At 62.5% G+C, this 125,413-nt stretch overlaps 19 protein-coding genes and 1 long non-coding RNA gene across 38 annotated transcripts; 10 read left to right on the top strand and 10 right to left on the bottom strand.

Annotated features, from left to right (window-relative positions):
- The first annotated feature begins 11,618 nt into the window (after nt 1–11,618).
- FIGLA (folliculogenesis specific bHLH transcription factor) lies at nt 11,619–13,326 on the top strand. 3 transcript variants are annotated; one of them, XM_042801404.1, is made up of 4 exons: nt 11,619–11,858; nt 12,186–12,338; nt 12,607–12,762; nt 12,965–13,326. In XM_042801404.1, the coding sequence occupies exons 1-4, from the start codon at nt 11,643–11,645 to the stop codon at nt 12,983–12,985; spliced, it is 546 nt and encodes a 181-aa protein (XP_042657338.1). In that variant the 5' UTR covers nt 11,619–11,642; the 3' UTR covers nt 12,986–13,326. The 3 variants fall into 3 exon arrangements, with proteins under 3 accessions (XP_042657338.1, XP_042657337.1, XP_042657336.1); XM_042801403.1 differs by lacking the exon at nt 12,965–13,326 and having other exon boundaries at nt 12,610–12,918; XM_042801402.1 differs by lacking the exon at nt 12,965–13,326 and having other exon boundaries at nt 12,607–12,918.
- A 116-nt stretch (nt 13,327–13,442) lies between these two features.
- On the top strand, nt 13,443–25,162 carry ADD2 (adducin 2). 4 transcript variants are annotated; one of them, XM_042801357.1, is made up of 16 exons: nt 13,443–13,517; nt 14,050–14,166; nt 14,826–15,078; nt 15,932–16,070; nt 16,517–16,668; nt 17,309–17,389; nt 17,492–17,641; nt 17,751–17,894; nt 18,026–18,124; nt 19,382–19,558; nt 19,677–19,934; nt 20,160–20,279; nt 20,398–20,487; nt 20,576–20,732; nt 20,825–20,953; nt 21,943–25,162. In XM_042801357.1, exons 3-16 carry the CDS (start codon nt 14,896–14,898, stop codon nt 22,239–22,241), a joined length of 2,178 nt encoding a protein of 725 aa, XP_042657291.1. In that variant the 5' UTR covers nt 13,443–13,517; nt 14,050–14,166; nt 14,826–14,895; the 3' UTR covers nt 22,242–25,162. The 4 variants fall into 4 exon arrangements, with proteins under 4 accessions (XP_042657291.1, XP_042657292.1, XP_042657290.1 ...); XM_042801358.1 differs by lacking the exon at nt 13,443–13,517 and adding an exon at nt 13,711–13,727; XM_042801356.1 differs by lacking the exon at nt 13,443–13,517 and having other exon boundaries at nt 13,951–14,166; nt 14,895–15,078.
- A 245-nt stretch (nt 25,163–25,407) lies between these two features.
- On the top strand, nt 25,408–27,819 carry SNRNP27 (small nuclear ribonucleoprotein U4/U6.U5 subunit 27). Its single transcript, XM_042801414.1, has 6 exons — nt 25,408–25,505; nt 26,066–26,186; nt 26,348–26,460; nt 26,609–26,688; nt 26,800–26,864; nt 27,484–27,819. Exons 1-6 carry the CDS (start codon nt 25,469–25,471, stop codon nt 27,536–27,538), a joined length of 471 nt encoding a protein of 156 aa, XP_042657348.1. The 5' UTR covers nt 25,408–25,468; the 3' UTR covers nt 27,539–27,819.
- A 1,062-nt stretch (nt 27,820–28,881) lies between these two features.
- On the top strand, nt 28,882–39,326 carry MXD1 (MAX dimerization protein 1). Its single transcript, XM_042801401.1, has 6 exons — nt 28,882–29,014; nt 29,124–29,220; nt 33,385–33,414; nt 35,989–36,103; nt 36,915–37,074; nt 37,161–39,326. Exons 1-6 carry the CDS (start codon nt 28,942–28,944, stop codon nt 37,349–37,351), a joined length of 666 nt encoding a protein of 221 aa, XP_042657335.1. The 5' UTR covers nt 28,882–28,941; the 3' UTR covers nt 37,352–39,326.
- Nucleotides 38,979–46,304, bottom strand: CUNH2orf42 (chromosome unknown C2orf42 homolog). Of its 4 annotated transcripts, XR_004408781.2 has the most exons (4): nt 46,051–46,304; nt 45,350–45,451; nt 43,016–43,116; nt 42,898–42,918 (listed from the first exon to the last, which is right to left on the bottom strand). XR_004408781.2 is itself a non-coding variant. In XM_042801412.1 (3 exons), the coding sequence occupies exons 1-3, from the start codon at nt 45,570–45,572 to the stop codon at nt 39,985–39,987; spliced, it is 336 nt and encodes a 111-aa protein (XP_042657346.1). In that variant the 5' UTR covers nt 45,573–45,610; the 3' UTR covers nt 38,979–39,984. The 4 variants fall into 4 exon arrangements, 3 of the variants coding, with proteins under 3 accessions (XP_042657346.1, XP_042657345.1, XP_042657347.1); XM_042801412.1 differs by lacking the exons at nt 42,898–42,918; nt 46,051–46,304 and adding an exon at nt 38,979–39,996 and having other exon boundaries at nt 45,350–45,610; XM_042801411.1 differs by lacking the exon at nt 46,051–46,304 and having other exon boundaries at nt 41,761–42,918; nt 45,350–45,610.
- A 3,473-nt stretch (nt 46,305–49,777) lies between these two features.
- On the bottom strand, nt 49,778–52,048 carry MRPS24 (mitochondrial ribosomal protein S24). Of its 2 annotated transcripts, none has more exons than XM_042801409.1 (4): nt 51,949–52,048; nt 50,874–50,942; nt 50,690–50,801; nt 49,778–50,111 (listed from the first exon to the last, which is right to left on the bottom strand). In XM_042801409.1, the coding sequence occupies exons 1-4, from the start codon at nt 51,979–51,981 to the stop codon at nt 49,828–49,830; spliced, it is 498 nt and encodes a 165-aa protein (XP_042657343.1). In that variant the 5' UTR covers nt 51,982–52,048; the 3' UTR covers nt 49,778–49,827. The 2 variants fall into 2 exon arrangements, with proteins under 2 accessions (XP_042657343.1, XP_042657344.1); XM_042801410.1 differs by having other exon boundaries at nt 51,955–52,017.
- Nucleotides 52,049–57,891: 5,843 nt separating this feature from the next.
- On the top strand, nt 57,892–63,621 carry SFTPB (surfactant protein B). 2 transcript variants are annotated; one of them, XM_042801399.1, is made up of 8 exons: nt 57,892–57,955; nt 58,742–58,866; nt 59,620–59,688; nt 59,780–59,905; nt 61,288–61,386; nt 61,571–61,909; nt 63,312–63,419; nt 63,535–63,621. In XM_042801399.1, the coding sequence occupies exons 1-8, from the start codon at nt 57,895–57,897 to the stop codon at nt 63,568–63,570; spliced, it is 963 nt and encodes a 320-aa protein (XP_042657333.1). In that variant the 5' UTR covers nt 57,892–57,894; the 3' UTR covers nt 63,571–63,621. The 2 variants fall into 2 exon arrangements, with proteins under 2 accessions (XP_042657333.1, XP_042657332.1); XM_042801398.1 differs by having other exon boundaries at nt 59,575–59,688.
- A 185-nt stretch (nt 63,622–63,806) lies between these two features.
- USP39 (ubiquitin specific peptidase 39) lies at nt 63,807–67,724 on the bottom strand. The gene is made up of 12 exons (XM_042801436.1): nt 67,280–67,724; nt 66,932–67,001; nt 66,709–66,803; nt 66,267–66,403; nt 66,002–66,154; nt 65,681–65,906; nt 65,523–65,600; nt 65,356–65,423; nt 64,941–65,272; nt 64,284–64,419; nt 64,099–64,185; nt 63,807–63,985 (listed from the first exon to the last, which is right to left on the bottom strand). Exons 1-12 carry the CDS (start codon nt 67,722–67,724, stop codon nt 63,938–63,940), a joined length of 1,875 nt encoding a protein of 624 aa, XP_042657370.1. The 3' UTR covers nt 63,807–63,937.
- Nucleotides 67,725–67,784: 60 nt separating this feature from the next.
- CUNH2orf68 (chromosome unknown C2orf68 homolog) lies at nt 67,785–69,474 on the top strand. Its single transcript, XM_042801435.1, has 4 exons — nt 67,785–68,047; nt 68,148–68,283; nt 68,963–69,091; nt 69,352–69,474. Exons 1-4 carry the CDS (start codon nt 67,950–67,952, stop codon nt 69,472–69,474), a joined length of 486 nt encoding a protein of 161 aa, XP_042657369.1. The 5' UTR covers nt 67,785–67,949.
- A 498-nt stretch (nt 69,475–69,972) lies between these two features.
- Nucleotides 69,973–72,602, bottom strand: LOC122154196 (vesicle-associated membrane protein 5-like). 3 transcript variants are annotated; one of them, XM_042801419.1, is made up of 3 exons: nt 72,591–72,602; nt 71,570–71,782; nt 69,973–70,640 (listed from the first exon to the last, which is right to left on the bottom strand). In XM_042801419.1, the coding sequence occupies exons 2-3, from the start codon at nt 71,774–71,776 to the stop codon at nt 70,431–70,433; spliced, it is 417 nt and encodes a 138-aa protein (XP_042657353.1). In that variant the 5' UTR covers nt 71,777–71,782; nt 72,591–72,602; the 3' UTR covers nt 69,973–70,430. The 3 variants fall into 3 exon arrangements, with proteins under 3 accessions (XP_042657353.1, XP_042657354.1, XP_042657352.1); XM_042801420.1 differs by lacking the exon at nt 72,591–72,602 and adding an exon at nt 72,270–72,359 and having other exon boundaries at nt 71,570–71,701; XM_042801418.1 differs by lacking the exon at nt 72,591–72,602 and having other exon boundaries at nt 71,570–72,366.
- Nucleotides 72,603–72,840: 238 nt separating this feature from the next.
- On the bottom strand, nt 72,841–75,658 carry VAMP8 (vesicle associated membrane protein 8). Its single transcript, XM_042801422.1, has 3 exons — nt 75,623–75,658; nt 74,356–74,523; nt 72,841–73,079 (listed from the first exon to the last, which is right to left on the bottom strand). Exons 1-3 carry the CDS (start codon nt 75,623–75,625, stop codon nt 72,936–72,938), a joined length of 315 nt encoding a protein of 104 aa, XP_042657356.1. The 5' UTR covers nt 75,626–75,658; the 3' UTR covers nt 72,841–72,935.
- A 220-nt stretch (nt 75,659–75,878) lies between these two features.
- GGCX (gamma-glutamyl carboxylase) lies at nt 75,879–83,220 on the top strand. Its single transcript, XM_042801354.1, has 16 exons — nt 75,879–75,932; nt 76,022–76,237; nt 76,384–76,542; nt 77,473–77,638; nt 78,070–78,148; nt 78,256–78,362; nt 78,444–78,607; nt 79,235–79,494; nt 80,099–80,230; nt 80,330–80,481; nt 80,567–80,736; nt 80,819–80,949; nt 81,062–81,209; nt 81,303–81,498; nt 81,588–81,764; nt 83,077–83,220. Exons 1-15 carry the CDS (start codon nt 75,887–75,889, stop codon nt 81,742–81,744), a joined length of 2,283 nt encoding a protein of 760 aa, XP_042657288.1. The 5' UTR covers nt 75,879–75,886; the 3' UTR covers nt 81,745–81,764; nt 83,077–83,220.
- Nucleotides 81,819–86,940, bottom strand: MAT2A (methionine adenosyltransferase 2A). The gene is made up of 9 exons (XM_042801381.1): nt 86,764–86,940; nt 85,018–85,095; nt 84,813–84,935; nt 84,611–84,723; nt 84,388–84,531; nt 84,059–84,277; nt 83,799–83,981; nt 83,585–83,718; nt 81,819–83,175 (listed from the first exon to the last, which is right to left on the bottom strand). The coding sequence occupies exons 1-9, from the start codon at nt 86,852–86,854 to the stop codon at nt 83,073–83,075; spliced, it is 1,188 nt and encodes a 395-aa protein (XP_042657315.1). The 5' UTR covers nt 86,855–86,940; the 3' UTR covers nt 81,819–83,072.
- A 1,799-nt stretch (nt 86,941–88,739) lies between these two features.
- Nucleotides 88,740–93,644, bottom strand: LOC104359868 (histone H2A.V). Of its 2 annotated transcripts, XM_042801406.1 has the most exons (5): nt 93,471–93,620; nt 90,252–90,329; nt 89,673–89,786; nt 89,438–89,567; nt 88,740–89,167 (listed from the first exon to the last, which is right to left on the bottom strand). In XM_042801406.1, the coding sequence occupies exons 1-5, from the start codon at nt 93,603–93,605 to the stop codon at nt 89,106–89,108; spliced, it is 519 nt and encodes a 172-aa protein (XP_042657340.1). In that variant the 5' UTR covers nt 93,606–93,620; the 3' UTR covers nt 88,740–89,105. The 2 variants fall into 2 exon arrangements, with proteins under 2 accessions (XP_042657340.1, XP_042657339.1); XM_042801405.1 differs by having other exon boundaries at nt 89,438–89,786; nt 93,471–93,644.
- A 323-nt stretch (nt 93,645–93,967) lies between these two features.
- Nucleotides 93,968–97,590, top strand: LOC116963813. Its single transcript, XR_006166116.1, has 4 exons — nt 93,968–94,212; nt 94,384–94,442; nt 94,746–94,841; nt 96,251–97,590. It is a non-coding gene; the product is annotated as an uncharacterized LOC116963813 (long non-coding RNA).
- A 1,384-nt stretch (nt 97,591–98,974) lies between these two features.
- PURB (purine rich element binding protein B) lies at nt 98,975–102,081 on the bottom strand. Its single transcript, XM_042801397.1, has one exon. The coding sequence runs from the start codon at nt 102,079–102,081 to the stop codon at nt 101,068–101,070; it is 1,014 nt and encodes a 337-aa protein (XP_042657331.1). The 3' UTR covers nt 98,975–101,067.
- Nucleotides 102,082–103,173: 1,092 nt separating this feature from the next.
- LOC122154197 (cytochrome c oxidase subunit 5B, mitochondrial) lies at nt 103,174–104,562 on the bottom strand. The gene is made up of 5 exons (XM_042801421.1): nt 104,555–104,562; nt 103,954–104,088; nt 103,804–103,877; nt 103,575–103,674; nt 103,174–103,460 (listed from the first exon to the last, which is right to left on the bottom strand). The coding sequence occupies exons 1-5, from the start codon at nt 104,556–104,558 to the stop codon at nt 103,348–103,350; spliced, it is 426 nt and encodes a 141-aa protein (XP_042657355.1). The 5' UTR covers nt 104,559–104,562; the 3' UTR covers nt 103,174–103,347.
- A 12-nt stretch (nt 104,563–104,574) lies between these two features.
- KCNIP3 (potassium voltage-gated channel interacting protein 3) lies at nt 104,575–109,504 on the top strand. Of its 5 annotated transcripts, XM_032991326.2 has the most exons (8): nt 104,575–105,289; nt 106,713–106,837; nt 106,934–107,003; nt 107,135–107,205; nt 107,669–107,776; nt 107,944–108,048; nt 108,169–108,231; nt 108,459–109,504. In XM_032991326.2, the coding sequence occupies exons 1-8, from the start codon at nt 105,187–105,189 to the stop codon at nt 108,504–108,506; spliced, it is 693 nt and encodes a 230-aa protein (XP_032847217.1). In that variant the 5' UTR covers nt 104,575–105,186; the 3' UTR covers nt 108,507–109,504. The 5 variants fall into 5 exon arrangements, with proteins under 5 accessions (XP_032847217.1, XP_032847216.1, XP_032847215.2 ...); XM_032991325.2 differs by having other exon boundaries at nt 108,169–109,504; XM_032991324.2 differs by having other exon boundaries at nt 106,713–107,003.
- A 136-nt stretch (nt 109,505–109,640) lies between these two features.
- On the top strand, nt 109,641–112,470 carry LOC116961759 (fumarylacetoacetate hydrolase domain-containing protein 2-like). Of its 2 annotated transcripts, XM_042801383.1 has the most exons (8): nt 109,641–109,710; nt 110,788–110,976; nt 111,075–111,291; nt 111,395–111,454; nt 111,560–111,719; nt 111,893–112,001; nt 112,091–112,178; nt 112,290–112,470. In XM_042801383.1, the coding sequence occupies exons 2-8, from the start codon at nt 110,795–110,797 to the stop codon at nt 112,350–112,352; spliced, it is 879 nt and encodes a 292-aa protein (XP_042657317.1). In that variant the 5' UTR covers nt 109,641–109,710; nt 110,788–110,794; the 3' UTR covers nt 112,353–112,470. The 2 variants fall into 2 exon arrangements, with proteins under 2 accessions (XP_042657317.1, XP_042657316.1); XM_042801382.1 differs by lacking the exon at nt 109,641–109,710 and having other exon boundaries at nt 109,954–110,976.
- On the bottom strand, nt 112,468–121,335 carry GPAT2 (glycerol-3-phosphate acyltransferase 2, mitochondrial). Its single transcript, XM_042801353.1, has 22 exons — nt 121,247–121,335; nt 120,080–120,220; nt 119,715–119,828; nt 119,413–119,486; nt 118,064–118,174; nt 117,431–117,538; nt 116,398–116,497; nt 116,178–116,314; nt 115,937–116,036; nt 115,544–115,750; nt 115,321–115,431; nt 114,959–115,044; nt 114,747–114,865; nt 114,457–114,527; nt 114,092–114,356; nt 113,861–114,009; nt 113,666–113,743; nt 113,365–113,493; nt 113,163–113,283; nt 112,911–112,964; nt 112,715–112,770; nt 112,468–112,634 (listed from the first exon to the last, which is right to left on the bottom strand). Exons 2-22 carry the CDS (start codon nt 120,194–120,196, stop codon nt 112,518–112,520), a joined length of 2,424 nt encoding a protein of 807 aa, XP_042657287.1. The 5' UTR covers nt 120,197–120,220; nt 121,247–121,335; the 3' UTR covers nt 112,468–112,517.
- Nucleotides 121,336–125,413: the final 4,078 nt, after the last annotated feature.

Here is a 125,413-nt window from a genome sequence, read left to right as displayed (position 1 = left end):
ATGGGCACTGGGGGGTGTGAAGGGGAGATGAGTGGGGGTGAACTGGGAGGGTACTGGGGGGGCACTGGGGGTGTACTGGGGGGTACTGGAGGGGTACTGTGGTGGAGTGCTGTGTGGTGGGAGGGGTGGGTACTGGGAGGGGTGAGGGGGAGGTGGGTGGAAGTGAACTGGGGGGCTGGGGTGCACTGGGTGTCTACTGGGGGGGAGGTGCTGGGTGGCAGGGGGGTGGGCACTGGGGAGCGTGCAGGGGAGATGAGTGGGGGTGAACTGGGAGACTGGGGGTGCACTGGGGAGTACTGGAGTGAATTGGTGTGGGGTGCTGAATGGTGGTGGGGTGTGAACAGGATCTCGGGTGGGCATTGGTGGGGGTGCGATGGGAGATGACTGTGGGTGAACTGGGAGGGGCTGGAGGTGGACTGGGGGGGGTTGTGCATGAACTGGGAGGAGGGAGCGTGGGGGAGTGCACGGGGAGGGGGGTGGGTTGCATGGTTTGGGGGGGGGGGGGTGGGGGAGAGGGGGGTGCGCTGCTGTCTGTGTGTGCCCCCCCCCCCGGAGCCGGAGTGGGGGGGGAACACACAACAGCACATGTGTGCATGCGTGTCCACATGTGTGTGCACGCACAGCCCGGCATCCATGCATTGACATGGGCCCACAGACACACGGGGTGGGCGGGGTGCGGGGGGGGGGGGGTCCCCCTGCAGATACACGGGGCGATGCCCGGCCTCCACGTGCACCCACCCCCGTCACGCATGTTCACTGCTTCCCACGCACAGCCGAGGGCTGGAGGGAGGGGAGGGGGGGGGGGGTGCTCGCTGCACCCCCAAACTTCAGGAAACCTCTTCCCGCTCCATCCCAGGGGAGCAGCCGGGATCTGCCTCCCCCACCCCGCCTTCCCCCCTCGCCTCCGTCCCCGCTCCCTTCTCCCGGCTCCAGCCGGGAATTCGGGGCCCGCAGCCCTACGAGGGCCACGGCACGTCCCCGGCCCCCAGCCCGGCTCCTGCCCGGCTCCTGCCGCCCGGCTCGGGGCTCCCAGAAGAGCCGGTCCCGGCACCCCAGGGGCAGGAGTTACCCAACCCGTCTGCCTGCTCCCCGCCGCCCTTTCCCAACCAGTTCTGAGCAGCTCCAACTCTCCCCAGCTTCACCTTATAATATTTCCTTCTAAGTGGTCATTTACATCATTTTTCCAAGGAATTGAAACTCCATTTCAAAGGAAAGAGAGAGGGGGAGAAGCAACCAAAAGGGATGGAGAGAAATGGAGCCAAGCCAAGCCCAGTGCCAGACTCCTTTTCCTGGGTGATCCAGTCCTGCCGGACCCTGCCCATCCAGCCCGAGTTTGGCCAGGGTTTCGGTTAAAGCCCCCTATCGGGAGATAGATGATGCTTTTTAATCTTTTTCAGCGCGCCTGCATTTCAATTCACCCTCTCATCCAGCTTTTTTACTAAATACCCAAATTCTGAGTGGTTAAGATGAAATTAAAGCAGCGTTTAGCCTAAAAATAGACGGACACATCTGTCCACCTTCCCCATCTGCTGCCTGCCCGGCTGGATGAAGGAAGTAACTGTATGTGCAAAATAAGGGGTCTGTCTCGTCCTTCTGTCCTGCTCAGGAGCTCAGTTCACCTCTGCAAAATCAGTTTATTCAGGGAGGCATATTGCCTAAGACTCAATTTATTTGCTGGATAACGCCCTTGCCAAGAAAGGGCAGGAGAAGGTCTCCAGTCCATGCATTCCTCTGAATAGCACTTGCTTTTTATTTAAAATGAAGTTTTCTAACATGATTTGTAATTCCTTTCACGGAATAAACCCCAAAATCTAAATCTTTTCAAGCTGTCCCTCCCAGCTGCTTCCCAGCTTCGTGTGGGCTCGTAATAATCTATCGGCATTTAATGCCGCGTTCCTTAGCAAAAGGAAATGGGCTGATTGCAGGGATTGAAGTTACAACCGGCTCTAATTTCTCTAATGCGATTCTTTAAAGACGAATGACTGTGGTAATGACAATGTCAGAGCTTGAAAGGAAGGGCCGTGCCCAGCGGCCGGAGCAGGGACGGAGCACAGAGTCCTGGGACCGGCTCCAGATGCAAGCGCAGCCAACCAGACCCATGGCACGGGGCAGAGCCCCCCGGACCCCTCTGCCCGAGGGGCTTGGGGACCCCCGAGAGAGAACATTGCAAACCTGGCGAGGGCAATATCCCCCCTTTTATACTGGGGAAAGCCAGGCACGGATCGGGGTGGGGGTAGAGGAACTGGACCCAGCGCATCTGATTTTTGGAGGCCGCTGTGCAGCACGGAGCAGCCGGGATGATCCCGGAGCTGGAGCTGCTCCAGGAGAGGCGTTAATTCATCTTAGATCACCTGCCCCGTGAGTCATCGCTCCATCGGTGCTCTACATAGTTTCCAACAACGTTTCATTTGACACACACACACATACACACATCCCAAACGAACCCATCGGCAGAAGAATGACACCGGTGACCATTTATTTACTTTGCCTGGTCACCCAACGCACCGGAAACCTTGAACTTGGCCAGACCCAGCCCTCGCACGGGGCTGGGAATAGAAAACCGGTCCGAGAACTTTTCTCTCTTCGGCAGCCGTGGGATGGAGCGCGTGACCTTGGGGCTGAGCTGGGTGAAACAGCCTTTCCCCAGTTCCACAGCAAGGGGAGAGATTCGCCCATCCCAAACCACTCCGCAAAGGTGGAAGGAGAGGGGAGGATTGTGGCCTGTCTGGACTGGGGGGTCTGGGGGGAATCTGTCCATCCATCCATCCTACTGCTGCTCCTCTGCAGATGCTCATAACCCCAGAGCTGACTTCCAACCCACCCATCCTAAAACGTCCAGCTGCATCCCAAGGCCATCCTCCCCCAAGCAGCTATTCCTCCCCAAAACAGCCAGAGGGGTTCCCTGCGGGTCAGACGGGGATCAGGAAACAGTGCCCCTGGGCCCGGCCACCCCGAGCTTCTGCAGCCCAGCCTTCCCACCCTGCACAACCAGGCTAATCTCCATTATACAGACAGAAAAGGGGAGATTAAATTAGATTAGATGTAGCCACCTAATTTTAGCTTCCTCACGTGGTACAGGTGCCCTGATCTGGCTCTTGCCTTGCTTTCCTCAAACCCTTCACTCCCCTCAAAGCCACGGGGCCACCAGCCGGGAGAGGAGGAAACCAAACAGGGTTTGGCTGGGAAGTGGTACCCAGTGGTGTGACGTGAGAGTGGGTGCTGGAGGTCACTGGAGCTCTGCTGAGAGGCGACTGGTGTTGATGGCCACCTTCCACGGCTGCTGGGCACCCTCCACTGCTGCTGGCCATCCTCAACCTTGGGAGCATCTCCATCCCTGTGCGGCCTTCCCTGCCCAGGAGGATTTTCATAGTGGGAGCCTCAGCGTGGGCAAGCCCAGTTTGCCCCATCTACACCAGCTTTTGCTGCTGCCTGTCCCTCTGCCTCCTGCTGAATTACCGTGGTGTGAGGTTGGCGTTTGTTTTCTGCTGCCTGCCCTGACCTCCCTCATGGCAGTGCCAGCCCTAGGCCCTTCTCTTGTCCAGCTGCCAAGGAGTCTGCCAGCTCCATCAAACATCTCCTGCTCTGAGGGGACATCGGATTCCCCATGGGACCAGCCCAGAGTGCCCCGAGATCGGCCCCGCGCTGCAATGGGGCGAGGAGACGTCTAAGCCTCTTGCATTTCCATAAGCTGCACCGTCCCCAAAGTCCCAGCAAGGTCCCCAAACCCCAGAGGGGATGTCCAGGAGCCCTGGCAGGGTGGATGGTGTCCCCAAAAGCTGGCATGGCCAAACTTAGAGAGAGCTGGGGGAGGCCCCAGGGCTGGCAAGGGCTGTGCTGGGCACTAGGCGAACCTGGCACATCTCTGAGGTCAAAAGTCCCAGCCAGGACACAGGACCTTGAGTCATGCTGCCCTGGGATGAATAACTCCCACGTGCAGCACTTTCTCAATCGCAGCGGAAAGAGGAGGTTTCTCCAGCATCCCCCAGGCAGTTTCCTGGCTGCCAGCAGCGGCAGAGCTGGGTCACCGCCACGTCCCACAGCGTGGGGCAAGCGCACGTCCCCGGTGCCACCGAACCGGGGCTGGGGCACAGGCAGGGTGAGCGGCAGCAGGCAGGCTGCTGAGAGAGCAGGCAGCGGCAGGCGGGAGGATGCTCGGTGCCAGCGGCTCTTCCCTCACCTCCTCATGGGATCCCCTGAACTTTCTCTGGGTGCGAGCAAGCCCGGGGGATTTGTGTCCCATACTAAGTGTCTGGATGGCACTTCTACTTCTGACCCAAAAAGTTCAGGACGCTCAAGAGGTGCCCTGGTTTTTTCCCTGCTACACCAGGCTCCCAGAGCTGGGCCTTAGGGGTCCCATCCCAGAGTGTGCCAGCAGTGGGAAAACCCCACCATCACCCCAAGATGCACGGCCACATCCAGCCCAGGCTGGGTGCAGGGTCAGTCCCTGAGCACCAGCTGGCAGACAGTGGGAGCACGTGGGAAGTCTCCGGCTCCGCTGGGATGCTGGAGGGAAGGTTTGCAGAGGAGGCAGCCTGGCAGCAGCCGCAGGTGAAGCAGCAAGCTGCAGGCTCAGGGGGAGCCCAGGAACTGAGCTGGGGTCAAATCCGAAATGCAACCCTACCCCGGGACCTCCAGCTGCACCGATTCCTGCAAAATCCTTCCCACGCGGCACTGACAATCAGAGGAAATAACCCAAAACTCGGTGCCGAGGAAGACCTGGGTGCATGGCTACGGCAGGATCCCACCCTTTAGCCCTGCCAGGCTTGCGGGAAGGCTGTCGCACGGGCAGGGACCAGCGCCCATGTCACCATGGCAAAGCCACGTGCAGGCGGCTGCACATCCCAACCCACCCTCGGCGCGTGGGTGAGACGCTGGCAGAGCCGGCGAGGGAGTGAGGAGCTGGGCAGCCTCTTAAAATCTGGATCATGAGGGGGGAACCCCATCCCACAGCCGAGGGGCTCCTGCTCTCCCAGCCTTTCCCGCTGCTTGGGTGAAATGGGGAGCAGTTGGAAATGAAAAGTAGCTGCTTTTGGGTTGGGTTGTTGGGTTGGTTGGTTTTTTTTTTTTTTTTTTTAGCATTTTCCAGCGAAGATGGTTTTGAAACGCCAAACAGCTGCCGAGGCACAGGGGAAAAGCTGCTTTTCCAGGGAAACTTCACAAATTGCTGTTGGCGAGGAAACTACTGGGCAGTCCCATGCCGTGCACAGATGCTCAGCATCCTGCCAGAGAAATGCTGCTGCTCCCTCAGCCTTTTCTGGGGTGAGAAGGGCAACCCCTAACCCCATCCCGCGGCCTGGCCGGCTCTCCCCAGGGTGCAGGAGCAGAGCCGGGCTCTCCCCTGGACCCTTGCTCACTCACAAGCAGCATCTTGCATCTCTCCCTGCAGGGAGGACCACATCTCAAAGCACCCACTCACATATTTTTCCTTCAATTCACTCCACCAGGCAGAAAAACACCCTGAATATTACATCCCACCTTGCTTTGACATCATCCTGCCTGGCTCAGGGCCAGAGGTTTGGGAAACAGCTCTCCTACACCCTTCCATGAATTATTTCACCGGCATCCGTCCAGTGATCACCTGCCACCCACAGTTACTCCCCTTCCAACGAGTGGCAGCCGGATGAATTGGCCTTTCATCACTGGGGCCATCGCAGCTCCTTAGCCAGGTACAAGAAGCAAAAAAACCCCAAAATCCCAAATCCAGGGAGGAAATCCCCTTACCCGGGTGAAGCCCTTGCCGTCCATCCCATCTGCCCCGTGCTCGGACGTCATCCTTGGAGTATCCAAGACAGTTTGCTGGGACTGGATCCTTGTGTCTTGCAGCGGGCTGGGACCGGGAGAGCTTTATCATCTCTGATCCCTGCGGAGGAAGGTCCTGCACGTCAGCCCTGAGGTCATTGACTGGGCGCTGCGGACATAAATATGGGATTTTAGCAGCACTGGTGTAATCCCAGAGCTGTGGGATGAGCACAGCGGAGCTGCCGGGATGTGGTGCTTCGTGCGCGGTGCTGGGGGGTTTGAGCTCCTCCTGTCCTGCACCCTGTGCCTTCACCCTCGCCAGCAGCCCCCGCTGAGCATCCCCCCATGCCATTCCCCTTTGTGTGGCAATAAATAGTGGCCAGATCACGGACCACCCCACAGGCAACCCCCACGATGCCCCGTCCCTGGGGGGGGGGGGGTGACTTGGCCTGCTTGCCCCCAGCCTGAATTTCTGTGCAGACAGTTTTATTGATGAATCCTCTCTCCTTTCGCCTGGGGAAGGGAAAGTAAAATGGGGAAGTGAATGCTGTGGCAGGCTGGATGTGTTTGCAAGGAGGTGTTTGCAGGGGCTGGAAAGCCCAAACTGTGTGGGGTCTGTACGGCCCCCGTTCATGGAGACCAGGTATTGTGCGTGTGCACGTGTGCATGTGCACGTGTGCGTGTTGCATGCGTGTGTGCACGTGGGGCAGGGACATGTGTCCACCCCTGTGGCTCTTACCCAGCAAAGTGCTTAATCGGGATCTGTGGGCATCTGGCACAGTGGCTGCCTCACTTGTGCAGAGCTTTGAGGGCCCTGGAGAACCCCCCAAAACCCAGAGGGGGGTTAAAAAGAGGTGGGTAAGAGCTGCTGCAGTGGCCTGGCAGCATCCCCAGCCCCGTGGCTCTGTCCCTACGTGACCGTGGGCATGCGAGTCCCCTCTCCCCATTGCAGGAGAGGAGCCAGGCAAAGCGGTTTAAGGTTGATGCAGTTATTAATTCTATCAAATGGAGATTATCCGGCTTGGAGGGCTGGGCAGCACTGGCAGTCAGCGTCGGCGTGGTTATCTGGGACGGGCAAGGCCGAAATTGCTGTCGGGAAGGAGGGGGATGGAGCTGCAGCCCCAGGTTTCCCTGTCACAGGCAGCTGGGCTGTGATAAGGGGTGCAAGAGAAGGGGTAAGGCTCATTTTGGGGGAAAGCAGGCTCCCCACCTGGGCTCAGGCACCACCTGGATGTGCTGAAGGTTAAACCCAGCCCTAAATCTTAGTCCAGCCTCTAAACTTGGTACCTTGGCAAGGTGCTGCACTAACTGGGGAGCGTGAAGAAGAGCTGAAATCCATTCCCAGCCCCAGCCCCATCCTGGTCCCTGTCCCAATCCCACCCCGTCCTTGTCCTCATCCCCATCCCTGTCCCCATCTCCATCCTGGTCCCTATCTCTATCCTGTCCCCATCTCATCCCCATCTCTGTCACCAACCCTGTCTTGGTCCCTGTCCCCATCTCATCCCCATCCCATCCCTGTCCCCATCCTGGTCCCTGTCCCTGCCCCTAATCCCATCCCTATCCCCTTCCCTGTACCATCCCCATCCCTGTTTTGGTCTCTGGCCCCATCTCATCCGCATCCCTGGGGCATGTGGCCTACGGTGACAGCCCAGGACTAATCCAGACCTTGGGATGGCTGCTGGGGGCCAGTGCCAACCAAAACCACAACCCCACTGTGCCCACAGCCGTGCCATGAGCTGTTCCCCCCAGCAGCCACCTGCCTCCTGCCTGAGGAGGCATTTTGGCAACGCTTTCGGCTGTCGGAAACTTCTTTTATCTCCAAAAATTCCTCTGCACTTGGATGGGGAAAACTTATGCTGCTCCTGGCTGGGATCCTCCCTCCGCTGGCCGCCGGCTTTTACAAAAAGGCTTCTTCAAGCCGGGAAGGACAGAGCCGCCTTTGTTCCGTCCCCGCTCCTATTGCTGTTGGCGTGGAGGAAACGTCACCGAGCCCTCGGCGTCGGCAGCTTTACAATCCACCTCCTGGCACGTCCACGCTGGGAATCTCCAGGAAAGGGAAAATAAAATGAACTGGGTGATGAGAGATGTGCCAGGGAGCGAGTGGGGCCAGGGGCATTGCCGGGTATCCCAGCAGGCATTTTCTCCCCCCTCCAGCCAGTCCCAGCAGGACCTTAATTATTACTTTTATTTAAACAAATCGGGATTGTTTTATCTCCCACTGTAATAAAGGGTCGGGTCGATGGGCGCCAAGCGATGCTGAGCCCCATCACCCAACCATTCCCACCCCACTCACACCGTCCCTGCTGAAATCCTCATCGCGGCAGGCGCCGGACCCGGCTGATAAACCTCATGTATAATTCAGCACGTGACAGGGGTGAGACCTGCCCTTTCCTAGCGTGGGACCCCCCTGGGGACCTCAGTGGGTGGCCGGGGACCATCCCCACCTTCCCTGCACAGCACCTCTTGCTTTTCATTAAACCTCTTTACACAGAGGCGCTGGGGGAGCGGCCAGCTGGGATGCGGGCAGGACAGCGATGCCCCCCAGGCCCCCGGGCATCGCACTGGGAACCCGCCTGCCCGCGACTCCCACAAAGACAACACCACGGCCTCCGGACCTTCCCTTGCAAATACAGCTTCAAATTTCTGGTTTGAACAGATGGGTGAGCTGGGAAACCTCAGCTGAGATGGAGCTCTCTGCCTTCCACTGGAGCACGGTGATATTTTGCTAAGACAAGGCATTCGGGAGATGCAGATACCGCCATCTCCAGCAGCATTGATGGCGGCAGGAGGCATGATTTTACAGATTTAATGGCAGGACAAAAGCTTTTAAGGCGGCCTCACTGCCATATGGCAACCTGCACTCCCCCATTTTGCACGCTGACAACTGTGAGCCCTGTCCCCGGGCACCCAGCACCCACTGGAAGTGGGACGAGTGATCCCGATGCCAAGCCAGGCTTGACCCCCAGCAAGCCTGGGGACTAGGATCTGCCAATCTGACAGCAGCCTGGTGAGGAATCCCGGCTGTGAATGATGCCACAAATTTCTGGCTGCAGCTGCGCGGGAGAGCGGGTGCCTCGGGCCACCTTTGACGGTAAGAGGAGGAGGAGGGAAAGGTGGAAACGCCGGCCGCAGCTCCCGCATCCTCTGCCATGGCTGGAGGCGATGCCACCACTCAATAACGGACCTCAAAGTGTTTTATTTATTTAGTATTTATTTAGGATCTGGCCAGCAGCCTGTCACGGGTGCTCATGGGCAGCATGGATTTGGCACAAGGCCGGCAGCTCTGGTGAGGACCGGCCACCCCCCGAGACATTTGGGACCACGCCAAGAAAGATTGGGCTTAATCACATGTCAGCAGCTGCCCCGCGCCAGGATCCGGCCACGCCACAGCCCTGGCACCAACCCTCTTCCCTGACCTTCCCAGCACCGACCCTGTGCCGGTAATTAGAAACCACTGGGTAATTTTTCCAGTCCCGTGATAATGATAAATGTCAGATCCTGCCGGAGCTTGGCATTGCCGGCCGGGCAGGAGGGGGGAAAACCGATGGGATGGGACACCCGGCTTTGGGAGCAGCCGGTGCCGAGGCTTTGGGACCCAAGCCCAGCTCTTGCTCCAGCCACGCTTGGAGTGGGGAAAATGAAAGGGATAACTGAGCACGTTTGAGGCTGAAATGTTGGTAAAGTCTCAGCCTGAAGCGTTCAGTGATGGGCAAACCACCCCCGTGCTGCCAGGCCGCTGTTTTCTGGGAATTCAGCCCTGGATGCTTCCCAAGCTCCCATCCCTGCCGGCAGCTGCGCGAGGATGCCTGGCCTGCAGCAAAGCAGGCTGCGACCCCAGGGATGGGGGGAAATTGGGGTGAATCCCTCAAAACTCAGAAACCCCGGGGGTGCCCTAAGCCCGGGTTGGAGAGACTCGTGGCGTTCTCCAAACCTGCCGGAGAGGCTTCGCTGCTGGAGGAGCTCTGCCCTTGCCCCCCCCGGCCCTTCACTGCTGCTCTCCTCTGGCTCACGCCGGCTCCGCGAGGCTGTGGCTGCTGTCAGGAGGTTTTGTCCAGCCACACACGTCACACATCAGGCCAGCAGAAGCAGAAAATGGGGTGGGAACAACAAAAAAAAGAAAATAAATTCCTGTCTTTGCAGCATCCTTGCCCTCTGCAGGTGCTCCCCTGCGTTTGCTGTGAGCAGGGGCTGATAACTGAGCCTTGATAACTGAGCCTTAATAACACTGACCCCTAAAAACCATGGTCCCCAGTAACTGTGACCCCTAAAAAACATGGACCCTAGTAACTGTGACCCCTAATAACCATTACCCCTAAAAAAACTTCATCCCTAATAACTGTGAGACCTAATAACTGACTCCTAATAACCATGACCCTGAAAAAAAATTATCCCTAATAACCATGACCCCGAAAAAACATCATCCCTAACAACTGACCCCTAAAAAACATAGTCCATAAAAACCATGGTCCCTAATAACCATGATCCCTAGTAACTGTGACCCCCAATAACCCTGAGCCCTAACAATTTTGCTGCCCAGCTCTGCTCACTTCCCATCAGCACAAGACTCCTGCAAATCCAGTTTGCAGAAGCAACCCCCAAACCCCTCTGTCACCCACCCCAGTGGCGCCTCCCGCCACTTCCCATTTTTCTCTTGATTTTTAACCCGCAAACATCCAAACTGGGGCAATTTTCCCAGCTATAAAACAAATTAAGAGGAGCAAACCCCAACTGCCAGGAGATTTCAGCAGCCCTAATTCCCCCTCAGATGTTTTCACCTTTGAATAAAAGTCAGCAGGCATATACAGACCTTTTTTTTGGGGGTGGCTTTAAACCCACCTGCCCTCAGATTAATCTGGAAGATCCGCTCCCCCCTGCTCGTGGCAGTAATAATGTGATTAGCCGGATCTGGCTGTGGGATAGGGAAGCTCATTATGGAGCATTAAAGAAGGGAAAATTGGGTTTTCTGAGTTTCTAATAAAAGCTCATTTGACTTCCAGGTGTCTCTGAGGCTCAATTAGGGGTTTCTTTGCAATTTGCTCCTCCAGTCCCACTCTCCCTCGGTGTGAGGAGCAAAATGTCAGGACTCTGGTGCAGCCCAGGGATAGTTTTCAGGCCTTCAGGTTTGGGGAAACTGAGGCACGGTGGCCTCGGAACACATCTGTCCCCCCCTGCACCCCATGGGTCACCCACTCCCCGCCAGCAGCCCCCAAACCCCCCTGGGAAAAGCAGGGCGAGCCACCTTGGGTCTCTTTCCTCCCTGAAAACACCAGAGGGGAGGATGGGCAGCATTTTGTGAGGGGGAAAAAACATCCCGGGGATGAGGTTTCCTCCCCCCCGGTGAATAACCCAGGGTGACAAGGCGGCCACCAGCCTCAGTTTTGGTGGGCAAAAGGGAATTTCCCCCCTTTTCTAGCAGGCCTGAGGTTTCCAGCATTGCAGGGACTAACACTGCCATCTACCGAAACAGCCCTCGCTGTGATTAATCCCCTCATATTTTTATTTTCCCCACCCAAACGAGCTTCCCACATCTTTAGGGACACGTGAAGCCTCCTAAACAAACCCCTGTTTCTCTCTGAGGGGCAAGACCAGCTGCCCATCACCAGGGCGTCAGGCCTCATCCCCCCCCCACAAAGAACCCCCCCTGCTCCCAGGGATGGGTTTGGGTCCCTTTTTGGGTCAAGACTTTGTTAGCCACGGGCTTTGGCGACTTGGCTGCTGAGTGGGGAAACTGAGGCACGGCCCAAGCCCCCCTCCTGCCCCTGCACCTGCCCCGCTCGTTAGGCCGCACTGAGCCCCACCTGCAGCTCGTTGGGCTCTCAGGGTATTTAAGGGCCTTTTTTAAGCACTTTCTCTCTTTTTGGGTGGCAGCGCGGTGGGGTGAGGGATCTGTCCCTTCCTTGGCTATGGGGGATGCCAGGGAGCCGCCGGCGGGGGTCCTGCTGCCCACCCCGGCCCCCGAGGTGCTGGAGAGGGTGCTGAGCCAGCGCTACGGCCCCCTGCCCCGCGCCGCCGCCATCACCCGCCTGCGCAAGCAGCCGGCCGGGGGCTACCAGCCGGCCGGAGACCCGGCGGACTTGCTGGAGCGGCGGCAAGTGGCCAACGCCAAGGAGCGCGAGAGGGTGAGGAGACCCCAAAACAGCCCTCTGCACCCACCCCACACACACAAAAAAAAAAAAAAAAAAGGGGGGGGGGGCAAATCCCATGGGGCTACAGGAGATGTCCCATCGTGGTAGCACCCAGGGCTGCTCTAGTCAGGGGACCCCCAGCAGCATTGCCCCGAGGTGTTTGCCTTTGCCACTGAATTTGGGGGGCCTGGTTTAATCCTAGAAAGGCTTAGTTTATTCCTGGGGGGCCTCGTTTAATCCTATGAGGGCCCGTTTTAATCCTGGGGGGGGGGACACACCCAGTTTAATCCCAGGGTAACTGGATTTATTTCCTCCCGGCAGATTAAAAACCTGAACAGCGGCTTCTCGAAGCTGAAGACCATCGTGCCCCTCATCCCCTGCGACCGCAAGCCCAGCAAAGTCGACACCCTGAAAGCTGCCACCGAGTACATCCGCCTGCTGCGCCTGGTTTTGGAGGAAACAGGGGGAGTCAAGGTATGGGGGGGGAGGTTTCACCCCAAAATAGGGCCCCTGCATCCAAAACTTTCCCTCTAGCATGTGTGAGCTCGAGGGGGCCTGGTAGGGATTTTCTTGTTTAACATTTTTTAGGCTGTAATTAATTTAAATATGGGAAATAAATTCAATTATTATTGGGGGGGAGGGGCTGTTTCTCAAAGCAGAAACGGGGAGGGGGGGGGGCTGGATCCTCAATTTCAGTGTGTTTTTTAATTCCCCTTTGACTTTTTCTCCCGCGTTTTCCCAGCAGCAGGACACCAATGCTGAACAGGAGCTGGGTGACAGCAGTGGGGAGACCCCCAGGGGTGCCCCCCAAGACCTGGCCTGGAAGTGCCCCCCCCACATGTGGGGTCACCCTGTCCTGCCCCCCTGTCCCGGGCTGCAGCAGGAGAGTGAGGGGCTGGTGAGTTGGGGGTCAGCCCTGGCTGAGGGTGACAGGGTTGGGGGCACCCATGGGCCTTGCAGGGAGCTCCCACCCATGGCCTTGTGGGTTTGGGGAGCCCCTGATTTATATTGACATAAATTGATTCGAATCAGCTTTTACCCCCCACGAAATTATTCCAAAGGAGAATAAAAAACATCCTTTTTTTTTTTTTTTTTTTAAGGTTTTTCCAGCAAATCCCTAAAAAATCAGGGTGTCCTGCAAAAATCTGTGGGGGACCCAGAGTGACAGCTAAGTTCGATGCTCAAGCACTGATTTTTGGGGCTGCGGCTCCTGTCCCAGGGCTGGATCCAGTCCCTCATCCCATTAAACCCAGCACTTCAACTGGCCCTGACCCCAAAATGGGGGCATGGTGGGGGTGTCCATCACCCCTAAAACGTGGTGGGGAGGCCAGAGCTGTAATTAATTGCTGTATGAAAATGTAATTAGCAATTAGCAGTGCTGCTCCTTCCCCCGCCAGGTAATGGCTTGTTTCATGTAACTCCCAATTAACGTTCTCGTAATAAAATCGGATTTTGGGGGTGTCTGCGGTGCGTGCTTCCCCTCCCGGGTTGTTTGCACTCGGGGAGTTTCCCGGGGGGGGGGGGGGTCCGTGGGGTGGGGTGGGGCGGGGGAAGGCGGCGGGGCCACGCGTGGCGTGTCGGCAGAGGGAGCTGGACCTGCGCGGGGGGGTGTGGGGGGGCGGCCCTTTGTCAGGATGCTCTGAGGAGGAGGAGGTGGGTGATGGCAGCATCCTCCCGGCCGCAGCATCCCCCTCCCCCGGGGAGGGTTTGGGGGGGCTGAGGGCGGGAGCGGCTGGGTTACCCCCCCCCCCCTTTTTCTTCTTTTATCTCACACCCCCCCCAAAACTGGCTGCATGCAGATGGGGGGGGGGGGGGTGGCATTGCATCCCCCCCCCTGCTTCAGGCCTTTATCCTCCGAAGGCGGTGGGTACCCGACCCCCTTCCCCCCTCCCAATCAATCCGCATCCCTGGGGGGGTGCATTGCTGCAGGCCCCCCCTCCCGTCCTCCCCCCAGATTCCCTATTTTTCATCCTTATCCGCCATCCCTGCGGCTGCCGCAGCGGCGTTGGGTGCGGCGAGGGCGGAGGCGGCTGGGGATGCTTGGGGGGGGGGGGGTGGGGAGGGGAATGCAGCCTGGGGGTGTCCCCCTCCCCACCCCAGGCACCGAGTGATGTGGGGGGGCCCTTAGACACCCCTCTGCTCTCCCTCCTTCTCCTTGGGGGGAAAATCCCACGGGGATGCTCAGGACCTTGCTGCCACTTGACGTTCCCCTCCGGCGTGGGCCGGGGGCTGCTGTGGGACACCACCACCCCCCCCCCGAGGGAATTTTAGCCTGGAAAAGGCCCCCCCACTTCTGAGCCAGGTCAGTCCCAGAGCAGCAAAACTGGGGGGGGGGGTGTGTTTGCTTTTGCATTGGTGAAAGCATGGGGGGGGGGGGGCTCTGTTGGGGGGTGCCCCAAGGGGTTTGGGGGAGCAGCTCAGGTTTGTGTGCAACCCCTCGTATTTTGGGGGGGCAAGCAGTGCTCTGTATCTAAGGGGGGGGATCCTTTGCAGCAGCACCCCCAAAACACCTCATTGAAGTTGCCCTTGGCTGGTGCATGGCGGGGGGGGGGGGGGGGGGGAGGATCAGCGCTGGTCTTTTGGGGTCTGCAGCGGCTGGGATTGGCCCCCCTTCATCCGCCCCCCCCCCCCCAAAATGTGCGCTGGCACCGTGGCGTCAGCCCCTCGATGGTGCGTGGCCCCAATCTGGAGCTGTCCTGAGGGCGGGTGTCACTGGTGCTGCTCCCATCGGTGCACTGAGCTGCCCGTTCTCAGCCACAGCTTCTCCCCGCTCCAGGGCAGGGGGTGGAACTGAGTCTGGGCGGTTCAGGCCGTGGGGGGACACCCCCCCCACCCCACCCCCAAAGTGTCCCTTGCCAACTCGTCACACCGATGGGCAGGGCGGGGGCCGGCCGGGGCTTATCTATGGGGCGCAGCTGGGCGATATTTTCTGTGGCTTCTTCGCAATCTGTATTTGTGGAGGGGATGAGGGTGGCGGGGCCTGACGCCGTCCGTCCGTCCGTCTGCCCGTCCATCCGTCCCTGCCGGCAGGATGAGCACGGCTGCCAGCCCGGAGCCCCTGCCCTCGCCCCCCGCCCCCGCGCCCCGATACCTGGGGGGTTTGGCCGAGGACGACCCCGAGTACCTGCGGGCACGGAACATGGCAGCCGACCTGCGGCAGGACTTCAACATGATGGAGCAGAAGAAGCGGGTCACCATGATCCTCCAGAGCCCGGTGAGAGGTGGCCCCTCTCGGGGACCCCAAACCCCGTCCCTCCTGTCCCCAAACCCCATCCCTCCTGTCCCCAAACCCCCTCCCTCCTGTCCCCACCCCATCTGCCATCCAACAACCCCATCTCCAACCCTGTCCCTCCTGTCCCAACGCCAATGCCACCACATGTTGGCTCTGGGCATGTCCCCACCTGGCTGGTGGTGCCACCATCACCACCGTGCCACCAAGCCTCTGGTGCTGCTGTCACTGAGTTGCCGGTGCCACCACGGTCACCGTGCCATTAAGCCAGTGGTGTCACTGACTCCAAGCTGGTAATGTCACCATCACCGTGCCACCAAACCCGTGGTGCCACCATCACCATGCCACCAAACCCGTGGTGCCACCATCACCGTGCCACCAAGCCTGTGGTGCCACTATCACCGTGCCACCAAGCCTGTGGTGCCACCATCACCATGCCACCAAACCCGTGGTGCCACCATCACCGTGCCACCAAGCCTGTGGTGCCACTATCACCGTGCCACCAAGCCTGTGGTGCCACCATCACCGTGCCACCAAACCCGTGGTGCCACCATCACCGTGCCACCAAACCCGTGGTGCCACCATCACCGTGCCACCAAACCCGTGGTGCCACTATCACCGTGCCACCAAACCCGTGGTGCCACTATCACCGTGCCACCAAGCCTGTGGTGCCACCATCACCGTGCCACCAAGCCTGTGGTGCCACTTCCACCAAACTGGTGATGCTGCCACCAGCGACCCGGCGGTGCCCCCACCCCGGTGCCACCAGATGGTCCCTGCTCGGTCACCGTGTCCCTTCCCCGGGGGAGGTGACGCCGGTGGGGCCGGGATGCCGCAGTCTTTCAGGGAGGAGCTGGAGAGCCTCATCCAGGAGCAGATGAAGAAGGGGAACAACTCGTCCCACATCTGGGCCCTGCGGCAGATCGCCGACTTCATGGCCACCACGTCCCCCGCCGTCCTCCCCACCTCCCCCATGGGTATGGCCACACCCGCCAAGGGCTTTTTGGGGGGAAAACAAAACGGTTCTGTGAAATATTTGAGGGGATTTCTTCATTTATGGGATTGTAGGTGAGAAAACAGCTGGTAAGGCTCCAGTTTTCCTTCCATTTCTAGGAGAGGTGGTGGGAAAGGGAGGGGGGGGGACACTGTGGGGATAGAAGGGGGGGGGGTCACTCTGCAGACACCAACCAGCCATCCCCCAAACCTTTGGGGTCCCTGAAACCTTTGGGGCCCCCAAAACCTTTGGGATCATCAAACCTGGGGGGCCACCTAACTTTGGGGGCCAACAAACCCAGCTCCGGAACCCTCCGCTCCCCTGTCCCTGCGAATCCCCCAGGGTTTGGGGGAGGGAGGTCAATCCCCACACCCCCCCCACACCCCCCCCAATCTCCCACTCACTCGGGGGGGGGTGGCACGTCCCCAGGGCTGGCGGCTGTCACCCCCATCAACGACCTGCACGGCCCCGAGGCGCCGGCGCTGGCCAAGGGCGAGCGGCTGATGCGGTGCAAGGTGGGCAGCATCCATCGCCTGCTCGACCTCTATGGCTGGGCCCAGCTGGGACACGCCGCCGTCACCGTGAGCACCCCAAAACCTGGGAGGGGGGGGCTGCCTTGGCGGTTTGGGGTCGTTTGGATTTGGGGAGGGGGGAGGAGGGATGACTTTTGGGGGGTGGGGGTTGCGTGGAGGTGCGGGGGTTGGGGGTTTTGTTGTGGTTTTCTTATTTCAGAGGGTTGAGGAGGTTTTGGGGGCGGTTGAGGGTTCTTTTGGGTGGGGGGTTGAGGGGGTTGGGGGGGTTGGGGAGGGTGGTGGTTTTTAGGGGGGGTTAGGAGTTTTGCAGTTTTGAGGGGTTCTTTGTGGGAGTTGTTTTGTTGGGGAGTTGAGGGTGGTTTTTTGGGGGGTTGGGAGTTTGGGGGTCTTTGGGGGAGTTGTTTTTTTGGGGGGGGTTGGGGTAGTTTTTTGGAGGTTTGGCATTTTGGGAGAGGCTTGGGAGTTTTGGGGTTTTTGGGGGAGTTGTTTTTCTGGGTGGGTTGGGGGCTTTGGGGGGTTTTTTTGGGGTAGTTGGGAGGAGTTGGGTTTTGGGGGGAAGGGTGGGATTTGGGGATTTTTTAGTGGGAGTTTTGGTGGAGGGGTTAGCTTTTTGGGGGGGTGTTGGTTTGTTTTTTTTTGTTTTGTTTTGGGGTTTTTTTATACGTATATGGGCTTTTTCCTGGCACAGCTGCGGGTGAGCAAGGAGCAGGAGCATTTCTTGGTGGCCCCACAGGGGCTGGCGTGCAGCGAGGTGACAGCAGCCAGCCTGGTGAGCATGTCCCCGTCCCTCCCACACACGCACCACCCCCACACCCCGAGTGGGGGGGGACCCGCCACCTCTGAGCCCCCCAAATCCCCCCCCCCTCCCAAGATCAAGGTGAACGTGCTGGGGGCCGTGGTGGAGCAGGGCAGCACCGGCTTCGCCCCCGACGCCCGCAGCTTCAGCCTCCACGCCGCCATCTACGCCGCCCGCCCTGACACCCGCTGCATCATCCGCCTGCACACGCCGGCCACGGCTGCAGTAAGATTTGGGGGGGGCGGGGGGGATTTTTTGGGGGTGACCATGAAGGTTTTGGGGGGGGGGGGATGTGAGGTGTGTGCCCTGCCTGCCCTGCCCCGCTCCGCTGCAGGTGTCGGCCATGCGCTGCGGCGTGCTGCCCATCTCCCGCGCCGCGCTGCTGCTGGGGGACGTCGCCTACTTCGATTTCCGCGGGGAGGTGGAGGACGAAGCCGATCGGGTCGAGCTCCAAAAATCCCTCGGCCCCACCTGCAAGGTGAGGGGATGGGGTGGGGGGACGGCACACTGAGGCAGGGGGGCAGCGAGGGGCCATCCCACCGTCCCGGTCCCCTCTGCCTTGCCCTTCTGACATCCCCCCCCCCCCCCGCCCTGTGCTCGGTGCTGCAGATCCTGGTGCTGCGCAACCACGGGGTGCTGGCACTGGGCGACACCGCCGAGGAGGCTTTTTACAGCATCTTCCATCTGCAGGCGGCCTGCGAGATCCAGGTGAGTGCTGGGGGCGTGCACCGAGCTGTGTACGGTCTCAGCTGCTGGGGCGGTACCCCTGGGAATAAGCACCAAGCTGTGTACGGTCTCTGCTGCCAGCACCGTGTCTCAGGAGCTTGCGCTGAGCTGGGCCGGGTCTCTGAGGACAGCGTGTTGCTCTGAGACCGTGCACTGAGCTGGGCCAGGTCTCTGCTGCTGGCACGGAGCCCTGGGACCGTGCACTGAGCTGTGCCAGGTCTCTGCTATCACTGCAGTGCCCTAGGACCATGCACTGAGCTGTGCCAGGTCTCTGCTGCTGGCACGGAGCCCTGGGACTGTGCACTGAGCTGTGCCGGGTCTCTGCTATCACTGCAGTGCCCTAGGACCGTGCACTGAGCTGTGCCAGGTCTCTGCTGCTGGCACGGAGCCCTAGGACCATGCACTGAGCTGTGCCAGGTCTCTGCTATCACTGCAGTGCCCTAGGACCGTGCACTGAGCTGTGCCAGGTCTCTGCTATCACTGCAGTGCCCTAGGACCGTGCACTGAGCTGTGCCAGGCCTCTGCTGCTGGCACGGAGCCCTGGGACCGTGCACTGAGCCGTGCCAGGTCTCTGCTGCTGGCATGGAGCCCTGGGACCATGCACTGAGCTGTGCCAGGTCTCTGCTATCACTGCAGTGCCCTAGGACCGTGCACTGAGCTGTGCCAGGCCTCTGCTGCTGGCACGGAGCCCTGGGACCGTGCACTGAGCTGTGCCAGGTCTCTGCTATCACTGCAGTGCCCTGGGACCGTGCACTGAGCTGTGCCAGGTCTCTGCTATCACTGCAGTGCCCTAGGACCGTGCACTGAGCTGTGCCAGGTCTCTGCTGCTGGCACAGAGCCCTGGGACCATGCACTGAGCTGTGCCAGGTCTCTGCCACAACTGCAATACCCCAGGACTCTGCACTGAGCTGTGCCAGGTCTCTGCTGCTGGCACAGTGCCCTAGGACCATGCACTGAGCTGTGCCAGGTCTCTGCTGCTGGCACAGTGCCCTAGGACCGTGCACTGAGCTGTGCCAGGTCTCTGCTGCTGGCACGGAGCCCTAGGACCATGCACTGAGCTGTGCCAGGTCTCTGCTCCTGGCACAGAGCCCTGGGACTGTGCACTGAGCTGTGCCAGGTCTCTGCCGCCGGCACAGTGCCCGGGATGGGACAGACCAGCGCAGCCGCGGGGGCTGTGGGCAGGTTTGGGGCTGTCCCCGTCCGGCTGCATCAGCTGCTTCTCCCCCGGCTCGGCCGTAGGTGTCGGCGCTGGCGAGCGCGGGCGGCGCGGAGAACCTGATCGTGCTGGAGCGCGCCAAGCACCGGCCCCACGAGGTGGGCTCGGTGCGCTGGGCCGGCAGCACCTTCGGGCCCATGCAGAAGAGCCGCTTGGGCGAGCACGAATTCGAAGCCCTGATGAGGATGTTGGACAACCTGGTGAGCACCGGCTGCTGCCGAAACATGGCGAGCTCCCCCAAAATGCACAAAAATTTTTTTTTTTTTTTTTTTTTTAATCCCTGTATTATTCACAACCAAGCGCTCTCTGCTTTTCCAGGGTTACCGCACGGGCTACACCTACCGCTACCCCTTCGTGCAGGAGAAGAGCAAGCCCAAAAGCGACGTGCTGATCCCCGCCACGGTGACGGCCTTCGTCTTCGAGGAGGAGGCTGCCCCCGTCCCCGCGCTGCGGCAGCATGCCCAGAAGCAACAGAAGGAGAAGACGCGGTGGCTCAACACCCCCAACACCTACATGAGGGTCAACGTGGCCGAGGAGCAGCAGGGCACTGCCAGCAGCCAGAAGACAAAGACGACGGTGAGGAGCTGCCCCGGCATCCTGGGGTTAATTTGGGAAGGGGTCTGGCTCAGGGAATGGCATCAGACCCCTGACCACATAATATTTTAAAATCCCACCTCCCCAGCCCAGGGGGCTGAGCACCACAGGCTTTAACAGGGTCTCCCCTCTACGCAACTTGCATTTATTGGGGTCTCCTCCCTTCACAACATGTATTTATCGGGGTTTTGTCTCTGGGACACACAGTGGCTGAAAGCAGATGAGGTGGAAAAAGGCAGCAGCGGAACCCCCATCCGAATTGAGAACCCCAACCAGTTCGTGCCCCTCTACACGGACCCACAGGAGGTGCTGGAGATGAGGAACAAGGTACGGTCCCGTTTTGAAAGCCCCGGACGGGCTTTCGGACGCAGGTGCAGGGGTCTCGGCAGACCCTGGGGAAAGGGGGAGGCTTTTTCCCCACCCTCACTCTGCATCTCACCCGCAGATCCGGGAGCAAAACCGCCAGGACGTGAAGTCGGCCGGGCCCCAGTCACAGCTTCTGGCCAGCGTGATCGCCGAGACCAGCCGCAGCCCCGTATGTCACCCCGTGTCCCCAGCCCCTTCCCCAGCTCCCCAGCAGCCCCACCGGTCAGGGGGTGACACTGCTCCGGGGGGTGTTTCAGTCCACAGAGAGTCATTTGGGGGATGCGGAGGCCAAAGAGGCATCACGGGAGGAGGCACCCCCTGAGCCGGAGCCCCCGAACCCCTTCAGCCAGCTCACCGACCAGGAGCTGGAGGAGTACAAGCAGGAGGTGGAGAGGAAAAAAATGGGGCTGCAGGGTAGGAGGGGTACGGGGGGAGCCCTGGTCCCAAATCCCCCTCGGGGCCGGCACCCAGCGGACCCCGGGGCCAGCGCATCTCTCCGCTGGCAGGCGAGAAGGACGCTGCGGCAGAGGAGAGCCAGGCTACCCCCACCAAATCGCCCCCCGCCTCCCCAGCGCAGAGCCCGCCCGCAGCCCCGGCAGAGAGCCCGGCCGCCACGACTGTGGAGCCCCCGGAGGGTGAGTGGGCTGGCGAGCGCCCGGGCTCGCCCCCCCCCCCCCCCTTGAATGGGGACACAAGAGCGGGGTCTCCAGTGAGCAACCGAAGTGGGGGGATGAGGGTGGCTGTAGTCAGACCACGCTGACACGCAGATAAATGTCACACCCCACCCCCCCGTGTCCCTTTGCCTTTCCCTAGGGGGGGGGGGGGGTCCCCGCTCTGGTGAGGGCGAGCACCGACGAGGATTCACACTGCAAAGGTCGTGAGTGTCCACTGGTGGCTTTGCGGGGTGGCGGGGGACACATCTGTCCCCCTCCTAACGCACCAACGGGTGCGATACCCCCATTATTTTCTGCTTCCCATTGCAAATTTCTAATGTACAAACACAGCGGGTCTCGGGGTGCGGGAGAGGGCAGTGGGAGCGCGCGGCTTCTCGCTTTCTCATCGTGTCTCGTGGTGTCCGCCTGTCTGTCTCCACAACGTCTTCCTTTCTCTTTCCTCCATGTGTGGCTTTCACCCAAGGAGTTACCTCTGACTCTGAATACTTGTCACCGTAGTAAGTACGGAGAGGCCGCCCCTGAGCCTCGCTGCGGGAGGAGGGACGCGGGCGACCGCGCTCCCCGCTAGCTCGGGGTGACCTTGCTCTCCGCGGCCCGTTTCGGACGTGCTCCCGCGGGGAGCGACGGCCCGCTCAGGGTTTCGCAGAAGGAAATGCCTTGGGTTGCTTCATTTTCTTTGCTGCCTGCTTTATTTCCAGCGGCGAGGCCGGGACGGAGCCAGCCACCCTCCCCACCTGCCTCTTCCCAGCTCTCCATCCCGTCGCTTCTCCCATGGGGAGGGGGGGAAGGTTCAGGAAAACGGGGATTGGGTGCCAGCACTCTCTGTCTGCAGGGGCCAAATTCTGCTCCTGCCCAGGTCCAACCGGCAAGCTGGAGGGGGGGATTTAAGCCTCCACAGTGCCAGCCACCCCCTGCCCCAAGCCTCACCTCTCCTCTTTCCCCTTGCCAAGGTGACAAGACGGCGAACGGCGGCCAAGCACTGGCTGATTCTGCCACTGAGAAGGTGCCGCCGGTGGTGAACAGGAAAGATGAGGAGCAGAGCACCGAGGAAAGCCTGGGCAAAGGGGGGGGCCGGACGACCTCCCCTGCCAAAGCTGACCAGGATGCCCCCAAGGAGAAGGAGACGGTGACCAGCAGCCCCGTCTCCCCCGAAGGTTCACCCTCCAAATCGCCCTCTAAGAAGAAGAAGAAATTCCGGACCCCATCTTTCCTGAAAAAAGGCAAAAAGAAGGAAAAAATCGAATCTTGAGTCTCCTCCGAGGCCTCCCGCTGCAGCGGCGGCTGGGAACCTCTCTGGACAGAGGCGCCGAGGCCGAGGGACGGCTCCTGCGTCGTGCGTCTGGCCGAGGCGCAGCCGAAAACCCCGGAGGCGAGTTGTTTTCTGGGGACCCCTGGCACGAGGCACCTCGTCCCCTGTCACCCGCTTTTGGAGGCGGTCACCGAGCTTATGAAAGATTGTGGCCCCTGTTTGCCGCTTGGGGAAATACCCGCTGCGATCTCCCTCCTCCCACGAGCTCTCCCTTCTCCCTCCTGGGCACCAGCCCCTTCCCACATGTGGGATGAGGGTTGTTTTTTTCTCACCCGCCGCTTGCAGAGCCCTCGTGAAATGTGGGGCGCAGCCCGGAACCGCTTGGTTTGAGGAAGAAAAGGGTGTTTTGTTGTTATTTTTTTTTTTTTTTACCTTCTGTTTCAAGCTCCGCTGGAATGGCGTTGGCTTCACCCCCAAGGCAAAATTGTTCGCCGCTTCGCCAGGGGAATCGGCTCAAGCCGAACGTGGCGGGATTGCTCTCCCTGAAGGAGAGGCCGAGGCGCTGGGCCTGGGAGCCTTTCCTTTCTGGATTGTAATCTTCCTCTCCCTGAGCCGAAGAGCCACCTTCAGTCCCCTCTCCTGGTGCCACCGTCTCACGTATTCACCCTACGAGGATTCCACGGCACTGGGAGAGCCCCTGCTGCACCACACGAACCGCACCTGAGAAGGGAGAAGAAAAGAGCCTCCGGGAAGTGTCTGTGTTATTTAAAACTGAGCAAAACTTCACTCACTAAGTGCTACTTCGGGATGAACACACGCTGCCGATTCACTTCAGCCAGAGGCACTGCCAACGCCGCCACCCCCCCGTCCCCACCACCATGTCCCGGCGACGCCGGCGCGCGCGGCCGTGGCTGCGCCAGGTCTCCGCTCGCACCGACCCTGGGCTCAGCGAACGCCCGTCGGCGCGGCCGAGGCCGGATCGTTGCTTTTCCCCAGCTCTGGACTCCCGAGCACAAGTTCAAATCCTCCTTGGTGTTTCCTTCCCACCCAGCCTCCCCTCCCTGCCTCCAGCGCTCCGTACAGCAACACGACCATCCTCACAACCTCCCGGCTGTGCCCGACGGGAAGAAGAAAACCAGCGATGCTGATTTGCCCCACAGCCACTCCAACGCTGGTATTTAGGGGACAAAACCAACGGGATCAGCCCGTAACCCACAGGGGTTTGCCGTCTGCCTGCATGAGCTTCCCTGCCACAGCTCAAGCGCCCACCAGGTTCTGTCTGCTGGGGGCTTGGTCTGTAGTGGGGAGCCCCAGAACCCCCCCTCCAAGGGCACTGGCTTTCCTCACCCCAATATGATTTTCCCATGTGCCACAACCATGTTTTCAAAGCCTTCCCACTGCTGCGAGGCAGCTCTTGGTTTTTGCTTTCTCCTCCGGAAGAGCAGAAAGCTCATGGGCCAGGCAGAAATTTTGGGGGTGAGGACATGGGGCAGAGCGGGGTGCAGGCAGGGAGCTGTAGGTCAAAGGGAAGAGCTTTGTAAACAAAGGTTGGTTTCCTCTGCGGGGCTGCGATTATTAGGTGTGCTAGGCAAATTCTGAATCGAAAAGTAAAGCGTGAAAACCTTTTAAAAAGTGCAAAAAAATACACACCTGGCAGGCATGTTGCTGGAGCCCCGGGGCTGTCCTGAAGCCCGGTGTTCGGGAAGAGCCCAGCCCAATGTCCACACCGAGCTCCATCACTGGGGTTAGAGCCACAGCTCCCCACCATGCTCCTGCGAGGACCGGGGAGGGGGGGAAATGGGGGACGCTGAGCTCCTAAATTCACCATCTGCAACGGAGGGCAGGAACACCAGCCCCCCATGCTCGTGCCTATATTCAGTGTCTCTTTGGCAGCCAGCCTTTGAGACAAAAACCACAGCTCTGTAACCATTTCCCATGGGGTGTTGCTCACTGCCACTGATTTTAAGGCTCTTTGAGGCCGTTTTTGCCGTCCAGCCTGTCCCTCTGCACGACCCAGGCCAGAAGAGCTCCCGCAGGGATGGGTGCGTTGCATCCCCAAGACGGCACGGTCGCTCCCGGGGCGATAACCTGAATTACAACACTGCCGCACAGCCCAACGCCGGACCGGCCAGCATTCCCGTGGGGAGGCTGCAGCCCCTCTTTCTCCAAGGGTCTGTCCCCAGGGGCTTTGTGACCCTTTTTCTCCAAAGGCCAGGGGTTTTGCAGAGGAGATGGGGATTTATTTCCCCGCTCTGTGGAAATCCCGGGTGCATTAGGCGCCTTATGCAGCGTTGGGAAGCGAGAGACGCTGGTGCCTTCAGCAGGGAGGAAGGCTCAAACGGCCACCACCGTGACGTGCATCCTCGCCGCTTAGCTAGAAGAAAACAGACACAGGATCATCCCCTCCAGATAACTTTTTCCCACCTCTCCCCTGCCAGCGTTTTGCCCCTGGCTCGCTGCTTTCTTCCCACCTCTTTTTGGCAAGGCTGCCCAAACCCAAGCACCCCGGCCCAGGTTTTGGGTGTGGGTTTTCCGCAGCGGGGAAGCAGGGGTGTATCCCTGGCTGCCGGCTGCGGGTCAAAGCGTCGATCCAGCGCCCCCGAGACGTGCCGATCACCGCCCGTGGCCCGCGTGCTCGTCGCCCTCCGTATTTCCACCAAGATGAGAGGCCAGGTTTCCATCTTGGGCCAAGGCGCCGCCGGGGTTTCAACCGGATTCGGCGTGAGGCTGGCAGACACCCCGCAGACCGGGCTCCGGTGAGGCTGCGGCTGCTGAACACCCACCGAAAAGGGGCTGGGGGGTGGCTGGCTGCCCCGGCGGCCCGAGGGGAGCGCGGGCGACCGCCGGTGTCTGACAATCGTCGCTGGAAAGCGCTGTGTAACGCCTTGTCTGTAAATAAACCCCGTGTTTGGCACCCGCCAGCGCTGTGGAGCTTTTGGGGGGCTGCTGGGGGTGGGGTGGGGTGGGGTGTCGCGGCCTCCCGGTGGGATGGGGATGGCGGGATGGCGGCTTCGCCGGGGCTCTGGGCCCGCACCCCCGGCTCGGGGTGCGGACGGGAGGCCGCCGGGAAGGGGGGGGTGAGGCCGCTCCCCCGCCTTGGGGACTCCCCCGGACCGTGTGCGATGCGGAACCAAAGCGCGGCGGCGCCGGTTCCTGGGGGGGGGGGGGGAAGGTGGCGGAGCCGGAAGCGCGGGAGGCCGGGCGGCAGGAAGCGCTGAGGGGCGGCGATGGGCCGCAGCCGCTCCCGGTCACCGCCGCGCCGGGGTGAGGGGGGAACGGGGGGGGGACTCCGGGAGAGGGACCGGCCCCGGGGGGAGAATCCGGGCTCTCGGGGGGGGGCGGGAAGGTGGAGGAGCCAGGCCCGCGGCGGGGAGCCCAGGCTGCCCGGCCCAGGGGTGGGAGAGGGCTGTGGGGCTCCCCCCAGCCCCCGAACGAGGGGTGAAACCCCTCCGGGGCGGTGATGAACCCTCGGATCTTCACTCTGAGGGAGAACAGAGGTTCCCTTCAGCCTCGTCCTCTTCCTCCTCACGCACAGCGACTCCCACCCCCCCCCCCCCCCTCCACACGCCTCAGCTTTTCAGGGACCGCTCTGCCGAGGGAAGGGCTTTTCCTGGGCTCATCCCAATTCTGTGGGTGCTGGGGGGGATCTCTGCGCCCAGCCATGGAGGGGCGGGGGGCAGGAGGTGGAAAGGAGGGGTTGTTACGGGCTCTCAGCTTGGAAGCTGTCGCAGCGTTGATGGAATTTGCGTTGAAAAGCGGGCAGCGAAGGGGGAGAGAGGAGGGGAAGCAGGAGCTGAGCCGAGGGCTGTGTTTCTCCCAAGCAGAACGCAGGCGTTCGCGGTCCACCTCCCGGGAGAGGGAGAGGAGGCGAAGAGAGAGATCCCGGTCCCGGGACAGGGACAGGAGGAGGAGTCGTTCCCGCTCCCCGCACAGGAGACGGTCCAGGTGAGGGGCAGAAATGCCGACGCCAGGGTGGGGACGAGCTGGGGAGCCCGGGCAAGGGGCGGCACGGAGATGGTGGGAACTCGTGAACGCTGTAAAACCATCTGGAGTAACGGCACCGCCAGGAAGGTGCAAACCCTCCTCCTCTGCTTTTGCAACATCAGGTCACCAAGACGGCACCGATCCAGCTCCTCCTCCCCACCACGGCTGAAGGAGCGGCGGGATGAAGAGAAGAAGGAGATAAAGGACTCTAAAAGCAAAGAGCGTCAGATCACAGGTGAGGGGGTGTATTTGCCTCGTTAAATACATCCTGGGTTCCCTGCTCAGGTTGGGGCCAGCCCAGGGGACGTCCAGGTGCTTAATTAAAACATTTTTAGCAAACCTCAGTGGCTGCGTTTATTGAACTAATTTATTTGTCTCGGCAGAGGAAGATTTACAGGGGAAGACAGAAGAGGAAATTGAGATGATGAAAACAATGGGCTTCGCCTCTTTCAATACGACGAAAGTGAGTGCAGATCGGCGTGGTGGGGCCCACGGCTGCCTTGGCAGTGTCACTGTCCCCTTTTCAGGGACAACATGTGGAGTTTGGGGACTTTTTTTTCTTCACATCTTTCAGGGGAAGAAGGTGGACGGTGCTGCAAACGCATACGCCATCAACGTGTCCCAGAAGAGGAAGTACAGGTTTGTACCCAGCCTTTTTTTTTTTTTTTTTTGATAGAAAGAGAGTTTCTTTGATGAGATAACGCAGTGTGGGGAAACCACAGCTGTACACCTTGCTTGACACATGCAGGGGGGTGATCCGGCTCCTTGGGCTTTTGGAAAAAGGCCAAGTTTGGGGTTTTTACTGTCAAACAGAGGTAAGAGGCCTCTGCTTTCTCCTGGAAATGATGAAAGCAGAGGGATGAGGAGCAAAAAGAGAGCATTGCCTGCGGGTGGGATGTGCCAGGTGTGGATATTGCCAGGACCTGCCTAAGCAATGCTGTTTGGTTCTTCCTTACTAAGAAAACCCACTCAGTTTGCCAATTCTGCTTTCTTTTTGATGGAAACTCAAGCGTGCCACCAGGCTTTGGCTTTTATCCAGACCTGCAAACACCAGGGTCCTCAGAGAGCCGAGCCCAAGCGAGACACTTCCTCGCTGGGACGTTTCCTGCCTCCGTTTGGGTGAATCCACAGGGAATTGGATTCCCCGCAGCTGCTGAGCATGGTTATGGGGTATTTTGGTGTGGATTTCTTCAGAGCTGGGAGCCCTTGGGGGAGTTTTGTCCCCAGTGCTTACACGGTTCTTCCCCTCGGGCCGCAGGCAGTACATGAACAGAAAAGGAGGATTCAACAGACCCCTGGATTTCATCGCTTGAGGCTGAGCTCGCTTGGGGGAGACGCCCCCGCCCAGAAGGACTTTGCTTCCTGGCACCACCCAGCTCAGAGACTGGATTTCAGAGGAATTTGAGGTTATTCCCAACAAATCCTGCCCCGCAGCCAGAGCGGGTAGGAGTCACCATTTCCTGGAGTCTTTAATTTTTTTTTTTTTTTTACATTATGCCTCATGGTTTATTCCTCGCCGGGATTTCGTTGTGTTTTTCCTGTTGTTGTTTTTGGACACACCACGTTCCCTGTTACAATAAAAACCCTGCATATATTTTTCCTTTTATTTTTATAAGTCAGAAATAAAGCGTGCGAGCGAGGAGGCTGCCGGAAACCTCTGGCTGGTCGGTTGCCTGAGCTGCTGCGGTTGCGCGGCGCAGGGACCTTACACCCCAAAATGTTTCAGTTCCCATGTCACACAAATACATATGAATTTATAGAAATAAATTTAAAACACCCGTGGCTGTGGAAGCACCTGTTTGGGGCCTTTTTATTGCAGAAAATCACTTTTTTCTCATTTTTTGACAGCCCAGCTGGGTGTTTTCAGACAGCTTGCTTCTTGGCTTCCATCCTTTGCTAATTAATGTTTTTTGCTAATTAACACCCTCCACTCGGGGGGGGGGGGGGGGGGGGGGGTGGAGGCTGAGGGAAGCCCTGGGGGTTCAAAATGGAGGTGCAGGGTGGTGACAGCCGCGGGGGCTGGTTCTTCCCCGGTTACTGGTTTGAGAAGGAAGTGGGACTGGGAGGAGCCCCCCCCCTTGTCACTGCGGTCTGGGGGGGGAATGGCTGTCCCCAAGGGGGGCTGTGGGATGGAGAGGGCTGTACTGGGGTGGGCAGGGGGGTGTCGCTTTGGGTGCTCTCTACCCTGGGGAGGGTGGGGGCCCTACTTGGAGGGGTTCCTGGGTGCTTCCTGACGGGGGTGGGGGGATGTCCCGGGATTGGGGGACCCAGCCCGGGGCTGTCACTGCCCCGGGGGGGTCCTGGTCACCCCACGGTACCCGCTGGAGCCGGCGCCCCGCTCCCTCCCCGCTTCCCGCCCCGCCATTGGCTGCAGTGAGCCGGGGCGAGAGGCGTGGCCAGGCTCGCCAACCAATGGGACGAGGGGCAGGGCCCGGCGGCTCAACGGCGGGTGGGCGTGGCACTCTCGCCCAATGACGGCGAGCGCAGGGCGTGGCCTCGGGCACCGCCCCCACCCGGCCGCCCTCCCTGGGCGGGGTCTCCCACCTCCTTCCTCCAATAGGCGGCGGCGGCGGCGGGGCGTCGCCCAATGAGCGGCGGCGGCGGGCGGGGTCTGGCGGAGCGGCCGGGCGAGGCGGACGGACAGACGGCGCCGCCCCCTCCCCGCCGCCGCCGCCGCTCCCGGCCCGGCCCGGCTCGGCCCTCACAGCGCGGCGAGATGGCGGCCTGCGCCGGCCTCAACATCCAGATGCTGCTGGAGGCGGCCGAGTACCTGGAGCGGCGGGAGCGAGGTACCGCTTCCCCCCCGCCTCGGCTCGTCCCGGCTCTCCCCAACCCCCCCCCCATCTCCCCTCAGCCGGGCCCGGCGGTAACGGGCTGCCCGCGGTTGTGTCTTCGCAGAAGCCGAGCACGGTTACGCCTCGCTGCTGCCCGGCGGTAAGGACGGAGAGGCCTTGCGGCGCCGCGCCAAGGCCAGAAAGAGCGGCGGCAGCAGCAGGTAACGGCCGGTACCGGGGGGGGGGGGGGGGGGGGGGTGTGTGTCACCGAGAGCTGGGGAGGGACCGGACGCCCCCGAGGCCTGGCGGGGCCGGGCCTGGCCGTTGAGGGGTGCTCGGGTCTGTCAGGGTTCCTCTGGGGAGGCTCCTGTCACCAGGCGACCGGGCCCCGGTAAGGTCCCCGCTGTCCTGGTGCGTGTGACCGGGGCGGGGGGGGGGGGGGGGGCACCCTCCTGTCACCGGGTACTGGGGTTCCGGTAAGGTCCTGCTGTCACAGGGCGCCAGGCAGGGCTGGAGGGGGACCCTCCTGGCATGGGGGGTGCTCAGGCTACGGTAAGATCCTGCTGTCATGGGCTGGGGGGGGACCCTCTTGTCACCGGGGGTTCGGATCTGGTAAGGCCCTGCTGTCACAGGGTGCTCAGCAGGGCTGGGGACCCCGCTGGGTGCCCAGATCCAGTAAGGTCCTGTTGTCACAGGGTGCTCAGCAGGGTTTGGGGACCCTCCTGTCAGCCTGTCGCCCGGGCTCTGCCCCAATCCTGCCATCACAGCCCCCCCGCCAGCCCCACGGGCCCCCGCCACCTCTTTCCCCTTCGAGCCTCTGTCGAGAGATTCCCATCAGCATCGACATGCGCCCACCGTGCCGGGCTGGTGTCTGCCCGGAACAGCCCGGCAAGACGTGAGGAGAAACCTCTCCCGTCTTGGGCAAACTTGGGTATGAAATGTGCAATCGTCTGACGTGGCGGATGGGTTTGCTGAAGGGAATGTGGAAGTTGGCCTTTTGATTTCAGGCGTGCGCCACCGAAGCTCGAGAAGTGAAACCGCTCTCGGTCCATGAGGATTCTCCATAAAGAAAGCGAAATTTTTCTAATTTGCTTTTGGTCTAGCGCAGGGTTTTGTTTGACGCTTAAATTAAATCACCTAGTGCTGCTTTCCTTTGAAAAAAAGGAAGTTCCTTAATTATTCTCCCTGAAATCCATCGAGAGCCTCAATGCAAGTTATTCCTCGCCGATCATAAATACACAGCCCATTCTCAGGAATGCTAAGACACGTTTTTTCCGAGTTGAAGTCATCTCCAAGCAGCTGCATTGTTTTGCAGGAGCAAGTCCCACCAGCCTGGGGTTTAGGGTTTTTTTTTGTTTTGTTTTGTTTTTTTTTCAGGGAGTATTTAATTATGCCTCCCAGGCTCATGAATTAATCTCCCGTGTCTTGTTTTATTCACTCACTCTTTTGTTTTGTACAACAGAAACTGCCACTTCAGAGCCGGCACTTGTGTCACGGTGCAAACTGGAGTCACCGTGCTGACTTCTTTTTTTCCAGCGCCCGTCGTGGTTTGTTCGGTCGCTTTAATAACATTAAAATCACTCGGGGCATCGTCGAGGTAAAATTATCAGCTGCCTTTCGGGAGGGCTGGCTCTGGAGTGCCGCCGCTGTGCCAGGACACGCACATCCAGCCCCTCGGAACGGCTGCGAGGGAAACTGCCGGGCAGAGTGAAGCCTGAGCAGGTTCATCCCGACGTGTCACCGGCAGCCAACTGCTTCCTTTCTCGCTGCCCTATTTTAGGCTGTTTGCCCAGGGAGGAGCAAGGCAGCGATGTCACCAGATATGTCACATTTTCCTGGTTGGGAGCAAACTCATCTGCGTGACGCAGCGACAGCTGACCTTTGATAGCTGCCGTAACAACAAATGCTGCCCGGAATGCCCCGCGTGTTTTGTTTGTACCCTGAATCCTGGTGTCTCCCCAAGCCGGGGCGTTTCCATCTCCCTCCCACGCAAGGGCTTCGGAGCTGTCAGGCTCCCGTTACAGGAGCAAAAGGCAGGTGAGGTCTCTCAGTCTTGTCTCAAGTAGGCTCTGAGTGAATTCATGGGTATTCGTTGCTCTTGTTCACACTCTGAATCTCCTTTTTGGAAGATCTGGAGCTTGCTCTTCACCTAAGGTGAATCAGAACAAAGGTCTGCGTTGTGTTAAAGAGAGAACGAGTAGCTGCAGCGCGTGCCGTTACCTTATTTTTTGCTATGGTTTGCAGGAGAAAAGCCCGGGTTTTGAAAGCAACACTGGCAATCAGCTGAAGTTTTGGGGCTGACAGACGAGGTTTCAGTTAGTGGGAGGTGGGATCGGTGACTCGCCGAGTATGACAGCGCTGAGAAAGGGGTCTGGGGGCACACGGCAAGGCGGTCTGCCAGCCCCAGGGGGAAGCTGCGGTCCCCTCTGGTCCCCTCTCCCCTTTTATTTTATCCGAAATGAAAATCCATTGACTAAGGAACCTTTTTCTAAATATTAGCAATTGTGGATGCAAACAACAAAACCCACGCTAAGAAGGATTCTGAAACAAAGGCGTGGAAGAGGAAGTGAATTTGTTATTAATAAAAGCGTAGTGGAGATGGGATGGTCTCTGTCAGCACCGGTACTCGAAAAGCATTTGGCTTATTCACAACCAAGGGAGGAGCTCAAGCTCGCTGCAGTCCGTCGCCTTGCGTGGGGTTTGCAAGCACTGTGGCGAAGGGCTTGGTGTAAAAGGCAGGACTTTTATCCAGAAAAAAGTTTAATGGAGAGATCCCACAGGCGCCAAAGACCCGAGTCCTTCTTGGCTGTTTGCAGATGTTTGCTCAGGAGCATTCCCCATTCCCCTGCGTGTCAGGATAACGCCCATCCATTTCAGTGAGAAGCACCTCCACTGGAATCAAATATTTTTGGACTGCCTGTGAGCGGGACACTCACCTTGGGAACAGACTGCTTCAAGCAGCACCACTGAAAAGCAAACAAGAGGAGCCAGGCTAAGATGAATCTCGTTAGAAAGACGGGAGGGCTGCGGTGGCTTCCCCAGCGGTGGTGATCCATCGCAAAATGCTGCTGGCAAAGCGAAGAAAACCCCCGTGAGCGTCTTCAACCAGTGTGTCCATGGCATCCCTTGTTTTTCCTTCAGTGTCAGGGCCTGGGGGAAACCAGTGCTCCCAGAGCCAACTGGTGCTTCTGAGGAGGCATCCTTATCTGAACAGCCTGGGGGTTCTTCACGTCTTTTCAGGCATATAACAATGTCTTTCCCAAATTAGAGTCAGTGGCCTCGTGAGTGTTTAAGGAGAGCACGGGGAGGGAAGCAGTTCTTCCCTAAGCGTCCGTCCCGGTGCCACAGGCACCGTGGCCTTGTGTAGCTGTCCCAGGTTTTGATGGGGAGAAAATAAGTAGCAAAAAAGAAGGTTTTCTGCCTTTTTTTTTTTTTTTTTAGCTTTGCTGAAATGCGGAGTTTCAGGGGGATTTGTAAATGGACATAACGCCCGCCTGGGTTTCAGCGTCACATTTGGCGTCTCTCGCTCGGAGGTGCTGACCCGTTGTTGGACACAGGGGATCGTTACGTGTTGTCTTCCTGGCAGCTCGCCCCACTTTTGCCAAGAGACAGGCACGAGCGTCAGACGCCGTCGAGATTTTGGGGGCTCCTGGTCACCGTCTCGTATGGCCGGCATGTCCTGAGCTGGTTTGGGGCTCCCGGCGTGAGACGCAGCTGCTCGGGCACCGCACAGCTTTCAAAAAGCAGCCTGCCTTCCCCGAAGGTGCCACCGAGCACCCGAGCTGTCAGTCCCTGTCTCTTCACTTTGCAGGCCGAGAATTACAGATACTCCTCTTGCTTTCTTTGCCCTTCTCATGCAAGAAATCCTTAAAAAGCTGCTTAAAAAAAAAAAAAAAAAACCACCGCAGGGCACCTGCACTGTCTGAAAACCCACTTTCCTTCCGATAGAGGTCCGGTTGCAGGTTTGTGTTGAGATGGAGCAACTTCCCTCCCCCTGCCTAGAGACCAGCCCTTCTGCTCTCAGCGCTGCTGCTTCCCCTTCAGCACCAGCCTCGAGAGCCTTTGCTTTTGGATGACGTGCACTGTCATGCATCATGGCACTGATACAGCTGCTTAATCCTAGTCTGAGTTCTAAAACTTGAGCTCTCCACATTCAAACCCCATCTTACAGTTTTGCTGGCCCTTTTATTGCCATTTATCTGGCAATTTCTCCATTGCACCAGGTCATCTGCGTCCCTTTCACTGTTTTCAGCATCCCTGGGGTACTGAGCAGCCCCTGAAGTTTGCAACTTTTTTTCCTGGGAGCGTTTACCTCCTGCATGTTAATCCTGATTGCAGTGTTCCTAGTCAGACGGAGGAGTTAATATTTGTTCTTTCTTTTTCAGGTCGACACACAACGAGATGGAAAAGAACCGGTGAGTGTTGGAGGCTTGGTGGGAGCTGGGTTTGGGCAACTTGCTGCTTTTCCAGGGTTGGGAGCCGAGGCAGCACTGCGATGGGAGGCAGGAGAAAAGGGACAGGGTGGCTGGCGAAAGTGGCCGCTGAGGAGGCTCCTGACGTTGCCTGGACTTGAAGCGTTCTCCGTCCTCAGCTGCCGGAGCCACTGTGCAATGAGGTGGGAATGATATTTACCTCCTCTGCCAGCTCCCGGTTCACTGGCGAAACCCCAAGCAGTGTTCCTCGCTTCCTCTCACCCCCCAGCTTGCTAGGGAGAAGGGTTTCCAGCCCTCTCCCAATTCCGGGGGCAATCCTGTGCCAGTGGGATGGCCGTCAGCCTCTGCTCGCCTGCAGTCAGGGTGTAGGTACACAACTGGAGCTGTGCCTACACCTAACTGGGATTATTTGCGACAGACCGGTGTGGTCTTTGTCGTCCAGCGGAACGATGGCTGGGTGTCCATGGTAGGCTGCTCTTTTTTCTCAGCATGGCTTGAACACGGTTCAGATCTTGCCGTGTCCTGCTGCCAGCACAGGACTAGCGTGAATTCATTCGGTTTGTATCCCCAGAGGCAGAACTGCCCGTGTCCCGAGTGACATGGGTTAGAAAAGGCAAGGGACACTTATTCCTCATTTGAAAAGACCGAGAAAATTAGTATTTGATTACTTCAGGCTCGCCTTGCAGCCCTCTTGCCTTGTTTAGACCAGAACCGTGTCGAAATCCCGCTGGTAACGTTGCACAAGCGAGTGCAGTAAATGCTCCGTCTTTTCCGGCCCTTCAAACGGGGTGGCTGGAGAAATGAGCTTCTCTCTGCACAGGGATTACGCTCCCCTTCTTCCTTCTCTCCTCATTAGAGATACCTTAATCCTCTCCAGGAGCGGTCGAGCCGGTGAATCTTGGCCTCGACCAAAGCTTACTGACTTCTGCCCTGCCCTGGCTTGATACGGGGAGGAAGAGCGACGGGAAGATGGATAACTCACAAGGACATCCACAATGAAATGGGACGATGGGTTTGGAATGTCCTTTGCCTGGGCAACGAATCCTTTGAGGGTTTTTTTTCTTTTATTATTATGAGCCAGTGGGATTTCTGGGGTTTTTTAAGCATGGCAGCAGTTTCAGCTGGGTGAAGCGTGGCAGAAACCCACTTTTATAGACACGGCGCCTCTGACTTCGAAACGGAAACCCCAGTTTTGACTCCAGTGTCGGCGTTGTGTAATCCAGAAAGTCGCTCGGCGCTGGCCGAGCAGGGCAGGTTGCTGCTGCACTCCCCCCTGCGTAACTTCTGCTAGGCAGGGCGAGCTGGTTTTTTCCATTTGTTGTTTTTCTGGTGCGGACGGACGGCCAGCGTGACAGGGCTTTTTTTTTTTTTAGCGGAGGTACTGAGGATTTTCAGTTTTGCTGCGGCAGCCCTCGTGGAGCGTGGCTGGGCTAGCTCCTTATCCGTAGATCTCACAAGTAAATCACTTGTAAGCCAACACAGCACGGTCAGACAGGTCTGCGCCGCTCTGGGCAGCTCTTCCTCCCCCAGCTCAGGAAAATAATCTTTGCAAACGCTCATCTTTGAGCCTGTCAGTGTTTGGGATTTACCCGAAGAGTAAAGACCACGTGCTTTGTTTGCATTGTAATCCAGAAGGTAGTTTGTGTAGGCAAATGCCTGTTTACTCCTAGCGTGCGCAAAACAAGATAGGCAGGTACTTGCAAAATCCCAATTTGCAGCTGCCTGTGTCGATCGGGTATTTCAAAGGCGGGTGTTGCAACCGATGCCCAAGAATGTGACCTAAATCTTGGGGTTGGAAGGCTCAACGCGAAGGAAACCGGCCCATGCTGGGAGGATCTTGGTTATTGACAGATAAAGGGACTTCCTCCGGCAGCTGGAGTTTCCCTCGCAGCAGTGTGCAAGTGGTAAAGCACTAGCCTGTATATTAATGCAGGCAAAACCTGGGTGTTACAGAGGGAGGGAGGGAGGGATTCCTGGCAGGCTCCTGCGCCGGGGCGGCCGAGGAGTGCGGTGCTGCTCAGGGCCAGCGTTCCCTTGAGGACCCGGTCTTGTTTTGACCGGATGGATGCCGAGGCAATGGATCCAAAACTGGCCCCTTCCTTCTAAAAATAGGGAAAGGAAGCGCTCCCAGAGAGCACACAGGGTTTACGGCTGCGTGGCGTGGGCTCAGACACCTTCAGCTGTCCGTGGGGCAAGGTGATGACCAAACAGCATCCCTGCGGTGAAGCTTTTTGAGAGAAGAAAGACCAAAAGCGGATTCCCTCGCTCCAAAAGTGGAGGGTTTTGGCAGCTCCTCGCTAGCAAGTGTCCTGACAGCCCCAAAGGCACCAGCAGGGTTTTGTCCAGGGGGTTGGCCCAAGTCAGAATTGGGTTTTTTGTCAAGGTCCTTTTGTCTGCCTGCAGTTTGCTCCTGATGTATGGAAGCCGCCGGCGCGTGGGAAGGCATCTGGTTCGGTTTAGCTTCCAACCACCCTGATCGTCCACGCTGGCAGGGGTGAAATGCCGTTGGGGAAGCGGGTACCTGAGCGCTCAGCGTGTTGTGTGATCTTCTTCCAGGCGTGCCCACCTGCGGTTGTGTTTGGAGAAGCTGAAAGGGCTGGTGCCGCTCGGACCCGAGGCCAGCAGACACACCACCCTGAGTTTACTAACGAGAGCTAAGTTGCACATCAAGGTGAGCGTGGGCCCATTCGGTGTGGGAGACGCAGTAAATCGGGCTCTGTCCCCATCAGGTGGGCGCCGAGCTCGGCTTCGAGAGCAGGACAGGGCACAGGGGCTTCGGGGCGTCCGGGCCCTCGAGCGGGACGAAGTTAACGGCCGGGTTGTTTTGGAAATACTGACGGAGGTGGTCAGCATTGCCCTTCTCACAGCTGGCCCAGCGAGTCCATGCAATTCTTGTCAGCAGGCTCACAGAGAGCAGCCACACTGCTTTACAGCCGAATTTCTGTGTTGTACCCCACGCCCAGGGGCCTTAGGGATGAGACTGGCTGCAGGATTGGAGCACAGCTGCTTTTTCCTTTTATTTTCTAGAGTGTTTCCTGCTTCAGTCTTTGTCCTTTAGACTTGTGACTCAGAAGGGCTGTCCTCGCTGGGTGTATTTAGAGCTCCACGAGCTGAGAGATAACCCGGGGAGTGCTGGCATCAGGCTGCCTTCGACTCCAGTTAGCAAGGGCTCTGAAAATATATAAATAGGATGGGGCTGGCTCCAGCGTAGCTGGAGTTATGTGCCTTCTCCAGTGGTCTCGGGCCAGGTCCAGACCCCTCCATCCCTGGGCCGGATGCCGCGTCCTGCTTCGCTGTCTGTAGCCTTGCAGGAGGGTGGAAGCTGCATCCATGTGACCCGCGTGCTCGACATCCTGAGCGATTTGAGGCCGGGCAGCCCCGCAGTAGTCGCCGTCGGTCGCGGTCGGGTGGCTCGGGTAGCGAAAGCGGCGTTTCAGGTGCGGCTGGGGAGCTCAGGGCACCTCCTCTCTCCTCCTCTGCAGAAGCTTGAAGACTATGACAGGAAAGCCGTACACCAAATAGACCAGCTGCAGCGGGAGCAGCGGCACCTGAAGAGGCAGCTGGAGAAGCTGGGGATAGAGAGGATAAGGATGGACAGTATCGGATCCACCGTTTCTTCGGAGCGCTCCGACTCGGACAGAGGTGAGAGCCCGCGCTCGGGACAGAGCGGGACGGGCTGGGGAGAGGGCTGGCCAGCCGCGCCGTAACGCTAACCGTTCCTCTTGCAGAAGAGATCGACGTGGACGTGGAGAGCACGGACGACCTTCCTGCGGACCTCGACTGGAGCAGCAGCAGCAGCCCGAGCGACTCGGACGAAAGAGGGAGCCTGCAGAGCGTCTGCAGCGACGAGGGCTACTCCAGCTCCGGCGTGAAGAGGTTGAAGCTGCAGAGCAGTCGCAAGCCGCCTCTCGGGCTATAAGAAGCAACTCCCGTCGCTGTTTCACCCGTCGCTCTTTCCCTTTTGGATCTCGTTAGGTAGCACACCGGACCGTCCCGCCGTTCTCTTGCACGTTAAAAAAAAAAAAAAAATCTTCACCTACCGCCGACCGAAACGAAGCCGAGCTTCGCTGAAGGCCCAGAACACCCCGCAGGGCTGCGGGTGGCACGCTGCTCCCCGGCGTGCACCTCCGCTCGCAGCCGCCGGCTTCTCTTCCCATCTGGAAACTCCTCTGCGAGACCACACGTGCCAGCCACATTTTGAAGCGCCCGGGAATATCGCAGCAGTAACAGCAACCTCAAAAGCTCTCCCCGGGGCTTTCTGCCTTGCTGTCGCTGCGCGGTATTCCGGAGCTACCCCGCACGTGCCCAGCGACATCGCGTACCCGATAATCGGCGGCGGGGCCAAAACGTGGAGTTTTTGGGTGAGGATCTGAAGGCAGAGCCGGACTTTTGCACAGTTTAGATCCGGGAGAGAGCGGAGGCAAGTCAGCGATGGGTGCACGGAGCGTTTCGGCTGCGTCCCGTCTCGGGCGGGCGCGGGGCTTCCACCACCAGCCGCCGGCGCGTTCGTCGGGAGAGCTCCTCCCCGCTGTCTTCCCGGAGCTGGAGCGTGGCGCAGGCCGCTCGGGGGGCCTGCGGGGCTCGGCAGTCATCGTCCCCCCTCCTGCAGAGCCTCAGGTCAGATGCCTTCGGTCTGGGAAGTTTTCTGTCCTACCTAAAACCAAACGGTCCTCGTCCCCGTCCCACGCGACGGTCCCACCGCCCGCGTCGTGGCCGCACATCGCTGTTCTAGGCAAGCGCTCCTGGAATTTCCTTTTCACGCTTCTTGTCTCGGGGACAATTTTTTTTCTACCTCGGAGAGATGAACAAAGATTATCTCCATCCCTTTAGCACAAAAAACAAACAAAGATGATGCCTCATCTGTTTTACAGAAGCGATGCTCGGCCCCGTTCCAATCCGTCGCGCGACAGTTTAGCAATAACCCGATGGTGAGGGGGAGGGGGCAGCCTCCGGCCGTCGGCGCCCAAGACCCCACTGAGACCCCGCCGGCGCGTCCGAAGCACTTCTGGGGCCGGTGGGGATCTTTTCGGGCACTCAGAGGGGCTCACGGAGGATTTTGGTCGCCGCCTTAGGGAGACAAACCCGAACGTGCCAAGAAAGGGCCAGAGCCCTTCCCACCGCCCCGACGGCGGGGGGGGTCCCGGCCTGAGAGCACATGGAAATGTACAGAAAACACACAAGCTATAAATAGTATTTATTCATTTTTCTATGAAACCGATGTCCTGGAGATAACATTCTTACAACTTTCTGCTTTTATAAATGTTCTGGAAACTTTGATACGTAGAGGTCCGCTAACAGAGACGTTTCTTTTCCCCTTGAGCCAGGCCAAGATCTTTTCTGCCCCCTCGGCAAACCTCTCGCTCGATTCCCCCACCCCGACCAGCCCCGGGCACCCAGCGAGGAGCCACTTCGCTCTCCAAGGGCTTTTCTTAGTGGTGGGAGACCAAACGGGGCATCCCCACAGTCTGGACAAATCCCTTCAAGAAACACGGTCACCAAGACTTTGCTACTGCAAAGCGCGAGTGAATGAACAATATAAAACTCAATTTCTTTTTTTTCTTTCTTTTTTTCTTTTTTTTTTTTAACATCCTAAATCTATTTTTGGGTCGTTTAAAGTCTTTGAGAAGCAAGAGGATGGGAGACGGGGCTAGCAGATTACTGAAATCTCCGAAGTCTCTGCTCTTTTTTGGGGCATGCTGGGTTTTAAAAGTGAGAAAAAAACAACCACGAGGGATTTTTTTTTTTTTTTTTTTTTTTAAAGCAGCCAGAATTTTCTGATGTCCAGCAGATTTGCACCGACCCGCGGCTCGGATGCCTTTAGCATCTGTACACCAGAGTCCTGGCAGCCAGCCTTCGGTGCGCAAGCTCAAAACCCCTACGCTATAAGAAAGAGGGGGGGAAAAAAAAAAGGCAAAAAGATGAAAAGCACAGAGAAAAAGACAGTGGAATGTCAGCACTTTGAGGCCGGTGGCTGCAGGAGGCGTTTGCCAACCTCACCCTCTTCCAGAAACCACCTCGGGAATCCCAGCGGAGCCACAGATCTTACTGCCTGTGAGCAGGGAAGGGTGACATCGGGCGGCGGGAAAGCACCGTCGGGGTCAAATGGGAGGCAGAAAACAGTTGGTTTTGATTGTTATCCAGATAGACCAAGTCTTAAGGTTTCGATTCAGCGTAAATTATTTTATTCAGTGTTGTGCCTTTTTGAGTTACTTCTGTTGGTGAAGCCACGGGGAGGGGGGGGGGGGGGGGGGTTGCTTTTTTTTTTTTTTTTTTTCCCCCCCTCCCCTTTTTGTTTCTGTCCCGAACTAAAAATGATCAGACTTTGCACTGTTGGGATGTGCTCCTCGCCAGCCTGAGGGCGAAGAGAAACGGGAACCCTCCAAAATGATGCACTAACCTGGAAGGAGGCTGGAAATCCGGCGGTTGGTTCCTGGTGAGCGGCCCGGACCACCTGCGAGGGCTTTCGGTCTCTCCGGGTCTCTTCTTTGTCGGCCGAGGCGCCCGGCGGCTGTGCCAGCCTTTTTCCTGGAATTCACTGATCCACCAGCATTCCTAAGAAATAAGCTGCAGGAAGGACCTTTTTGTAGATTGCGATTAAAAAAAGGGGGGCGGGAGGAGCTGCTCCCGCACCCTGCGTTTACAACGGATCGTTGCACAGACGGGCGTGAATCCAAAACATGCTTTTTTTTTTGGGGTTGGTTTTTTATTTTTTCCTTGCGGAAGGCAGAGCCCAAACCGCTGCCTCGGGTGGCAAGAGACGGGACCCACGGCCAGGCGGGGGTCGGGCAGCTGCCGGGAAAGGGGCTCTCTCTAGTCCCCCGGCGCTTGCTCGGGCATCACCGTCCTTCGCTCGCTCCCCAGGAAGCGGCACGTCCTCTCCCTGCCACGGCGTCAGCCCAAAGCCACGAGGTTTCTTTCATCCTTTTAATTTATCCAGCACAGCGGCACTTGAGCCATCTGAAACATCCAAGCCAGAACTGTCCGAGCGCTGGGGTTTGGTTGTTTTGTGTTTGGTTTGGTTTTGTTTTTGTTTTTTTTTTTTTTGACACGTTTTATTTGCGCTTTTCCATTTTTTTTTTTTTTTTTTTTTTTTCTCCCCCTCATTTCTTCTTTTTGCTTCCCAAGAAGCAAACGCGCTCCGGCATCGGCTTTACTGTGGGCAGTCGAGAGCCGGAGAGCGGCAGATGGGAGAATACAAATTCTGTTTCCAGCCATTCGGTTCCTGCTGTAAATAACCACATCGTCATTCTGAATCCTGTGTCAAGACCATCTAATGGTGCTTTTTATTACAGTTAGCACACGCGTTTTTAGGAAGTACATGTTTTAGAAGACCTTTGCTGTGTATATGGATACTTCTGTATTGTTCAACTGTTAGAAAATAAATTATTTCATTATGAAAGAGAAGCGCGTGCTGGCCGCTGCCTCGGGAAGCGAGCGGGAGGTTCCCAGCGATGTCGCCGGGAGGTGAGATGATTGGGGGGGGGGGGGGGTGGATCCGGAGCCCCGGGAAGGCAGAGCCCGGCGGCGTGGGCACCTCGTTGGTGTCGATTTTATTGGAGAGGGCGGCCGCCCCCGTCCCACCCTGCCCCGTCCCACCCTGCCCCGTCCCGCTGCCGGTTTTCGGCCCCCGACGGGGCAGAGCATTGCTGCCGGGAAGGGTCTGGGGTCCCCCAGCCTCCCCCGGGGAGGGGTTTGCCCCAGGGTGCCTGGGCAGGTCCTGCTCTGGTTTCGGGTGCTGGTACCCCCCCAGGCTGGGGGGGGACACACACACACGACACCCATCCTGTCGCTGGCCATAGGTGCCTTGCAAAGGGTGAAGGGCAGGCAGGGGTGCCAGGGCTCAGCACCCCACACCCCCCCCCCGAACCCACCCCCCTCGGGGTTGTCCCAGATCCAGCTGCAGGGTGACGGGGTTCACGGGCAGCCACGGGCCGGCTCCAGCCCCCACCACCTCCTGCACACACACACACCCCCCCCAGTACCCCCCCACACCCCATCCCACAGGCTTCCCAGTGCATCCCACAGCCAGCACCTGCCCCCTCCACCCCACATCCCACCCCCAGTTACCCCATCCCGCCCGCTGCCGGGGGGGGCTGCTCCCAGGAAGGGCCCCCCCAGCCCCGCCGTGCCCTGGGAGGGGGGGTCCCGGTCCTGCCGGGGGTCCCCAGCACTGGGATGTGGCTTTCCCAGCCTGGCGATGGGGTCGTCTGTGGGGACAAACCGGGGGACAAAGAGAGCTGCCCTTGTTGTGACCCCTACCCTGCCTAAGGGGATCCCCAGGGGGTACCCCCACCTTCCCCCCCCCCCCCCCTCCCCGGGAGCAGGGAGATTCGGGGCACCCCACGAGTGGGAGTTTTATTTTGTGGGTGCTCCTGTGTGCTTGGATAATGGTATTTATCCTTGCAAGCCTGTGCTGTGCCAGTCCTGGGGCTGTGCCCCCCCCCCCCCTTCCCCGGCACCGGGGGTGGGGTTCGGGGGAGGGAGATGATCGCCAGCTGTGGGAATTCCAGCACCGGCTCCGTGGCAGCCGGTGGCTACACTTGAACTTGATGTGCAGCTCCCTGCTGGGGGGGGCGGGATCCACTTGATGACGAAGGGAATAGGTGTTAGAGGGGGCCCCCCCCCTCCAAATCCTGGGTGGGTCCGAGCCTGCCCCCACTAATGCTGGTTCAGCCGTGTGGGTTGTGGTCCCTTGGACATTCAAGGGGGTGTCCAGTACAGGGTTGTCCCCCCCCAAGCACAGGGAGCCTCACAATAAGGGCTTCCCCCCCCACACCCAGGGCTGGGATTTGGGGGGAGACTGCGCAATGTCTGTGTGTGTGTTCCGTGGGGGGTGTCTGGGGTTTTTTGCAGGTGGTTAAAGAGGTTGGAGCCCCGATGGTGAGATTTGGCTGGGGGCGTTGGGGGGTTTTTTGTCTTTTTTTTTACCTCTGGGTGGGGGCTAGAGAGGGCTGCAGGGAGTAGCACGGATGTTTGAGATTCTAGGGGGTGGTTGGGAGGGTGGGCACCAGTATCTGGGCTGTGGGTGGAGGGGGTGCGGCTCCCCTGAGCGTGGGCCTTCTTGGGGGTACAGGGGTGTCTGGTGGGGGGGAACAAGGTGGGGGGGGGTCCTTGTTAGTGGGGACTGGAGAGACCTGGCAGGCCCCTCCCTCCTGGGGTCTGGCCTCCCAGAGTTGGGGGGGCTCTTCTTGTTGGGTCCCCCCAAGTCCCAGGCAGGAAGAAGGCAGTGCTCAGAACTGCTGGAAAAGGAGGGGGGGGGGGGGGTGGTGGTCAGGGTAAAGCCCTGGGCCCCCCCCATGCTCTGCAGCTCACGCTGGGGTCTCACTCCAGGCTTCTGGCAGGGGCGGCTGCTCCCACACTGGGAGGAGAGTCTCCTGGTGTCCCCCCCCTCCAAGCCCAGCCTGGTCCCCACCAGAGCTCCCAGTTCTGGGGCTGGGGGTGCCCAGGACTCGGGGAGGGGGGGCGGTTCATGATCTCCAGGGGCAGCTGCCGGCGAGCACGGGGGTGAGGGGCTGGGGTACGGGGCAGCGGCGGGGCTGGGGGGCCTGCCTTCCCCCCCCCCCACCCCCCCCCAACCCCTTACCTCGGGCGTATCGAAGATCTGCTTGACCTGCAGGACGTTGGTGATGTGCCACGTGTACTTGGAGAAGGTGCCCAGGGGAAGGGCGTCCTTGCGGACAAAAGCTGGGGGATGGAAAGGGCGGTGATGGGGGGGCCGGGATGAAGTTCACTCTCTGCTTTTTCTTCCTTTCCCTCTCCCCCCCTTTCTCTCAGCCACAAGCCAAAGAGCTGCGGCCAACCTGCCCCGTCTGCCAGCATCTCCTGAGTTTTGGGCTTTGTCCCTGCCTGTGGGCTCTTCTCCACAGCTGCTAATAAAGTGACTCCTAATTAGCAGCGGGCTTGGGAGGGGCCGTGTGTCTGCTCTGGCAGCCGAGGGTCGAGGCTGGGCACAAACGGGGCCGGTGCTGGTGGGCCCCAGGCCTCGCCGCGGCCGCCGGGACGCGCTGAACTTCGCCCAGAGCCCCGAGCGCGCCCTCCAGCCCGGCTTTGGGCTCCACGTCCACGGAGGGGAGCGGGTGGAAAGCAGCGAGGACGCGTGCGGGCACCCGGGGCTGCCCGGTCCCCTCAGCCCAAGAGCCAGCGCTCGGTCGGGGAGCAAAGTCTCGGCTTTGCTGGGGCTGGGCTTATTCCTGCGGCCTCGGCTTGCGCCGTCCTCGCGCCCTGATGAACGTGGAGGAAGCTGGTGCCCACGGTCAGGCACTGAGCCTGGGGGTAGGCTGAGCTTAGGCTGAGCTTAGGCTGGTAGCAAGTGGGCAGCAGAGGCTGCGTGTCCCACTTCACTGGTGTGTTCTGCCCTGGGGGTCACTCGTACAGATCCCATGTTTCCCACTCAGCTGCAGCGAGGGGAAAAATTGCTGGAAACCTGTCCTGACCTGTGTGGCCGTGGCGGAGAGAGCCCGCGGGATGCGGAAGGGCAGCTTGCCTGTGCAGGCAGGGGAGAGGCGGCACTTTGGGGGAAAGGGGGGGTGCAGGGGGGCTGTATTTAAGCACACACCCTGCCACCCGCAGGTTTTGACTGTCTCCACAACCGGAGCCTCCAGCAGCTGGCTGGAAGAGCACTGCCAGCATTTTATCACCTTCACATTAAAATGTTTTCTTGTAGTCGGAGTCTGGTGCTTCATTCCACGTCCTTTGCCTCTGACCCCTCCCAGGGCCCTGCTGAGCAGAGCCTGCTCCTGTCATCTCTACTCCCCCCACCAGATAAAGCAAAACAGCACCTGCTTTCTGCACCGTGCCCCCCACTCCATGCTGCCTGAGCTGCAGGTGATGCAGCCCGGGCTCTCCCTCCTAGAGGTGTCAGTGCCTCCAGCACCCTGCGCTGGACCCCTGTTCCAGTGTGTCCCCGTGTGTCCCCATCTGCCTTGTCCTGAGGGGTGCAGGGGGGGGGTGCTGAGCCCCTCAAGGCTTTTGGTCACTGTTTGCTAAGCTGGGGCGATGCTGCTGAAAGGGCTGGGCGGTGCCTGCAAGAATCCCAGGCTCAGTTAGGTTGGAAAAGACCCTCTAAGATCGTTGAGTCCAACAGACCCCGGCTCTCAGCCCCCACCCAGCACACTCACACGCTGCCGGCGCTCAGTGACACCTGGCAGGGATGGCTGCATTTGTCTTATGTGACACACGTACATTGCTCTTACGTTGCCTGGAAAGAGCTGTTCCCCTCCAGGCGTTTTTTGGGGTGCTTTTCCCCACGAGGGCTCAGCCGCCCCGCAGACCCAGCCGGGCACGGGGCCCCCCCAGCAGCCAAGAGACAAGTGAATTCCAGGCTCAAAGAGGACATTTACAGCCCCAAAATACCACCTCTGGCTGGAGGATGGGCCAGAGACGTGCCTGGGGCAGCAGAGTGATGCAGGGGACAATAGCCCCCCACCAGGTATGATAGCCATCGCCAGTAGCCATACGTGGGGGGGGGAGCACCTCAGCCCCGAGCCTCCAGGGTACGTGGGGGGGCCAAGGAGGGTGGTGGAGCAGTCCGGCCAGCCACGGGAGGAAAAGTGGATTTACCAGCATTTCTGAGACCTCACACCACGTGAGGCGTCTCACCTGACTTTATCTCACCTCACCTCACCTCCCTTCACCTCCTCCGCACGGCCCCAGGCAGTTTGAATTCAAGCATCAATAACCTCCGAGGGAATCTCTCCCTTCCCCGGGATGAACACCAGCACCAGGCTGCTGCTGAGCATTAAGCCCATGCTCAGGGAACAAATCAAAGCCGATGGAAACTTCCCAGGGCAAAAAATAACATTTGCTCCAAGCCAGGCAAAGCCCTCACGTCCCTTGGGGCTGACAGTTATTTAATGTTAATGATAGAGGTGGGGAGGGGAGCCCAAAGGCTCTCCCAAGGTGGTCCCCAGAGCCTTACCCTCAGGCTGGTGACGGATGGATGCGCTGGGTGACGCTGGCCAGGCAGTCCTGGAAGGAGTGGAGAGGATCACCTGCAGCTCGTCCAGCAGCTGGGTACAGCCTGCAAGAGAAAGGGAGGGAAAAGCAGAATCCACATCATCATTCAAGATGCACCCACGTCCAGATGGACAGGAGGAACGACCAAGACTGGGACTGTCCCCATCCCACATCACCCAGACCATCGGCTGCCCCGCGACCGCAGCTCCAGCCCAGTATTCCCCATTTTACCTGCAGCAGCCCCTGTCAGACAGCAGCAGGACCACAAACCAAACTGTCCACCAGCTCGACGGCTCAGACCTGGGGCACCTCGCTCCCGGGGCTTGGAAATGTGGGGCTGCTTTAACGGCAGCAATCTGCTTTATAAACCCTCATCTGCTCTCAGCAAGAGCTGCCGCCTCGGCACCACGGTCCAATTGCACCATCACTTTCTCTCGGAGTGGGAGCTGACACGTCCTCACCCCCCCACCCCCTGAGATCACGGACACGCTCCCCGGGGCACATGGGGACACTTGCAGCAGCCAAATGACCCATCATGGGCTGCGGGGTGAGATGGATGTGCTCTGTCTTGGGGGGCAAAAGGGGAAAAATAAGAGATTTGCACCACTTTCTAGGCCAAAACTAAAGCTGAGTGGAAGAAAAGCACTAAACAAAGGTTCCCACCCTGGCGTAGGCCATGACTGGCATGGAGAGCGGTGCTTTTGATAAAGGGCTCTGGGAAAATTCAAAGGTTTTCATGGCGCTGGACTGACCCTTCCCTCTCAAAATATCATATATAAACATGTATAAGCATCATAAATAAGCACATATAAACATCATCTATAAACACACACAAACACGCTTTCATCAGAAACAACAGTTATTACATCTGTGCCCACAGCAACCTCCCCGAGGCAGCCAGGGTGACTCAAGCTCCCATCTCCTTCCCAGCCGCGTGCTCCCCCAACCCTGGACCCCTCTGAGCCAGGATTTCCCCCCAAACCCCCACTTGCTCTGGCCACGACAAGTCCCCCCGCCCCAGCAGCTCTGGACAGTACAAGATGCTGCAATCACGGGCAGTGGTAAAAAAAAAAAGCAACAGCAGCCGGCTTTGCCTGATCTTCACCGGCTCCATTTTATCCAGGAGGGCTCTTAATTGCCTTAGGAGCTGCTTAACACAACGCCCGCTCGGGGAGGGGGGATGGAGGCTGGAGGCATCACCGCCTCTCACCACAGCTCATCCACCTTAACACCGCTAACGAACTCGAAAGACCCACTCACATCTCCCTCCCCGCTCCAGTGATCACCCCCCCAGCACACCCCAAAGGCCCGTGCAGAAACCCCAAAGCTCTCCCAGCCCCACAGACAGGTTTTTTTTTGGGGGGGGGGGGGACACTGACACAAGCAGTGATTTTAATTCACTCCCATCACCCCAGTCACTCCCATCGGGGCAGATTTTTCACCTTTGGGTGCCTGAAGGCAGGGTGGGATGACTGGGGGGGGGGCCACAGGGAGTGCCCCACTCTGTTCCCACCCAGCGCTCTGCTCACAGAGTGGGGGGGGTGTGTGTGTCAGGAAATTAAGCCCCAGTTAACGAACAGGCAGCAGGTCTGAGGGCAGCACAGAGGGAGCCAGGCAACGAGCGGGTGGCATCAGCCCAGCATGGCCCCCCGACACCCATGGGTTCCCCCTGCTCCCCACCCCGTGCCCCCCCCCCCCCACCATCAGGGTTGTAGACAAGGTGGGGGGGTCACCAACAAAGGCGCAGACGCAGGGGGAGGGGTGAAGGCAGCTCCAGGCACCATCGTCACTGTCACCATGGTCCTCACGGACACCGTGACCCACTGAGACGTCCCCTACAATGCCGCGTCCCTCATCGACTTCGTTGTGGCGTGGGGCACGCGGAGTGGCACAGGGACCTGGGGCATGTGGGGCGGCATGGGGACATGGGGCACAGAGGGTGGCTTTGTGGATACAGGAGGTGGCAGAAGGACACGGGACATACAGGGTGACATGGGGACAGAGCAGCCTGGGGCGTGCCGGGTGACACGGGGCGCTGGGACGCATGGGGTGGCACTGGATCTTGGGGGTGGGGTGTGTGTGACATGGGGATTTAGGGGCGTGTGGGACGGCTTGGGGACACAAGAGGTGGCAGGAGGGCTTGTGATGCACAGGGTGACATGGGGACAGAGCAGCCTGGGGCGTGCAGGGTGGCAGAGGGACACGTGGGGTGGCGTGGGGACAAGTACGGTGGCACAGGGGCTTGTAAGGGGGCACAAGGACATGGGGTACCTGCGGTGGCACAGGGAATTGGGGTAAGCAGAGTGGCGTGGGGGGGGGGTACAGGAGGTGGCAGGAGGACACGGGATGCTCAGGGTGGCACGGGGACAGAGCAGCCTGGGGCGTGCAGGGTGGCAGAGGGACATGTGGGGTGCCGTGGGGACAAGCATGGTGGCTTGCAAGGGGGCATGGGGACTTGGGACACCTGGGGGAGGGACACAGGGATTTGGGGTACGCAGGGTGGTTTTGGGGGTCCAGGAGGTGGCAGGAGGTCACAGGGTGCTCAGGGTGGCACGGGGACGGAGCAGCCTGGGGCGTGCAGGGTGGCATGGGGACACACAGGGTGGTGTGGGGACGGGGACGTGCGGGTTGGCCCAGGGGGCTTGCAAGGGGACACAGGGACACCTGGGGGGGGGGGCACAGGGATTTGGGGCACGTGGGGTGGCTTAGGGGGTACAGGAGGTGGCAGGAGGACCCAGGCCGCGCAGGGTGGCACGGGGACAGGGGCGCCCAAGCACCCACCAGCCGTGGGCACCCCGCTGTGCCAGCCCGGAGGAGCACCCGTGGGTGCCCCTGGGTGACAGCCCGTGTCCCCCCCCCCAGGCCGTGGGCATCTCGGTGGGGTTCGTGCCGGCAAAGGACGCAGCAGGGGACACTGGGGACACACAGCAGCCGGTGAGGAGCAGCGTGTGGGGCTGGACCGCGGAAACCCCTGCTCCGAGGCCAAAGCCACGGTGCCCGGGCAGGGCTGAGCCCCGCTGCCCCTCCCCGGCCCCTCCTGCTGCTGCTTTTTCTACCGCTCTTTTAACCAGTTTTCTGAGATTTGGGGCTGGGTTTAACTGGGACGGGCAGGGGCACTTTATACAGAAACTGCGTCTTGGCTCTGCAGCGTCGCCGGGGTCTGTGCGGGGAGGGGGACGAGTGGGGCACACAGGCACCACGGGGATGGGGACGTGGGGTCCAAGGGGACGGTGGGGACAGGGACGTGTGGGTGTGCTGGATTCAGGGAGAGGGGGGTTTGATAGCTGGGGGGGGGGGGGGGGGGGGGGGCGCAACAGCCATGGCCCCCTGTGAGAAGCTTCTCGAAGCTTCCCCCCGCTCCAAGTCAGCTCCACTTCCACACCAAAACTGAACCAGTCAGCCGCGCCTCTGCGAGAACGTATCCAAGAAGGGACGTGGGAAGAGGAGTGGGGCTTGAGGACGGACACCGAGGTCAGTGGGAGGAAGGAGGAGGACGTGGGGGGAGGTGTGCCGGAGCAGAGACCCTTGTGTCCCGTGGAGAGATGGCAGAGCCGCCCCCCTGCCACCCAGGGAGGTCACCGGTGGAGCAGAGGCCGACGTGGTCTGTGGAGGTGCCCACCCCGGGACAGGCGTCTCCACTTAAAGGGAGCCGGGACTCTGAGGGGAGAAGCAGCTCCCGCTGTTGTAGTTCGGCACTGGGAGGACTGGAACACGCTGGGGTGAGCCACGCTGGGGCAGCCTGGGAACAGCTGCAGCCCGTGGGGAGGACTCACGCTGGAGAAGGCTCGTGGAGGACTGTCTGCAGTGAGAGGGGAGACCCGTGGAACAGGGGAGAGTGCAAGGAGTTGTCCCCCCCTGAGCTGTGGGACTGACTAATTCCCATCCCCTGCCCCCTGCGCTGCTGGGGGAGGAGGGAGAGATGGGGAGCAGAGCTGAGCCTGGGGGGGAAGGGAGGGGTGGGGGAGGCGTGTTTGGATGTGGCGGCGCTTCTCACCATCCCACCTTGCCCGTTAACTGTTGGTTTTGTTAGTGTTTGAATTAAATTGTTCTTTTTCTTCCCCTAACGAGTCAGTCTTTTGGCTGTGACCATAGTGGGTGAGCCACCCCTCCCTGCCCTTATCTTGATTCCCCAGCCTTTTGCTTTATTTTCTTCTTCCCAGCACTGGGGGGGGGAAGGGGTGGGCAAGCAGCTGTGTGGTACTCAGTTGCCCTTTGGGCACAAACCACGCATGGGCATCGTGGGGACAAGGACACAAGGGGCACACGGGCACGGCAGGGATGGGGCACACAGGGACAGGGCCGTTTGGGGCACAGAGACACTGCGGGGCCAGGACCCTCCAGCGCCAGGATGCCCCCCCCAACCCCTGTAAGACCCACAGGCGGGGCAGGGTGGGCACAGACCCCGGCTTTATTCCCAGCCCGGGGTGGCAGCGCCGGGCACTAGAGGTACTTGTAGACCACCCTGGTGGGCACCGTCTGCAGCTCCAGGCGCACGGGGCACTTGTAGAAGTGGCTGAGGAGGGTCTCGGTGTAGCCCACCAAGAAGTGGAGCTTGGCGGGCGCCAGGCCCCGCACCAGCACGGCGCAGATCACCAGGAGGTTGGCGCGGCGCTTCAGCACGACCTCGGTCGCCAGGATGCCAGGGAAGGTGCCGCTGAGGAAGCGGCGCAGGAAAGCGTCCTCCACCGCCCGCTCCGCCGCGCCCAGCTCCCCGGCCAGGTTCCCTGCGGGCACGGGGAGGGCTGGCACCGGCACCCCCGCACCCTGCCAGGTGATGCCGGCCCCACACCGCCCCGAGCCCGCCAGGGCCGTATGCCCCACACGTCCCTGTCCCCACAATACCCATGAGCCCTGCGTGTCCCCATCCCCACAATACCCTCGTGCCCCACGCACCCCTGTCCCCACGCTGCCCGTGTGTCCCCTCCCCACAGTGTCTGCGTGCCCCACACATCCCAGTCCCCACAGTGCCCTTGTGCCCCATGTGTCCCCATCCCCACAATGCCCCGTGGCCTGTCCCCACAGTTCCCTCGTGCCCCATGTGTCCCCATCCCCATGCTCTCCTGTGGCCCACCCCCACATTTCCCTCATGCCCCACGTGTCCCTGTCCCCATGATGCCCCATGGCCCATCCCCACAGCACCCTCATGCCCCGTGTAGCCTTGTCCCTGTGTGTCCCATCCCTGTGACGCCCGTGTGCCCCACAGGTCCCTGGCCCCACAACACCCTACAGAGCCCATCCCCACGATGTCCACAGGCGTCCCGTGCCCCACAGCCCCCCCCTCCCCATCCCCCCCATGGCCCACCCGTGTGCAGGGAGAGCCAGCCCTTGCGGTGGGCGATGTAGTGGGGTGGATGTGCCTTCTCGTAGGACACCGGCTTGTCCCCTTTGCCCACGCGCACTCGCGCCGCCCGTGTCTGTGGGAACAGTGGCATCAGGGGAGGGGGGTCCCTGAGGGTAGGGGAGGGGGGGGCACCCCCAGGGCTTACCTTGAGGCAGGCGGGGGTGGTGTGGAGGTGCCGGGTGGCCTCGGGGACAGGGCGGATGTGGGGCACGGCCTGGGGGGGTGAGAGGGGTGAGGGGGGGGGCAGGGGTGGGCTGGCCCTGCCTGGTCCCCTGGGCCCCCGACAGCCAGTGTCCCCAGAGCCCCCCCCCAGCCCCGGGACCCCCTGCCCCCCCCGTGGTGCCCCTGGAGCCTCCTGCAACCGGTGACCCCCCGGCCCTCCCGTCCCCTACACCTCCTGCCCCCCACCTTCCCCGGCCCTGCTGTCCCCGGTGCCCCCCATCCCCAGCGACCCCAGTGTCCCCAGTGCCCCTGACACACCAGGCGTGCCCTATACCCCGTGCCCCTGGGGCCCCACACCCCCCACACCCAGTGTCCCCCCATACCCAGTGTCTCCCATATCCAACGTCCCCAGGATGTGCCATACCCAGTGTCCCCAGTGTCCCCAGTGTCCCCCACTCCCAGTGACCCCAGTGTCCCCCCATACCCAGTGTCCCCAGTGTCCCCAGTGACCCCCATACCCAGTGTCCCCAGTGTCCCCCACTCCCAGTGACCCCAGTGTCCCCCCATACCCAGTGACCCCAGTGTCCCCCCATACCCAGTGTCCCCAGTGTCCCCCACTCCCAGTGACCCCAGTGTCCCCCCATTCCCAGTGTCCCCCCATACCCAGTGTCTCCCATATCCAATGTCCCCAGTGTCTCCCATATCCAATGTCCCCAGGATGTGCCATACCCAGTGTCCCCAGTGACCCCATACCCAGTGTCCCCAGTGTCCCCAGTGTCCCCCACTCCCAGTGACCCCAGTGTCCCCCCATACCCAGTGTCCCCCCCACTCCCAGTGTCCCCAGGGCCTCCCACGCCCCCATCCCCACAGGCCTGGAGCCCCTGGTGCCCCCCGCACCCTCCATGTCCCCGCCCCCCGCACCCCGTGTCCCCACACCCCGTGTCCCCGCACCCCCCGTGTCCCCCCTCACTCCCCGTGTCCCCGCACTCCCCGTGTCCCCGCACCCCGTGTCCCCGCACCCCCCGTGTCCCCCCCCCCCCCCCCGTCCCCTCCCTCACCCGCACCGCGCGAGCAGCCGCGGCCGCCGCCATCTTGGCCCGGGGCGGGGCGGCAGCGCCCCCTGGCGGCTGGAGGCCGCGGGGGAGGAATGGCGCTACCGGGGGAGAAACGGGGGGCACGGAGGGGACGCGGGGGATGCGGGGGGATAAGGGGGGGCAATGGGGATAATTGGGGGGCAATGGGGATAATTGGGGGGTTGTGGGGCTCACTGAGGGTACTGGGAGCACTGCGGGGTAACGGGGGGCGCTGGGGGATACTGAGGGGTAGTGGGGGCACTGGGGGGTACTGGGGATAACTGGAGGGTAATGGGGTTTGTTGGGGGTACTGGGAGCACTGGAGGGTAACACGGGGTGCTGGGGGAAGCTGGGGAAACTGGGGTACTGGTGGGGATGGCAGGAGCGCCGGGGGATACTGGGGGGCTCTGGGGCAGTGGAGGGTATCGGGGATTGCTGTGGGCACGGGGGGATCCGGGGTGTGATGAGGCCACTGGGAGGGGGAGGTGAGTGCGCTGGGGGATACCGGAGGTTATTGGGGGTACTGGGGGGTAACAGGGTGTACCGGGGGAAACTGGGGGTACTGGGGTTAATGGGGACAGTGGGGCTAATGGGGATACTAGGGGTAATGGGGTACGGGGCATTACTGGGGAGTACCCAGTGGTACTAGAGGCACTGAGGGTAATGGGGGACACTGGGGGGAACTAGTGGATCCTGGGGGGTACTGGGCATTATTGGGGGGTACTGGGAGGTACTGGGGGTACTGAGACATCCTAGGGAGGGCACTGAGTGCACTGGGTAATTGGGGTGCTGGAGGAATTGGGGGAATGGGAGTAATACTGGGGGCAGTGGGGAGAAGTGAGGGCAGGGGGGTGCTGGGGGCACTGGGGCAGTTGGGGGGGGGGGCATCACCCCCGAATGAGACTGGCGGGAATCTGCCCTGGGCCCCCTTCCCGCCGTGCCCCCCCCACCTCCTGCTGCTGCCGCAGGGGAAGGGGGGGGACCGGGGTGACGGAGGTTTGTGGCTTCACAGGGAGGGGGGGGACGAGGACAGGAAGGGGGGGCAGGGTTGGGGACAGGGACAGGGACAGGGACAGAACCCCCCCACCCCCGGCTCCCCCCCTTTTCCGGTGGGTTTGGGGTTTGTGGTGGCGCTGGGACTTGCTGGGAACAGGAGGGTAACACGGCCCCACCCATGACACCCCATCACTCCCCTTGCCCCCCCCAGGCCCCCCCCCAGCTCCCCCCCCCCCAGCTCCCACCTTGTCCCAGTCCTCCCAGTGCCCTCATGTCCCTCTACCCTCTCCTTGCACCCCCCACCTCCTCCAGGACCCCGTGGTGTCCCCTTCTCTCCTCCCAATCCCTGAAGTCCCCCCAGGTCTCCACAGTGGCCCCTTGTCCCCCCCCCCATCCCCCCAGGACCCCACACACCTCCCAAGGTCTGTAAAGTCTCCTGGGTTGCCACCCCTCGTGTCCCCAGTGTCCCCCAGGTCCCCATGGCCACCTCTTGTGTCCCCCCCAGTGTCCCCCCAATGCCCCTCAGGCCCCCCTGGCCACCTCTTGTGTCCCCCCCAGTGTCCCCTCAGTGTCCCCCATGTCCACCTCTCGTGTCCCCCCCAAAGCTCCCCCAGGTCCCCAGGGGCTCCCCCCACCTCCAAGCACCCTCTGTCCCCTCCAGCCCCCCATGTCCCCCCTGTCCCCCCCAGGGCATTCACAGCCCCCCAGCAGACGTGACCAGGGGCCACTATTCCCGGATGCCTGGGGCCCCCCAGCCTCCTCCCCCCCCACACACTGTGGCCGCCGTGGTTTTGGGGGGGGGGCCCTTCCTGCTGTCACCATGGGTGCCACCCCCACTCCGCGGGGACATAAATGAACCCTGGGGCTTGGGGATGGGCAACCATGTCCCCACTGTTGCTGGCCCTGCTTGCTGGGGTCACGGGTGGGGACACCAGCGGGGGCAGGGCGGGGGGATACGGGGGGGCGGCGAGGACAGGGAGGGGGACATGGGGGTGATGGGGACATGGAGGACATGGGGGCCAGGGTGATAGGGATCTGGGGACATGGGGGGATGGGGACGTGGGGGAGGGCAGGAGGATGGGGAGACATGGAGGGTTGGGGACAAAAAGGGGATGAGGACATGGGGGGGAAGGGGACATGGGGGGGAAGGGGACATGGGGGGCATGGGGACATGGGAGAGATGGGGATGTGGGGGTGCAGGAGGGTGGGGGGCATTGGGGTGACAGGGACATGGGGGTGGTTGGGGACATGGGGGGATGGAGACAGGAGGGGACATGGGGTTAGGGGAGCGGATGCGGGGACGTGTCCCCTGATGTGGCACTGCCCAGCCCTGACGCTGGCGGAGGCCGAGGGGCCCCCCCTGGACACCCTGTCAGTGGGTGCTGGGGGGCCCTGGCCGGGCATCCCGGGGTACCAGCAGCCCCCCGACACCGAGGACGAGCTCCAGCTGAGTGATGATGACATCATGGTGAGGGGATGTGGCGGGGAGCACACGGGGGGGGGGGGGGGGGGTGTGGGGTGTGTGTGTGGAGCATCCGTAGAGGGAGGCACCCATGGGCGTCTGGGCAGGTACTGGTTTGGGGGGGCACCCAAGGGGGCCTGGGGTGGGCATCAAGAAAGGGATTGGGGGGGCACTGGGGGGCATTGAGGGGCACTGGGGGGGTACTGGAGGGCACTGGGGGGGCACTAGGGGAGCACTGGGGGGCACTGAGGGGCACGGGGGTGTACTAGGGGGCACTGGGGGGGTACTGGGGGGCACTGAGGGGCACTAAGGGGCACGGGGGGGTACTGGGGGGCACTGAGGGGCACTGGGGGGCACTAGGGGGGTACTGGGGGGCACTAGCGGGGTACTGAGGGGCACTGGGGGGGTACTGGGGGGCACTGGGGGGGCACTGAGGGGCACTGGGGGGGTACTGGGGGCACTGGGCCGGCAGTGGGTGCTGAAGTGGGGGTGTGCAGAGCGGGGGGGGGCTCCCCACCGGCACCGTGCGCTGTCATCTGTGCAAGTGGGTGATGACGGCGCTCAGGGACATTGTGGTCAACCGCAAGGACAAGGTGAGACAGGGTGGGACACCCCCCCCCCCTATACCCCCCCCCCCACATCCCCCCACCCCCTAGTGCACCACCCTCATGTAAAGGCGATGCCTCCCCCCCTTGTGCGATGCCACGTGTAAGGCCTGTGCAACACCCCCGTGCAAGGCCCTTGTGCAAGATGACGCCCCCCCCGCCCCATGCGATGCCCCCCCCGTGCAAGACGCACCCCCTCATGCCATGACCCTTGTGCAAAGATGATGACCCTTACAAGATGATGCCCCCTCCCCCTGTACCGACCCTGTGCAAAGCCCCCATGCAAGGTGACGCCCCCTCGTGCAAAGCCCTTGTGCGAGGTGATCCCACCCCCCCGTGCAAATCCCCTGTGTGAGGTGACGCCCCTCGTGCAACGCCCTTGTACAAGGTGATCCCCAACCCCCCCATGCAATGTCCCCCCCCCCGTAAAAAGCCCCTGTGTGAGGTGATGCCCCTCGTGCAACACCCACGTGCAAGATGATGCCCCCCCCCCCCCGGCTGTGTACCGACCCCGTGCAAGGTGATGCCCCTCGTGCAACGCCCTTGTGCAAGATGATGCTCCCCCACCTTTGCCATGTGCCGGCCCCGTGCAAAGCCCCCGTGCAAGGGGATGCCCCTCGTGCAACACCCTCGTGCAAGGCGATCTCCCCCCCCCCCCCCCCCCCCGCCAAAACCCCTGCGTGCAGCGACGCCCCTTGTGCACAGCCCCTGGTGCAAAACGGTGTGTCCCCACCTCGTGTCCGTGTGTCCCCCCCCACCACGGTGGGTGCTGACGACGCGTGTCACAGGGGGGGGTGGCACTTGTCACCCACCTCGTGTGCGGGCAGCTGCGCGTGGGGGCCGGGCTGTGCCGTCGCCTGCTGCTCCGTGCCCTGGCGCCCATCGAGGGGGCCTTGAGGCGGCACCAGACCCCCGCCCACCTCTGCGCCCACCTGCGCTGGTGCCCCCCGCAGCCCTGAGGCAGGTGACACCCCCCAAACCCCCCCCCCCCCAGCACCCCGCAGGGGACACGGGCGGGCGGCATGGCCGTGCCCGGCCCACGAGGGCTCTCGAGGGGAGGGTGGGGACGCGGCACCTCAGAGCCCTGACGGGAAGGGGGGCAAGGGGGGGGGACACACACGCACCCATGGGTGCGGCTGTGGAGGGGGACGAGGGGGGGCATGGGGACGCGGGGGTGTGGGGACATGGGAAACGGGGGGATGGGGACATGGGGACAAGGGGGGACATGGGCATGAGGGGACATGGGGGGACGTGGGGGAGTGGGAACGTGAGGGTGTGGGGACATGGGGTTGTGGGGGTGTGGGGACAAGGGGGGACATGGGCATGAGGGGACATGGGGGGACGTGGGGGAGTGGGAACGTGGGGGTGTGGGGACATGGGGATGTGGGGGTGTGGGGACAAGGGGGGACATGGGCATGAGGGGACGTGGGGGTGTGGGGACATGGGGGTGTGAGGATGTGGGGGTGTGGGGACATGGGGACAAGGGGGGGACATGGGGGTATAAGGGGACACAGGGACATGGGGGTATGAGGGGACGCGGGAAACAGGGAGATGTGGGGGGGGTGGGGACATGGGGGGATGTGGGGGTGTGAGAACGTGGGATTGTGGGGATATGGGGGTCTGAGGGGACATGGGGACAAGGGGGGGGACATGGGGGTGTGGGGACATGGGGATGTGGGGGTGTTGAGGGGACATGGGGACAAGGGGGGGACGTGGGGGCGTGGGGACATGGGGATGTGGGGGTATGGGGGTATGGGAAACGGGGGGACATAAGGGTATGGGGACATGGGGGTGGGGGGGTGTTGAGGGGACATGGGGACAAGGGGGGGACGTGGGGGGTATAAGGGGACATGGGGTTGTGGGGATGTGGAGGTATGAGGGGACATGGGAAACGGGGGGATGTGGGGATGTGGGGACATGGGGAGATGTGGGGTGTTATGGGGATGTGGGGGTATGAAGGGACATGGGGACGTGGCGGGGACACGGGGGTGTGGGGATGTGGGGGTATGAGGGGGTACAGGGACAAGGGGGGGACGTGGGGGTATGAGGGGGTGTGGGGGAGCATGAGGATGTGGGGACATGGCAGTACAGGGACACATCGACATGGAGGTACGGGAACATGGGGACACAGAGGACATGGGGGTGTGGGGGGACATGGGGACATGGGGTGTGGGGGGACATGGGGGTTTGGGGACATGGGAGCATCAGTGTATGGGGACATGAGGATATGGGGGCACATGGGGGGATGGGGGGGTATGGGGACATGGGGTATGGGGGTGTGGGGACACGGGGGACTTGGGTGCTTGGGGACATGGGAGCATGGGGGTGTGGGGACATGGGGGTGTGGGACACGGGGACATGGGGAGCATGGAGGGGGCATGGGACATGGGGGTGTGCGAGGACAGGGGACATGGGGGAGTGGGCACGTGGGGACAGAATGGGGGATGGGGACACGGTGCCCGCAAGTGCCCTGTCTCCACAGCCACCTCTCCCCCTCCAGGCACCAGCCAGCTCCAAGGCCACCCGATGCCACCAACGTCCCCTACACCGTGTGTGTCCCCCCCCCCCCGTGTCCCGAGCCACCCCATCCCTCCCAGCTCAATAAAGTGCCACCGCAGGAGTGGCACCGTGTCTGTTCCCCCGCCACCGTGGACACCCGGGGTGGGATGGGGGGGACGCGGGGACCCCGATGGGGACATGGCCGGGGGGGCAGGGGGGACAGCGGCAGGGACATGGGGTGGCAGCCCCCCCCCCCGGGGTGTCCCCATGGCCAGGACACACGTGTCCCCGCGGTGCTGGCACCGACCCAGCCGCCACCTCCCGCCGGGGCTATAAGAGGCCGCGGGGCTCGGCCCTGCCAGCACCGTCATGGCACGGCCACCGTCACCCGCGCTGGCACTCCTCCTCGCCCTGCTCTCTGCCATCCCAGGTAGGGGCCCCCCCCACCGCGCCCCTCGGCTGGGGGGGCACCCCTAAAACCGGTGGGGGTGTTCCCCAAAGCTGGGTGCAAGCCCACTGTAGCTGGGTGTACCCCCAAGCTGGGTGCCCCCCCTAAAGCTGGGTGGTCCCCCGTTAGAGCTGGGTGCCCCCGCAAGCTGGGTGCTCCCCTGCTAGAGCTGGGTGTCCCCCCAGAGCTGGGTGACCCCCCCAAAGCTGGGTGCTTCCCCATTCGAGCTGGGTGCCCCCCCAAAGCTGGGTGCTCCCCCGTTAGAGCTGGGTGTCCCCCCAGATCTGGGTGCTCCCCCACTAGAGCTGGGTGTCCCCCCAGAGCTGGGTGCCCCCCCCAAGCTGGGTGCTCCCCCGTTAGAGCTGGCTGCACCCTCCGAGTTGGGTGCACCCTCCCCATGAGCCCTAAAGTTGGGGGGGGGGGGGGGGGGGGGGGCTGGGGTGGGGAGGGACCCACATTAAGAGTGAAGGGCCTGGACACCTGGGTCCCCTCTTGAGGATGGGGGGGGGGGGGGGGGGCTGGGGGGGGGGTGAGGATGTCCCAGATGCCTGGGTCCCCTCTTGGGGTCTTGGGTTGGGTGGGACAGTGAGGGGGGGGGCATCGGGGAGGGGTGTCCTGGATGTTTGGGTCCCCCCGTGAGGGCTGGGGCGTGGGATGGGACTCCTTGGGGGGGGAAGGGTGAGTGTTGGGGTGGGGGTCCCAGACACCTTGGGTGCCCCACCAGGCGGGGGGGGGACACACGGTACCGGGTGCTGACGGCAGCTGCAGGTCTGGGGGTGCCGGGGGAGCACTGTGGGGTGCCCCCCCCCGCCTGGTGCCAGAGCTGGGAGACGGCACTGCGCTGTGGGGCCCTGGGGCGCTGTGCCCGCCTGGCCTGGGCACCCCCCGCCATGGTGAGAGCCCCTCGCGCCTGTCCCCGTGACCCCTCCTTTTGTCCCCATACCCCCCCGGGTGTCCCCATACAACCCTGTGTCCCCCATGCCCATACCTATGCCAGACACCCCGCCTACCGTGTCCACCATGTCCCTGTGTCCCCATGTCCCCACCTCTCAGTGCCCCCCCATGTCCCCATGTCCCTCTGTCCCCATTCCCCCATGTCCTCATGTCCCCATGTCCCATGTCCTCACATCCCCCATGTCCCCATTCTCCCATGTCCTCATGGCACCCATGGCCCCGTTCTTCCATTCCCCCATGTCCCTGTGTCCCCATTCCCCCATGTCCTCATGTCCCCATGTCCCCATTCCCCCATATCCCATGTCCCCATTATCCCATGTCCTCATGTCCCCATATCCCATGTCCCCATATCCCATGTCCCCATTATCCCATGTCCTCATGTCCCTGTGTCCCCATTCCCCCACATCCCCAGGTCCCCTATGGCCCCATGTCCCCGTATCCCCATTTTCCCACGTCCCTGTATCCCCAGTCTCCCATGTCCCTATGTCCCTGTGTCCCCATTCCCCCATGTCCCCCATTCCCCCACGTCGTCACGCCACACATTTGCATGTCCTCATGTCCCCATGCCCCTTGTCCCCACACCTTATGTCCCGATGTCCCCAAATTCACTTCCCCACCTCCTACACCCCATGCCGTGTGTCCCCAAGTCACCCGTGTCCCCATGTCCCCGCGCCTGGTGCCACCCCTCGCAGGACATCTGTTCCGACTGCCAGCAGATCGTCACCCTCCTCACCCGCATGGCCAACGAGTCGGCCACCAAGGTGTCCAGGGGGATGGGGTGGGCACGGGGTGGGTGGAGGGTGGCCGCCCCCGCGGGTGCCGGCGTGGGTGCCATGGTGGCTGTGGGTGCAGGCGGCCGTGGAGCGCTTCCTGCGGCGGGAGTGCGCGGCGCTGCCGGTGCCCACCATGGTGCCGCCCTGCCAAAACCTGGTGCACGAGTACTTCAGCCTCCTCCTTGATGACCTCCAGGGGCACCTCGTGAGTGGGCACCCGTGGGTGCTGTGGTGGGTGGGTGGAGGTGGCGCAGGGTGCTGAGGGGAGAGGGGGGAGGGGCGGAATTGGGGACATCAGGCCAGCTGGGGACACCTCAGGGGTTCTGGGGGACACCATGCCATCCAGGAACGCCTCAGGGTGATGGGAGGGGGTTTGGGGACACCTCAGGGTGCTGGGGACACCTCAAGGTGCTGGGAGGGGGTTTGGGGACACCTCAGGGTGCTGGGGACACGTCAGGGTGCTGGGAGGGGGTTTGGGGACACCTCAGGGTGCTGGGGACACCTCAAGGTGCTGGGAGGGGGTTTGGGGACACCTCAGGGTGCTGGGGACACCTCAGGGTACTGGGAGGGGGTTTGGGGACACCTCAGGGTACTGGGAGGGGGTTTGGGGACACCTCAGCGTGCTGGGGACACCTCAGGGTACTGGGAGGGGGTTTGGGGACACCTCAGGGTGCTGGGGACACCTCAGGGTACTGGGAGGGGGTTTGGGGACACCTCAGGGTGCTGGGGACACGTCAGGGTACTGGGAGGGGGTTTGGGGGACACCTCAGGGTACTGGGGACACCTCAGGGTACTGGGAGGGGGTTTGGGGACACCTCAGGTTGCTGGGGACACGTCAGGGTGCTGGGAGGGGGTTTGGGGACACCTCAGGGTACTGGGAGGGGGTTTGGGGACACCTCAGGGTGCTGGGGACACCTCAGGGTACTGGGAGGGGGTTTGGGGACACCTCAGGGTGCTGGGGACACCTCAGGGTACTGGGAGGGGGTTTGGGGACACCTCAGGGTGCTGGGGACACGTCAGGGTGCTGGGAGGGGGTTTGGGGACACCTCAGGGTGCTGGGGACACCTCAGGGTGCTGGGGGACATCATGCCAGCTGGGGACACCTGGGGGTGCTGGGTGGTATCAGGGACAAGGTGCCAACTGGGGGCACGGTGCTGGGGGGTATCAAGGACACTTTGGGGTGCTTGGGGACACTGTGCCAGCTGGGGACACCTTGGGGTGCTGGGGAAGGGGGGGGATTTGGTGACACCATGTTGATTGCAGCCACCTCAGGGTGCTGGGGGGGGACTGGGGACACTGCACTGGCCAGGGACATCTCGGGGTGCTTGAGGACACCGTGCCAAGCAGGGGGGATTGGGGACATGATGCTAGCTGGGAACCCCTCGGGGTGCTGGGGGTCACCATGCCATCCGGGGACACCCTGAGGTGCTGAGGGGATTGGGGACACCATGCCAGCTGGGGACACCTCAGGGTGCTGGGGGAACTGGGGACGTCATCCGTCTGGGGACACTTGGGGACACCGTGCCACCTGGGTCACCTTGGGGTGCGGGCTGCCCCACGCTGGGTGCCCTCACCCTGTCCCCCCAGAAGCCCTCGGCCATCTGTGCCCGCCTGGAGCTGTGTCCGGGTGAGCCCGGGGGGGCCCCGGCCGTGCCCCCCCTTGGGGCACTCAGCGCCCGCCTGCAGGTACAGCTCGTCGGGGCTGGGGCGGTGGGTGCCCGGGGCCATCGGCACAGGCGTGGGTGGCTCCGTGGGTGGCTCCGTGGGTGGCTCCGTGGACACAAACACGATGCTGGGCGCCCCAGAGTCTTGCGGCACAAGCACAGCCGCAGCCCCACCATTAGCCTCCAGAGTGAACGCCCGTCCCCAGGTCGCTGCCGGCAAGGCTCTGCCCGTGCCCATGCCACTGTGCTGGCTCTGCCGCACCTTCCTGGCCCGCGCCGAGGCCTCTGTCCCCAAGGAGAAGGTGGCCACGGTGGCCGCGGGGCTGTGCCGGGCGCTGCCGGTGGTGGTGGCGGGCGCGTGCCAGTGCCTGGCGGAGCGGTATGCGGTGCTGGCGCTGGAAGTGGTGCTGGGGCGCCTGGCCCCCCGCCTGCTCTGTCACCTGCTTCTCTCCTGCCGCCCCGAGGACGGGGCCGCCCCGCTGTCACCTCCCTGGAGGCCCCTCGGGGACACGGTGGCCCCGGCGGCTTCGTGTGCCGGCGCTGAGGTGAGCAGGGGAGGGGCCGGGGGGGCGGGAGGGGGACACACACACACACCCCCTTTGGGTGACAGGGCACCTGATAGTGTCACAGCCCCAGGGGTCATGCTCCAGGGTCTCACAACCCCCAGGTGACATGACGGGGACCCTAAAGGGTGTCACAGCCTCCAGGGACACATTCTGGGGTGTCACAGCCCCCAGGGGACATGCCAGGGACCCTAAAGGTTGTCATAGCCCCAAGGGACACATTCTGGGGTGTCACAGCCCCCAGGGGACATGCCAGGGACCCTAAAGGGTGTCACAGCCCCCAGGGACACATTCTGGGGTGTCACAGCCCCAAGGGACATATCCTGGGGTGTCACGGCCCCAAGGGATGTGGGAGGGACCCAAAGGGTGTCACAGCCCCCAGGGGACATGCCAGGGACCCTAAAGGGTGTCACAGCCCCCAGGGACATATCCTGGGGTGTCACGGCCCCAAGGGATGTGGGAGAGACCCAAAGGGTGTCACAGCCCCCAGGGACACATCCTGGGGTGTCACAGCCCCCAGGGGACATGCCAGGGACCCTAAAGGTTGTCATAGCCCCAAGGGACAGGTCTTGGGGTGTCACAGCCCCCAGGGACACGTCCTGGGGTGTCACAGCCCCCAGAGGACATGCCAGGGACCCTAAAGGGTGTCACAGCCCCAAGGGATGTGGGAGGGACCCAAAGGGTGTCACAGGCCCCAGGGGCACATCCTGGGGTGTCACAGCTCCCAGGGGACATGCCAGGGACCCTAAAGGGTGTCACAGCCCCCAGGGACACGTCCTGGGGTGTCACAGCCCCAAGGGGACATGCCAGGGACCCTAAAGGTTGTCATAGCCCCAAGGGACACATTCTGGGGTGTCACAGCCCCAAGGGATGTGGGAGGGACCCAAAGGGTGTCACAGGCCCCAGGGACACATCCTGGGGTGTCACAGCCCCCAGGGGACACGTCGTGGGGTGTCACAGCCCCAGGGACATCTCCTGGGGTGTCACAGCCCCCAGGGGACACGTCGTGGGGTGTCACAGCCCCAGGGACATCTCCTGGGGTGTCACAGCCCCAAGGGACACGTCGTGGGGCGTCACAGCCCCAGGGGACACAGCCCAGGAGTGCCACAACCCCTGGGGACACAGTGAGGCCCCCAAAAAGGTGTCACACCCACCAAGAACATGTCGGGGTCCCCAAAGGTGTCACAGCCCCCACGGGACACACTCAAGGGTGTCACCAGACACAGGCCCCCCCCAAGGCGGGGGGCACTGAGAGTGTCGCAGCCCCAAGGGGACGCACTGAGGACATCAGAGCCCCGGGGCGGGCTTCCCTGGGGGGTGTCCCCATCCCGGGGGGGCTAGTGGGGGAACCCCCCTCCCCGACACCCGTGTCCCCACCCTATAGGACCTGGGACCAGGCCACGCCCTCCCCGCCCCGTCCCCAAAACTGGGACCCTGCGCCCTGGGCCCGACCTACTGGTGCTCCAGCCCCGAGGCCGCCCGCCGCTGCCAGGTGAGTTGGGGGCAAGGTAGGGGGTGGGACAAAAGGGACAAGAGTGGTGGGTGGGGGTCCTGTCATCCACTTCACCCCAAAACTCACCACCCCCCCCCCTTCTGCTCTCCCCCAGGCTCTGCAGCACTGCCAGGAGCACGTCTGGGCATAGAGGGGGGCAGGAGCAGCCCTCCCACCCCCCAAATAAAGCTTGAATCCCTGCCTCAGTTTCCCCAGTTTTTTAGGGTGTTTTGGGGCGGGGGGGGTGTGTGGTGTGTGACAGGGTGTGATGTGGGGTGAGGGGGTGCGGGCAGCTTTCTTGGAAAGCGGGTGGGTTTTCGCACCTCCCCAGACGCTGTGAAAACCATCACCCCCACACACCCAAAGAGAAGCGAAGGCGGAAAACGGTTACAAAAATACAAGGGGTGGCCTTTAATGGGGGGAGGGTTATGGGTGCCCCCGGGTGGGGGGGCTGTGGATGCCCCCCAGGGGGGGCAGGAGAGCGTCCCCAGGGGGGCAGGAGAGCGTCCCCACGGGACTCAGGCGCCTTGTTGGTTGGTCTCATCCTCCTCGCGTCGCTTCCAGATCTGCAACGGAGCGGGGTGGGGGGGGGGGGTTAGGGGGGGGGATGAGGGGGGAATTTTGTTTGGGGGGGTGACAAGCGACCCCCGGGGAGCACCCCCCCTTGCTGTCACTGCACCTGGATGTATGCCTCCGAGAGGGTGATCATCTGCGGCAGGATGTCGGTCACCTGCAGGTCCTGCAGCTCGTACCACTTCCCGGTGCCCTGCGCCGGGGACAGAGGTGACACCGGGCGGGGGGGGGGACACACGACACGACACACACACCCCCCCCTTGCCACCCCCGGGGACAAGGGACACTCACGTGGTGCAGCACGTGGATGCGGTACGAGCCCTCGGAGGGTTTCCCGTCGTGCACGATGTTGGCGATGAGGTCGTAGGTGGTGTTGGCGTGCGCCGCCTGCACCTCCTCCGACAGGTACTCCCGCAGGTCCACGTTCCTGGGGGGCACCGCCGGGCACCCCGCGCCCCTCAGCTGGGTGGCACCACCACCCAAACCCCAGAGGAACTCCCACAACCCCCCCCAGATGCTTTCAAATACCTCACAGATGCTTCCAACCCCTCCCCGGATGCTTCCAAACCCTGCCACAATGCTCCCAAACCTCCCCAGATGCATCCAAATGCCTCCCAGATGCTTCCAAACTCCCTCGTGATGCTTCCAACCCCCTCCAGATGCTTCCAATCCCCTCCAGATGCTTCCAATCCCTCCCCAGATGTTTCCAAATGCCTTCTAGACACTTCCAAACCCCCCATGATGCCTCCAAACCCCCCCCCGATGCTTCCAAATGCCTCCTAGATGCTTCCAAACCCCTCATGCTTCCAAACCTCTCCTAGATGCTTCCAAACTCCTCCAGATTCTTATTAACCCATCCTCAACACTTTCAATCAAACTCACAACGGGGCCCAAAGAAAGGGACACAGGGTACCCCCAAGTGCCCACCCAGGGGCCTTCACCACTCACGTGATGGGGAAGTTGACAATGGTGGGGTTCTTCTCCACGAAGAAGTTGTTCTTGGTGAAGCGCTTGATGCAGAAGATGAGGTAGGGAGGCAGCTTGGTGAGCTGGAAGCGCTTGAGAAAGTTCTCCTTGTAAGTCTTGTACTCCTTCTCGGTGGCACCGTTGAATTTGGCCAAGATGCTGAAGAGGGGGACCTGGGGGATGATGAGCTGCTCCTTTTCATCCTTGTAGAGCGGGGCGGTGGGAAGGTCCAACGTCAGGTACATGAAGGTGGACTCCACCATCATCTCCTGGTACTCGGTGTTCTGCAGGAGCTGCGCCTTCTCCTCAGCCGGCTGCAGGACATGGGGCTCAGAGGAGGGGTTTGTAGACCCCCATGGGGGCAAGAACCCCCCGCCCTGCACCCCCACATACTCACCAGATCTGGGTGAGGCAGTTTTTTGGTGAAGATGCGCATGGAGCCCTGGAAGACGTCAGTGACGATGGCTGCGGGGACAGGAAGACGTCGGCGGGGTCCAGGGGTGCTGAGTGTCACCCAAAAGGGTGCCCCAAGGGAATAAGGGGCCTTCATCACCCTCCACTCACTCTTCTTCTTCTTCTTCGTGCCACCCAGGGCTGAGTGGAGCGCGTTCAGGAACCAGGAGAGGAAGTCCACCCCATCCCCTACGAACCAGAGTAAATCAGAACCAGTGTGGGGCGGGGGGAGGGCTGGATCCAGCATCCCCCCCCCCCCCCCTCCCCACCTTGTTTGGTGATCTGGAAGTTCTTCTTACTGCAGAGGACCACGGCCTGCAGCATCTCGTGGGGCGAGACGTGCGCTTTGAAGTTCCGGGGGTTCCACAGTTTCCGCATCAGCTCCCCGAAACGCTGCACCAGCAGGAACATGATGTCCCCGGGCGGGCGCTGGATGCTCTTGTAGTTCTCCTCCTCCAAAAAATAATTCCTCAGCGGCGGCACGTTGGATAAAGCCTGCGGGAAAGACGCTGGGAAGCATCCTTGCCAGCCTTGGGGAGGGGGGGGGGTTTCACCCCAAAAATGAAGCCTGGAGCCGCCGCCGGCGATACCTGGAGGACGGCGTTGGCGTAGTCGTTGGCTTTGATGTTGTTGAGCCCCACGATGCCGGGCAGGTACGTGGTGCCATCGTAGGCACGGGAGAGCTTGGCCTGCTTGTCCAGGTTGGTGATCTGCTGCGCGGTGAAGGTGGGCTTCAGCACGTACTGCGGGAGAGAAACCGCGTCGGAAAAGAGTGGGGGGACACGAAGCTGAACGCCGCCCGCCCCTCGCCCCCCAGGACCACTCAGAACCCCCCCCCCCCGGCCCCCGCCGCACTGTGATGTCCTCCAGCGAGGAGTCGATGATCTCGTAGTTGTCAGGGAGGCAGTAAAACTTGAGGGTGTGGAGGTTGAGGAAAACGTGGTGGCTGAACTGGACACTGTGGATGTAGGCGTGAGACTTGAGCCCGCGGCCTGTGGGGGAGAAAGGGGGGGGGGGGGGGGTCAGGGGGGGCTCAAGGGGCAGGTGGTGGGAGCCTCAAGTCCCCAGAGGAGGGATGGGGAACTCAGGAGACAGTGACAATGGGAGAGAAACAATTCCCCACCCACACCTGGACGCTGCTTCTGCCCACCCCAAGGGTCCCTGTGCCCTGCCCCAAAGCAGCACCCCTGGGCCCTGGTTGTCCCTGTGCCCCCCCCCAGCACCCCAGACCCTGGGTGTGCCCCCTGTGTGTCCCCCTCAGCAGCACCCCCAGTCCCCGGGTTGGGGGGGTTCTCACCCTGGAAGTACTTCCCGCAGACGAGGCAGGCATAGACGTTGATGTGAGACAGCGAGATGGAGCAGAGCTTCTCAAAATCAAAATCTAGGACGCTCCTGGGATAGGGGCAGAGCTGCAGACAGGCTGGGGGGGGAACCCGTGGGGGGACTCCCAGGAGGCAGAAGGGCCCCCCCCGGGGACCCCCAAAACGCTCTGCCCCGTCGCCTCCCCCCGCCCCGCTCACTTGTTGATGGTGTCCAGGTAGGGGCAGTGCCGGCTGCGCTGGTCCTCGGGGTCGAAACGGCCGTAGCGCACTGTGGGGGGGGGGGCGCAGGGGCCTCGTTAGCGCTCGGGTGACGCCTCGCACCGGAGATGGAGGAAATTTCGGAACCTCGGTTCCCCGCCCCGACCCCCGGTGCCTCCCCCCCTTTCCCCAGATCTGAGCTCGGGACCCCCAGGATCAGCCCCGCTGCTCCCCCCGCACACCCGGGTGCAGCCCCCCCCCCCCCCCGTGTGTGTGTGTGTGTCCAGACCCCGGTTCCTCCCCCCCCCCAGTCCCCGGTTCCCCCCTCCTCGCACTCTCGGTGCCCACCGGTGGGCTCGGGATCGGGATCGGAGTCGCCGTCAGGCTCTCGCTCCCGCTTGACCCGCACCGGGCCGGTGGGGATGGCGGAGCCTCCCCAGGAACCGCTCCCCGGCTCCCGCTTGATCCGGGCGGGATCCACCGGGAGCGAGAGGGCCAGGCCCGCCTCCGCCGCCGCCTCCCGCCGCCCGCGGTCCCGCTCCGCCTCCCGCCGTCCCCTGGACCGCTCCGCATCGCCCTCCCGGCGGCTCCGCGACGAGCCCCGCGACGAGGAAGAGGAGGAGGAGGAGGAGCCGCCGCCCGCCGCCCCCCGCGGGGCCGCCCGGGGGTCCCGGTCCCGCTCCCGGTCCCGCTCCCGCTTCCCGCGGCTCGACATCCCGCCCACTGCGCATGCGCGGGGGCGGGAGGGGCGGGGGGGGCGTGGCGGGACCCCGCGTCGCCGCCGGCTGCGCATGCGCGGAAGCGCGGCCCCCCCCGCCCCAACCCCGCCCCGCCCTCTTTGCGCACGCGCCGCCGCGCAGCCGGTAGCGCGGCCGCCGCGTCCCCGCTACTGCGCATGCGTGCCGCGCCCGCGGGCGGCCGGCGGGGCTTTTAAAGGGACCGTGTCCTGTTACCGGTGAGCGGCTCTGCCCGCGGTCTTTCCCCCCCCCACCTCCCAAACCGGGTCCGGCGGCGGCTGATGATGGAGGCGACCGCGGGCTGGCGCTGCCGGCCGGGCGGGCGACTCGACATGAGCCACGGTTTCGTGCGGCACATCCGCCGCAACCAGATCGCCAGGTACCGGCACCGTTCCCCGCCCTCCCCGGGCCCCGGGCCAGCCCTGGGGCCCCCTGTGACAACCGTGGTCACCCCCCCCCCCCCCCCGTTCGGTGCGCAGGGACGCCTACGAGCGGGCGGTGCGGCAGGCGCGGGGGCGGGCGCGGGGGCGGCTCACACCGACCCCCCCTAGGCCCCGCCGCCCCGACCAGCAAGTGTACCGGCCCCGGCGGCCCGGTGAGCGGGGGCACCCACGGGTGGGGGTGTAGCCCGGGGGGGGGGGAGGGGCACCTAAGGGTGGGGGGCACCCACGGGTGGGGGGAACAAATGTGGGAGCGGGGGCACCCACGGGTGGGGGTGTAGCCCTGGGGGGGGGGAGGGGCACCTAGGGGTGGGGGGCACCCACGGGTGGGGGGAACAAATGTGGGAGCGGGGGCGCCCCCGGGTGGGGGGGTGCTCGTGAGGGGCATGCACGGCTCGGGGGTGGGGGTGGGGGTGGGGTTGCCCCCACGGAGTGAGGAGCCCCCACGGAGTGAGGAGCCCCCACGGGTGGGAGGCATGTATGGGTGAGGGAGGTAGTCCTGGGGGGGTGGGGTGCCCGTGGAGGAAGGGGAGCACCCGTGGAGGGGGGGGGGGAGGTTGAATCTGAGGGGTGGGGGGGGTCAAATGAGGGATGGGGAGCACCCAAGGAGGGGGGACACAAATGGGGGGGGGGGTGTCCTCAGCATGGGCCTGGGCATGAGGGGGGGCACCCAGGGGAGACATGGGGAGGAGGGGACACCTCGGGGGGGGGGGACCCAAGGTGGTCAGGGACTGGGGGGCACCTAAAGTGGGGGGGAGCATGCCAGGGTGAGCTTGGGACATGGGGGGCACCCAAGGGGGTGATGGTGCATATTTGGGGGTGGGGGGGGCACTGGCTTCTCCCTGAGGGTTCAGGTGCCCCAGGGGGTCCCGGGGGAGACGCTGGCCCGGGCCCCCCCCCCTGCTGACACCCGCGGGCCCCGGCTCTTCTGCCTGGAGTACGAGGGGGACGACGGCTGCGTCACCGCTGTCATCGTGCACCAGGTGGGGATCCCAGCATCCGGGCACCCCAACCCCCCCCCCCCCGCCCCCCCAGGGGGGCGGCTGGGCAGGGTCCAGGGGGCACCCATGGGTGGTGGTGGGGGATGCTGTGTGCGGGGAAGGGAGAGTCAGGGCACCCGGGGGGGGGAGAATGCTGTGTGTGGGGAAGGGGGAGTCAGGGCACCCATGGGTGTGGGTGGGGGGGTGCCGTGGGTGCCCGGTGGGTGGGTGTGGGTGCTGCCGTGGGTGACGGGGTGCCTCAGGGAGACAGCGCGGAGGAGGTGACGCGGCGGGTGTGCGCCCGGAGCCCGCTGGAGCCCGCCCTGCGCCGGGCCCTCTGCCAGCGGGTACAGGATGAGCTCAGCAAGCGCCGAGGGACAGGGTGACATTGCCACAGCCCCCCCACTCCCGGGGGGACACTGCCACCCCCCTGGGGACACTGCCAGCCCTGGGGACGGGTGACAGCCGCTGCCCGGTGTCAGTAAAGGTGCTGCGAGGCTCTGGTGTCTGGCTGCGCTTGGGGAAACTGAGGCACAGGGAGCGGGGTGGGGGGGGGACGACACACAAGACAGGCTTTTGGGGACCCCAGCGTGTTGCTGTGTCACCTCATTGCTCAGCATCCCCTGCCATGGATGCCAGGGTGACCCCCGTGTGGGTGCCGTATGCCTGTCCCCCTCTCTGCGTGTCACCACGTCCCCGGGGTCCCCTCCCAGGTCCCACAGCACCCTCCTGTCCTCCCCGCCACCCTGGGCTGCTGGCACCTGGAGACCAGACCGGCTGTCCCCAGAGCTGGTCCTGCTGGTTTGTTATTGTAGGGTCTCCCCTAAGCAGATCCTGGTGCTTGTTTATGGCAAGGTCTCCCCAGAGAACATCCTGCTGCTTTGTTATGGTAGGGTCTCCTCAAAGTGCTGGTTTATTGTGTTAGGGTCTCCCTGAATCAGGGCCCTTTGTTATTGTAGGGTCTCCTGGGAGCAAGGCGCTGTGGTTTGTTATTGTAGGGTCTCCCTGAAGTAGATCCCACAGAGCTGTTGTTGTCGGGTCTTCCCGGAGAGGGTCCTGCTGGTTTGTTATTGTAGGGTCTCCCCAAAGCAGGTTGTGGCACCTATTTATCATAGGGTCCAGCACGCTTGTTATTGTAGGGTCTCCCTGAAGATCATCCTGCTGGTTTGTTATTGTAGGGTCTTCCCCGAAGCAGATCCTGGTGCTTATTTATTGTAGGGTCTCCCCAGAGATCGATCGTCCTGCTGCTCTGTTATCTTGGGGTCTCCTCACAGCTGCTCCCGCCGGTTTGTTATTGTAGGGTCTCCCCAAGTCCTGTCAGGCTCCCTGTGGCACCAGGGGCTCAGTACCTGCTGGGAGGGGTGCTGGGGGGGACGGTGACAGTGACGATGGCGGGGGGTGGCCGTGGCAGCCACAGGGTGAGGCCGAGGGCGAGGAGGAGCAGGAGGAGGAGGAAGAGGGCGGCAAGGCCGATGGCCGCCAGGCGCCAGCGCCGGTGTCCCCTGCGCTGCTGCCGTGCCACCGCCCGCGTGCTGCGGGTGAAGGTTTCGCCCTGTGGGGACAGCGTGGGGGGGGGGGACACACACACACACACACCTATAGGTACCCCTCCGGCCATATAGGCTTATAGTGCCCCCCCCCCCCCAGCTGTATGGCCTTATAGCATCTCCCCCAGCCATGATCCCCCTGGAGTATATGTCCCTCTAGTGTCCCCCCTCCCTGAAGCTGCAGGTCCCCCCAGGGCGATACCCCCACCAGTGTGTGTGTTCCCCCCCCCAGGCCGTATGTCCCTATAGTGTCCCCCTGGCCGTGTTCCTTCCCCTGGGATTTTATATCCCTATAGTTTGTCCTCCTGCAGGGCTGTGTGTCCCTATACCATGTCCCCCCCGGGGGCTATATGTCCCTTTAGTGGCCCCCCCCCCTCCCCGGGGTCTATGTCCCCATGGTGTCTCCCTGGCCATCTTCTTTCTCCTGGGACTTTATATCCCTATAGTGGATGTCCCCCTCAGGTCTATATGCCCCTATAGTGTGTGCCCCCAGGGCTCTATGTCCCTATAGTGTGCCTTCATAGAGTGTCCCACCCAGGGGCTATATGTCCCTATAGTGTCCCCCTGGCCACGTTCTTTCCTCTGGGACTTTATATCCCTATAGTGCATCCCCCCAGGGCTCTACATTTCTGTAGTGTTCACGTCCCAGGCCTATATGCCCCTATAGTGTGTCCCCCAACAGGTCTACGTGTCCCTATAGTGTGTCCTCTAACGGGGCTATAAGTCCCTATAGTGTCCCCCTGGCCACATTCTTTCCCTTGGGACTTTATATCCCTATAGTGTGTCCCCGCAGGGCTCTACATTTCTATAGTGTGCATGTCCCAGGGCTGTATATCCCTACAGAGTGTGTGTGTGTCCCCCCCCAAAGTCTATATGTCCCTATAGTGTCTCCCCCCCGGGCTATATGTCCCTATAGGTGCCGGGGCGTGCCCACCATGGCGCGCAGCTCCTGGGCCCGGCTGTCGAGGTCGCCGAGGCGCCCGTCCCGCTCCAGCGCCCGGGCGAAGTTCTGCTTCATCAGCTCCGTCACCTCCTCAGCCTCGCGCTGGCACTGCGCCAACCCCGCCTGGGGACACGGGGGGGACACCCGGGCACCCCCGGGAGGGGGGGACAAGGGGAACAATAGGGTGACTGGAGCCATGAGGGTCTGTGGGGACATAGGGCAAGAGTGGCCTGGGGTAAGGGGGACAATGGGGACAAGGGCACAGTGGGGGGGGGGGGGGGGCACAGGCACTGTGAGGAGGGGGGACCAGGGGCACCCCGGGGAAGTGGCACCATGGGGACAGCTGGGGACACAGGGACGGGGCAGACGGGGACTGTGAGGTCGGGGGCACGCAGGGGGGTGGCAGGGCTGGGACACGCGGGGATCCCGGGGTCGGGAACAACGACACACAGGGACACGGAAAGTCCCCGGGGGGTCACACACACACCCACCCCCCCCCCTTTCCCCGGCCGAGGCCGCGTCCCACCCGCCAGCGGGAAGAGCCCGGGGGCACCGGCACCCACCCCCTCCCTCCCTAAACCTCCCGGGGGGGGGGGGGGTCCCGTCTCCCACCGTGGCGGTCCGTCCCGCGCCCCCCCCCCCCAAACCGGGAAGTGAAAGCGAAAGTGGCGGCGGAGCCCCCGGCGCTCACCATGGTCCCGCGGGGGCGGTGCCGGTACCGGGGTCGGTGCCGGTACCGGAGCGCCCGGCTCCCAGCGGCCGCCCCCCCGGCGGGAGGGACCGGGACCGGCGACCGCCCCCCCCCCTCCCCCCCCCCCCCCCCAATCCGGCCACAAACAGGGACCGGCCGTGTCCCCTCCCCGGTCACCCCCGGCCTCGCAGCCCGCCCCGGGTCCCCCATAACCCCCCCCCACACACACACACTCAGGCACCCCCCGGCCCCCAAAACCCCCAGACGCGGGTCCCGCAAAGACTACACACCCCCTCGGGGACCCACATGTCCCCAACCCACCCCAGACGTGACTGTCCCGGGGATTCCCATGTCCCCCATATACCTGGGTCCCCTGAGGACCCCCCATATCTCCCCCCGCCTCCGGCCCCCCCCCCCCCCCCCCCCCCCGGGTGGCAGTGCCACCACACTGCGCCCTTTGTCCCCCCGGCGCCAGCCGCCCGCCTGGCACCGCTCCCCGCCCCCGCGCTGCCCGTCCCCACGCGTGTGCGTGTGTGTCCCCTCCCCCGGCACACACACACGCTCAGCCCCACGCAGCTCGTCATCCCCTGTATTCCACGCGGGGGTGACCTCGGGGGGGGTGGGGGGGTGGGGGAAGAGTCCCCGTGGAGGAGGGACAGGGGGTCTCTAGGTGGGGATGATGCCGGTGGCCAGGAGGATGATGAGGATGAGGATGATGACGCCCACGATGCCGAGGATGACGAGCAGCTTCACGTTCTTCCACCAGTACCGGCGGGCCATCTTCTGTGAAGTCGTCTTGAAGTGCTCCGACTGTGGGGACACCGCTCAGGGATGGGGTGGGGGGGCCACCCCACTGCCACCCTTGGGGACCTCGTGTCCCACAACTCTGTGTCGTCTGTGTCTGTGTCCCCCCCCCCCGGGGTCCCAGCACCAGCCTGAGGAGCTGGTGCCACCCCAGGGGACCTGGTGTCCCCTATCCCGGAACCCCCCTGGGGATGTTGTGCCCCCCCCTGGGACCCAGTGTCAACTGGGAGACCCAGTGCCACTCAGGGGGTTCCAGTTCCATCCAGGGGCCCTGTGGCCACCCTGAGGACCTTGTGCCCAAACCCTAAGGTGCCACCTTAGGGACCCCGTGCCACCCGGGGTGACATCGCACCCAACCAGGGACTCCGCACCCACCTGGGGGACATGGTGCCACCCACGGGACCCTGCACCCACTGTGGGACCTCGCACCCACCTCCGGGCCCCAGTGCCACCTTGCTGACCCCATACCCATCCTGGGGACCCTGTGCCACCTCAGGAGCCCTGTGCCCAACTTGAGGATCCCGAGCCCCCCCTGAGGACCCTGTGCCCAACTTGGAGATCCCATGGTCACGCCCTGAGGACCTTGTGCCCACCTTGGGGACCCTGTTCCCACCTTGGGGACCCTGTGGACAACTTGGGGACCCCATGGCGATGTCCTGAAGACCTTGTGTCCAAGCTGTAGACCCTGTGCCCACCCTGGGGACCTCATGCCCACCTTAGGGACCCTCTGCCCCTCTAGGTACCCTGTGCCCACCCTGGGGACCCCATGGCGATGTCCTGAGGACCTTGTGTCCAAGCTGCAGACCCTGTGCCCACCCTGGGGACCTCATGCCCACCTTAGGGACCCTCTGCCCCTCTAGGTACCCTGTGCCCACCCTGGGGACCCCATGGCGATGTCCTGAGGACCTTGTGTCCAAGCTGCAGACCCTGTGCCCACCCTGGGGACCTCATGCCCACCTTAGGGACCCTCTGCCCCTCTAGGTACCCTGTGCCCACCCTGGGGACCCCATGGCGATGTCCTGAGGACCTTGTGTCCAAGCTGTAGACCCTGTGCCCACCCTGGGGACCTCATGCCCAACTTAGGGACCCTCTGCCCCTCTAGGTACCCTGTGCCCACCCTGGGGACCCCATGGCGATGTCCTGAGGACCTTGTGTCCAAGCTGTAGACCCTGTGCCCACCCTGGGGACCTCATGCCCACCTTAGGGACCCTCTGCCCCTCTAGGTACCCTGTGCCCACCCTGGGGACCCAGTCTCCCCCCCCTCGGTGCCCCTCGCCCTCACGGTGGCCTCCAGGTCCTGGCTCTTGCTGTGGAGCTGCTCGAGGTTCTCCCCCCGCGCCAGGATCCGCTCCACGTTCTGGGTCATGATGGTTTTGACGCCCTCCACCTCCTGCTGCAGCGCCCGCACGCGCCCGCCACCCGCCGCCTCGCCGCCCGCCGCGCTCCCCGCCTGGTACCACAGGGCAGGTCTTAGGGTGGGCGCCCCAGAGGGACCCGACACCCTCCACCACACCTGGTACCCCCCCAAGCACCCCCCCCCCCCCCCATGGACCCTGGGCACCCCGCAAGCATCCCACAGGCACCCTAGACACCCCATATGCCCCCCTGAGAACCCCAGAGGCACCCTAGACACCCCATATGCCCCCCCCCCCAAGAACTCCATAGGCACCCCAGACACACACCCTAGGCACCCCAAAGGTACACCCCAAGCACCCCAGAGGCACCCTGAGCACCTGCCAAGCCTCCCATGGGCACCGCCCAGCACCCTGTATGCAGCCTAAGCACCCTCTATGGACCCTGGGCACCCCCCAAGCACCCCACATACACCCCAAGCATCTGCCGAGCACCCTCTATGATGCTCAGGGAATTTCCCTAAGCACCTTGTAGTCACCCCAAGCACCCTATAGGCACCCATGGGCACACCCCTAGCACCCCAAACATCCCATATACACCTCCCAAGCACCCTATAGGTGCCCCATGTCCACCCCAAACACGTGCCAAGCAGCTGATATGCCACACACGCACTTCCCCAAGCGCCCTATAGGCACCCCGGGCACACTTCAGCACCCTATATGCACCCCCTTGGCAACCCATATATACCCCAGACCCCCCATACGCACACCAGAGACCCCACAGGGACCCCCCCCCACCCCCCTACAGGCACCCTGCGAGCCCCGCAAGCACCCCATAGGCACCCCATATGTACCCCAGAACGCCCTATATGCACACCGGAGACCCCACAGGGACCCCCCCCACACCCTACAGGCACCCTGGGCACCCACAAAGGTGCCCCATATCCACCCAAGCACCCCATAAGCACTTCCCCAAGCACCCTACAGGCACCCTGGACGCCCCCCAAGCACCCTATAGGCACCCTGTGCACCCCCCAACCACCCCATAGACACCCCATAAGTGCCCCAGACCCCCTGCGGGCACCCCCCAGGTACCCCAGACCCCCCCCACCGGCTCCCCGGGCACTTCCCCAAACAACCCCCTGACCCCCGGGGCACCCCCCAGACACCCTCCCGGGCCCCCCCTCCCGGTCCCACCATGGCCGGCCCCGCTCCGCTCCGCTCCCGCCGCCTCCCGGGGCCCGCGGCGGCCCCTGACCCCGCCCCTGACCCCGCCCGGGGCTTCCGGGAGCGGAGGCACCGGGAGGAGCGGGGTCACGGGTGACCGGGGGGTCGCGGGTGGGGGTGTGTGTGTGGGGTGTCACTGAGCGATAAGGGCTAAGTTTTTTTTTTTGGGGGGGGGGGGGGGGGAGCGGAGTGCGCCCCCCGCGGAGGGGCGGAGCCCTTGATGGCCACGCCCCCATGACGTGGCGAGGAGGGGCGGGGCTTGCAGCGATGGCGGCGGCGGGTGCGGAGCGGAGCGGAGCGGGGCGGGGGGCTCGGTGCCCTCTCACCCCCCCTCTGACCTCTGACCTCTGACCCCCCTCCCCGCTGCAGGCCCAGCACGGCGGAGGCGACTGGAGCGGGGGGGCCCCCCCCCGCCCCCCCCGGGTCCCTCCGCGCCTCCCGCCGAGGAGCCCGGTACCGGCCCCGGGTTGACCCGCCGCCTCCTCGGCTTCGAGCCGCGGGACCTGACGCGGTGGCACCGCTTCGTCCGGCTGCTGCACCGGCCCGCCGACCCCGCCGCGCTGGGGGTCTTCCGGGCGGCCTTCGGTGAGCGGGGGGGGGGGGGGGGGCACGTCCCCACCGGGAGCAAAGGTTCGGGCGGAGGTTTGGGAGCGGCCGCCCGGGCGCTCACCCCGGGGAAACGGGGGGGGGGGGGAACCGGAGCTGATCCCCCCCCCCCCCCCCCCCCCCAGGGCTGCTGATGGCGCTGGACGTGCCGCAGGAGCGGGGCCTGGGGCAGCTGGACCAGCGGTTCCTGGAGGGGCTGGAGGTGTGCCGGTTCCCGCTGCTGCCCTTCCTGCGGCCCCTGCCCCTCGACTGGATGTACCTGCTCTACGCCGTCATGTTCCTGGGTGCGGGGGGGGGGGGGGAACGGGGTGGCACGGGGGGTGGGGTGGGTGCTAGGGCGGGGGACAGGCGCCGGGGGTGGGCAAAGGGACTGGGATGGAGTGGGGTGGGCACTGGGATTGGGATGAAGTGGGGTGGGCACTGGGATTGGGATGAGGAACTGGGATGGAGTGGGGTGGGCACTGGGATTGGGATGAGGAACTGGGATGAAGTGGGGTGGGCACTGGGATTGGGATGGAGTGGGGTGGGCACTGGGATTGGGATTAGGAACTGGAATGAAATGGGGTGGGCACTGGGATTGGGATGAAGTGGGGTGGGCACTGGGATTGGGATGAGGAACTGGGATGAAGTAGGGTGGGCACTGGGATGGGCATGGGGGTGGGCAAAGGGGCTGGGATGGAGTGGGGTGGGCACTGGGATTGGGATGAAGTGGGGTGGGCACTGGGATTGGGATGAGGAACTGGGATGAAGTAGGGTGGGCACTGGGATGGGCATGGGGGTGGGCAAAGGGACTGAGATGAGGGACTGGGATGGAGTGGGGTGGGCACTGGGACTGGGATGAAGTGGGGTGGGCACTGGGATTGGGATGAGGAACTGGGATGGAGTGGGGTGGGCACTGGGATGGGCATGGGGGTGGGCAAAGGGACTGAGATGGAGTGGGGTGGGCACTGGGACTGGGATGAAGTGGGGTGGGCACTGGGATTAGGAACTGGGATGAAGTGGGACAGGCACGGGGGTGGGCAAAGGGACTGGGATGGGCACTGGGATGAACCCTGGGACTGAGACGGGCAGAGGGACAGGGACTGGGCTGGGGACGAGCACCGGGGTGAGCGTGGGGGTAGGGGAGGGGAACTGGGGAAGGCTGGGGGCAGGGATTGGGGAGAGGGGTGGGACAGGGACGGGGACAGGGACGGGACAGGGTGCGGTGCCCGCAGGGGCGCTGGGCATCATGGCGGGGTGCTGCTACCGCCTGAGCTGCGCCGCGTTCCTGGGGCCGTACTGGTACGTGCTGCTGCTGGACAAGACCTCCTGGAACAACCACTCCTACCTCTACGGGCTCCTGGGCTTCCAGCTGGCGCTGCTGGGCGCCGACCGCTACGGGTGGGCACTGCCACCGCCGCCCCGGGGGGCTACCGGGGTCCCCCGAGGCACCGGGGTGCTGAGGGACACCGAGGTCAAGGTGTCAGGGACAATCCTCGCTGTCCCCCGTGGCACTGGGTGACCATGGGGTGGGATGAGGATCCATGGGGTCCCTGTGGCAATGTGTCCCCAGGGGGTGGCACAGGGTGTGTGTGTGTGTGTCCCCTCCCCAGATGTGGCTCCCCAGGGGCTGGCAAAGGACCTGGTGTGTAGCAGGGTCCCCATGGGGTGGCACAGACCCCCGGGTCCCTCACACCATGGTCCCTACGGGGTACCACGAACCCTGAGGTCCCCCCACGGCGCGGTGTCCCCTACAACACAAGGGTCCCCGTGGGGTGGTGTCCCACGGTCCTTAATGCCTGGTCACCCCCTTTTTCTGGGGGTCCCCGCAGGTCCCTGGACGGGCTTCTCCGTCCCCAGAAGAGGAACGCTCACGTGCCGCTGTGGAACTACACCCTGCTGCGCGCCCAGGTGGGTCCTCGGATGCCAGGGTCCCCCCCCACCCCGGGCGGTTGGGTCCCCTGCAGGGCCACCCCTCACCCCTTCCACCCCTCACCCCTTCCCCCTCCCCCCCCCAGGTCTTCATCGTCTACTTCATCGCGGGGCTGAAGAAGCTGGATGCCGACTGGGTGGGGGGCTACTCCATGGGCTCCCTCTCCCGCCACTGGCTCTTCGCACCCTTCAAGTGAGGAGGAGGAGGGTGACGGGGGGGGGCTGACGGGGTGAAGGTGAGGATGAGGAGGGTGACAGACCCCCCCCCCCGCAGGCTGGTGCTGTCGGAGGAGATGACCAGCCTGCTGGTGGTGCACGGGGGGGGGCTGGTGCTCGACCTCTCCGCCGGATTCCTCCTCTTCTTCGACGCCACCCGGCCCCTCGCCCTCATCTTCGTCACCTACTTCCACTGCATGAACTCCCAGCTCTTCAGCATCGGTGAGGCACCGGCGCGGGGGGGCACACACAGCACCCTTTCCCCCCCATCCCCCCCCCAGCCCAGAGCACCTCCAGCCTGGGCAGGGGCACCCCCCAAAGCACCCCCAGGCAGGGTATGGGCACTCAGGCACCAACCCCCACCCCCAAAACTCCTTGAGCCTGGGCAGGGACACCCTCCAACACCCCCAGAGCACCCCTAACCTGGGCAGGGGTACCCAGGCACCCCCCAAATAAACCCTCAGCCAGGGCAGGGGCACCTCCAGAGCACCCCCCAAACAGGGCAGGGGCACCCCTCAAATAAACCCTCAGCCAGGGCAGGGGCACCTCCAGAGCACCCCCCAAACAGGGCAGGGGCAGCCCCCAAATAAACCCTCAGCCAGGGCAGGGGCACCTCCAGAGCACCCCCCAAACAGGGCAGGGGCACCCAGGCACCCCCCAAATAAACCCTCAGCCAGGGCAGGGGCTCCCAGGCACCCCCAGCCAGGACAGGAGCACCCCCAGAGCAGCCCCAAACAGGGCAGGGGCACCCAGGCCCCCTCCCCTCAGCCCTTGGGGACCCTGGTGTGCAGTTGGGGGGGTCCCTAAGGGGTGTGCCCCCCCCCTTACCCCCCCTCCCCCCCCCCGCAGGAATGTTCCCCTACACCATGCTGGCCACCAACGGGCTGTTCTGCCACCCGAATTGGCCCCGGCGCCTCTGGGCCCGCTGCCCGCGCTGGCTGCGGGGGGTGCTGCCCAGCACCCAGCCCCCCCAGCCCAGCCCGGACTGCCACTATGGGGGGCGGGGGGCACGGGGGGGCCTTCGGCCTCGCCAGCACCTGGCCGCCGCCTTCACCCTCCTCTACGTGCTGGAACAGCTCTTCCTGCCCTACTCCCACTTCATTACCCAGGTGTGTGTGTGGGGGGGGTGTCAAAATGGGGGGGTAAAAAAGGGGGCAGGGCAGAGGGGCACCACTGGAAGTGAGGGGGCATTTTTGGAGCTGTGGGAGGCGTTTTGGGGGCTATGTAGGGTATTTTGAGGGATGGGGGGGGGTGTATTTTGGGAGATGGGTGTTTTTTAGGACGTGTGGGTTATTTGGGGGGGATATGGGGGTATATTTGTGGATATGGGAGTTTTTGGGGGGCACAGGGGTTGAAACGACACTTGGGGATGGTGGTAAAGGGGGGGGGGCTATGTTAGCAGGGGAGGGGGACACGGAAGGGGCGAGTAAATAACTATTGGGGGCAGAGGGATGGGGGGGATACTTGGGCACATGCTGGGGGGTGGGGGGGCATTGCAATGGGAGGGGGCTCGCCCAGGGGATGAAGGAGGGGGGGATACCGGGGTCCCCTACCCCGTCATTATCGCTGTGAGGTGGGGACACTGCTGTCCCCTGGTGCCACACCCATACCGGGGTCCCCTACCCCATCATTATCGCTGTGAGGTGGGGACACTGCTGTCCCCGTGTGTGTGTCTCCTGTGTTGTCCATCTGTCCCCCCCGCCCCCCCCCCAGGGCTACAACAACTGGACCAACGGCCTCTACGGTTACTCCTGGGACATGATGGTTCACTCCCGCTTCCACCAGCATGTCAAGATCACCTACCGGGACGGGCTCACGGGGGAGGTGGGCTACCTCAAACCGGGGGTGAGTAGGGACCCCAGGGCAGGGGGGGAAAAGGGGGGGGGGGGTTCCCCATCACTGACCCAGCCAGGGGGACCCCCCCCCCGCTCCCCCTGGGGGTAGGTGTTCACACAGAGCCGGCGCTGGAAGGACCACGCGGACATGCTGAAGCAATACTCGACCTGCCTGAGCCACCTCCTGCCCCGCTACAACGTCTCTGAGCCCCAGATCTACTTCGATGTTTGGGTTTCCATCAATGACCGCTTCCAGCAGAGGTTTGGGGGGGGGGGGGGGATGACACCCCAATTGGGGAGGGATTGGGGAGGGGATGTGGGGGTGCTGATGGCCCCGTCCCTGCAGGCTGGTGGACCCACGGGTGGACCTGGTGCGGGCGCCGTGGTCCCCGTGGAGCCCCACGCCGTGGGTGCTGCCGCTGCTGGCGGAGCTGTCGCCCTGGCGGGAGCGGCTGCAGGAGCTGGAGAGCCGGCTGGACGGACACACCGACGCCGTCTTCATCGCCGACTTCCCCGGTACGGGGAGCCCCCCGGGGTTTGGGGAGGCGAGAGGGAGGGAGCTACACCCCCGATTTTAATTATTCCCGGCCCCCCCCAGGCCTGCACTTGGAGAATTTTGTCAGCGAGGACCTGGGTAACACCAGCCTGCGGGTGCTGCGGGGAGAGGTGCTGGTGGAGCTGGTGGAGCAGCAGCGCAACCACTCGCTGCGCGAGGGCGAGGGGATGCAGGTCAGGTCCTGGGGGGGGACAGCGGGAGGTTTTTGGGGGGGGGGGGGGGATGGGGAACACACACAGGGCTGCTAACAGGCCCCAAACTCTTCCCCCCCCCCCCCCCCCCAAGCTGCCGGCGGGGCAGTACCACAAAGTGCACACGGTGTCGGCGGAGCCGTCGTGCTACATGTACCTCTACGTCAACACCACGGCGCTGGCGCTCGAGAGGAACCTGACGCGGCTGCAGGAGCTGCGGGAGCGGGTGCGCAACGGCACCGGTGAGCGCTGGGGTTGAAATTGGGAGGGGATCTCAGGATCTCCCCCCCCCCCCCGCCCCCGGCTTCCAGCTCACCCCTCTCCGGGCCCTGCAGAGAAGGAGCCGCTGCCCCCCGAGCTGCGGCCCATCCTGGGGGAGCCGCTGGCAGCGGGGACCGCAGCCGACCCCGTGGTGACGGCGTTCCTGCGCCGGCAGCGGCGGCTGGAGGAGCAGAACCGCCGGCGAGAAGCCGGCCTGGCCCAGCGCCTCCACCGCTTCCTCCGCAAGAAATTCTACCTCTTCCGCCGCAGGTGAGCACCCCCCCCCCCCCCAAAAAAAAAAAAATCCCCTTTCCCCTCAATTCTCCCCACGCTGTCACTGATCCCCCAACCCCTCGCAGCGCCCTGATGACGGCCATCTCCCTCCGCAACCTGGCGCTGGGCCGCCCGCCCCTGCAGCAGCTGGCGCAGGAGGTGGCCTTCGCCAACTGGCGCGGCGAGGAAGAGGAGGCTCAGCCCGAGGGCGAGGGAGGGAGGCAGGGGGGACCCGAGCTCTGAGCACCCCGAAGCAACAGCAGGTTTGGTTTGTGGGTTTTTTTTTTTTTTTTTTTTAAGGTGCAGGTTGAGGCAGGTACGGTCGAACCCAGCACTTTTTATTGAGATTTCTTTTAGTTTCTATTTTGGAATTGGTGAAGTCGAAACAAAATGTATTAAAACCTCCAGAAAAATATTAAAAGGAGAGAGAGAAAAAAAAAAAAAAAAAAAAAAAAAAAGAGAAAGAGAGAGAAAGCCCCCCACTATCACCCCCACCCCACCAAGGCACTTCTGGGGGCACCGGCCCCCCGGGACGGGCAGGTAAACAAGCCAGCTTCTCTGTACCACACCGGCCAAATGCGCCACAGTCCCAGGGCTGGGCAGCCCCAGTGCTTGCCTGCCCCTCTCCCCCTCCGTCAATAAACCCGATTTCCCCCCTTTTCACCCCGATTCGGAGGCCGATTTAGCCTCCTCAGGGTGGGGGAAAGGCGGCTGGAGGGGGGTGAAGGTGCTGGGGGGGGCTTTCGGGAAAATCAAGAGCTGCCGTCTGAGCCCGGGGGCTTCTCTGTACTCACGCCCCGCGCCTCAGCACACAATAAATACACCGCTAGAAAAAAACATTCAAGTATGAAGGGCCAAATCCCTCCCCTTTTCCCCCAGAAATATATATATATATAAAGCTCGGCCAAGCACACCCCCCCTCAGCGCCGAGCTGGGAGTGGGAAGGGGGGTGGTTGTGCAGTTGTGGAGTCACTTCAGCTTTCTTATAAAGAAAAAAATGAACCATAAAATGTTTTCCTCCAGTACCAAACCTGCACGAGGGATTTGGGGGGGGAGGGGGAGGGCGGTTTTAACACCATCCTCCCCACCCCCCGCCCCCCCCCAAAATGTGCATCCTCCAAGAGGTTTAAAATCTGGGTTAAGAACAAAACCAGCACCAGCGAGGTCCCAGGGGGAAAGTGGGGAGCCGAAATGTCCGTTCCCCGCCCCCCCCCCCCACAGCGGGATAGTGGGAGTGGAGGGGCGGGGGGGGGGGGGGGAAGCACTCGGGGCTTTTTGCCGTCTCTGAGCTCAGACGTCACACGAGATTTTGTTTAAAAAAGAAGCCGGAGGGATCGGCAGCCGCAGGGGGCTTGGGGGGAGGCACGAGGCCGCGCGTGGTCCCCACGCAACCGAAACAATGGCGAGAGAGAAAGAGAAAGGGGGGGGGGGGGACATGGGGCCAGGAGAGTCTTGGGGGGGCCGAGGAGCTCTTTCCCCCAGAGCCCGCGAGCTTCTCTGTAACCTACGCCCGCAGGAGTGGGGGGAAAAAGCCTAACAAGGCTTTTTTTTTTTTTTTTTTTTTTTTTTTTTCAGTATTTTAGCTTTTTGGGAACTTCCCAAGGGAAACTGTCCCTACCAAAGTGGCCATAGGCTGCGGTCCTCTGATAGAGGGGCTTCTTCAGATCCAGATCCCTGGAATATACAAGTCCTCAACTCAGTAAAGAGGATCCGGCTGCACGCTCGCCCCTTCCCTGCCTGGCCGGGGGGTCTGCGGCGTTGCCTCTGTCTCCTCCCCATCCCCAGGGGGGCGGTTGGAGCTTCCCCGGCTGCACCCCCACCCCCCCCCCCAACCCCCCCCAAATATTCCCGCGAAGCCGGAGAAGCTCCAAGCGCTCGGCTCTCGGCGGATACTTACCCCCGTCCGCGCCCGAAAGCGCTTTCTCTTCCGGCATAAAGCGGCTCTCCGTGCCGGTTCCAGTTGCACCAGGCGGTGACCACAGCTGCTCCAGGGAGGGGACCCCCACACGCTGCCACCGCCCCGGTGTCCCCCCACTTTCCTCTCCCAGCGGCGCGTGTTCCCCCCCTCTCCGACGCCCGTTACCTGACGATCACCCCGGGGCGGAGGTCGAAATTCTTCTTGACGATCTCCAGCAGCTCCCGCTCGCTCTTCTGCGAGGTGCCGTAGTGGAAGATGGAGATGGACAAGGGGTGGGACACCCCGATGGCGTAGGAGACCTATGGGGGGGGGGGAATGAAGTCTGAGGAGCTCCCCCACCCCAATTTCACGGGGAAGGGGGAGACCCGCCTGCACCCACCTGCACCAGAACCCTGCGGCACAGCCCGGCCTTGATCAGGGACTTGGCCACCCAGCGCGCAGCGTACGCGGCCGAGCGATCCACCTTGGTGTAATCCTTCCCCGAAAAAGCGCCGCCGCCGTGGGCCCCCCAGCCCCCGTAGGTGTCCACGATGATCTTGCGACCGGTCAGGCCGGCGTCACCCTGCCAGGGACAACACCGTCACCGCCGCGCCGTCACCGCCGCCGCCACGGCTTCGCCGGGAAAAGCCGCCGCCGTACCTGGGGGCCGCCGATGACGAAGCGGCCGCTGGGCTGGAGGTGGTAGATGGTGTCGTCGTCCAGGTATTTGGCTGGCACCACCGCCTTGATCACCTTCTCCTTCAGCGCGTCCCGCATCTCGTCCAGGCACACCTCCTCGTCGTGCTGCACCGAGATGACGATGGTGTGCACCCGGATGGGGATGACGGCGCCGCGGTCCTGCATGTACTGCACCGTCACCTGCCGGGGCGAAGCGGGAGGTGTGGAGAGAGGGTTTGGGGGACAATTTTTTTTTTTTTTTTTTCAGTATTTTAACCAGAGCTCCCAGCGAGGTCCATCGGGCCCCTCACCTGGGTCTTGGAGTCGGGGCGCAGCCAGGGCAGGGTGCCGTTACGCCGCAGCTCGGCCAGTTTGGCGTTCAGCTTGTGAGCCAGGACGATGGTGAGGGGCATGCACTCCTCTGTCTCATCCGTGGCGTAGCCGAACATCAGGCCCTGTGGCAGAGGGAGGCGGTGACGAAGCCGCGACTCCTCCGGCAGCACCGCGGCGGCTCACGGTGGCACAGGGACTCACCTGGTCCCCGGCGCCGATGTCCTCCTCGCTGCGGTCCAAGTGGACGCCCTGGGCAATGTCAGGCGACTGCTGCTCCAGGGCCACCAACACGTTGCACGTCTTGTAGTCAAAACCTGGGGCAGAGCAAGAGGCTGCGGTGAGCCCCATGCACCAAACCCCCCACACCGGCGGGGAGACGGTGACCCCCACCCCAGGCACGTACCTTTGGAGGAGTCATCATAACCAATGTGCTTGATGGTGTCCCGGACAACCTTCTGGTAATCGACGGCGGCCCGGGAGGTGATCTCCCCTGCCAGCAGGATCATCCCCGTCTTTGCTACCGTTTCTGAAGGGAAATAAGAGCCCGTCAGCACCGGCGTCACCCACCCAGCGCTGGCGTCACCCCGCGTCCCTGGGGAGCAACTCACCACAGGCCACCTTGGCATCGGGGTCCTGCTTGAGGTGGGCGTCCAGGACAGCATCGCTGATCTGGTCGCAGATTTTATCTGGGACACACACACACACACAGAGAGAGAGAGCGGGAGGGCGTCACGGCACAGCCCTTCCTTCCTGAGCCGCTGTCCCTTGGCACAGCTGACTCCACTCTAAGCTGGGAATGGGAGCTGCGGCTCAACACAAGCCTCCCCTTAAGCGGGCTGCGCACACAGCCCTCGCCTTGTCCCCAGGGCGGGTTATTAGCCTGGAATTTCAGGCATTTACCAGTTAAGCTCCAGTTACAGCTGGGTCAGAGCTTGGGCTCTGCCACCTACAGCACTGCTGAAGGGGATCGGCACCCCCATCTCCAGCCCCAGCTTTCCGAATCGGGAGCGTGCCAGCTCCCCAGAGCATGCCTGGCCAGCTCCCACTGGATACCCAGTTTCCTCCAGTAACCCAGGATGTTTTTATTCTGGGAGAAGGAGAGCCCCCTCCTGCTCCTGGAGCTTCCTAAGGGCCGCTCAGGGTTCGGTGGTGAATAAGCAACCTCCCTTGGACCACGGACGTCCTTGGCGGCGACCTTTCGGGCCGGATTTAGGAGAGGATGAGGCAGCGCCTCACTGGGGCAAGAGGAGGCGGCTCCCCGGCTGCTCTCGGGGTGAAAGAGCAAGGAAATGGACCTTAAACCCCCACACGATTGCTAAACTCCTTTTTCCTCGTGGCAGTGTGAGATCTCAGGTATGGGGAGCCCTTCCAGCGAGGGGGAAGGAAGCCCCAAAGGTACCCCCAGAGAAGCCGCATGGTTTTGGTTATGGCGTGGGGTGCTGCAGGTGCTGGTGGCTGAGCCAGAGCTACCTACAGTGCGGGGTGGTAGGAAAGCACATCTGCAGGGTGGCTGGGCGCGAGTCGGGGAGCACCCAGGCAGCGAGCTCTGGCAGCAGCCCGCGGGCAGAGGGAAGGCAGCTGCCTGCGCAGCCTCCCGGTCATGCGCCCAAAATTGGGGAGCACAAAGGCAGGGAGGGAGCCCGGCACGCCACGGCACCGCGCTGAAACACAGCCTGGGAGCTCGGGGGGGGTGGGGGTCTAAACCAGCCCCCAGCCCCCCCCCCCGTGACCCTCCAGCTGCGGGGTGTGTGGGGGGCACAGCCCCAGGGTGGGCAGGCAGGGTGCTCCATCACCTCCCGGGCAGCCCAGTGCTGGGTGGGATCACTGGGGACCCCCTCCCCACGGTGGGGGGGTGGGACCATTTTGCCAGCCACGCTGGGAGCCGGCACCCCACGGGTGGGGGGGGGGTGGGGGCAACCGGGGACACTTCGGGGGAGGGGGATGCGCACCGGGAGCTGCTTAGTCACGGCTGAGTCACGGTGGCCCCCGGTCGCCCCCCCCCCCCCATCGTTGCGTCAGCCGGTAAGACACCCCCCCTCCTCCCGCCACCCCCGGTTCGCGTCGTGTCGTGTCGCGTCCCCCCCCCCCACGCCCACCCCCCCACGCGGGAAGCACGTGCGCACCGGGCCCCGCAATGCGGCGCGCGCCGCCCCGCACTGCGCGCGCGCCCGGTGGCGTCATCACACGCGCACACCCCGCCCCCCGCCAAAATCTGTGCGCAAAAGCACCCCCCCCCCCCCCAACCCTTCACCCCCCACCCTCCTCCTCCTCCTCCTGCCCCCCCCCCCCCCCCCCCCCCCGTCCGCCCCGAGGCGGCCGCGCCTGCGCGTTCGCCGCCGCGCCGCGGCCCGCACCTGGATGCCCCTCGCCAACGGACTCGGAGGTAAAGAGGAAGGTGCCCTCCTCGATGAACACCTCGTGGAAGCCGTTAAGTTGCCCGTTCATGGCGGCGGCGGAGAAGGGTCGGCGGCGGGCGGGAGCGCGGGCGCGGCGGGAGCGCGGAAGACGGGGAGCAACCCAAGCGGCCGCAGCGGACTGAACGCGGCGCCCGCCGCCCCGCTTCTATTTATACCCTTCTCGCCCCGCCCCGCCGCTTCGCTCTGCCAATGGCGGGCGCCGAACGCGCCGCGGAGGCGGGGCGGCGGAACCACTGACGGCCGTCGGGGGAGGTGCGTTACATAACGCCGACCGCCGCTTCTCCTGCTGCGGCAGCCCCGCGCTCCCTACGGCCATCCGGGCGCTGAGAAGGACCAAACAAGCGGCCGGGCCGTCCCGCCGTCCCTCCGCTGACCGCGGCGGTGCGGGCGGGAACCGGTGTCCACCATTCCCCCCCCCACGCTCCCCTTCCCCGTCGCGGCCGTATGGAGCCTCCCGCGCGGCCCGGCGGCGCGAAGTGCGGGCGCATGCGCCTTTCTGGCGGCGCGAAGCGCGCATGCGCGCTGCGTCGCCCGCAGGCGGCGAGGACGGCCCCTCCCCGCCGCCATCTTGCGGGCTGAGCCGCCCCGCCATTGTGCGGTGCTTGGCCCCGCTGCCGTCGCCACCGGCTCCTCGGTACCGGCTCCCCGTGGCCCAACGCCCTCTCCGGGCCGCCCGCCCGCCCCTTCAGCCCCGCCCGCTCCGCCGCTGACTCCTCGCACCCCACCCCAACACCTCCCGCCGCCATCTTGTGAGCAGAGCAGCAGCGGCAGCACCGCGGCCGAGGCAGCGCTTGCCGGGCCCGGCCCCGCCGGCCGGTACCGGGTCCCCGGGGCAGCCCGAGGCGCTGGAGCCCGACAGGACGGGGCTAGAGCCGCGGTAGGGTGGCGGATGACCACCCCAGGGCCAGCGGCCATCTGGCCTCTTGGTGCCTGATGCAACTGGCTGCCGGTGTTGCCGGTGCCGGAGCCTTCCCAGGTCCCTCCTCCCGTCGGCCCCTGGCACCTGCCCGGCTGTGCCTCAGCCCCGCGCCCCGGGGGTGGTGCCAGGGGCGCCCCGGGGGACGGGCTGCAGTGAAAGTGGGGAGCTGGAACAGGACAGACAGACAACTGGGACCCCCGGGTCCGGGACAGACGCACACCTGGGACCCACACCCTCACAACTGGGCGGACACCCAGGAAGGACAGACACCCAGGAAGGACAGACACCCAGGATCCCAGTGGGACACCTGGCACCCATATACCCAGGACAGACAGACACCTGGGGCCCCTGTGGCTTGGACAGATGGACACCTGGGACCCACACCCTCACAACTGGGCGGCCAGCCAGGACAGATAGACACCCAGGGCCCCAGTGGGACACCTGGCACCCATATACCCAGGACAGACAGACACCTGGGACCCCTGTGGTCTGGACAGATGGACATCTGGGACCCACACCCTCACAACTGGGCGGACAGCCAGGACAGATAGACACCCAGGACCCCAGTGGGACACCTGGCACCCATATACCCAGGACAGATACCGATGGACAGCCGGGACAGACAGACACGCAGGACCCCGATGGACACCTGGCACCCCCGTGTCTAGGACAGACGGCCACGCAGGACAGTGATGCCCGAGACCGAGACACCCCGGCCCCTCTCGCCACGCCCAGGGGCGGAGCCCGGGGCACTCCGACCATGTGGGGCCAGGGGGCGGAGCCCGGCGCTAGCTCCGCCCACCACGGCCGCGGGGCAGCCCCGCGCCGGGTACATTTACATACGGGGCGGGGACAGATTTGCATTTCGCGCGGGACAGGAGCGGAGGGTGCCTCAGCTATCACATCCCCCTACACAAAATGCCAGGGAGCCCAAACAGCCGCCCGGATTCTGGCTCCCCCCCCTCCCCCCCATGCCAACACGACAGCAGAGGTGTTTGTTTTGGGTTTTTTTTTTTTTGTTTTTTTTGTAAAAAATGGTTTATCCGTTCCATTTTTGTATAAAACCCAGGGGAGCAGCCGGGCCCCTCGACCACCACCCCAGCTACTGCCTCCTGACAAGGTACAACTTTGTGTCAAACTTTGAATCTAAAGCCCATACCAATGTTTCCTCCTCTCTACAGTCAATAGTCTATGCTCTTCCTTTGAACTATTCCTTAAAAAAAAAATTCCATGTATCCCCAAGATTTCTTCTGTCCCAGGTACAGTACGATGACGGGAGGGAGTGGGCCATTTTTTTGTTTTGTTTTTGTTGGGGTTTTTTTGTTTTGTTGTCGTTTGTTTTTGTTTGTTTTTTTCCTCTCTACGCTGTTTTTTGTTGTCCCTTCTTTCCGATCAGAGACTTGTGGATGTGGGGGATGACACCTGCAGAGAGAGGAGGAGGATTCCCATCAGATACTTGCAGACTTCCCAAAAAACTCTGAGAAACCCTCAACTCCCAGCTGAGTTTTGTGATATCCTGGGGTAAACGTTTCCTCCCGCTTGACGGATCCCCCCCTGCCAGACTGAGGGAAGCAGTGAGCCTCTAGTATTTATCACTGTTGCCAATTTCCCTGTGTATTTTTTCCATCTTCGCCCTAAAATTCCCAGCTAGAGAGAGGAAGCGGGGAAGGGGAAGGCAAGGACAATACCCACCTCCACCGGCAATGGTGGCTTTGATCAGGGAATCCAACTCTTCATCGCCGCGGATCGCCAGCTGCAAGTGACGGGGAGTGATCCGCTTGACTTTGAGATCCTTCGAAGCGTTGCCCGCCAGCTCCAGCACCTGCCAAGAAATCGGGAAGACGCTCGGGATCCCGAAGGAAATGAATTTTTTTTTTTTATTTATTTTTTTTTTTTTTGACAGAGGAAGGCGAGCGCAGGGACCTACCTCAGCAGTGAGGTACTCGAGGATGGCTGCGCTGTAGACAGCAGCGGTGGCACCCACTCGCCCGTGGCTGGTGGTGCGAGTCTTCAAGTGTCTGTGGATCCGACCCACAGGGAACTGGGGTAAGAGCGATCAACACCTTGTTAACACCTATAGACCCCTATACATTTGCATAATTTCCCATACACTGTTGATTTTGGCCCAAGCCATTCCCCACCCTGCGTGTCTATGGAGCTCCTATAACGAGAGCTTTAACGAGGGACATGCAGGACCGACTCCATGGCAGATCCTCCCTACACACATTCCCCATGGGATTTCACAAGAATTATTCAAATTAATCCTCACACCCTCTCTGAAGGAGAGACAGATCCTGCCCAAGTCAGAACACAGCTGTGAGCAAACAGCCCCCTGCAAAGCCCAGTGGTCCCTATCTCTCCATGACACCACAAATCACAAAAAACTGAGTTTTCACCCTGAAAAATTAGGTTTTTGGGCAACCTGCCTCTCAGAAGTGGAAGTCTTACTCAGAAATTCACATTTTATGATGAGATCAGGGAACCAGCTGGCACCATTGTGCCTTACCTGCAGCCCAGCTCTCTGTGAGCGCGACACAGCCTTCGCCTTGGCCTTCCCGCTGTCCTTCCCTGCCTTACCACCAGCCTGCGAGAGAGAAACACGCCTATTAATTAATCTTAATTAATCCAGAGAGACCTGCTGCACCATAATCCAGAGGCAAAGACACCTTCTGCCACTGCAGAAAACCCGTGGCCTCACAAACGACCCAAAACGAGCTGAGTTCAAGGGGACACTGGGAGTTCAAGGGGTGCAGCAGCTGCTTTATCATCTTGGGTATTCATCATCTTTGTCATCCATTTCCCACTACGCCCATTATTTTCCAGAACACATTAAACAGGGAAACCAGCCCAAAGAATCCAGTTTGGGGTTTTTTTTTGGTTTTTTTTTTCAGCAGCAGTTGTGAGAACAGTTTGATTTCAGACTCATTTTCTCCGCTCTGAAGGCAGGCGCCGACACGGGGCACAGGGCAAGATGCTGTTTCTGTATGTAGGAATTTGCAGCCCAGGCCTGAGTCATTCAAGGGCAATTCCCTTCCTGCTCCAGCATGGAAAATCATCAGGGAGCCCCAGAAATCATGGATTTAATTAAAATCATGTTGTGGGGAGTGGCTGAAACCCTGAAGCACATGAGTTTGGAAGCCAGTGAGAAACGAGGAAGAACCGAAGGTGGGTTTGCCAGGCTCTCATGTCTGCCTTCAGGAAATTGGTCAATTCAGGGGATATCAAAAGAAACTGTGACATCACTAACAGCTAGTAAGAGCTGGTCTATTTAAGAAACAACAGCAACTGTAACCCCCCAAAATTAAGTCTCCCAGCCTGAGAAGCCCCTGTACAGCCACTTCAGGGGGAAAGCAGAGCCCTAAAACACGCTGGATACTTGTAATCCCCATTTTCACACCACATATTGACTCCACAGTCCCCATCCCCTTCTAAAAAGGCAGAATTACGGCTCGCCGTGAGGGAGCTGAAAGCTGCCATCAGCCCTTCCCGCTCGTTTAAGAGAAACCGTAGGATCCAGAGATCCCCAGAAGACCAAGGTGACACTAATTGAGCACATTAATCTTTAAAGTAAGGCACCAGCTTAACACTGGAATGTCCAAGATCCACGTCCCATCCCAGCAAGGTGGGAGTTAACACCACGCACTGGGGAGCGCCAGCCCAGTTCAAACTCAAACACTGGTTTAAAAAAAAAAAAAAAAAAAGTCACAAGGGCGAAATATTTAATCCAGAGGTGATAAAACAATCAGAGTGACACTGGGTGAGGTTGGCAGGAGAGCTGGGCTGGCGTCCCGCAGCACTGAGCAGGGTGTGGTGTTCCTCGCCAGGACTGCCAGCAGAGATCCAGCTGCGGGAATGCCGGCGCCCAGCAAACCCGTGCGGCGTTTTGGCAGCTGATGCCAGGACAGGAGTGTCTTTGGAAGCGGTTGGCTCTGGTTTGTTAGCAGACATGTCCAAAAATGCTTTGAAGCACCGACTCGACACGGTCTTTGTTGCGGTGAAGCATCAGGAGTTACTTTTATCAGTAGAAAACATCACTCAGTAAAAGTCAAAAAATCAGGAAGGGGGATCTGGGAATATTTCCTCCCTCTAGAAATAAAAGAGCTCTGGGAAAAGCACTGACTGTTCACACCAAGGGCTTTTATCAGCCAGCTGTGAACTTTCCCACTTCTCTGTCAAGTTTTCCAGCTGGCAGCTGCCCGCCTGATAGCTCTTTACACGATATTGAACTAAAAAGAAGGAAGAAAAAAGTCTCACAGCGGAAGTCCCAAGGTTTGTCTCCATCTTCACCAACGTCTAAACCCTCTGCAGGGTTTGCAGAGGAAATGCCATAACAGTTTCCCACAGCCAAAACGCCACCGGCTCCCTGGGGAAGCCGATCCCCCTCCCAGCTGTGGTCCTGGGGCAGAGGAACGAGGGCTCCTTGAAGAACATGATGTTTGCACCGTGAAGATTTCCTTCTCTTCCTCAGGATGCGGCGCTCACAGGAGTTTGGTCAGGTCGTTGATGGCAGCAATTCACTGCTTCATCCGGAGGGGACTGTGCTGACAGGCGCAGAAACGCAGCGTCTCCTTCCCTTCTCCCCACAGAAGTCACGGGCTGGAAGCCGGTTCCCACATCAAAACCTCACTGGATTAAACACGCCGGGTCTCTCACTGCGGGCAAATTACTTTTTTTTTTCTTCTTCTTCTTCTTCTTCTTCTTCTTGCTCCAAACAGGACTAAAATACTTCAAAAAGCAACTTTTTATCTACTGCCACAAGTTATGAGATATCCTTGAGCGCAAGTTTTCTGCAGCATTGCATAATCTCACAGCGGGTTTCCATGTTAACCCTCTGCGATCAGGGCCCTTATCTCTCTCACTCGGGAACCTCCTCCTATCCTAAACGACAGTTACAGACCCTGCGACCAGGAGTTCCGCCTTCCAGACACCAGCACAGGTGAATGAGGCACCAGGGAGGGTTACACCCCAGCGTTTTGCCCCCACGGAACCAGATTTTTTCCCTGGGAAGCCACCAGCGAGCTCTGCCGAGAGCCGACACACGCAGAGACGATGGTTGGAGTCCAAACCCTGGAAACCAAACGTCGCTTGGGGCAGGGGAGGCGGCGGGGCCGCTTGACAGGCGTCCTTCAGGCCGCTCGCTCCTCACTCAAAGCGTTTTACGCCCCTGACAGCCACGTCCTTACTACACAACCAACTTTTAAAACATATATAAGCGCGGAAAGCAGCTGGAAAAGAGGCGCTTTCCCTCTACAGCCGTAACCGATGAAATGATGCGGCGTCTCCCAGCCCCCCCCCCCCCCCCCCCCCCCCCCCCCCCCGGGAAAGGTTTGACAGCGCAAGGGACTCACCCGCGCCCTCGCTCGCCTCCCCCCGCCCCGGTCGGTGCTGCCGGGCGCCCCGCAACCGGGACAGACCCCCCCCCCCCCCCCCCGCTGGCACCAACGAGTTTCCCTGACACAACGGCGGCGCTCCCGGCGGCGAAGCGGTTTTCGTTTCCAGGCGCCTCGCCGAAAGGGAAGCAACCGGGGGAACCCGTGCCGGGACGGGCAGAGGCGCCCGAGGTGAGGGATGGGGGGGGGGGGGGGCGGGGGGGGCAGAGCCCGAGAACGGCTGACAGCGACGGCCCGAACCCCCCGCGGGGGAGCGGCACCCCCCCCGGGCCTCAGCCCCCCCCCCGGCTCCGGTACCGGCCGCAGGAACCCCCCCCCCCCCCCCCGCCCCTCACCATGCTGCCGCCGCCCGAGCTCCGGCCCCGCGTCCGCGCCGAAACCGCCAGACAATAACCCTGCCGAGCGCAAGCGAGCACGGCCTGCCACGGCGGCCACGAGCCAATAGAGGCGCCCCATCCTAGTTTGAACATCCGGCTGCCGCCAATCCCCGCGCCGCTTCTTGCGCCCTCCCTGGCTCCGCCCCGCGGCCCGTTTAACGGCTGTTTTTTGGTTTTGGTGTTTTTTTTTTTTTTTTTTTTTTTTCCTTTTGCACACGGCACGCAGGCGTGAGGGCGGAGGGGGGGGGGCGTTCCCGGGCGCGGCGATTCGGTGGGCGGTGCAGCGGAGCGACGTGACCGCCTACCAATGGAGAGAGCCGGCCGTGGCCTGAGAGGCGGGGCTGGGAAGACAGACAGCTGGTGCAGCCAATGAGAAGAAAGAGTCCTTCCCGCCCATTCTCTCTCCCCCCACCCCCCGTGTTGTTTGTTTGCGCGGAGCGGGGGAGGGGGCGGATGCGGCGCTGAGGGACGGGGGGGGGGGGGGTGTGAGTTTTCTGTCGGTTCCGCCGCCGGTACAGCTGGTCACGCCCGCCCGCGGGCTGGGGTCTCCCCAGGCAGCCGGGTCTCCGGCTCAGGGCCGCCCCACCGCTCCCTTCCACCGCCTCCGGGGGAGGCCGGAGCTTCCCGCCCACCGGCATCGCCCTCACGGCCGACTGAAGCGCTCGGGGCTGAGGCGCAGCCTAGAGAGACTTAAACCTCGGTTAGAAACGGCTGCGCTTGGTCCAGCTGGGCTGCTGCTGTGCCGGTGCTGGGGGGAGGCAACTGCCGGCGTGGGCAGCACCGAGCTGAGGGGAATCCCCGGTGACCCGGGGGCCTGCTGGTAGCTCGGGCAAGCCGTGCCTCAAGAGTCCTTTCCTGTCTGTTTTTTCAGGAAATACTGAAATAAAGGCTGGTCCTGCCCAGTAGGATAAGAAGGGCGGCGGCAGTGAGGTAACAGACTGGCAGCACAGCCCTGTCAGCGGGGTGGGGATTTGGGCCAGGGCACGGGCGGACGTAGTGAGGCAAAAGGGACGGTGGCTGGTAACAGCAAAGATAAAATATGGCCAAAAGAAAAAAAAGCACAAAAACTTGTTCACGTGGAGTGGGGGGGGGGGGGGGGGGTCGGTGGTGTGTTAGGGAAGAGCGTGTCACGGGAAATAAAAACTAACTTCTCGTGATGAGCCCCTCTTGGCGTTAAATCCGACCTGATTTACACGACGGGTTCGATTTTGTAAGAGCACCTTTGGATTTTAGAGAGCAAGGGGGTGATGGCGCTGGCTTCGGGAGCTTCATGCTCGCCTGGGGATAGAAGGAGCTGTGGAGCCGCGGAGGGAGGAGACGATGGAGCAGGTAGGGGAGCGTCGGGAGGAGGAGGAGGGGGGGGACGAGGAAGGCACCTTTGCGCTGTCACAGTCCCACGCTGGGTGTCCCGGGTGGGTGGGCTCACGCCCCATCCCTGCCTCAGTTTACCTCCAGCACCGCGTCCGGGGGGGGCACCGTGTGGCCGCTGCCTTTGCTGCAGCTGCCGTGGGGAGGGGTGCTCAGGGCTGTGCAGTGACCCTGCTGCCGGCAAGCAAACCGGCCCCCCCCCCCCCCCAGCTCCCTTCCAGCCCCCCAACTGTTCCTGGTGTCCTTCCCCGAGGGAACGCTGCCCCGCACCTGCCTTGCAGGCAGCAACTGCTGCTGGCGCCTGCTGCCCCCCGGGGCCCCCCCAGCTGTCCCCAGTGCTCCCCAGCTCCGGAGCAGCTGCCATGCTGGGGACGTGGAGGACGGCGTCCCTGGGGATGCTGCCAGCTGCTCCCGAAGGGGCCAGGGACCCCAGTTTGGAGGGGTTAGGGGGATCCAGCCCCCCCCCCCAACTCAGGGCTGGGGTCAGGCCAGGCCCCGGCTGGCGGCGGCGGCGGCTCATGCGCAGGCGGCTCCCGCTCGTGTCCTCAGATGAGCCCGTGCCTGCAGGGAGCCGCAGAGCTAAATGCGGCGCGGGCTGCGGCGCCTGCGTCACCGCACGCCGACCGGGCGCGGGCTGCCTCGCTGCCGGGGGGGCGGCACGGGACTGCCGACAGCCCGCCCGGCACGGCGGACACGCCACGCGCACGGCGGACACGCCACGCGCACAGCGGACACGCCACGTGCATGGTGGACACGCCACGCGCACGGCGGACACGCCACACGCACGGCGGACACGCCACGCGCACGGCAGACACGCCACGCGCACAGCGGACACGCCATGCGCACGGCGGACACGCCACGCGCACGGCGGACACGCCACATGCACGGCGGACACGCCACGCGCATGGTGGACACGCCACGCGCATGGTGGACACGCCACGCGCACGGCGGACACGCCACGCGCACGGCGGACACGCCACGCGCACGGCGGACACGCCACGCGCACGCAGCCGACACGCCTCGTAGCTTGCTGGGCCGGCCTGTGTGTGCCAGGGTGCCCGTGGGAGCCGTGACACACAAGCCACACGCGTGTGCTGCGCCGATCCTGCGCGCCCCCCCCCAGCTCCCCGTGGTGCCCCCCCCCCGCCGGGGACGCGGCCCTGCGTGGGGACAAGGTGGACCCTGATGTGCCATGCCAAACCCTCGGGACACCCGTGTCCCTCCCCATGGGTCACCCCAGACCCTGCCCACCCCATCCACCGGTGAGACCCCCCCCCCCCCAAGGAGACAGGGCCAGAATGAGTTTTTCTTTTCATTCACTTTTCCGCATACTTTTTATTTGTTACAAACATACAATTCTTTAAATATAGACTTGTAAAACTCCATTTGCAAAAATCTGCTACGGTAAGGAGTGCTCGCTAGCATGAGGAGTTCGTCACGTCGGGCGTCGTCTTTGCTAGTGGTAAAATCCAGGACCTGCCTTCGGCAACCGCCGGCCGCTCCCCGGCGTCTCCCGAAGCCGCCCCGCCGGCCACAGAGGGAGGGAGAGGGGGGGGGACGGGACCCCCCCTGGGCGCCGGCAGCCCCGCGCTGGGCCGCCTAAAGTGCATGGTTTGCTTTTATTTTTTGTTTTTCTTTCATTAAAAAAATAAGAGGAATAAAACTTTCTTCTTTCATCAAGGTACTTCGGGGTGAGCGGTTTGGTCTCTCAGCAGATATTGGCCCCGGCGGAGCTCCCAGCTCTCTCCCGTGCCGATGTTCTGCCGCTCGCCCGGCACGTTTCCACCGGGGCCGGGGGAGCCGCCCGTGCTGGACGCGCTCTCGGCGTTGCGGTGCCAGGAATCCCCCGGGGCCTCTTGCCCACCGGTGACGCCGCCGTTTCGAGGCCTTGACCCCCAACCACGATGCCGGAGACGCCGGCACGGGGAGGGGGGGGGGGCTCCGAGCTGCAACCACGGGCGCCGTGCCCCTCACCGGCCGTTCCTCTCCCATCGGCTCCATCCCAGATCCGCTTCGGCGCCTGCATTCGGGATCTCACGCCGACGCACCAAACACAGCTTGGCACAGGTGCCGCCGGCCCGACCGGCTCCGCGAGGAAGAGGAGGGCGATGGCGCCGAGGGCCGAGCCTCACCCTGCCAGGAAAAACCTCTCCGAGCATCCGCGGAGCTGCCGGGGGAGTTGCCGCGATGCCGAGACGGTGCAGATTTCCCACCGGGAAACCTCTCCCGGTGAGCGCGGCAGCGAATATCTGCTGAGAGATTCCTTGTGCATCAGCTCAAGTACCATCATCACTCGCTCACGCTTCTTTTTTTTTTTTTTTTTTTTTTTTTTTTATACTTTTTTCTTTTTTTTTTTTTAAACTTTTTTCTTTTTTAAAAGAGAAGCCGGCGAGGGGTTTTTGTTTTTTTGTTTTTTTTTTTTTTTTTCTTTGTTTTTTTTTAATCACCAACAAGAGAAACCGCTGCTCGTCCCGGCACGGCAGCCCCAGGGACCGGTCACCTACCCCCAAGTCGTCCTCCGCTAGCAGCGAGGGACCACGAGGGGATTCTCGTGCCCGTGCCCCCAAAATGGCTGGAAACAAGGCAGGATAATTCTGATTTTCTTCCATATTTTTCTCTTGGGGAGGAAAAAAATTGAAGCGGTTTTAACTTTTAACAGAGCCACCGTTAACGAGAGGCTCCCAGCTCTCGGCCCAGACGTTTTGGGTATTTACATCGATTTTGGGGCGCTATACAAGATTTACAATATTTTTTTTGTACAGCGATAGTCACGCTCTCAAACCATCCCTTCTGGGGCGACAGAAATCTGGAAGCTCCAAGAATTTGGGATAATTCCGCCCCCCCCCCCCTTCGGTTAAAAACCAAAAGGAAAAAAAAAAAAGAAAACAAACAAACAAACAAAAAAAAAAGCCATTTGCCCGTTTTTCTACAGAATCCAAACCAAAAAAAAAAAAAAACCCAAACAACCAAATCTCATATATATACACACGCACGCAGAGATGTGTATATACATATATATATATATAAGGAAACAACCCCACCGGCCGCCCCGGCTGCCAGCACAGCTTCCCCGCGCTGCCGCTCCGTGGCGGCGCCGGTGCGGGGGCCAGAGCCCGGCTGCGGCGCAACCGCCGTCCCGCTTGCCTCGGGAAACGCTGCGCCCCATCCTCGGTGGCACCGGGGGGGGGTCCCCGCCGGCTCCCCCCTCTCAGCAGCCCCAGCCTGCCATCCTCAGGCTGAGCCAACTGAAAAAAAAAAAAAAACAAAAACCCCAAAACTCACCCCCAAAAAACCCCCATCTCCCCCCTCGCAGAAACCGCCCGAGTCCTTGCTCGCACCCAAGGCTTGGCCGCCCACCTCTCCGAATCGCTCTCGCTGGCCGCTGGCAGGTTAAAAACCAATTTTTTTTTTTTTCTGATTGATCTTATTTTGTGATGGATTTTTTTTTTTTTTTTTTTTTTTTTTTTTTTTTGCTACGAGATTTCTTCCCCCGACGTGCTCTGCTCTTCTCACCCGTTTGCTGGAAGGTCAAATGGAGCTGCGGAAGGTTTCTGTACATAGATACATCGCTTCTCCGGCAGGAGAAAGGTTTCTGGTTGCCAAAGCGAACGCCATCTGCGGCACTGGGGCCTGGTTTTATGTTTTGTTTTGTTTTTGTTTTTGGCGTTATTTGCCTTTTTTTCCTCTTCCACATATTTCCTTGGTGGCTACGGAGAGCCGAGCTGGGCCGGCGGCGACCCCGCCGCTACCCCAGAGTAGAAAGGTAAGGCTAAATTACCGCAATTCAGCCACAAAAAAAAAAAAAAAAAAAAAAAAAAGAATATATATATATTTTTTTATATATATATATATATATATATATATATCATCCTCTTCAAAAATAAAAGGAGAGGTACCGCCTGCATCTCTGCAACCGGCTCCCGGCAGCCGAACGCCAGCAAGTCCATCGCCGCCGGGCGCGGAGCCGGGCGGCCCCGGGGCGGCTGAGCGGTGGCCGCCGCCGTCGCCCCCGATCCGGAACCTTCCGCGGCGTTTTAGCGTTTTCTCCGCGGCAAAGAACCGAAGGCGCGTGAACACAAAAACAGACCGATGGGTGAATACAGCAGGACGTCACTGGAAAGAGCTGCCTTAGGGTACAAAATACAGTACGGACACGGTTCGGACATCGAGATAAAAGACTATTGCTCCCGTGTGAGTGAGGAAACCCAGTCCTTTGCGACGGAGAAGAATTAAAAACGGGATAAACGGAAGAAATTCGCCTTAAAAATCCCTTTAAAAAGAGCTACGGAGGCGGGGAAGGGCGGGATGGGGTTTGGAGGACAGACGGACGGATGGACAGACGACGTCCCCCGGGGCTCTGCTGGGTTTTGGGGTGAGGAGGGGGCTGGAGTTGGCGTCCCGTCCCCCCCCCCCCACCTTGCGAAGACGAGTCGCTGCCGGCTGCTCCTTGCTGCCCAATAAATACAGAGCGAGCGGAGAGAGGGAGATGCCGGGATCCGCAACAATAAATTAAGGAGGCAGCTGAGACTGGAGGGCGGGCGCGCGCAAGCTCCCAAAAAATAGCAGAAAAAATTAATTTAAAAAAAAAAAAAAAAAAAAAGTCCTAAAACCGGAGAAGCCGTCGGACAAGAAGACCCGAAACTTTGGAATGAAGAGCGATGAACCCCATTCAGTTCAGAGTTCCTGGGATAACGTGGCTAAAAAAATACCTTTCTGGAAAGGGCAAGATTGACTCGATTTAGCTAAAAAAAAAAAAAAAAAAGGGGAAAAAAAAAACAAACCAAAACAAAAAAAAAACCAAACAAACAAACAAAAAAAAAACATTTGAGAGTGGAAAAATCCATTTAATACAAGAGGTGGTGGCTGGAGGGACCCTGCAGGCTCTGGTGCAACTGGCCGAGGCAGCAGAGCCAGTCCCTGCTGGTACGGCCAGGTGGTAAAAAAAAAAAAAAAAAGAAAAGAAAAAAAAGAAGAAAACCAACCCAAAACGAAAAAAAAAAAAAGGAAAAACCCCCCCAAAACCCCAACACTGAAGGCCCCAGCTGCCAGGGTGCGGAGTCCCACCGGTGCTACCAAGCTGCCGCCGCCGCCGGCGTGAGGTACTGAGGAAAGGCGGCGAGTTGGTTTTGCTAAAGAAAAATAAAATCCAGGCGAAGAGGGGAAGGGGCTGATTTTGGCTCCCGAGGGTCCCGGCGGCGGTGCCGGGGAACCGGTAAACGGGAAGGAAACGTGGCCAGGCCTTGCCGGGACGGAGCCAGACGCCGCCTTATTTGGAGAGAAGGGGAAGATCTTGCGTCCCGTCGAGCTTTCCTTGTGCTTTGTGCCTGCGCGAACCTGCCTCTCTCTGTGACCCCCCCCCCCCCGTGGTCAGAGGGAAAAAAGGGGCGGGGGAGGGAAGCGCCGGGCAGAATAGTAATAAATCATCAAAACCGAGAAAGTCTGCCTTAATTTTCAGGAACCTGACAGCTTTGCGCTGGCTCGGGTGCAGGTTCCAGTTCAGGCGCCTGGAGTTTTAGCAGTTTGCATCCCAAAAAAAAAAAAAAAAACAAACCGGGAAAAAAAAAAAAAAAAAAAGTCTGGAAAGGGGAGGAAAAAGGAAAAAAAAAAAAAAAAGGGGGGGGGGAAATAAAGGGATAAAGAGGAGAGAATGGACGTTGGTCCAGATGCGGCCCCCCCGCCCCAGCTCTCGCTCCCAAAAGCTCCGTCGCTCTCCCCCCCCCGGCCCAGCTCCTCTTCCACCGGCGAAGCTTTCCTGCGCGTGGCAGCAGCTCCTCTCCGCGCGGCGTGGGCTCCAGGGTGCTGGTTTCGATGGTGGTGCTGAGAGCGGGGGGGGGGGCACCGTGTCGGCACAGGAGAGAAGAGAGGATCCAGGCGGTGTCATCGTCGTTGTCCCCCTCCCCGATCCCCCCAAAAAGCAGCGAGTCCTCGGGGGGGGGGGACGCTGGCGGCTCGTCCCGGCGTGGGAGGGAGGGAGGCAGTCGGTGTCACGGTTGGGCTGGTTTCTCTCTCTCTCTCCGGCGGCTGAGGGGGGGGTGATATTGGGGGGGGGGGGGGCGGGGGACAGACACACGGCTGGGGACCCCTTTGCCCCATCGCTGGGGGGGTGAGGGGGGTGTTTGGGAAGTGGGGGGGGGGGGATGCGGGGAAGGCAGGGGGGGCCGGCAGCGGGGCTGAGGGCAGGGGAGGCTCAGTCGTCGTCCACGTCGTCACCGTCGGAGTCGTCGCCAGCGCCGCTGCCGCTGCCGGGGCCCGGCGGGCCGGCGCGTCGGTCGTAGAGCTTGTCCCGCTGACGGTCCTGGATGTCGCGCATCTCCTCGGCGTAGCGGCAGAAGGCGCCGCCGAACTTGGCCCAGGCCTTGTAGGGGACGGTGATGGCGTTACGGTAGGACGGCTTCACCTCGCTCACCCGCAGGAAGACGCCGTACTTGTTGCAGCCCACGTCGAAGAAGAAGCGCTTGGAGTCCACGGTGATGGAAGTGCCCTCGGGCAGCTCCCCGTAGAGCCCCCCGCCGCCCGGCCCCCCGCCGCCGGGGCCGCCCAGCTCGTCCTCCTCGCCCCCGTAGTCGTCGATCAGCTTGGCCAAGGCATCGCGGAACTCGATCAGGCCCTGGGCGGGCAGGGCGATGGTTTGGCCGCTCTGCAGCCCCGGGGGGCCGCCCGGGAACCCCCCCGGGCCGCCGGGGCCGCGGTTGACGGTCTGGCGGATGCGGAGGAAGCGCCCGCGCTGGTTCTCCTTCAGGTCCAGGTAGTACTTGCGGTTCTCCCGCACCAGGAACTCGCTCTTGAGGGCGCGGCGGGGGCCGGGGCCGGCGCCGTCCTCGCCGGGGGGGCCTGCGGCCTGGGCCAGCTGCTCGGGGCTGGAGGGCCCGAGCTGGGCGTAGTGCTCGATGAAGTCGCCCAGGTAGTCGCGGAACTCGGCGGCCACCGCCATGGAGAGCGTGAGGCGGCTCTTGGAGCCGCCCGCCCCCACCTCGGCGATCTTGAGGAAGCGGCCCTTGGCGTTCTGCTTCACGTCCAGGTAGAAGCGCTTGTTCTGGATGTCCAGCCGCTTCGAGGCCAGCTCCTGCGTCTCCTGCTCCGGGCCGGCCCCGCCGCCGCCGCCGGAGCCGCCGCCGGAGCCGGACCCGCCGCGGGCGGCCGCGAACCCGCCGCTGCCGCTGCCGCTGCCGCCGCGCTCGCTGCCGCTGTCCCCGTCCGCCATCTTGTCCGCCCGCCCGCCCGCCCCGCGCCGGCCCTTCCGCGCGCGCCGCCCCGCTTCCGGCGCGCGCCCCGCCCCGCCCCTCTGCGACGGGGGGGGGGTGGGGTGACGTCACCGCCGCACTCCGCCGCGCGCGGCCCCTCCCCCTCCCCCCCCGCCGTTCCCTTCCCCCGCCGCATCACGTGGTTCGGGGGAAAGCCCCGCCCCCCGCGTCCCCGCGCGCCCTCTGCGCCGCCCGGGGCCCCGCCCCCAGCTGGATAAGCCCCGCCCCCTCGGGCCGCGCCGTTCCCCCCGCTGCCAATCACGGCCGCCGGCAGCCCCCATTGGCCGCGCGCTGCAGGCGGGACGGACTCACGGCCCCGCCCCGCGGCCGGGAAGGAATGACGTCACGGCCGGGCCGCCTGCCGCCATCGGCGACGTCGAGAGCCGGGCCGGGGATCCAGCAGCCCCCCCGGGACGTGCCGGGGTCCCCCCCCCCCGGGACGCTCCGCAGCGGGGGGGGGGCCCCGCCCCCGCCACCATCACGGGGGGGGGGGGGGGGGCTGAGCACCGCACACACGTGTCTGTGGGCACCAGGGGCCACCCGACCACCGAAACCCGCCCCCCCCCCCCCGGGCACCGGGGCCCAGACCGCCGTCCCCCCTCCGCGGGACTAAGGCGTTCCCGGGGCTCAGCAGGCGGGGGGGTGTCTCCATCCACAGGGATATTTTGGGGGGGGGGGGGGGATCAACGGGAGCCACCTCCCAAAGGGCAGGAGCAGCCTGGGGGGGCCACACCCACCCCGCTCGCTGTGCTTCTCCTTGCAGCCCCCCCCCCCCGCTCAGTGTGTGTGGGGGTGCACTTTGCAGAGGTTCCCCCAGGCTCCTTCACTTCTGCAGCCCCCCCAACCACACCCCCCCCAGGGCAGAGTGACAGTGAAGGTGGGGTCTGTCGTCCCCCCCCCCCCCCCAAAACACCGCTCCAATGACACAAGCGCCTCCCACCCCCCCACTCATGATGACAGTTCCGGCTTGAAATGCTCCCCACCCTCCCTGCTGCACCCATGGGTGCTGCCCCCCCCCCCCCCCCCCCCCCCAAGCACAGACAAAGTCGGGGTCACCACACACACAAACTCTTTATGGGGGGGGGTACACACAGTGGGGCAAAGTGGTGGCAGCTCAGCTCAGCCCAGAAGATGCCCAGTGGGTGCTGGGGAGAGGGGGGTGTCAGTGTGACCCCCAGTGAGTGCTGGGGGGGGTCACCACAGCCCCCCCCCCCCCCCGTGGGGCCTTAGTGGGGCAGCTCATGGGGGATCAGCTTGTAGTGGGTGCCGCAGGAGGGGCAGCGCTGGGCTTCCCCTTCGTGCAGCCAGAACCAGATGACGCAGCTGTTGTCCTCTTCGCCTGGGGGGGGGGGGGGGGGTGTGAGGAAGAGGGGGGGTGAGGCTGGACACACGGACGGGGGAGGCAGGGGACAGGTGGACACAGCGGTGCGGGGAGGGAGGGGGCAGCACTTACAGACGCAGCCCACGATGCGCTTGTTGGTGATGGAGGGGACGAGGTTGGGGTCCTCCTTGGTCCCCGCGTAGCGCTTCGGCCGGAACATGCTGTAGGGGTCCTGGGGGGGGGGGTTGGGGGGGGGTGTGAAATCCCCAAATCCTGACACACACCCCCCCCTTCACTAAGGGCACCTCAGACACCCCCCACCACCCCCCTGGGGTGCCCCCCCCCCCCCCCCCGCACTCACCAGGCCCTTGTTCATGGCCTCCATCACCTTCCGCTCCAGCCCCGTCGCCTGCTCCTCATCGCTGGCCAGGCTGCCTGCGGGGCACCGCGGTCACCCTGGGAGGAAGCGGCCTCCTCCTCCTCCTCCCCCCCCCCCCCCCCCGCGACTCACCGGGGCCGGCGAAGCGGCGGACGGAAGCACCGGGCAGCAGCCGCAGGGCCGCGCTCACCCGCAGTAACCTTGAGGCCATGGCGGCGACCAGCGCTTCCGGTGGCGGCGGCGGAAGCGGGAAGCCGAGCCACGCCCCTTCGGGGAAGGGGGCGGGCGAGCATCGCACCGCCCTTAGCAACAGACCACGCCCCCCCCTCCCCCTTGGATACTCAAGCCCCGCCCCTCCCCGCGGCCCCCGGGGTTCACTCGGAGCGGGGAGGGTGATGGCGGCCGTGGGGCCGGGACGCCCCGGGGGGGGGGGGGGGACACACAGGGCCGGTGCCCCCGGGGCCGTGGGGACAGGACATCCCCAGGGGGATGGGGCTGGGTGTTCCCCGAGGCCACGGGGACACCTCTGGAGGGGGACGGATGTCCCCGGGGCCTTGGGGACAAGACCACCCCAGGACATTGGGGGACAGACATCGCCGGAGTGATGGGGACAGGACAGCCCGGGGGGGGGGGGGGGATGGGGACAGCCCCCCCCTCGCCCTGCCCCCACCTCAGCTGCACCCCCCCAGGGGTCCCCAGGGAGCCCTTCCCTTGCCCGGGCTCGGCTGCTTACTCATCCCCATCGATCGGTGCTGCTCGTTCCCCATCCCCGGCGCTAATTGACTCCGATTGAACACCCCCCCAAGGGGCAGTGGGGGGGTGTGGGGGTGTGTGTGTGTTACTGCCCTCCTCCTCCCGGGGGGGGCCACAAAACAACTTTTTTTCTTTTTTATATATATATTCCATTTTCAAGCTGGTGTTGGTTTGGGACATCAACAACCACCACCCCCCCCCCCCCAAGTTTTTGCACGCTGGGGTGAAGGGGGGGGCATCTATGGGTGCTGTGAGGGGCACCCCCAGGCTCCTTTGCCGGAGGGGGCCGATATAAAAAAATAAATAAATAAATAGATAAAAAATAAATAAAGATTAAAATATGGAAAAACCCCAGCAATAGTGGGGCCGGAGCGGGGGGGCCGTGGGTGTGTGCCAAGGGAGGAGGGCAAGAGGGAGGGCGCAGGCCGGCCCGCGGCACCCGCCCCAGCGCCCGCTAACACCGCGCCCGCCGACACCCTCACCCCAACCCCAGGGTGCCCTGCTTTTTTTTTGAGGGGGGGGGGACGACACACACACAGCACACACACGGGGGGGGACGCACACCCCGATACTGGTGTTCCCCCCCCCCTCCCCGCCCCCCCAAAACCGGCCATGGGGATCCAGGGCATGGAGCTGTGCGCCGTGGCCGTGGTCATCCTCCTCTTCATCGCCGTCCTCAAGCAGTTTGGCATCCTGGAGCCCATCTCCGTGGAAGGTAACCCGGCATGTGTCTCCCCCCCCCCCCCTTAATTAATTTTAATTAATTATTTTCAGCCCCCACCGACTCTCTCGGGGTGTCCCTCCCTGGGTTAAAGGACCTGTTTGGCCTGTAAATGGTCTCTGTGGGGTAAAACCTGCTCTTCTGGTGGGGCACCCCCCCAGAGGAAGGTTTTGGGGTGAAGCCTGAGAGTTTGGGGGCGCAGGGGGAGCTGGCAGCCCCCCGCCCTGCCCCCCACACTTGCCGCGTCATGGCCCAGCTTTGCTCTGACCTTCCCTGAGGGACTGGGCTGGCTCCAGCCCCCCCTGAAAACATCCCGCTGAGGGGATTCTGGGGACCCCCTCAGGCCACATCGACCCCCAAAACCCTCCTGAGGGGTGATGCCGGGAGCCTCCGTGCCCCTGTTAACCCCTGAGACAGGATGACGGGGACCCCCCAGCACACAGTGACCCCCAAACCTCCCCGAGGTGGGATGCCGGCAGCCTCTCAGCCTGCGTTAACCCCCAAGCCCCTCCCGAGGTAGGATGCTGGGGTCCTCTGAGCCCATACTGACCCCCCAAATCCCTCCGAGATGCGATGTCGGGGGTCTCAGAGCCCACATCAACCCCCAAAACCCCCTGGAGATGGGACACTGGGGACCCCCAAGTCCTGCCTCAACCCTAAAAGCCCCCTGAGTTGGGGGACCAGGGACATCCAATCCCCCACCGACCCCTAAACCCTCTTGAGATGTGACATCGGGGACCCCCAATCCCCCACTGACCTCCCCAAAATCCCTCCTAGATGGGTCACGGCACCCCCCAATCCTGCCCCCACCGCAGCTGGGTGGAAGGGGCTCGGCGCTGCCCCCTCACACCCCGGCAAGCCCAGCTCGGTGGGAGATGGGGAGGGTGACCCCACCTCAGCAGCACCCAGGGGACCCCAGGGTTTTCTGGGGTGTCCCTACCGATGCGGCACGGCGGAGCCTCTCCCCAACTCTGGCTCGGTTCTCCCAGCCCGAAGTTCTTGATATCCCCGTCTCGGTGCTGGACGGGTCCGCGGGGGCTTCCCAAGCTGGAATTATTAATGAGCCATCATTTATTAATTACCTTCCGCCAGGCCGGGCGCAGGCGGGAGGGAGCATTAGCAGGGTCAGGGTGAGAGGCAGCTCCGGGATGCTCCGCGTCCTGGGAATGTGCTGCCAGAGGTGGACATGGCTTCGGCAGCTCCTAGGGAAAACCTCGGGGTTGGCCGGCTTCTCCCTCGGGATGTGAAATCCGGAGCTCCCCGCTTTTCCTCCCGGCGCCAGGGGAGCGTGGGGTCCACCATTGGGTCGGGGTTTGGTTTTAAGCAGGGTTGGCTCCGGGTGGGAAACAGCCCGGGATGATGCGGAGAGGCTGCTGGACCCCCCCGGGGGGGGGTCTTTGCCGGCATCTCCCCACAGACAGCAGCGATGCCGAGGTGGAGCTCTCGGCTGTACGGCACCAACCTGAGGGGCTGGAGCAGCTGCTGGCGCAGACCAAGTTCACCAAGAAGGAGCTGCAATCGCTCTACCGCGGCTTCAAAAACGTGAGTGTTGGGGGGACCCTCGGCCCGGCCCCCCCCACCGCCGGGGCCAGACTCGGGTGGAGCTGGGGTTCACCAGGTGCCCACTTTCCTCCCCAGGAGTGTCCCAGCGGCCTCGTGGACGAGGAGACCTTCAAGCTCATCTACTCGCAGTTCTTCCCCCAAGGCGGTGAGTCGGGGGGTGCTGAGTGGGTGCTGGGGTGGGGTGGGGGGGCTGCATCAAGAGAAAATGCCAAACCCCAATCCTGGCGCGCGCTGGCGCGGGGAGCTTCACCAGCTCTGTCCTTCCTCCCCTCGCAGACGCCAGCACCTACGCGCACTTCTTGTTCGACGCCTTCGATGCCGACCGCAACGGGGCTCTCTGCTTCCAGGTGAGCGTCCCGGCTCCTCGCCGGGAAAAGCTGTGCCAGCACCGCGCTCCTCGAGCCGCGGCTGGCTCCAAAGCGTGCCCAGCGGCGTGATTCATCACATCTTCCTCCTCGCTCGCGCGCGTGCTTGGGGTTAAAAGCTCGGTGCGGCGGCCGCAGCCAAAATCTTCGGTCTCCTCGATGGCGGGAGCTTGTGCCGGGAGAGTTCCAGGCACTGCGGCAGGGGGGTCAGGCGCCGGTTTTACCACGGTGATTAAAAATAGCGATGAGTTGAGAATAGAAACAGGATCAATAGGGAAAAAAAAAAATCCCCCAGGGCATCCCACGATCGATGGCAGTGCCGCGGCACTGTTGGAGGGGGGTGAACGGCTGAGCCAAGGGGGGACGAGGGTCTGTCCCTGGGGTGTGGGTGAGCCAGCGGTGCCTGCGGGACGTCCCCCGCTCACGGCTGCGGTTCTTCCGGCAGGATTTTGTCATCGGCCTCTCTGTCTTGCTGCGGGGGACGGTGCACCAGAAGCTGAAGTGGGCTTTCAACCTCTATGATATTAATAAAGATGGCTACATCACCAAGGAGGTGACGGAGGGAGGGGGACAGGGACAAGGACCGGGGGGGCTGCGCAGGGTGGGAGCACCACGGGGCACGCCCTGAGGGATGGGGACGGTGGGAATGGGTGCTGGGGGATGAAGGTGCCCTTGTTCAGAGGGTTCTTGTCACCCTGAACCCCCTCTGTCCCCTCCTAGGAAATGCTGGAGATCATGAAGTCCATCTACGACATGATGGGGCGCTGCACCCACCCCACCCTGAGGGACAGCGCGCCCGCCGAACACGTGGAGCTCTTCTTCCAGGTGAGACTGTCCCACTTCGTCCCGTCCCGGTGCCCACCAAAACCCCCCCGGGGTGTCACAGGCCAGGGCCACTGTCGCTGTCGGGGACATCCCCGCTGAGCCCCTGCTGTTCCCTTGCAGAAGATGGACAGGAATGGTGACGGCGTGGTGACCTTCGAGGAGTTCCTGGAGACGTGCCAGAAGGTGAGGAGCTCTGGGTGGGCTTCGGCATCGCTGCCCTCCTCCTCCTCACTCACTGCCAGGCCTCCAAGTCCGAAACATATCCCCGCTCCTTGCCCTGTCCCAAAATGATGTGCTGGGGGCGGGGATCAGGAGAGATGGGGGATGAGAGCTCCGGTCACACCGGGGCTGAGAGGAAGGGCGGGAGAAGGGGGACTGTGGGCTCTGACCTCTCCCTCCTGCCTGTGCAGGACAAGGACATCATGAGCTCCATGCAGATCTTCGAGAACGTGATCTAGAACCCAGGAACACCTGCTCAGCCCCGCCAGCGCCTCCCTGAGTGGCCCGAGGGGAACTTTTTTCTACCGTTTCAGACAAAATGAGAGGTTAAATGAAATAAGGAAATAATCCACCTGGCTGCTGGCACGACAGTTCCAAGAGACAAGAAGGGACACGGATGATTTTGCTCGTCTGCCCGAGCCCAGCCCGGCGCCTGGCGATGCCCACCCTGCCAGCTGGACACATTTTGGGGAGCGGAAGATCCCTCTGTCCCGGGTGGCACAGGAGACCCCGCTGCAGCACAGCCCCAGACCCCTTCCCCCGGGGCACAAGCCGGTGGGGAGGGGATATCGAAATATCGCTGCTGCGAGGCGACAGCTCCCAAAGGACAACCTGAAAGCCCACGAACCTCCCTCTCCTCCCTGCGTGGCCCCAGTGCCGAGAGAAGCGACTCCCCACCTTCCGGCGATACGATGAGAGAGGGTTTATTTTCTAAATAAAACAAATGGTGATGACTTAGGGATGAAACGTGCCGCCTGGGAGCCAAGGGGAAGCACCAGCCACACACGGTCCGGAGGGGGGATGGAAAGGGCAACCCCGAGCCCCAGGGTGGTGGCGGCAGGGGAGGCGTCACTCAGCGAAGCGGCGGGACGCAGCCGGGAGGGTTATTTGGGTTATTGCTGCTTTTTATCTCCTCACAAACGGGCCGGTGAAGCCAGGCCGCGCCTCAGCCAGGCCCTTTCCCCAGCCCCCTGCCTCGGCCCCCTCCTCCTCCGCAGCCGCCTGTTGCTCGCTCGCTCACTCACTCACTCACTCACTCACTCACTCACTCACTCACTCGCTCGCTCACTCACTCGCTCACTCACTGCGCATTTCCATGAAATAAAGGTGAGAAACACCCGCCTCGGCCCGGCTCGCTCCCGCCGGGAGCTCTGTCGGCCCCGGCCTCGGCGCCGTCATGGCGGCGCTGTCATGGCGGCGGGCCGCTGTCATGGCGGCGGCTCCCCGTATCCTAAGCAACGCCGCTGCCCCGCCCCCTCCAGCGCGGGAGAGGCGCGGCCGAGAGAGCCGGCTGTCATTGGCGGCGCGCCCGGCGAGGCCCCGCCTCCCCTCCGCTCTCATTGGTCAGTCCGAGGCGGGGCGGGGACTCGGCGCGGCGACCTTCAGCGCGCGGGGTGGTGCGGGGTTGGCGCGTGCCCGGAGGGGAGTGACGCGGCACGTGACGTAGGTGGCACCGGGGATCCCCCCTGCCCCCTCCGCCTCCCCGGGATCCCCCCCCGATCCCCGGGGATCGGGACAGTGCGGGGCTGGGGGGGGGGGGGGTATCCTCTGGGATCAGGAATGTGCAGAATCGGGGGGGGGGGGGGGGGGCGGGATCCTCAGGGATCGGGAATGTGCGGGACTGGGGGAGGGGGGGACCCGCTGGGATTGGGGCGATGCGGGACGGGTGGGGGATCCTCTGGGATCGGCAGTGTGCGGGATCGGGGGCGGGGGGAATCCCCTGAGATCGGGGCTGTGTGGAATGGTGGGGAGATCCCCCGGAATTAGGGGGACCTTTGGGACGAAGGCTGTGTAGGGATCCACCAGGATTGGGGCTACGCAAGATCAAGGAGATCCCCCAGGACCAGCGCTGCACAGGACTGCGGGAGGGGATCCCCCATGGATCCCCACCGTGCAGGGTCGGGGGGGATCAGGGGGAGGGATCCCCCAGGACTGGGGTTGTGCAGAATCAGGGCTGTGAAGGATTGCGGGGATCCCCCGGGATCCAGGCTGTGTGGGATCAGGTGATCTCCCCTCCCCTCCTGTCTGGTGTGCCAGGGGATCCCATCTGTCTCCAGATCAGTCCCATGCTGGGATCCGCTCCCTGCTGTGGGAGGGTTTCACTGCTGTACTGGGGATCTGGTCTGTGCTGGGATCTGCCCCCCCCTCCACCCCCTGGAGGGATCCACTGTCCCCAGCCTTTCCTTACTACGGCCTGATCCCCTCTACCCTCCCAATCTGTCCTATGCCGGGATCTCTCCCCTCCCAGGAATCGATTCAGCCCCCCCCCCCCCCCCCCCCCCGAGATCCTTCTCCTGGGATCTCCCCTCCCTCCAGGATCCCACCTGCGCTGGGATCTGCCCCTTCCCCCTCTCCCCAGGGCCCCGTGCAGGATGCGGCCCCTCCTCACCCTGCTGCGGGGTGCCAGCCCCCAGGGATCCCCCCCCTTATGCTGGGGGGGGGGGGGGGGGATCCCCCCACGGCTGCTGCCAGGATCCACTCCAGGCAGGATCCCACGGATCTGCTCCCCGGTGCCCACAGGTGCCAGATGCGCTTGCGGGGGGCCATGCGGCTGGTGCGGTTCCGGGGGGCCGGGGGGGGCGAGCCCCGGCTGGGGGTGGAGGCAGCCGAGGGGAGCGTGGTGGATCTGAGCGAGGCCGAGCCCGCGCTGCCCCGTTCCGCCCGCGCCTTCCTGGAGAGCGGCCACCGCGGCCTGGCTGCCGCTCAAAGGTGGGTGTGGGTGTGGGTGTCCCCCCCCCCCAGCACCGGATCGGACCCCCCGCACCCCACTCGGGAGTGCTGACCCCCCCCCCAACTCGGCCCCACAGGGCACTGGAGTCCGGCCGGCACCGGGTGCCGCGGGAGTCGGTGCGGCTCCTGGCGCCCGTGGGGGACCCGCAGAAGGTGATCTGCGTGGGGCTCAACTACCGCGACCACTGCCTGGAGCAGGGCGTCAAGATCCCCAAGGAGCCCATCATCTTCAACAAGTTCCCCAGCGCCATCATCGGGCCCTTCGATGACATCGTGCACCCCCAGGAGAGCAATGTGAGGAAAACCCCCCCCACCCCCCACCCCACCACCACCACATGGGGTGCAGCCCCCCTCAGCCCCACCCCCAGCACCCCCCTTTTCTCCCACCCTGCTCCAGGAGGTGGACTGGGAAGTGGAGCTGGCTGCTGTCATCGGGAAGAAGGGGCGGCACATCGAGGTAACCCCCCAGCCCCCTCCTCATTTCAGCGGGGTCTGGGGGGTTGTGTGTGTGTGTATGTCCAGTTAAGCAGGTCCCCATTGTCACCCCCCCCCCCCCCCCAAGGAGTCAGCAGCGCTGGACCACGTCGTGGGCTTCATGGTGGCCAACGACATCAGCGCCCGGGACTGGCAGAGCAGGAACGGGAGGCAGTGGCTGCTGGGGAAAACCTTCGACACTTTTTGTCCCCTGGGGCCGGCCCTTGTCACCAAGGAGGCTGTGGCAGGTAGGGACAGCCCAGAGACTGTCCCAGCAAACGCAGGAGGCAGCGACTGCCAAATTTGCCCCGGAGCAGCCGTGTTTTCCCCAAAGGGAGCGCTCCTGGTGGCCAGGGGTCCCACGGTGCTGTTCCTGGGGACCCCCCCCCCAGGCTGTGACCCCTGCCCTCTGTCCCCACAGACGTCCACAACCTGAGCATCCGCTGCAGCATCAACGGGCGGGTGATGCAGGACAGCAGCACCAACCAGCTCATCTTCCCCCTGCCCAAACTCATCGCCTGGGTCTCGCGGTAGGCATGGGGGGGGGGGGGGGGCAGCACTGCTCCCCTGGGGATCGGGGTTGGGGGCCACAGCTGATGGCTTCTGGCACCCACCCCAGGTTCGTCACGCTGGTCCCTGGGGACATCTTGCTGACGGGAACCCCTCCTGGTGTGGGGGCCTTTCAGAAGCCCCCTGTGTTTCTTAAGGTGAGGGAAAGGGGGCTTGAAATAGGGCTGGGGTGGCAGAGGGGGAACATAAAGGACCCCAGGGGGGGTAAGAGGGGGGGGGGTGTGCCACCCTTTCCTTGCCCCTTGCAGAGAGGAGACGAGGTGCAGTGCGAGATCGAGGAGCTGGGCGTCATCTGCAACAAGGTGGTGTGAAGATGGAGACGCCAAATTTCACCCCGCCCAATTTCCCCCTCCCTCCACACCCCACACCCCCATCCCCCCCACCACCCTCCCCCCCGGCGGGGTTCAAATAAATCCATGAGCCAGGTCAGGGCCCTGCTCCCGGGTTTATCGGCGCGGTGGGGACAGGGCAGGTGCCTACAGCTGGGTGAACTGCTGGATGAAGGCTTCCAGCTTCCCCCGGCTCCCACGGGAGTGGAAAGGCTGGGCGAGGTGGAGCAGGGGGCCGGCGGGGGTCTGCACCTCCTCCAGCACCTGGGGAGGGAGAGGAGTCGCACAGGGGGGGGGGGAAGCTTGAGGCTGGAAGGGGGCTGGTGGAGCCCAGCCATGCTTACCCCCATCTCCTTGAAGGTCTGCAGAGAGCTGAGGGCCAGGGTCCTGTTTGGGTACTCTGAAGGGAGAGAAAGCCCCAAGGGAGCACCTGCATCCCACCCCCCAGGCACCCACAGCCCGGTTTTGGGAGTGGAGGGGGGTGTGTATGCTGACCCCAAAGCAGGAGGGAGGCCCCATCCCTCCCCCAGCCCAACTCACCGAAACCATCCTCCTCGGCCAGGAATTGGAGCAGCGCCTCGACGTAGGCTGGCTCTGGGGTCGGGGAGAGAGAAAGGGGGTCAAATCCCAGCGCCCCCAGCTCCCGGCGGGACACAGCCCTTCTTCTCTGGTCTTGGTGCAGAGCCAGGGCCGCAAGGGAGCTTTGGCTGTGCCTCAGTTTCCCCAAAAGCCAAGGCAAGACGGGGCTGGTGGGGTTGGAGAAACGGTTGCCCACCCCAGGGGGGGTCCTACCGGGTTGGGGCCAGCTGGGTCGGTCCAGGAAAGCCACGGCTCTGGTGTAGGTCCTCAGCACGGGGCTCAGGAGCCGGCAGAGGAAGAGGAGGAAGCCGGGTGAGCCCTGGGGCTCGCTGAGCTGGAGGGGGTGGGGGAAGCCAGGCTTTGGTGAAACCCTGTCACAGAGGCAGCCGGGCCGTGTCTGGGGCCACCCCGGTACCTTGAAGCAGCGCTTGGGGACCTCGTCCTCGCTGTCGTTGTCGCTGTCGGTGAAGTCCATCCCGGCCCAGGGCCGCCCCTTGCTGAAGGGCCGTGGGGCCAAGTCGCAGATCCAGCGCTCGCTCTCAGGCTGGGGGGACAAGCCGGGCGTCACATCACCGGCATCCCGGTGCCCCCCCACCCCCCCTCAGCAGAGACCCTGCGCCCTTGTCCCCTTCCCAGCCGGGACTGGAGGGCGCAGGAAGGGCCGAGCCACCCAGCACCAGCGTGGGAAGGGGGTCCCCAGGGTGGGGGGCACCCACTTCTTCAGTCTTCAGCAGCCCACACAGGAGGAGCTTGTCCACGATGTCCTGGCTCCAGTAGTCGAGGGGCTGGCAGGGCTAGGGGAGAGAAGGAAAAGGGGCTGGCAGGCAGCCGGATTCCCTGCGGCCCCGCAGGCAGCGGTGACAGGCCACTTCCACGCGATGGCAGTGCCACCCCATGCCGCCAGCCCCTACCCGGAGCCCCAGCAGGTTTGGGGGCAGCAGCAGGAGCAGCTCCAGGGTCTTGCGGTGCAGCTCGTCCTGGCCGAGCACGATGCCAGAGGGTCCAACACTCGCTCCCAGGAAGGGCAACATCTCCACCAGCAAGGCACGGATGGCACAGGCTGCCGGGAAAGCGGCGTCACCGGTTCCCCCGGCGTCACCCATCCCTGGTGTCACCGATCCCCCCCGCACCTCGCTCCTCACCTCCCACCGCCTCGCTGGCAAAGACGGGCAGGATGGCAGCGCTGTGGTGGCCCAGCTCGCTCAGAGCCTCCGCCGAGGCCTTGGGGACCACCAGGATGTCACTGACGGGGGCGAGGCGGTAGAAGGTGAGATGGGCTCCGAGCAGGGTGAGGCTGTAGTGCACGAGGGTGCGGAGCTGCCCCGAGAAGCCCACGTCGTGCTGGCGCAGCAGGATCTCCTCCAGCAGCCAGGCAAAGTCCAGCATCAGCCGGGAGAGGAAGACACCCTGGAGAAAGAGGAGGATGAGCTGGGCCCCTCTGCACGGCGGGGCAGCTCGGGAAAGCTTGCTCCAAAGGAGGAGAAACTTGGAAACCTCCTTGCCTCACCTCGCGGTGCTTGTGCAGCAGCAGCACGGACGTGATCCCTACAGCCATGACGGCGGAGCAGGCAACACCGTCTGCAAGGGAAGGAGGGGTGCTCGTTAGCTTTGGGGGGGATTAACCCCCCCACCCCGAGCCCCAGAGGAAGAGAAGGCAGCGGTGGCGACATTCCAAGGAATGTCCTCACCCAGCAGATGCTGGGGGTCTTTGCCCCCCCCCCCCCCCCCGCCAGCCCTGCACAGAGAGGCAGACAGCTGGAGGACAGAGCGCTGCCTCCCCCCCCGCAGACCCCTCACCGCTCAGGGAGTGCAGGCCCAGCTTGGTCACCAACATTTCCTCTTCTGCCTCCAAGCCGGCGGCTGTTGCAGGGCCAGGGCTCCAAATCTCTGCCTTCCTGCTGTCCAGCTGGCTGGGGCTGGAGAGAATGGGAGCCAGAGGGGTGAGAAACCAGGGCCAGGGAGCAGACATCGAAGGTGACACGCTGCCCCGGTGCTCAGCTCCCGCTTACCGCGTGCCGAGGATGGTGGGCAGCAGCAGCTCCTCCAGCGGCTTCCCCGTGCAGCTCTGCCTGACGAGGTTTTTGGCCGCAAACTCCTGGGAAGGACAAACGAGCCTACGAGCGCTCGCGGCCCTCAGCACCAACGAGCTGGCTCGAGCCCTGGGGTACCCCAAGGTCCCAGCGAGCCCCAGCTTCCCCTAGAGATGGGTTCACTGGACGTCCTGGAGAACCCTGGATCCCCCCCCCAGCCGCCCCAAACCCCTCCATCCGACCCACAGAGGTCTGCACGGCCGCCAACACCGCGGCAATAAACCCTCCAGAGCTGGGAGGGATCCAAACAGGAGTCCCGGCCGAAAACCCCGCCGCCGTACCTGTAGGGAGAAGGGCTGGGCGAAGTCCACGCGGACGCAGCCGAAGTTTCGGCGCAGGGCCCGGCACGCCGCCCAGAGGCACGCACCGAGGCCGAAGGGCCGAGCGCCGTGCTGGGAGGAGAGGGGGCCAAAGCATTTAATGGGGTGATGGATGGAAGCGCCGCTCCCCGAGGGAGGCGCCCCGCCGTCCGGGTGCTGCGACTGCACCGGGAAGACCCCTCACCGCTCGCTGCCCGTGCGAAGCCCCGGGGACCACGTCGTAGGCGATGCCCACAGGGACCACGAGGACATCGGGGACGGCGCCGTCCCGCATGGCTCGGTACACCAGGGCCAGCCACTCCCGGGCAGGGGCAGAGAGGCGCAGGGTGACGGGAGGCTCCTCCAGGAAGATGAGCAGAGGCTGTCGGCTCCTCAGCACCTCCTCGATGTACTGGTGGGAGGAGACGGAGTGAGGCTGGGGGGGCACCGGGGGCCACCCTGGGGACGCATGGGAGCTGCCAGCATCCGTCTCCCAGCCAAAAGGCCTGTGGTCAAGACAGCCCTAAATGCCTTCGCCGAGTGCTTTTGGAGCTTGGGAGAATGTTTCGTCCCTCCCATCGCCCCGGGCTGGACCTACCATGGCCAGGACAGTCCCTGGGAGCCCTTCGTCCTGGTCGCTCGCCGTCTGCCCCATCCTCGATGGCAGAAAAATCCCTCCCAGGTGGCCAAGGAGGGCTCTGCGGGAGAAAGAGGATACCACGAGCACCCACCTTGCATGGGGCGACATCCCCCCCGTCGCCCACCTCAGGTTTGCCAACACAATTCCCTCCTCCCCGGGCAAGGACCTGGCCAACGCGCTGGGCTCTGCCGTGCCTTACCGGAGGCGAGAGCTGCAGACCTGGCCACCCACCGTCACCCTGGGCACCCCCAGCCCTTGGGAGAAGAGGAGGAAGGACAGGAGCAGCCCATCCAGCTGGGATTTGTGCGTCGAGAGGAAAACCAGCGGCGCGCCGGGCTGCAAGGAGAGCGGCCAGGGCTCAGCGCCCGGTGTGCCGGCGGCGGGGCGCGGGGCTGTGAGCGGCTGGCTGGGCTCCCTACCGTCCCGGCGGCCCTTCGCACCATCTCCAGCTGCCCTCGGTGGAGCTGCACGCTGAGGAAGAGACAGTTCAGGAGCTTCAGCAGAGCCCAGTTGCACAGCCTGCAGGAAAACAAGCAAGGGAGCAACCCTGCGGGGGGCCACAAATCACTGCGGAGACCTTATCCAGGCCGCCCTTCTCCTGCCTCAGTTTCCCCACCCAGGCGACAAAGGGGGGATGCAGGAGACAGCTCAACTCAAAATCTCACTTCTCGGCTCCCTTAAAGCAAATAAACAGCTCTATTATAAATTAAGTTAAAACATTAAAGGTTGGATGTGACAAGACCACCCCCTTCTCCCCCCAGCAACAAAAGCTGAAGTCAATTACCCCTCCATCTCCCCGTCCTCCCCGCACACTGCTTACGGGAAGGATCTGAATGCTTTTATCCCCTGGGTAATTTCTTCCCTTTAAATACTTCAGATGCTCAGAGGGTTCTTTTATTACAGCTCAATCAGACAAGCAATTAGGCTACAATGCAACCTCTAATTGCCAATTTCTCAATGACAGGATGAAAAAAAAATGAAAAGAGGGGAGAGAGAGAGAGAGAGAGAGAGAGAGAGAGAGAGAGAGGAAAAGTTCCCATTTGCTTTGCTTTGCTTTACATCCTCCCAGTGTTTTTTTTTTTTTTCTTTTCTCTCCCTTCTCCACTCTGGTGTCAGATTCCAGCTCGCTGGAAGAAACTGGGGGGAAATATCCCCAGGGAGCTGCATGGGACCCCAAGGGCTGCCTGCCCTGCAGCGTCAGCCTGGGCTCTCAGCACACGCATCCCCCAAAGGATCCCTGGGCATCCCCCAGAGGACAGCTTGCAGGCATGAGGCACTGAGCCACTGCTCAAAGCCCACCCAAAGGGGCTTAATACAGAAATTAAGAGCATGAGACCCCTAGAGTGGAGGAGAGGGACTGGGAATACCCCAGCCAGGAGCTGGGATCCCTCCAGCAAGAGGGGGAAGATGCCCATACGCACCCACAACCCTCACCGGGGAGGGAGCACAGACCTCAGCATGAGAAGGGAGAGCGGGGCCTGGATTTCCGCCAAGATCTTGAATATTTTCTCCTTCCATTGCTGGTGGGATTTGCTGTCCCCTCTTGAGCCACGGGACCACCTGGTAGTGACATCCCATGCCATGCGGAAAGGGGATGGAGAGGAGGTGGGAAGCAGGAGGCAGAGCAAGGGGTGAAAAAGCATTCTGCATTACAGTAATTACAACGTACTGGCTGCCAGCCTCCTGCTGTGTAATTAGCAATGACAAGTTAGGGGACAGTTGCCTGACAAGGCCACCTCACCCCACTGGGACAGAACGAGACAGAGAGCCTCGGCAGCGTCCCGGAGCGGAGCCCAGAGGCTGGAGAACCCGTTCCCCACCAAACTGGGATACGGGCTCCTTTTGGGGGTGCTGAGCCCGGGGGGAAGCAGCTGCAAAGCCCCTTCCTCGAGGTGAGTTTTTGGGAAGGGCGCAGCAGCGAGAAGGAGCTGACCCATCTCTTTCTGCCAGGAGCAGACGGGTGCATCCCTCGCTCCGGTGACTGAACGGAATCCCACGGGATTGGGGGACGATGCTGCAGGACCTGGGGCCTGCCAGGGGGGAAGGTGACCCCAGAGAGCCCCCCCCCCGGCTGCTCCTGCTTACCTCTTGCTGCGGCAGATCCTCGCCGGGAGGTCTCCAGGGGTGTCAGCAGGAACTTTCCAGTCCCAGACAGCGAGCAAACCACAGACCCTTCGGACCAGCCAGCCCCGGTACCTGGGCAGGGAGACAGACAGCGATGTCCTCGTGGTTAGAGGCTTTTCCAGGGTGCTCAGCTTCCCTCAAACCAGCTGTTCGCAAGAATTCTGAGATTTTTCTCCCCGTTTTACAGCTGGGAAAACGGAGGCACCAGCAGAGTGATGCTCCCAGCCACCCTTGCAGCATCGCTCCTCACACAGGAAGGAAACCTGTGATTGCTAGAAGCGCGCAGGGGATGCTGCAGAGGTCCCAAATTGAGGACTTTTCCAAATTTCCCCCCGAATCAGAGCTAGGCAGCACCTGAAAGGGATGTAAACGAGGTTTGAGATTGCACAGAGTGTGTGGCAACCCAGCGGCAGGGCTGCAGGCGGCCGGAGAGGGACATGGGAACTTCAGACCTTCGTCTTTCCCCTCGTGATCTCAGCCACCCATCACCAAGCTCTTTTTAGCCATCCCGCAACTCCTGCGTCGCTGCAAGCGGGGATGAATTATTCAAAGAGTTTGAAAGCTGGAGCTGGGATATTTCAAGCTGAATAGAGTATAATGACCCGATTTGGAAAAATACAGCGCAAAATTGCTAAGCCACCAGGGACTGCTCTGAAAGGGGAGAGGAACCAAGGGAGCCCAGCACCTCGGGAACAAAAAAATATATCAGGCAATTTGGCAAGGAAACAGCTCCTGGGCTCCACGGAGGAAAAGGCTGGTTGACACCAGCTGGAGGTCCAGAGTTAGAGCCCGTGGGGAGGAGGAAGAGCAGGAGGGGTTGGGGGGGAGGCCATTTCGCCTCTCCCCAGGGGCCGGGAGCCAGGCTTGCTCCAAGGGCTGCGTGCGTGAGCTTGTCCTTGTGCCGGAGCCAGAGAGAACGAAAACACCCTCAGCCCCCCCCCCCGCCAAGTTCTTTCCAACAGCATCAAGATACCAAGTTTTGTTTAAAAAAAGAAACAACCCCAAATCCTCAACTCTGTGGCCGACTTCTCCCAGCCTGACCGTGACAGCAGCCAGAGGAACAGACCAAGCCCTTTCCCCTCTGCCGTTATTAACACTCTGCACTTGGAGATGTGGCTTCCAGCCTTTCAAAATATAATTAGCGTAACTCCTTTTTGGACTAATTAGGGAGTAAGGGTGATGGAGAGGCATCCCCACACTCCTGCAGAGCAGGGGAAGGGATTTCTGTGGGGACTTGGATGAAACCTGGGAAAAAAAAAAAAAAGTGATTTGCCCAGCGTTCCCCAGCACAGAGCTTGTTCTGTCCTCACCGCGTGTCCTCCTCCGTCACCCGGATGGCGTCACGGAAGCCAAGAGAGGAGAGATGCTGGTGGTAAAAACCATCCTGGAAGGAAAAAGTGGGGTCAGCCCTTACAGCAGCAGTGGGTCTGCCGTTGAAGGGCAGTGGGGCAGGTTTTGGCTGCGCTTGCCCCACGCCAGCCCCCAGCCCTCTCTCCCGGGGCACACAGGACCCTTCGGATGGGGCTTGTCCTCTTTGCCAGCATCCTGGGATCCCAACCTTTCTTCCCAGCCAGCTCCGGGAAGCGCAGGGCTTCCAGATCCACGCTCTTACCCAGCTCTTCGGGGTGCAGGTCTGGCAGCAGCGCCCCGAGAACAGACGGTACTTGCCCAGAAACGGGATGAAAATTTCCAGTTTCTGCCCCGAATCGCAGATCCAGGTTTTCATCTGAGGAGAGAAAGAAAGACAGCGGGGAGGGAGGGATGGCACGAACCTTGCTTGTTCTGCAAATACCAAAAGTTTGTGAATTCTCCCCAAAACACACTTGCACTGTGGCAAGAAGTCATGTTACTGGGCTTATTGGAGAGAAATAAAGCAAATTTATCTGGAATCGAAGGGGTAGCTGCAAAGGGGAGACTCAAGCTGGTTTCCCCCCCCCCCCGAGAGGATGCTGCTATCCTCCCCGGACGAGGAGTCACCTTCATTTCTCCGCCACCGTCAGCAGAGGAGTGTGAGGACCAGGATCCGATGGGGTCAGCACCCCGGGGGGGCTCAGGCAGTGGGTTTTGCTCAGGGATGAGCCCTTGGAGATGCATCCAGCACCGGCCCACAGAGCTCAGCTGGGGAGACACAGGCAAGAGGGGGTCAGTGAAAGCCGGGGGGGGGCACGTGGGGAGACCTCAGACCCCACATCCCCACCCCGCCTGCAGCGACGGAGGCCAGCGGCGAGCGGGAGACCCTTCCACCACCATAACCAGTGCCGTGGGGCAGTGGGGCAACACTGAATGGGACCCACAGGGCGCTGAGCCCCTCTCCCCACTTCAGTCCTTTGCAGCAAAGGGACCTGCTCCTTGGCAGAGAGATGGATGGTTTATAGCACAAAAAGAGAGGGGGGGAAAAAAAAAATACAAAACCAAAAAAAACCCACCCCAAAATAAATAAAAAAAAAAAAAACAAAAAAACAAAAACAAAAAAAAAAAAAAAAAAAAAAACAAAAACAAAAAAAAACAACCAACCCAGCAACCAACGTGCCAAAACCCCTCGGGAAAGGAATTTATTCTTCGTAATCGAGCTCCGGTGCCGTTACAATTGACTTTTCCCTCCCACACCCTCCTCCTCCCCAGCACGGAGATGCCAATCTGTACTCAAAAACCCCGCAGCGCCCGTGCAGCCTGTCCCGAAATGCCAAGTTTCCGATCCCCGGCCAGCCTCAGCCCCCCCCCCCCCCCCAAATCACGCGGGGGGCACCCAGCGTTGCCCACCCGTGCAGGGAGAGGGGCTGCTTGTACAAGAGACCCTGCTCCTTGCAAGGTATCAGGGGCTTTTAAACCACGTCTACCCGTTCCATTTGTTGTGGGGTAGTTTTAAGGAATTTTATTCCCCCCCTCCAAAAAAAAATGAGAGGATGGAAGAAAACAAAAATAATTTGTTTTTAAGATGTTGCTGGGGCAATGAAGAAAAGCGAGGTTGGAGGGAAGAAAAGCCCAGCAAGGTTTGCGACATGCCAGGAAACCCCCCATGCATGAAAACCCAGCTGGATTTACCGGGGGGTGCTCATGGCAGGGGGAGAATGGGGTCATCCCCCCTTGATTTGGGGATCAGAGCGTCCCCTCGGTGCTCGCCCTCGTCCCCAGGGAGCCACGTACCTCCAAGACAGGCTGTCACGGGTGGGGGGGGGGACAGTGCTGGCAGCCCCCGGCGTGGGGTTGGGGTGGGGGGGATGTTCCCAAAGTGGAGGGGGAGAAGAGGCACTGGGATGCTCGAGTGTCCTGGAAAAAAAAAAAAAAAAACAGAAGGCAGAAATAGGCAGAAAGTCTTATTTTGGAAGGTTTTGGTTTCTTGGAGAGAGCTGCTGGCAGAGGACACCCCCATGTCCAGTAAGGCTTTGGGGGGTAACAGGCTGCATACACCCCATAGGGCCCTGGCGGGGGGGGGTAACACACCCCACACCCCCTATAGAGCCTGGGGGGGGGCGGGAGGGGAGCACACCCCACACCCTCTGTAGGGTTTTTGTGTGTGGGGGGGTAACACACCCTACCACACCCTACACCCCCTACGGAGCCTTGGGGGGGGGGGGGGGGTAACACACCCCATACAGTCTATAGGGCCCGGGGGGGGCGGGTAACACACCCCATACGCCCTATAGGGCCTTGGGGGGGGTAACACACCCCATACGCCCTATAGGGCCTTGGGGGGGGTAACACACCCCATACGCCCTATAGGGCCTTGGCGGGGGGGGTAACACACCCCATACGCCCTATAGGGCCTTGGCGGGGGGGGTAACACACCCCATACGCCCTATAGGGCCTTGGCGGGGGGGGTAACACACCCCATACGCCCTATAGGGCCTTGGCGGGGGGGGTAACACACCCCATACGCCCTATAGGGCCTTGGCGGGGGGGGTAACACACCCCATACGCCCTATAGGGCCTTGGCGGGGGGTAACCCACCCCACACACCCTACGGAGCCTTGGGGGGGGTAACACACACCCACCCCCCCCGTAGGGCCCTGGGGGGTCCCCAGCCCCACCGCCCCCCCGGCCCCGGCCCCGCTCTCACCCGCCGCCGGCCCGGCCGCCCCGCCCCCGCGGGAGCCCGGCCCCGAGGGGCGCCACGTGTCCCCCCCCCCCCCCGTGACCCCTGGGGGCGCCGGCCCCTTCCCACGTCCCCATCACCCCCGTGAACAGCAGCCGCCCGCCCCTGGGGACATCAGGGGGTCCCAGCCCCAAACCCCACCCCAGGGGTCCCAGCTCCTTCCCAGGGGTCCCAGCCCCACACCCCACCCCAGGGGTCCCAGCCCCAAACCCCGTCCCAGGGGTCCCAGCCCCATCCCGGGGGTCCCAGCCCCAAACCCCACCCCAGGGGTCCCAGCCCCACACCCCACCCCAGGGGTCCCAGCCCCTTCCCGGGGGTCCCAGCCCCAAACCCCATCCCGGGGGTCCCAGCCCCTTCCCGGGGGTCCCAGCCCCAAACCCCACCCCAGGGGTCCCAGCCCCTTCCCGGGGGTCCCAGCCCCAAACCCCACCCCAGGGGTCCCAGCCCCTTCCCGGGGGTCCCAGCCCCAAACCCCACCCCAGGGGTCCCAGCCCCAAACCCCATCCCAGGGGTCCCAGCCCCATCCCAGGCCGCCGACACCCCCATGGATATCTGTCCCAGACCCCTCCCCAACCTCGTCACCCCCGAGGACATGAACCCCAGCCCCTTGCCAGGTCCCCATCTCTTCTGGGGACATCAACCCCAGCCCAAGCCCCCCCGCCACCCCCGGGGCCATCAGCCCCCATCCCCGCCACCCCCGGGGCCACCCCCTCAGACCTCCAAAACCTCCAGGAAACAGCGGGGAGGCCCCAAATGGGCTGAATCTGCCTAAAAATGCCCCCCGAAAAGCAATATTTTTCACCTGACTGCCAGGGCTGATGCTCTCACCACCCCCACCCTGCCCCCCCGGGGGCTGGAGCTGCAAATCTGCCTTTAAGTGCAGCTGAGAGCTTTTATGCCTTAATCGTCCTCTGGCAGGGAAATAATAAGGGGGATAAAAAAAAAAAAAAAAAAAAAAAAAAGACAAGAGCAGAAAAAAAGGGGGAAAAAAACAGACAAGGAAAAAGGAAAAAAAAAAAAAAGCACACAAAAAAAGGAAAAACATAAGAAAAAAAGAAAAAACTTATTTACTTGGAAGAGAAGAGGAGGAGCGCAGGGTGGGGGTTGCTGGGATACCCAGGGACTTTTGGGGGCTTTTTAGGGGGCAAGAAATAGGGGAAAGCTTTTTAGCCAGTTCCTGCCTGCCCTGAGCCTATCTTCTCCAAAAATTGGCCCATTCGAACTTTTTCTGGCTTTTTCTCACTTTTTTTCCTGGTTCTTTCTTGCTTTTTCTGGATGTTTCTTGCTTTCCAGGGGACCCCAATAACAGCAAAGCATCTTCATGCCACATCACCCACAGACCCCTAAAATAACACTGAAAGGGGAAGATTTCAGGCACCCCAATCCATTTTTGATTTTTAAATTTTTAAATACTTTAAGCATAAATCAGCAGCCATGGCTCCCCCCGCCGTGCCACGGTGGCTATGGTTACCATATCTTCCCTTCCCCGGCTTTTATTGCTCTGCCATTAAACTCAAATACAAATAAAAAGCTTTCGCAGCCATTCCCATCTCCTTATTTTTGAATATTTGAACAGGAACGCGCATTTTCCCCCCACTGGCTTCATGACTGACCTTCCTCTGCCAGTGAAAGTGGCCAAATTTCATCAAAACCCTAAAAATAAAATAAAAGATTACAAGAAGGATCATCCCAGGCGCCAGCACCAAGGGGTTTGGCACATCCACCATATTATTATGATATTTCATCATATAATTAACCAGCATTAATTAAAAGCCCTGTACTGGAGGCAAGCTCTGGAATAGCCCTGGCAGAAGCAGGCTGAGCCCTGGCAGGAACTCGTTGCACCTCGCAGTGTCATCCAAGCTCCCTGCGAGGGTTTCCCACACCAGTTTAAGGCAGTGCCTTCACGCTCGTCCCAGTTTGGGTGCTGAGCATCTCTCCCCTGCTCAAATCCAGAGCAGTGCCCGGGGGAGGATGTCAGCAATTAATATTTCTGCTTAATTAAACTTCCCCTCCTGCTGCTTCCCCAGTGGTAACGACAGGATGTCAATTATTCTGTCAACGATAACACCGGGGCCAGCAGGTCAGCAGCACAGCGGCTTCACCGCGGGGATCATCCGCTGACCCGAGCGCTGCAGGAGGGGGAACAAACCCCCCACAAGCCCATTTTAAACCGTTTTAATCTATTTTTTCAGCAAAAAGCTCACTTTGCTTGAATTTCCGCATCTCTCTTTTCGCAGCAAACCTGGTTCTGCTGAATGGGGGGGGGGGGGGGGGAGGGGGGGGAAATTAAGGAATCGCCATGGCAACCCACGGGCTGTTTTGGGGGAGTTAGTGGGGAGTGGCAGGGGGAGAAAGTTGGGGGGGCAGAGTCGGCAGCTCTAGGGGGGCAGGGTGGGAGGTGGGGGGATCAGATCCTGCTTGGCACAGGCTGGTCCCATGGGGCCATATCCAGCCCCACAGGACAATGCTGAAACCCCCAGCCCCATGCCCAGCCCCATAGAATCATGTGCAGCCCCACAAGACGATGATCAGCCCTGTGAGACCATGCTGAGACCCCTAGCCCCATGCTCAGCCCCATAGGACCATGCCCAGGCCCACGGGACAATTCTGAGACCCCCAGCCCCATGTCCAGCCCCGTAGGACCATACCCAGCCCCATAGGAACATGCCCAGCCCCATGGGAATATGCTTAGCCCCATAAGACCATGCCCAGCCCTATGAAACCATGCTGACACTCCCAGCCCCATGTCCATCCCCACAAGACAATGCCCAGCCCCATAGGATCATGCCCAGCCCCACAAGATGATGATCAACCCTATGAGACCATGCTGAGACCCCCAGCCCCACAGGACCATGCCCAGCCCCACAAGATGATGATCAACCCTATGAGACCATGCTGAGACCCCCAGCCCCATGCCCAGCCCCACAGGACCATGCCCAGCCCCACAAGATGATGGTCAACCCTATGAGACCATGCTGAGACCCCCAGCTCCATGTCCAGCCCCACAGGACCATGCCCAGCCCCATAGGATCATGCCCAGCCCCACAGGATCATGTCCAGCCCCACAAGACAATGATCAGCCCTATGAGACATTGATGGGACTCCCAGTCCCATGTCCAGCCCTGTAGGACCATACCCAGCCCCATAGGAACATGCCCAGCCCCATAGGACTATGCCCAGCCCTATGAGACCATGCTAAGACCCCCAGCCCCACA

The sequence above is a fragment of the Tyto alba genome, unplaced genomic scaffold, assembly GCF_018691265.1.
Source record: "Tyto alba isolate M040663 unplaced genomic scaffold, T.alba_DEE_v4.0 Super-Scaffold_34, whole genome shotgun sequence".
NCBI lineage: Eukaryota > Metazoa > Chordata > Aves > Strigiformes > Tytonidae > Tyto > Tyto alba.
The sequence above is the reverse complement of the archived record's forward strand: the minus strand, read 5'-3'. Positions and strand labels throughout refer to the sequence as shown.

Excerpts from the sequence above, each read along its gene's own strand:
- SNRNP27 (XM_042801414.1), top strand. The coding sequence starts at position 25,469 with ATGGGCCGCAGCCGCTCCCGGTCACCGCCGCGCCGGG. Across the intron at positions 25,506-26,065 it reads CCGGTCACCGCCGCGCCGGG|AACGCAGGCGTTCGCGGTCC; the intron begins GTGAGGGGGGAA and ends TCTCCCAAGCAG. Across the intron at positions 26,187-26,347 it reads CCGCACAGGAGACGGTCCAG|GTCACCAAGACGGCACCGAT; the intron begins GTGAGGGGCAGA and ends TTGCAACATCAG.
- SFTPB (XM_042801398.1), top strand. The coding sequence starts at position 57,895 with ATGGCACGGCCACCGTCACCCGCGCTGGCACTCCTCCTCGCCCTGCTC. Across the intron at positions 59,689-59,779 it reads CCAACGAGTCGGCCACCAAG|GCGGCCGTGGAGCGCTTCCT; the intron begins GTGTCCAGGGGG and ends CTGTGGGTGCAG. Across the intron at positions 59,906-61,287 it reads ATGACCTCCAGGGGCACCTC|AAGCCCTCGGCCATCTGTGC; the intron begins GTGAGTGGGCAC and ends CTGTCCCCCCAG.
- USP39 (XM_042801436.1), bottom strand. The coding sequence starts at position 67,724 with ATGCGCAGCCGGCGGCGACGCGGGGTCCCGCCACGCCCCCCCCGCCCC. Across the intron at positions 65,907-66,001 it reads ACGCCAACGCCGTCCTCCAG|GCTTTATCCAACGTGCCGCC; the intron begins GTATCGCCGGCG and ends TCTTTCCCGCAG. Across the intron at positions 64,186-64,283 it reads GCATCCACGTGCTGCACCAC|GGCACCGGGAAGTGGTACGA; the intron begins GTGAGTGTCCCT and ends TCCCCGGCGCAG.
- CUNH2orf68 (XM_042801435.1), top strand. The coding sequence starts at position 67,950 with ATGATGGAGGCGACCGCGGGCTGGCGCTGCCGGCCGGGCGGGCGACTC. Across the intron at positions 68,284-68,962 it reads GTGAGCGGGGGCACCCACGG|GTGCCCCAGGGGGTCCCGGG; the intron begins GTGGGGGTGTAG and ends CTGAGGGTTCAG. Across the intron at positions 69,092-69,351 it reads CCGCTGTCATCGTGCACCAG|GGAGACAGCGCGGAGGAGGT; the intron begins GTGGGGATCCCA and ends GGGGTGCCTCAG.
- VAMP8 (XM_042801422.1), bottom strand. Across the intron at positions 73,080-74,355 it reads GCCAGGACCTGGAGGCCACC|TCGGAGCACTTCAAGACGAC; the intron begins GTGAGGGCGAGG and ends GTGTCCCCACAG.
- FIGLA (XM_042801402.1), top strand. The coding sequence starts at position 11,643 with ATGGGGGATGCCAGGGAGCCGCCGGCGGGGGTCCTGCTGCCCACCCCG. Across the intron at positions 11,859-12,185 it reads ACGCCAAGGAGCGCGAGAGG|ATTAAAAACCTGAACAGCGG; the intron begins GTGAGGAGACCC and ends TCCTCCCGGCAG. Across the intron at positions 12,339-12,606 it reads AGGAAACAGGGGGAGTCAAG|CAGCAGGACACCAATGCTGA; the intron begins GTATGGGGGGGG and ends GCGTTTTCCCAG.
- LOC122154197 (XM_042801421.1), bottom strand. Across the intron at positions 103,675-103,803 it reads AGGCCATGAACAAGGGCCTG|GACCCCTACAGCATGTTCCG; the intron begins GTGAGTGCGGGG and ends CCCCCCCCCCAG. Across the intron at positions 103,461-103,574 it reads GCGCATCGTGGGCTGCGTCT|GCGAAGAGGACAACAGCTGC; the intron begins GTAAGTGCTGCC and ends CCCCCCCCCCAG.
- LOC122154196 (XM_042801418.1), bottom strand. The coding sequence starts at position 71,794 with ATGTCCCCACAGACCCTCATGGCTCCAGTCACCCTATTGTTCCCCTTG. Across the intron at positions 70,641-71,569 it reads CCCAGGAGCTGCGCGCCATG|GGCGAAACCTTCACCCGCAG; the intron begins GTGGGCACGCCC and ends CTGTCCCCACAG.
- GGCX (XM_042801354.1), top strand. The coding sequence starts at position 75,887 with ATGACGTGGCGAGGAGGGGCGGGGCTTGCAGCGATGGCGGCGGCGG. Across the intron at positions 76,238-76,383 it reads GGTCTTCCGGGCGGCCTTCG|GGCTGCTGATGGCGCTGGAC; the intron begins GTGAGCGGGGGG and ends CCCCCCCCCCAG. Across the intron at positions 78,363-78,443 it reads TGGCTCTTCGCACCCTTCAA|GCTGGTGCTGTCGGAGGAGA; the intron begins GTGAGGAGGAGG and ends CCCCCCCCGCAG.
- PURB (XM_042801397.1), bottom strand. The coding sequence starts at position 102,081 with ATGGCGGACGGGGACAGCGGCAGCGAGCGCGGCGGCAGCGGCAGCGGC.
- CUNH2orf42 (XM_042801411.1), bottom strand. The coding sequence starts at position 45,572 with ATGGTCTGGGTGATGTGGGATGGGGACAGTCCCAGTCTTGGTCGTTCC. Across the intron at positions 43,117-45,349 it reads CATCCGTCACCAGCCTGAGG|CTTTTGTCCGCAAGGACGCC; the intron begins GTAAGGCTCTGG and ends TCCATCCCCCAG. Across the intron at positions 42,919-43,015 it reads AGATCTTCGATACGCCCGAG|CTGCCCCTGGAGATCATGAA; the intron begins GTAAGGGGTTGG and ends GCTCGCCGGCAG.
- ADD2 (XM_042801357.1), top strand. The coding sequence starts at position 14,896 with ATGAGCACGGCTGCCAGCCCGGAGCCCCTGCCCTCGCCCCCCGCCCCC. Across the intron at positions 17,390-17,491 it reads AGGTGACAGCAGCCAGCCTG|ATCAAGGTGAACGTGCTGGG; the intron begins GTGAGCATGTCC and ends CCCCCTCCCAAG. Across the intron at positions 19,935-20,159 it reads GCCAGAAGACAAAGACGACG|TGGCTGAAAGCAGATGAGGT; the intron begins GTGAGGAGCTGC and ends TGGGACACACAG.
- LOC116961759 (XM_042801382.1), top strand. The coding sequence starts at position 110,492 with ATGCCGGGATCTCTCCCCTCCCAGGAATCGATTCAGCCCCCCCCCCCC. Across the intron at positions 111,455-111,559 it reads AGAAGGGGCGGCACATCGAG|GAGTCAGCAGCGCTGGACCA; the intron begins GTAACCCCCCAG and ends CCCCCCCCCAAG. Across the intron at positions 111,720-111,892 it reads CACCAAGGAGGCTGTGGCAG|ACGTCCACAACCTGAGCATC; the intron begins GTAGGGACAGCC and ends CTGTCCCCACAG.
- LOC104359868 (XM_042801405.1), bottom strand. The coding sequence starts at position 93,605 with ATGTTCAAACTAGGATGGGGCGCCTCTATTGGCTCGTGGCCGCCGTGG. Across the intron at positions 90,330-93,470 it reads GCTCGGGCGGCGGCAGCATG|GCTGGTGGTAAGGCAGGGAA; the intron begins GTGAGGGGCGGG and ends TCTCTCTCGCAG. Across the intron at positions 89,787-90,251 it reads CACAGAGAGCTGGGCTGCAG|TTCCCTGTGGGTCGGATCCA; the intron begins GTAAGGCACAAT and ends CTCTTACCCCAG.
- MRPS24 (XM_042801409.1), bottom strand. The coding sequence starts at position 51,981 with ATGGCGGCGGCCGCGGCTGCTCGCGCGGTGCGG. Across the intron at positions 50,943-51,948 it reads CGGCTGCTCGCGCGGTGCGG|GCCGTGCCCCACATCCGCCC; the intron begins GTGAGGGAGGGG and ends TCACCCCCCCAG. Across the intron at positions 50,802-50,873 it reads CCACCCCCGCCTGCCTCAAG|ACACGGGCGGCGCGAGTGCG; the intron begins GTAAGCCCTGGG and ends CTGTTCCCACAG.
- MXD1 (XM_042801401.1), top strand. The coding sequence starts at position 28,942 with ATGGCGGCCTGCGCCGGCCTCAACATCCAGATGCTGCTGGAGGCGGCC. Across the intron at positions 33,415-35,988 it reads AACGAGATGGAAAAGAACCG|GCGTGCCCACCTGCGGTTGT; the intron begins GTGAGTGTTGGA and ends ATCTTCTTCCAG. Across the intron at positions 37,075-37,160 it reads GCGCTCCGACTCGGACAGAG|AAGAGATCGACGTGGACGTG; the intron begins GTGAGAGCCCGC and ends TTCCTCTTGCAG.
- KCNIP3 (XM_032991322.2), top strand. The coding sequence starts at position 105,187 with ATGGGGATCCAGGGCATGGAGCTGTGCGCCGTGGCCGTGGTCATCCTC. Across the intron at positions 105,290-106,712 it reads GGAGCCCATCTCCGTGGAAG|ACAGCAGCGATGCCGAGGTG; the intron begins GTAACCCGGCAT and ends ATCTCCCCACAG. Across the intron at positions 107,777-107,943 it reads ATGGCTACATCACCAAGGAG|GAAATGCTGGAGATCATGAA; the intron begins GTGACGGAGGGA and ends GTCCCCTCCTAG.
- GPAT2 (XM_042801353.1), bottom strand. The coding sequence starts at position 120,196 with ATGCATCTCCAAGGGCTCATCCCTGAGCAAAACCCACTGCCTGAGCCC. Across the intron at positions 119,829-120,079 it reads ACGGTGGCGGAGAAATGAAG|ATGAAAACCTGGATCTGCGA; the intron begins GTGACTCCTCGT and ends TTCTCTCCTCAG. Across the intron at positions 112,965-113,162 it reads ACCCAGCTGGCCCCAACCCG|AGCCAGCCTACGTCGAGGCG; the intron begins GTAGGACCCCCC and ends CCCCGACCCCAG.
- MAT2A (XM_042801381.1), bottom strand. The coding sequence starts at position 86,854 with ATGAACGGGCAACTTAACGGCTTCCACGAGGTGTTCATCGAGGAGGGC. Across the intron at positions 85,096-86,763 it reads CGTTGGCGAGGGGCATCCAG|ATAAAATCTGCGACCAGATC; the intron begins GTGCGGGCCGCG and ends TGTGTGTCCCAG. Across the intron at positions 84,532-84,610 it reads ACATCGGCGCCGGGGACCAG|GGCCTGATGTTCGGCTACGC; the intron begins GTGAGTCCCTGT and ends CCTCTGCCACAG.